This window comes from Rhinolophus ferrumequinum, chromosome 7 (genome assembly GCF_004115265.2).
Source record: "Rhinolophus ferrumequinum isolate MPI-CBG mRhiFer1 chromosome 7, mRhiFer1_v1.p, whole genome shotgun sequence".
NCBI lineage: Eukaryota > Metazoa > Chordata > Mammalia > Chiroptera > Rhinolophidae > Rhinolophus > Rhinolophus ferrumequinum.
In genome coordinates this window covers 94216336-94339545 of record NC_046290.1, presented here as the reverse complement: position 1 = coordinate 94339545, position 123210 = coordinate 94216336, and the positions used below count along the sequence as shown (strand labels likewise).

At 41.4% G+C, this 123210-nt stretch overlaps 2 protein-coding genes and 1 pseudogene across 3 annotated transcripts; 1 reads left to right on the top strand and 2 right to left on the bottom strand.

Moving 5' to 3' along the window:
• Window positions 1–2686: 2686 nt before the first annotated feature.
• On the bottom strand, window positions 2687–41452 carry RCC1L (RCC1 like). 2 transcript variants are annotated; one of them, XM_033110518.1, is made up of 11 exons: window positions 40911–41452; window positions 31698–31827; window positions 29182–29310; window positions 28227–28293; window positions 27589–27640; window positions 25869–25953; window positions 16911–17092; window positions 12264–12351; window positions 11246–11419; window positions 8774–8859; window positions 2687–3682 (listed from the first exon to the last, which is right to left on the bottom strand). In XM_033110518.1, the coding sequence occupies exons 1-11, from the start codon at window positions 40968–40970 to the stop codon at window positions 3605–3607; spliced, it is 1131 nt and encodes a 376-aa protein (XP_032966409.1). In that variant the 5' UTR covers window positions 40971–41452; the 3' UTR covers window positions 2687–3604. The 2 variants fall into 2 exon arrangements, with proteins under 2 accessions (XP_032966409.1, XP_032966408.1); XM_033110517.1 differs by lacking the exon at window positions 40911–41452 and adding an exon at window positions 40146–40881.
• Window positions 41453–56962: 15510 nt separating this feature from the next.
• On the top strand, window positions 56963–122963 carry LOC117025163 (general transcription factor II-I repeat domain-containing protein 2). Its single transcript, XM_033110951.1, has 16 exons — window positions 56963–57131; window positions 73468–73571; window positions 80253–80391; window positions 89920–90039; window positions 91119–91302; window positions 91468–91496; window positions 92905–92959; window positions 93483–93526; window positions 97597–97674; window positions 109676–109732; window positions 112544–112606; window positions 117131–117208; window positions 118110–118193; window positions 118691–118874; window positions 119235–119263; window positions 121002–122963. The coding sequence occupies exons 2-16, from the start codon at window positions 73473–73475 to the stop codon at window positions 122603–122605; spliced, it is 2847 nt and encodes a 948-aa protein (XP_032966842.1). The 5' UTR covers window positions 56963–57131; window positions 73468–73472; the 3' UTR covers window positions 122606–122963.
• On the bottom strand, window positions 87069–87512 carry LOC117025078 (40S ribosomal protein S24-like; annotated as a pseudogene).
• Window positions 122964–123210: the final 247 nt, after the last annotated feature.

Sequence of the window (123210 nt, the reverse complement as noted above, 5' to 3'; positions counted from 1 at the left end):
CAGGAGTATGGATACATATCCCATGAAGCCTCTACTTCACCCTCGATATTCTGCCACTGGAAAGAGGCTCGACAACTGCAGCTGTGGAACAGCTTCGGGCCACGAGTCTGAGCCTGTTCAGTTCTGCTCCAGGGGTGGACTCCAGTGGGGCGTTTGTCTGATGGGCATGGCTTCGTGTGCTCTGCTCTCTGGTCTCCTGGCACTTCAGCTGCCACCATGCTTCCAGAGCAATAGCCAGATGTTTCTCTGCTCCCCCCACCCCCAGGCAGCCCCCAACACCACCAGCTACAGTCTACCTGTTTGCCTGCCTAGCAAGACAGCCAACTCCTGGTCTGAGGAGGGGACAGTCATATCGATTTATCCTTTTCAACTCGACCGCTGAGCATGCACCTCCATGTGGCCCCGATCTGAGACTATCACAGCTGACAGGGACTCCACGCATTGTCTTCAGCTCAAGTGTAACAGCTGCTGCTGCTTCATGTTAAATATCGAGGAAGCATGGAAGGAAGCCTGGGATTTCTTGGTCGGTGCAGCATGAATCTCTGAGGGCAGCGTAATGCACCTGGGAGAGAGCAAGGCCAGTGTGGCGTCCTGGGGGAGAGGCAAGTTCCTGGGGCACAATCACGGCAGGGCAGGGCAGGGCAGGGGCCATGGCTGCCGCTCGGTGCCAGTGCCGTCCCCAAAGCCACCAGAGAGGGTCTGTTCGCATGGCAGGCGGCATGCTTAGGCCGACACACTCAATCAGGTCTGACACAGTGATTCCAAGAGAAAGGTCCTCAGAGCAGTTTGAACAGCCCCCACTGCTGTTCCGGAGAGGCTGGGCCCCTCAGCTGCTGGCACCGGAGTGTGAGGTGAGAAAACAGTGTGATCTCCCCAAATGCAGCCTGCGCTTTGGCCCTGTGCCGGGCAGCGCGGGGCACTCAGCCAGACCGTAACCCGCGGGGCCGTCAGCACTGTCGCGACAGACCATCAGCATCCGACTTGCCACATGGAACAGTGGAGTGCATTGTACGTGTTTCCTGAATTCATGAAAATATGGGCCATTATTCAAGAACCAAAAATGGTCATGAGAGGATCCTGAGTGTGCCGGGTTGGCCTTACACGAATGGCAGGCCAAGTGATTTTTATTAGCTTATCCCACTTACGGAGCGGCAGCCTGCGGGTCTGGTGGGAGCTCAGAGGAGGAAGATAGACACAGACACAGGCACCTTGGAGACGACTGGCGTCTAGGGAAGATGATAGTGGCCAAGTGACGAGAGTCCCCACACCTCTCTGGTGGCATCTTTCACTGGGCTCTGCACTGGCTTTGGCTACTAACCCCAAATGTACGCATGGACAGAGTCTGAGTGTGAAAAGAGAGAAAGGCCAGAGGACGTGCAGTTGGCCTGTGGCGTCACTTCATTCAGGGGGGCATTCACACGCTCACTAAAGTGAGACCAGAGCTGCAAACACCAACTTTGCACAGGAACAAAATTAAAGCAACCAAGCTAATGGCATAGGTGGTTTCTGTATGTGTATTAAAGGTTGGGCGGGGCTGGGGGCAAGGGGACAAAAGCTAGGAGGGACTCGGTTGTCCACAGAGGGCCCGGTGTGTGGCAGATGTACTCTGACCACAGACTCCCGTTACCCACTAAGAACACAGCCACGCCACCCAGCTGGGCAGACCAAGTCCGCCCGGAAGGGCTTTCAGGCAAATCCAAAGTTGTCCCTTATTACCCTGGTTGCCGTGTCCAGGTTATTTCTGAAGCTGAATCTTGGCTGCCACTGGATGGGAAGCTTAAAAACCATTCCAATGTCACCGGAGACCCTCCACCACCGTCACCCCCTACGGTCCCCGACCCGCGGGGACGCTCATGCTTCGTAAATCAGTATGTGCTTGAAGGTGCGTGTTGACTAAGGACCGATGGCTGTGCTTCACTGCTAGGGCGACGCGGTACTCGGTCCTTTCCAGGGGTTTCAGGAAGGAAAACGACAAATCATTTTCAATTTCTATTTCAAGTTTATCAAAAAGTTTTGCTGTAATAAACCTCAGAACTGGACCCCCGCAGAGAAGTGGAGTAGCATGAGCCAAGGTAAGGGTTCTGGGGTCCACTCCCCCAGACACCACCTGCTTGGCTCTTGCTGCTCAGGTCACAGCAAGGACATCTGCTCATGACGATTCCACTTCAAGCTGCAACTCTCCTCCCATCACCCATCTCCTCCTGCTTTATTCTCCTCCACAGCCCACACAGCCATCTAAGTACTTAGCATTCTGCTCCTTCACTGTCCGTTTCGCCCCCTAGAACGTAAGTGTCACGAGACCTGCTTAAAGGAATTTTTGTTACCACGTGAGCCAGTGGGAGAAACAGTACTGGCACATCAGGGGCACAGTAAGCATGCGCTGAGTGAATGAGTAAAGGGAAGGGGATACAGGCAGTGAGGAGGAGCCCTCATTTGTGACATGACGACCAGTTCTTTTTATGCTTCGTTATTTGCTTCCAATTCAACTGTGGGAGTAAACTGTTCAAAAAATAGTTTTCAAGTAGGAATGTTTCTACTATGTTTTTTCACTGGCTTCTAGTCATCTCTTTATCAAAAGCCTTGTTTCTGAAAGCTAATCTCTAAATGATCAGGTAAAATAAAGAGCTCTTCACTTCTTAAAAATAAAAAGGCAGAAAATAGACTTTATTCCAAAAGAAATTTTGTTTTTTTAAAGAATAAGACAAGTCAAGTCACCAACTCAAATATTTTTCACAATTTTGAAATCTTCCTTCTCTAAGGCTGGCCTCCAGCCAAGCTCTTGTGGGATGTGTTCAGAGCCCTCAGCCCCCGAAGAACCTGGCCTCCGTCTCTTCCTGGGGGAGGACGGGCTTCTCCACTTTCCAAGCCAGGCAGTGAGAATGGCCACGGGGCTGGTGAAAGCCGTGGGCTCACGGACTACCAAGCTGACGCCCACCAGTATTTTCAGGGAGAATCCCAATCCCAGGGATTTGGGCGTGTGTCCCAGCAGTGAACTTGCTGTGGGCAGCTGACCGGAAGTGGCTGGGTGGGCAGGGGGAACCTGAATAAAACCTCAGGCTGAAGCCGGCCGGCTCCCTCTCAGGCTGGGGCTCCCCCGGTGCCCGTGCACCGCCTGCCTACGTGCCCAACAAGAGCTCTGCCGTGACCCCAGGTGCTATACAGAAGCCCTCCCGAGCCCTACATTCTGTCAGGTCTCTTAAGATCAAACAAAATGGCATGACGTGAGAAACTAAGCTTTCCTGAGACCAGTTTCTCAGAGCACATGTGACACCAGAAGCCATCATGTGTGTCCCGGAAAGAGCCAAAAAATGTGAATTATCCGTGCCCTGCCAGGGCCACGCAGCCCTGGGACTTGTCTTGCTGGAGATCGGCCAGATAAAGGCAGCCGTCCGGTGCTGAATTCAGCAGGTCCCACCTTGAGCTGGAGCAGGGATCACGTCCCAGCACTCCTGATATGTGCCTGTAAGGGCTTCAGCAGAGGCTGTCACACTTCAGGAAGGTGCCTGATCCTCTCTGAGCCCATCGCAGTCCCACGGGGGCCTCTGCTAAGCAGTCCAGGTGGTTCTGAGGCCAGGGCCCGACTTGAGCAGGGCAGGTAGGAGATTCAGATGAACGACTTGGCCAGAGTCACCATGTGATCCACACCACACGCCACATCCACGGGCTCCCCAGGCATCGTCACCTGAAAAACAAGACCCAGCACATTGTGAGGGAGGCAGACAAGCCTGGAGGTGGCCCCACTTGGGCCTGATCCTGGGTCTACCTCTTGGTAGGTGACTGAACCTCTCTAAGCTGTGGCTCCTTCCCCTGCAAATGGGGATGCTCCCACCTGCCCGGCAGGTCTGCGGGGATGAGTGAATGTGATCACCGTGGAAAGGACCACGCAACTCTCCACCTAGTCGACAGTAGACATTACTGCTCATGCCCACCCCTCAGAGGCCGCTTCGGGCACCAGCACGGAGCCTGAGTGTACATCCCACAGACGTATTCCCCTCTGAGCATGACCTGCCAGAGGGCAGCACCTGCTCCCAAGCCCGGTGTTCAGGGACCCTTCCTAGCAGTCTTCACCACGGCTCACGGGAGCAGCTCGAGAAACCCTTTCTCCTGCCTTCAGGGGCCACTGTGAGAAAGAGTGTCTTTACCCACTTTGCCCACTAGCTCCAGCTCCAGACACACGCACACAAGTCACGTGCACCCTTGAGGAGGGATGCCGACTGTGTCTCAGAAGGTGCCAAAGGCCTGGCTGGCAGTCCTGCCGACACCGCCCATGCATGTTGACAACACTTCGTCACAGGAAGGCGAAGGTCACAGCGGACAGCGCCGTGGGACGTGGAGGTTCCGGCCTGTTTGCCTTTAAACTGACTCTTTGTTCTACAGCCTGGCCTTGGAAATCGGTGTGCCCACGAAGCAAGGGTGTCCATACCCACAGGGCCGCACTAGTTCTCTAGGAAAGGGATACTTTTCTTTCCCATTCATTCATTCTTTTCAATAGGTAATACATTCACACACCTACAATATGACATTCAGTGAAAAAGAATAAAAAGGTACTGAATACCTTTACTACCACCCTCGTCATCTGCTCCATTCCCCACCTTCCCTCTGAAACGGAAACTACTCTGAACTTGTTTCTCATTGCTCTTCCAGGGGTCCTGGATGCAAAGAGAAGCAAATGCCGAGTATGCCGTTTTCTCAGGTGGTACATTTTCAGACAGTGCACCTGCACCACTCTCCCCCAGCCTCGTCCGCCAGGACGCCGATGCTGCTATTCTGACCAGATCCGAAGTCCGCCATCTCGCCCTTCTGGCGGCACTCAGCCGGGCGGCATAACAGCTGGAAAGGGGATCTGCAGCAGCCTGTGGAGCTGACTGAGCTTAGACAGGAAAAGGCCTAATCCAGATGGCCTGGCCTAGAAGCCAGAGTGCAGTGCCGACCCTGAAGCGTGTGCCTGTGTCGCGTGGCAGACAAGCCCATGGGCACTGGTAACCAAGCCCGCACCCCACCCTCCCTGAACAAACGCCTTTAGCAAACCTATTAGAGAAATCACTAAAGAGACAAGCAGCAGTGCCCCCCCCCGCCCCCCGTCCCCCGCCCTGCCCATTCATCGCAAAGGCTCGCAGATGCAGAAAGTGGTCCGGGCTGGCAGGGGAGCAGAAGGAAACATGCTGCCTCTGTGGTGACTGGGCCCAGGTGGACTCCTAGCCACCTGCCCAGGCCATCGGAGCACATTACTGACCATCACGGAGAGCGGGCCACTCTGCACACTCACCTGCAGCCAAGCTGCTGCACTTAAGCACCTGTGTCCTTGCTCCCCAGGTGCTCTGGCCATTAGCGCCCAAAGCAGAGGAAACCAGGCGGCCTTGGTTTACCCGCCAGGACAATGGTCCTGGCTGAGGCTGGCCTGGGACATGCAACGCTGGCCGCCATCGCCCTCTCTTGGGAGCAGCGGGCCGCTCACCCTGGCGAGCACTTGCTTGCAGCCTCATCCAGTCTCTGAACGGAGTCCAAAAGAAGCCTGCCCTCAGCCATGTTTTATTTTTGTCCTCGTCAAGGTTAAAAGGAGTTCTATTCTAAACCAATTTACACTCACATTACTGCAAAAGGAACCAGTTCTAAAAACCAGAAGCACATTTGGCCTGAGGGACTCAGAAGTGTGAGGAGTCAGTTGGGGAACCCCTCCGCACAACTGCTGTTCCTAAAACGAGCGCCCGCCGGGTGAAAGGCAGACGGAGGCCGAGCGGGAACTCTGACCTGGGCTGTGACTCGGCCCGGCACGCGCGCCCACGTGGCCACCTCTGAAACTTCCTTCCTGGCACCAAGTGACCAGGCTGAGAAGGGAGCGAGCTCAGCCTGGAAGGAGGCACTGTGCCAGGACGCCCAACTCCTACCGTCACCCCCTCCAGGGCCTCAGAACCACTGAGGCGACCATAGAAGAAAGCGGCCCGGGAGGCAGAGGGTTCCCCAGCCTGTGCTCCTGACCAGAGGGGCTCCCGGGGAGGGCGCAGCACAGCTGCAGGCAGAGGCCCACCCAGAGTGGCTACGGCCCCTTCGACTCCTCAAGTCAGCGTCCACGGGCACACACTGTGGGTGGGGGGAGCCCCAACCTTCACAGGCTGTTCTGAGGATAAGAGACAAGGAATGCAAGCGCCCAGCACAGACAGCTCTGCTGTGCCCTCCGAAAGATGTTTGTCTGGGGAGAGTGAGAGCATTTCCCGGAGTTGAAAGGTGAAGGCCATTCAGAAACTGCCCCTGGCAGCCTGTTCCTATATGTGCAGTGCTGCCACTTAGGTCAGAGGGTCTGTAAGGCCCTGGTGACACCTGGGCAGTGTGCCCCCACACCTGCACAGCCAGGGACCTAGGTCTCCAGCTAAGGCCCTCACAGAGAATGGGACGACAGTGAGCGGACCGTGTCTCACAGTCAGACGTATTTGCATCCGAACCATGGTTCTGCTTCCTAGATGTGTGACCTTGAAGAAATCATTGAACCTCTCTGAGCTCTGAGTGTCAATGTGTGGCAGGAAAAATCCTGGAAAGCTTCCGGAAGGACAGGTTTAAATCAGGTGGTTCCGATGACACGACCCAGGCCTCCATACTGTCAGAAAAGCCCAGGTTCTGTGAGACTAAGAATAACAAGTTAGTATCATTGTAGGAGCTACACATAAGACTTGACTTTTCTTTCTTTCTTGGAATACTTTTCAAATGATGTAATACAGCTCCCACTGAAGATTAGTAACAAAATACAGTCTTTTTAAAGAATTAAAATCACCTGTAATTTTTTTTTTAAATGAGTACAACAGACTAGAGTAAGATCCAGCTATCCAATGACAGAGTAATCGAGTCTTTAAGAAACCCAGCTTCGTTTATCCAAACCCTGGTTCTCATCACCACCATTGTCCCAGAGCCTGAGGCTCGCATCTTTGGGCTTGCACAGCGTGGGGAGGGTTGGGCCACGGACCTCAGCAGCACCTGTCAAGCCCTCTCCTTAGCCCATCCTCCTAACCACAATCAAAAAGTGACAAGGGAACAAAGTAGCTCCATAAACAGTTAGGGCTCAACAAATGTACAAGAGGGAGGACGACGGTGTGGCAAGAAAGCAGCCGTCACAGGGACAGACTGACTGGCCTTTCCCTGATGGCACAGAGGCAGGGAATGACATTCCTAGAGGGAGGTTTGGTGAGTGAGGAGTCAGTGACAGCGAAGGGGGGGTCTGGTCTGAATGGCAAGTGGTGTCAGCCCCCGGCCCCCTGCTGCTTCCAGCTTCGTGGTAGGGCCCGAAAGTTAGCCCAGCCATTGCAATAGGGAAAATGCTGTCAGATTTCCAATCTTATTTCATGGCTGTCCTTACATCTCTGCTCTAATCTGGAGGAACTGAAGGCAGGTGGAGCGCCCCTGGCTGCAGGGGTCATCCATTCAAAACCCAGTTGCTTTACTGTTTCCCAAGCTTCCCCTCAGAAAGGCCTTTCTGATGGGGTTCAAGAGAGGACAGAAAGGAACTACCAAGAAAACAGGGAGGATGTCTAAATTATTGATGTTCGCATTTCCTGAAGTGCTATCCACTGTCCACCAACTGACTCTCCATTCCTCACATCATGGCATTTCCAGGCTCAGGGAAAAGCGAGCCAGCACCAGCCAGCTTGGCAACGACTTGGTGCACAACTACTTTTTTTCTAACAAGTTGAAAGTCTCCATTTTGACCTGTTCTCTTAGAAACTGCACGTACAGTTTTTATAAAGGCGTCAGGGCCTGCCCAGTTCACAGGGACCCAGGAAAGCCAGCAGCAGAGGGAAGGACCTAAAATACCGAAGTGCCTCCAAACATTCTGCGGTAGGTTTTTGACAGACAAATCCTTATTTTATTTAAATTATACTTTGTTTTGCATTTATACATGTGTTTTTAAAAATGCTTTACACAAATTCGAAACTTTATTAATAACAAACTTTCAGAGAAAATACTTAGGCATGTTCATGAGCATGCACACGCATGCGCGCACACGCGCACACGCGCGCACACACGTGCACGCACCCCTCTATGCAGAGATTGTCATGGAGGGGAACATCAGAAACCAGTACCGGTGGCTGCCTCTGGGATAAGACATGGTAAACTTATTTTTCATAATGTACTTTGTAGGAAGTACACATGCTCTGCACTCAAACAAATAAACAGCTTTTTTTTTAGAAGAACTTAAAAAACTCAGTAAACAACACTAAGATAAACTACAACTGAAGGAAGAACTCTGTTCTCCTTTAATTTCGAAATGAGCCTCTTTGTCTAACTGCACCCTCCCCTAAGAAAAGCTTTTAGTTGTTCACTTTGGTGGCTGTGGTAAGGTCCTCTAAATATTCAACATCCTGCTTTCTTTCACATTTGCTGTAAAACCTTCCTTTGCACGGCCTCTGTAAACACTCCTGGCAGGCCAGCTCCTTCCCTTCAGACCCCCAGGCCTCCCACCGCCTCCCCGCACCTGGCCTGCAGCCTGCTCCTCTCCGAGCACCGCGTGTTTCTGCTTTCCCGCTCCACATCCCCGAGGACAGCCTCCCACGAGGCTTCTTACAGGGCACTGTGGGCCGGGAGCCCCACGCAGGCAGGCCGCTGCCTCCCTGAGCAGCGGGTGCTGGGCGTGGTCCGGCTCCTCACCGGCACTGCCTCACCTGAGGCGATGGGGCAGGAGGAGGGTGGCCTCCCTGGGAAGGGCTGGCTCCGCTGCACAATGGGCGCTGCGACCACATCACAGGATCTGCCCTGTGGGCATCCTGCACCCCGCCCAGCCCCGCCTTACCCTCCACGGGAAATACTGGTCTTCCAGGCGGCCGATTCCCAGGCACCCTCGGATATTCTTGCCCCACACAAACAGCTCTCCTTTGTCTGCAAAGAAAGAAAAAGGGGCTTTGGTTGGGAATAGGCCAAGGACACGTCTCCAAGAAGAGGAAGGACCCTGCATGAGAACATGCTTTCCAGAACTGGTACAAACACAGCCCAATGTTAAACTTCCATTTCCACCAGACATGAATGCTTTCTTCTGCAGGGGAAAGCAGACTGCCTCCGTTCCAGAAACCTGTCCAAGCCCAGACTGACACCGTCCATCCCAAGGGAGAGGAGCGTGCCCAAGGAGCCATGGGCTAAGGTGCCTGGTGCACACGGCCCCTCTGCTTGCCCCCCCTGCTTGCCCCCATGCATCTGCCCCGGCCCAAGACTGTGTGCAGGCAAACCCCGCCCTCACAAGTCATGAGATCTAAGCGTCCTCAAATCCCAGGCACGTCCTGGCCTTTCTAATGTGACAGAGTGAGGAGTAGGACGATTGCGCATTCCTTGTCTGGATTTCCATGTCTCAAGAGCATTCGGTCAAGTGACACATGGTGACTGGGCACCTCTCTGGGCCAAGACTACGTCTGTGTCCCAGGAGCAAAGAAAGCACAGTGATGAACCACTCCTACCCTCATGGGACTAGCTGAACAGCTAGGAATGAACAAATGCTCAAACTGAGATACACATGCTTACAAACTGTACGAAGTGCCAAGAAGGAAAGGACAGGTAGGTGCTACAGGGGACAGCCCAGGAGACGGCATCTAAACCAGGGCTCTGGGAACGCCCGCCTCCGGGACAGGACCCCAATCTGGTGGGGCAGCCTCCCACACCAGCCTTTAGTCCACATCAGCGCGGGCACTCCTTGGCACAGGAGCCCCATTCGCCACCCCACATCTGGCAAGTAGAAGAAAAGACATGGAGAAGCCAGGACGAAAATAACCTGGGCTGATTCAATGAGGAATCCATTTGTTAGGAGCTGTCAGAGCCCCCCGGTCTGACCATCACCCGTGGTCCTCCACCCTCAGATTTTACGTGTCTAACGGGACAATTCAGTCTGGCCCCCAAAATGGTAGCAGACCTCAGGGTAAACCAACCAACTCCAGCTCCCAGCCGGCCATACACAAACGCTGGGCACACAGATGGGAAGAAGCCCAGGCTCTGACGCTCCCGCTACTGAGAGGCAGTAACTGGTGCGTGGAGGTGGCTGCTGGGTCTTGGGGGACGTCTAGATGGGCATTTCATTTCAGCGGGACCCAAAATGGCCACACGGCATGACAGCAAAAAGAAGAGAGTCTACTCTGGTGGAACATTTCATGTGGATTTCCAAGTATGTGACTCTGCACATAGTTTAAGACTTAGAACAGTCTGGAAAATAGATCCCTGACACCTCCAGAAATAGTCCACAATGACTCTTACTAAGTGGCAGTAGCTTTAAAAAACTGACGTGAACTAGACTCATTTGCAAATGGAAGCGGCCGGCCGAGCTGCACTGCTGCCACGTGGTGCTGTAATACAGTCAGGCAAGACTCCACCCACCCGCACAATGGTCCACACTACAGCCCCCAAAGCCGGGAATTCAGACAGTACTGAATGGTGGGGATCTGGAACAGTCCTCAGATTAGCACGGGGCCAGAGAACACAAACAAGGATGACCCGAACTGAGTGTCCCAGGCCAGATGTTCAAAAGAAAACAATTACCATGAGATGAAAAGGTTTTTTTCATTGCAAGGAAATACCGAATTTACTTGACAATCACAAAATGAAATTAAATTAATACAGTCTGACAATTCAAGTCAACTAAAGAGGAACAAACTGAACCAACAGCCACTGTGGTAGAATGAGAGATGTAATCAAGAGGTCTGTAGAGTAACTGGATATGTTATGGCTTTGTAACTTGGCAAGTCTTTGAGAAAACCTCCATTCCAGCCTCCCCTTTGATCATTCTCTCCCCCAGCACTTTGGAGAAATCGGGCAGATTTACTTCCACAAAACCACAGGATGGTCTTACAGATCTGCCCCTTGTCGTCCCGCATTCCTGGGTCGGATCGGGGTTCGGGCTTGGCCAGGCAATGGGGTTAAGCCCCACACATTCATTTCCTAGTTCCCACCGTGGGTCTGCCAAACCTCTGCTGGTTGCCCCCAGCACCCCAACATGACTCAGGGGTCCCCTGTCCTATGACCGACTGGTGTCCTCTTGAGAAAATTCACTTTCACATTAGCCTAACCACAAACCAAATGAACCGAAAACAAAACTCCAGGATGAAAAAAAGACATACATTATACAACCTCAAGCCAAACAACTTCTGGAGTAGCCACTCTCTTTAACTACCCACACAAGGGTTCCGCTCCACGGATGGATGGAAGCTGAGAGCTGCCCACAGTTTGGGGCTGAACCTGAGCGAGTGCAGCCGTCAGTCTTCGGGGCTGCACAGGCTTGGTCACTTACTGGTAAGGGCAGCAAAGTGGCTGAGTCCACACCGAATGCGGGAAACCTGGACTTCTGGGCTGAACTCCGTCACGCCAAAGAGAGTGGGTGGAATCATTTCTGGAAGAGCAGTTTCCACTAGGTTTGGTCCTTTCCCAAGAATTCCATAGCCCCAGACAAAAACATGTCCTTCTCCTACATTACAGGAAAAACAAGGGTCAGTAAGTCAAACCAAGAGCAGCCCTCACTCACTAGAAATTCAAACTGTACCACCAAGACGCGTTCTATCCATATGGATTGTTTTTCTCCTTGCTTGGCAAGAACATGCTGACAGATATTTAAAATGTTTCTTTTCTCCTCTTTCAAATTCTTGCGTGTGGACTATGTCTAGCCAGCTCACCAATCTCAGAATATAAACTTCCCACATCTTGAGGGTAACCTGGACGGGAGCAGTCCATAAATTACCCAGAAACCCCATGTGAACGCAGGAGAGTTTTCAAAGGACAGTTTTTCCTACTAACAGCTCTACGTTTCACACTGATCAGAAGACCAAGCCAAGTACTAAACAACTTCTGGCCAGATTCTTAAAACCCTTAGAAATGATTTTTTGGCTATAAAAAGTTTAATACTCATCAGTGGTACCAGATGTTTAATCCCAGAAGCATGGATCTCAGCATCTAGACGCTAAGGCTCTCCTCCTATCTGCCTTTTGTTTCTTGGCACAGCCTCCCTGGAGAAGGTGGAGAGGAATCTCTGGCCCAGGCTAGGGACAGGGACAAAGAAGTTTGTTCTCCACTCCTGAGGTCTGCTACACAATTACTATGCCCCGTGCTATCTAATTGTCTACTTATAAATCACAGCCACTATCTTTTGTCAAGAACGCCACCCTCTATTAACTGAACTCAGTCTAACTAGATCTCCTCCAGCCGCATTCCCTTCTTTGACCTGAGGTCAGCCGCCTGTGAGTCCAATGGAACCAGCCCTTCCCCACTCAAACCACCGATAGCTGCCCAGTGAACTGCCTGCAGGAGGGTCTCACCATTTAACACAGCACAGCCAGTCCCACCACACGCAGCCTGCTTCACCTTGCCTACTCCCGAGAAAGGTAAGCACCGGGGCACATTCACCTGAGTCAAAGGAAGGGTCCACAGTTAGGAGGAAAAACCCGCAAGAACCTGGAAATATTCTGGTCTTGTGTACAGAGTAGGTAAGTCCCAGCTCAATCATTTACACCACAGATATTCCCCAAACATTGAACATACGCTAACCATCTAACTGTTGGGGATACGAGGGGGAGCAAGAGATGTGGTCCCTCCCTCAGAGGCTAGTCCAGTGGAGAAGCCACATGCCTGCCCAATTTAACATAAAATTAATTTGTGCTGAATGCAATGGAGGGAAGTACAGGGTCTCTGAGAACGAATGTCAGGGAGACCGATCTAGTTTGGGGGGAGGCGCGGTTGGGTAAGGCTTCGTTTCTCCTGCGACCTGAAGGACGAGTAGGAATAAATAGACCAGGGAGAAGAACAGGGTATTATTCCAAGCAGGGGAGAGGCACATGCAAAGGGAACGAGTGAGCACGGCACGCTCAGGGCGGTTCGATGAGGGCAGTGGCTGAAGCAGGGCCCGCGGGGAAATGTGGTTGTGGGGACAGAGCCCCAAAAAGCAGTTTCCAGGCTCTCGGCCTCACATAGAAAGGTGCTGGCTCAGGTAGTAAATGGCCGTCGACTGTGATCAAATGGCCATCAGCTGTGGCTAGTTGGCCGTCAGCAGTAACCAGTGAGCCATTGGCCACGAATATAACTGCTGTGGCTTCGCTAGCAGAAAATGGGGGCTAGCAAGGAGATGGTGGCTGAGCCTGCAAGCGGTGCAGTGAGGGTTGAGAATTGTGTGGCTCCTGCGTCCTGTGTCTCCAACCCAGCCGCCAGCGAGAGTATAGTGGTGTGACTTCCCTACCTATGGCCCCGTGGGTGTTCCTGTTTGGCCTCACCATGTCCTGCGTTCTTATGTGGGGAGCGGGACCGGAGACCCCGCAGGGCGCCCTGCACGACACATGGCGCAGAGAGCAGGGTCTCCCGCACGGCAGTGGTACAAGATGCAGGCGGAGGGAGGGAAGCCGGGTATGCAGGATACCAGGGCCACAGGAAGGGTTTGGTCGTCACCTAAGCGCACTGGGGCCAGTAAGCGCTCTAAGTAGGGGACAGACATGGTTTCTAGAGAACATGGCAGATGTGGCTGACGTGAAGAAAAACCAGGGCGTGGGATGAGCACGAGTTCACTCTCGGACACACTGAACTCAGTGCCTAGAGATGGCCCCGTGGAAACGTCCACTGCTACTTAGTGATGTCTGCAACGCTGACATGTAAGCTGGAGACTCATTAGCATATAGATGGTAACTGCAGCCATAGGTGTGGGTAAGGTCTTCTAAAGAGGGAATACAGGGAAAAGGAGAGCAACGCCCACGGCACGGGATCGCCAGCATTTAAAGGCCTGACACAGAAAGATCCAGAAAATGAAACCAAGAAGGAAAACAAGAAAGACAGAGAGCACTAGGAGAGTCTAGTCACAGGGATGAAGAAAATATTTTTCACAAGTCATGCTCAATGTCAAATGCTGCTGAAAGGTCAAGAAAGATAAAGATTGTAAAATGTTTTCCAGGTTCTTTATTAGTATTTTTAGCAGCATGGCGGTCGCTGGTAACCCTAGCAAGAGGCACTCCGCAAACTGGTAAGGGTGGAAGCTACGTGGAATGGACTGAGGAATGAGAGACGAGGAAATAGATAGTAAGTGAATGCAGCTCCTGAGAAGGGAACAGGAGGTAAAGCAAAGGGGTTGGAAGCGGGGAGAACAGGAGAGGGAGGAGTCCACATAGGGCTTTGTAAGAAGGAAGACACGAGTCAGGGGTAAAGACTGACGAGGGGCCAGTACACAGGGAGAGGCTCAACTTACGGGAAAGAAGGCCCAGCAGGTGGAGTGGCTTCTGAGAAGGTGGCAGGAAATGGGATTCAGGGCACAGAGAGAAGAATCAGCTTTATCAGGAAGAGATACACCTCCTCCACTGCTAGGGAAAGGAACGGGCCCCGGTGGGCACAGACACAGGTAAGTATGTAGGAGTCACAGTGAGAAACAGGGCATTCTCATCTGAGAGCATCTGTTTACGCTACTAAACGGGAGGCACGGTCTTCCACTGAGTGAGATGGGAGGCTCAGGGCTTTGGAGAATGAAATGTAGCCTAAAACTTTGTTTTCCAGTGGGATTTGGTGTTGGAACTTCTACTGAGGAGTAACTTTGGAAACAGATTTTAAGTGCTTCAGTGACAGCCACGAATCTTTGAAGGTTCATTTTCAAGTAGAGACAGCTGAAAGAGAACAGTCCCGAAGCTGACTCAAAAGGAATCAAAGGGCTTCCTGGTGCAGAGAATGTACGCCTAGGTGAAGTGGGGCTGTCAGGGCTGGGGCCTGGCCTCTGCTGCTGGGCTCTCGGGGAGCTTCTTCACCTCACTGTGCTCTGGCACGGGGCCCTCAGCAAACACCGAGAAATACCCTGAGATGGAGCCCCTGGAAACCCCCACTGTTGTCGCTGACGGGATGAGGATCAGGCCACAGTGAAGAGCCATGGCTGTGACGGGCTCCCTCTGAGAGGACCCCCAATAATCCCCGCCCCCCCAATCACACCCACGTATAATCTCCGCCCTTGTGTGGGGGCTGGACCTGGTGCCTTGCTCCTAACGAGCAGAACGCCAGCAAGACTGAGGGAAGGTCACTGCCAAGATTAAATTATAACATACTGGCTCCTGTCTCCTGGCACTCTCTCTTGCCTTCTCGTTTGCTCACGCTGATGAAGCCAGCTGCCATGTTGTGAGCTGCCACATGGAGAAGCCCACATGGCAGGGAACCAAGGAAGGCTTGGCCAACAACTGTTAGCTCTCCTACTGCCAGCAAGGGACCGGAGCCCCGCTCCACAGGCCCTGAGGACCTGCGTCCTGCCAGCAACCACGAGTGTGGTCCTGGAAGCAGAGCCTTCCCCAGCTGAACCCTTAGATGACTGCAGCCACTGACAGACTCAGAGCCAGAAGACCCAGCTAAGCCACCCCAAGATTCCTGGCCCACAGAAACTGTGAGATAATAAGTGTGTGTTGTTTTAAGCCACTAAGTTTTGGGGTCATTTGTTATGCAGCAATATATGACAATGACACAACACTGAACCTGTCCCCCACAGGAAGGCTGTGGGAGACATTTTTCTCAAGCCTTGGTATCTGGAAGAGCAGTGCTTCTCCTGAACACTTTATTTGCTATTTATCATACAGAAGCAAGGAATCATTTAAATGATCATGTTTTCTTCTTTGCTTTGGCTACTAGGAAGCTCAAAGCCAAATCTGCAACCATTTCTAGCCACTGTGCCAGACCATGGAGAATATATTTTTTCATCTTATTAGCTGATCTTTAGTTTTCCTTTGTACACATTTCTTTATCGTTAATATATATTTATTTTTTATTTTTTTCCATTCATCTCACATCTTTTTATTTTTCAATTACAGTTGACAGTCAATATTATTTTATATTAGTTTCAGGTGTACAGCATACGAAGTGATCCCCCCATAAGTCTAGTACCCCTCCGACACCATAGTTATTACAATTTTATTAACTATATTCCATACGCTATAATTTAACATCCCCATGACTATTTTGTATCAATTTGTACTTCTTAATCCCTTCATCCTTCCCACCCAGCTCCCCAACTCTCATTAATATATATTTAAAACCCTTCTGTATTTGTCAGAAGGAATGTAATATGCTTTTTAAATAGTCCTTACTTTCACAGATACATACTGTAACTTTCATAAATGAAAGTTGATATCTAGGATTTGCTTCAAAATAATCCAAGGCAGAGAAGTAGACGCAGTTATAGATGCAACAAGACTGGCCATGAGTGAGTATGGGTTTTTTAAGGAGGGGAGGGCAGGGATAATAAAAATGTCTGGAATTAGACAGTGGTGACGGTTGCACAGCCTTGTGACCATACTAAACACCACTAACTTATACACCTACAAATCATGAGTTATATCTCTTATTTTAAAATGGGCCACTAGTTGATCATTGTTGAACGTGGGTGACGAGTACATAGAAATTAATTACGCAATGAGCTCCACTTTTTGTTTATATTTGAAGTTTTCTTTAATAAAACGTTTAACATTCTACTGTGCCGTACTGACTCCCTTCGGTGAGAAGGCGGGGGTGGTAGTGAGGAGAGGCTGCAGGCAGGGCTTCTGCTGCCTCACCTGTGAGGGGTCGCCCAGGGGTCTTCACCGAGCTGCACACTCATGATGTGTGTGCTTGGGGCCTAGGTGTCATACTGCAACAAAGAGCACACTGTGACATCACAGAAAGCCCGGTAAACAGCCTCACAGCCCTGTGAGAAGACAGGGTACCTAGACATACCTAAAATAGAGCTTTAAACCAGGGCTATTTCACTGAAGTATTGATCATGATGGCTTTTGAACCTAAGCTTTCTTTCCAGGCCCCAATGAGATTGCCAAGAACTCGACACCTTGAAGAGGCAGATTACAATAGGTTTAGGCCTTAACATCGCAGCACTTTGTACATCACATGTCGGTGAAACCCTCTTATAAATGGCCTTGATACACTGTATTTGCAAACCTCCCAGCACCATGCTGTAAGTGACCTCATACCTGTGTGGAGTCAGTGACAGAGGCCAGCTGCAGGTACTCGGAGTTGCCCCAGCCAAAGAGGCCTCCGTCAGCAGACACAGCCAGGCAACAATCACCGTAGGTGGCCACCTGGACAACACTCACGCCGGCAAGGTCTCCACCCAGCCTGGTGGGTACGCTGGTGATGTTGTAGTGGCCCAGACCTGGCATAATGGAAATACTTGTTTTTAATGATTTATTCTCTTAACAAACACTTAATACAGACTTACTATATGCCAAACACAGTTTTAAGCACTTTACAAATATCAACTCAGAAATCCTAACCTGTTCCTCGCATATATGTAACTTCCTTCTCCACATTCTCTCACAGGAGGAAAAAGAAATCATTGTAATTAGATCATTTAAAAACCTTTGGAATTTTCTAGGCCTGATTCAAGTTAGACAATTTCTCAAGATGCAATACCACTACACAATGAACCTATTAGACCTTGCATATATCACAACAAGCAATTATTAATTCACTGTTGGGCTTGTTCGAAAATAAAGGAAATCTCTAAAAGCCCATCCCCCCGAAACTCCCATACCCCACCCGCCAAAAACACAGTAAACAGAAACAGGCAAACTGGCACGGTAAACAGTACACAGAGGAAGACAGGGCTTGCCCGAAGGACCGTGTCATTATCAGCACTGTGAGGGACGGTCATCCCCAGGCAGCATCGCAAGGCAGAACCTGACCCACAGACGCCTCCGCAAACCAGCTTCTTCACAGGGGCTCGGAGCAGTGTCGGACTGGCAGCACCCTTGGCAACAGGCAAAAGCAAATCCACATCCTCTCTGGAAAAGCATCTCCAACCCAGGCCCTTAGAGTTTCCACAGATTAAATTCAATAAAATATGAAATCACAATAAAAAATTTCTAAACTCATAAGGAAAGATGCCACGATGAGTGAGAGTAAAGAGAGCCAGCAGATAACTGATTTAGTCCTCCAGACTTCAGATACCGCAATGATGATACACAAAACAAAAAACAGCTCTGGGTGCAATGTTCAAAGAAATAAAAGCAGGAACAAAAGATAATCGAAAAAGGCCAGGTAAATCTAAAAAGGAAGCAATTAGAAATGAAAAAAATACAGTTAAAGTTAAAAACTCAAATGGATGGACAAAAAGACAAACCGCAATCTGGGAGAAGACATGCACAAGACTGTAACTGATAAAGAATTCAGACGTAGAATCTATAAAGAATCCCTAAAAATCAGTAAGAAAAAGACTAGTGAGGCAACAAAATGGGCAAAGACACAACATACATTTCAGAGAAGAAAAAACAAGACTGGTCAATAACACATGAAAAGATCATCACTCTCAATAGTAATTAGGAAAATGCAAATTCAAGCCTCAGTGACATACTATTTCACATCCACCAGATAGGCAAAAACTTTTGGGGTGGACAATACCAAGATTTGCCCAGTCTGTGGAACATCCTGCTGTTGTGGGGGTTACTTGTTATAAAGATTTTGGAAAACAATCACTGGACTACACATGCATGCCCTATAACCCAGCACTTCCACTCACAGAATCTTCACTAGAGCTCCTAGAACTCTTAGGCATGTGTACATGACACATACAGATGGTCACAGAAGCACTGCTTATTCTATGACAAACAGCTGTAAACCATACATATATCTGTCAACAGGAAAATGAATAAATTCAAGTGTGCTGCATGGCTGACTATCATTCAGCTATAAAAATAAACTACCTTCAGCAAAGAAACAGCATACAAATCAACACACAGAAATCAATTGTATTTCTATACACTAACCATTGAATAATCCAAAAAATGAAATTAAGAAATTAATTCTGGGGGTAGGGGGTGGGAGACGAGGGTAAAGGGGATCAAATACATGGTGATGGAAGGAGAACTGACTCTGGGTCACACAGTGGGATTTATAGATGATGTAATACAGAATTGTACACCTGAAATCGATGTAATTTTACTAAGAATTGTCACCCCAATAAATTTAAAAAAAAATTCTGTTTACAGTAGCATCAAGAATAATAAAATACTTAGAATCATCATAACCAAAGAGATAAAAAAAACTTGTACAATTTCTTTCAGCAATATAATAATATTGCTGAAAGAAATTAAAGAAGATATAAATAGATGGAAAGACATCTTATGTTCATGGACTGGAAGACATAATATTGTTAAGATGTCAATATTATCCAAAGTGATATACAGACTTAATGTAATTCCTATTAAAATTCCAACAATGTTTTTTGCAGAAATAGAAAAATCCATCCTAAAATTCACCTGAAATCTTAAAGGACCCCAAATAGCTAAATGATCTTGAAAAGGACCAAAAGTTGGAGGATTCATACTTAGTGATCTCAACTTACTACAAAGCTACAGTAACCAAAACAGTGTGGCCCTGGCATAAGACAGACATTCAGACCAATGGAGTAAAATAGGGAGCCCAGGAATAAACCCTTGTTTACACGGCCAGATGATTTTGCACCATTCAACGGGAAAAGGACAGTTTTTTCCAACAAATGGTGCTGGGAAAGCTGGGTATCCACATGTAAAAGAATAAAGTTGGACTCTGAGCTAACACCATACACAAAAATCAACTGAAAATGGATCAAAATACCTAGATGTAGAGCTAAAAGTATAAAACTCTTGGAATAAAACATAAGGCAAAAGCATCACATTGGATTTGACAATGATTTCCCAGTTATGACCCCAAAGACACAGGCAATAAAAGAAAAAATAAGTTGTTAAGAGAGCAGATCCTAAGAGCTTTCATCACAAGGAGAAAAACGTTTTTCTTTTATTTTCATTGTATCTGTATGCGATGATGGCTGGTAATTAAACCGACTGTGGTAATCATTTCACAATACATGTAAATCAGGCCATCACGGTGTATACCTTCAACTTATACAGTGACGTATGTCAATATGTTTAATAAAACTGGAAAAAAACTTTAAGAAAAAATAGACAAATTTGACTAATGAAAATTAAAAACTTTTTGTGCATCAAAAGACACTATGAACAGAATAAAAAGGCAACCCACAGAATGTGAGAAAATATTTGCAAATCAAATACCTGATAAGAGATTAACATTCAGAATATACAGAGAACTCACCAACCACAACAGAACCAAACAACCCAATTAAAAAGTGGGCAAAGGACTTGAACAGGTATTTCTCCAAAGAAGACACAAAAATGACCAATAAGCACATTAAGGAAATGCAAATCACAAATGAGATACCACTTCACACCCATTAGGATGGCTACTATTAAAAAAAAAAAACAAAGCAAAACAGTTTCGGCTTTTTCGGAGGCGGCCAAGGTGCAGCTTTCTTGATCGTCCGGAATCCAGGTCCATCTGACACCAGCCGCCTCCACCAGGCCGCTGAAGTTTGACCCAATGAGATCAAAGTCGTAAACCCGAGGTGCACCGGTGGGGAAGTCAGTGCCTCATCTGCCCTGGCCCCCAAGATTGGCCCCCTGGGACTGTCTCCAAAAAAGGCTGGGGATGACATGGCTAAAGCAACTGGTGACTGGAAGGGTCTGAGGATGACAGTGAAACTGCCCACGCAGAACAGACAGGCCCAGATTGGGGTGGTACCTTCTGCCTCTGCCCTGATCATCAAAGCCCTCAGAGAACTGCTGAGAGACAGGAAGAAGCAAAAAAAACATTAAGCACAGTGGAAATACCACTTTTGATGAGATTGTCAACACTGCCCGACAGATATGGCACGGATCTTTAGCTGGAGAACACTCTGGAACCACTAAAGAGATCTCGGGGACGGCCCAGTCTGTGGGCTGCAATGCTGATGGCTGCCACCCTCATGACCTCATAGATGACATCAACCGTGGTGCCGTGGAAGGCCCAGCTGGTTAAGACTACAAAGGAAAATATTTCAATGAAAGATCATTTGGCAACCAAAAAAAACACCCCAGAAAATAACAAGTGTTAGCTAGGATGTAGAGAAATTACAACTTCACACGTTGCTGGTGGAAATGTAAAATTGTGCAGTTGCTATGGAAAACAGTATGGCAGTTCCTCAAAATTTTAAAAATAGAACTACCTTATGATTCAGGAATTCCACTTCCAGGTTTATACTCAAAAGAATTAAAAGCAGGTCTCAGAGAGAGATTTGTACACCCATGTTCACAGCAGCATTACTCCAACAGAAGCAACCCAAGCATTCATCGATGGATGGATGGATAAGCAAAACGTGGTGCATACATACAAGGGACTATCAGCTTAAGAAGGAAGGAAATTCTGACAGACGCTACAACATGGATGAACTTGGATGACGTGATGCTGAGTGAATCAAGCTAGTCACAGAAAGGTAAATACTGTATGATCCCCGTGTGTGATGAGGCACCTAGCGTTGTAAAACTCATAGAGGCAGAAAGTAGAATCGCAGTTGCCAGAGGATCGGGGAGAGGGAGGATCGGAATTAACTGTTTACTGGGTGTAAAGTTTCAGTTTCGCAAGATGAAGGAGTTCTGGAGCTGGATGGTGGTGATAATTACACAGCAATGTGCATGGACTTAATACCAATGAACTGTATTTTTAGAAATACTTTTAAAATGGCAAATTTTGTTATGTGTAATTTAACCACAATTTTTAAAAATTGAAGAATAACTAAAAACAAGTTACAGGCTAGAATTGGCCTCCCCACCTGTAAGGAGGGAAAAAAAGGAATGAACCACAGATACTTATAACATAGCTGAATCTTAAGAAACATAGTGTTGAGTTAAAACCAAGTTACAGCAGATATACACAGTATGACCCCTAAAATAAGCAAAATTAGTCAATACATTATTTAGGGGTGTGTGTGTGTGTGTGTGTGTGTGTGTGTGTGTGTGTGTGTGTGTGTGTGTGTGTGTGTGTGTGTGTGTGTGTGTGTGTGTGTGTGTGTGTGTGTGTGTGTGTGTGTGTGTGTGTGTGTGTGTGTGTGTGTGTGTGTGTGTGTGTGTGTGTGTGTGTGTGTGTGTGTGTGTGTGTGTGTGTGTGTGTGTGTGTGTGTGTGTGTGTGTGTGTAGTATGTGTATACATTTTTTTGTCCCTTCAAAGAAAGGAATAATAGAAATAAAATTTAGAATGGTGGACCCCCCTAGTGGGGCAATACAACCATATGAAACAGGCGAGTTAGCACACAGGTAGAATCTGAAATATTGAGAATGTTCTAGGTCTTAAATTGGGTAGTAGTTTCACAAGTTGTTGATTTTATTATCATTAATTAAGTTTTGTAATTTACATTTATGTCACATATCATTTTTGAGATAAAATTCACATAACTTCACCATTTTAATCGTTTTAAAGTTTACGATTCCATGGTTTTTAGTGTATTCATGATGATGATGTGCAATTATCACCACTAATTTAAGAACATTTGCATCACCCAGAAAGAAACCCATGTCCATTTGCAGTCATTCCCCATTTCCCACCTCACCCCCAGCCCTGGCAACCACTCATCTACTTTCTGTCTCTATGTATTTTATTCTGGACATTTCATATAAGTGAAATTCCACAATATGTGTCCTTTTGTGTCTGCCTTCTTTCACTGAACATAAGGTTTTCAAGGTTCATCCATATCATAATATACATCAAGACTTCATTCCTTTTTATGGTTGAATATTCCATTGCATGTATATACTCTGTTTTGTTTATCCATTTATCAGGTGATGGATATCTAGGTTGTTTCTACTTGGCTATTATGAAGAATGCTATGAACATTTGTGCACAAGTTTTTGCGTAGACAAATGTTTTCATTTATCTTGGGTACATACCTAGGGGTGGAATTGCTGGGCTATGCGGTAATTCTACATTTAACTTTTTAAGAAATGGCCAAACTTTCGCACAGCAGTTGCACCATTTTACATTCCCATCAGCAATGATGTTTCCAATTTCTCCACATCTTCACCAACATTTGTTATTTCCTGGGAGTTCTTTTGATAGTAACTATTTTAATGGATATGAGGTAGTATCTCATTGTGGTATTGATTTGCATTTCCCTAATGACTAATTATTTGTGTATCTTTCCATGTGGTTATTGGCCATATGTATGTCTTATTTGAAGAAAGACCTACACAAAACTTTTGCTCATTTTTTAATTGGGTTGTTTATCTTGTTATTGTTGTTTGTCTTGTTATTGAGTTATAAGAGATACACAGACGCTTATCTAGTATCCTTATCTGGATATTAGACCCTTATCAAATATATGATTTACAAATATTTTCTCCCATTCTGTGTGTTGTCTTTTCACTCTATTCATAGTGTCTTTTTTTTTTAAATAGAAACTTGACTTCCTTTTTTGTTTAGATTTTATTGGGGAGGGGGAACAGGACTTTATTGGGGAACAGGGTGTACTTCCAGGACTTTTTTCCAAGTCAAGTCATTGTCCCTTCAATCTTAGTTGTAGAGGGTGCCATTCAGCTTCAAGTTGTTGTCCTTTCAGTCTTAGTTGTGGAGGGCATAGCTCAGCTCCAGGTCCAGTTGCCATTGCTAGTTGTAGGGGGCACAGCCCACCATCCCTTGCAGGAGTCGAACCAGCAACCTTGTGGTTGAGAGGACGCACTCCAACCAACTGAGCCATCCGGGAGCTCAGTGGCAGCTCAGCTCAAGGTGCCGTGTTCAATCTTAGTTGCAGGGGTCGCTGCCCACCATCCCTTGGAGGAGTTGAGGAACTGAACTGGCAACCTTGTGGTTGAGAGCCCAATGGCCCATGTGGGAATCGAACCGGCAGCCTTCGGAGTTAGGAGCTTGGATCTCCAACCGCCTGAGCCCCGGGGCTGGCCCCATAGTGTCTTTTGATGCACAAAAGTTTTTAAATTCATGAAGGTCAATTTATCTATCTTTTCTTCTTTTGCTTGTGATTTGGGTGTCATATTTAAGATATTACTGCCTAATCCGAGGTTACAAAGATTTACACCTATGCTTTCTTCTCAGTTTTATAGTGTTAGCTCTTACATTTATGGCTCTGATCCATTTTGAGTTAATTTTTATAGATGGTGTAACAGAAATTCAAATTGATTCTTCTGCACATAGATATCTCCAGTTGTGCTAGCAGCATTTGTTGAAAAGACTATTTCTTCCCCAATTAAATGGTCTTAACACGCCTGTCCCAGAAATAACAGAGCACAGATATATGGGTTTACTTCTGAACACTCAATTCTATTCTATTGATCTATGCCTATTCTTATGCCAGTACCACACTGTTTTGATTACTACTGTAGCTTTGTAGTCAATTTTGAAATCAGTGTGGTTCCTTTATTCTGCAATTTTTTGGGGGTATTTGTGGTCCCTGGTAATTCTATATGAATTTTAGCATCAGTTTGTCCATTTCTGCAAGGAAGGCAGCTGGAATTTTTGATAGGGATTGCGCTGAATCTGTGGGCCAATTTGGAGAGTACTACCTACACATCATCTTTTGTATATACTATAATACTATGAATTAAAAAAAGATTTTTAAAAAGTAATTCAAAATGTTGAAGGTTTAAGAAAGAAAGAAATGGGATGCTCAGATACAAAGTACAAGGGACAAGGAGAACAACCTTTAAGAAAGAATGGTCACAAAAGCCTTCACTGAAGACACCCACATTAATGTCTACAGAATGAAAAGGAGAGCAAAAAAGAGCATTCCAGGCTCAGGGAATGGCATGTGCAAAGGCCCTACAGCAGCAAAGAGGAGGGCACCTCCAGAAACTGACTGCAGGGGCCCACGTGGCTGGACTCAGCCTGGCGAGCAAGGCAGTGAGGCCGGAGGAGGTGTGGAATGTAACAGCAAGTTTCTGTAATGGCACCAGGAAACCGTTAGCCATGGTTATCTGCAGCAAGTGGGGCTTTTACACTTCACCTCATTTCTGTCTATGCTGTCAAAATGTATGAACAATTTTATTATGTTTATACAAATATGCTTTTTAAAAATGACCCACACAAGGTTTTAAAAATAAAGAGACGCTTCAACTTTACAGTTACCAAAGAAATGTACCTTTAGAAAACTAGCGTAGTAATTAAATGAGCACACTTAACTGGACAATTCTCATTGCCAGAGAGCCTGTGATGAAAGTGGTCCTTCTGGACATTGCTCACGGCAGTACAAATTGGTAAAACTTTGGGGAAGCAATTTAATAATACATTCTGTAAACAAAAATATTCGAAGCCTTGACCACTCCTGAGAATTTATCCTAGGGCAAAATCCAAATGAAAGAAACAGCTACATATGTATACATGATGGCACAAAATCTCCAATGGCTACTGCCCATCCCTCCCCAAAAAAGTATGCCTCCTGACAGCAGGGTAATGATTAGGAACTGTTTGATTCAATGATCAACTGATTAAATGATTCACTTAACTTACAGTAAGTTAGTTTCATGCTGTATCATACAACTATTAAAAACCATAACTGTGAAAATTGTACCGATGTGGAAAAATGTTTCATGTAAATTTCAATGATAAAACAAGCATATTAAATCACACCTATGCTATTATTACAATTTAAAAGACGTACACATATGAACAAGGACTGGAAGAAAACATGAGAGAATGAACGAAGACGATTTGGTGGGGTGGTAGATTCCTGAGGATTCGTGCATGATTTGAATGGAGAATTTAAAGCCCCCCCTTCACACAAACATCAAACGATTAAATACACAAGGCTGATCAAGCTTATCCCTCACTCCTCCTACCGTTAATGATACTCTTCTCAAACCAGTGAAAATCCAGCACGTTTCTTCTTTAAAAGGTTCAGAACTCCTTTGTTGACGGATGGCTCTAATCCTTTACCGATTCATTTCAATGGGCGCCAGGGGTAAGAGGTGAGGGGAACAGCGCAGGACAGACAGAATAGTGCTCCCCAGGAAGCGAGAAGAGAGGTGAGAGTCAGACGAAGGAAGGCGGGGACTCGCCCATGAGAGCCCTGCGGGAGACGACCGTACAGCACTGCTCTGGGGTGGGAGATACACTACCTGTTTGCCCATCCGCGCCCCATCCACAAGAATAGACTTCTCCTTTATCCGTTAGGAACAGACTGTGGTCCTGACCACAGGCGACCTGCCGGACAGACAAAGGTGAGGTTGGTGAGAAGAAGTCCTTGGAAGCCCAGGGTCCCAGTCGCTAGCCCCAGAGCTTGGCAGCATTCATTCCCTCGGGCTCCTGGGCACCCAGCAGGCCCCAACTGCACTGCCTCACTTTCTCTCCACACCACAGCCTAGCTTAGTCTCCCACTCCGCTGAAACTGCTCCTGCTAAAGCACAGTGCCAGGTGTCCTAAGGCGCAAACCCAGGAGCCCCTCCGTCCTCTCCACACGAGGAACCACTCCCTCCTCCAAAAGCCTTTCTCTTTGCCATTCCTCTCTTCCGCCTCTCTAATAGCATCCAATCTTTGTCGCTTGCCCAGCCTCTACTTCCTACCCTTCAGTGTTGGAATCCTCCAAGCTTCTATCTTTTGCCCTCTTCTCTCTTCACACTTCCCTAGAGACTGCACCTGCTGTCACCTCCACACCGTTAGCTCCAGTCCCAACAACTCTTCTGAGTTCCAGACCTATTTTCCCAATGAGAAGCACCCTTTACTGAACAGCTATTATGCCAGGCACTGTGCTAAGTCAATCACCAAGACCACCCAGTGAGAAACTGAGTCTCAGAGAAGGTTGGTAACTTGCCCAGTCAGCCAGTTAATATGCAGAGAAGCAGGGACTTGAACTCACATCCATGTGACTTGAAAGTCTGTGCAGGAAACACTGCTCTACTGCAAATGCACTCCCGCTCCTCCTAGCGCCCCCTCCCAGCCCACCCGCACCTGTCCCCCTCCAGCCCGCTGCCATCTAGGTCAAGAACACCAGCAACCACTCACTGGCCCATGGAGTCACACTCGACTCCCTCTAGCTCACTCCCTGCCCGTCCAATCGAGCCCCAAATCCAGTCAATTCTCCTTACATTCTCCTCACCTGTCCCTTCTCTCCATGGCTTTCCAGGGAGCTGTCACCACTTCTTCCCCCAATTCTACTCTATACCATGGCCAGTTATATTTCTAAACAGATCATAATTTGGCTGTCACTCCTCCTCCTTAGAACCTTTGACAGCCCCTAACTGTCAAGAGGATGAAGTCTAAACTCCTGAGCAAGGCACTCAAGGTCCTGCATTGTTCACTGCGAACCTTCTCCTAGCCTATCCCACACCGCTCCCCCATAAGCACATGAAACTGCAGCCACACTGCATGTTCTCAGCAGCTAAAGCCTCCTGTTACGCCCTCCCCTCTACCACAAACATTTTCCTACCATCCATCCCCAGTCCATCTAACCAATTCCTCTGCCACCTCTTCCATGATGCCTTCTCTCCCTTCCTTTCCACTATGTATTTAATATAAGCACCTACCATGTGCCAGGCACCACACCGGGGATGGGAATAAAACGATAAACACGATAAAGCCAGCTGGAACGTACACAGTGCTGTGATACACTCTGATGTGTTTGTTTTTAACTTGTCTCACCCACTAGTGTGTTATCCCCCAAACCTTATTAAACTTTGTACCCTCATGATCTACTGCAAAGCCTGGCCTCCAGTAGACAGGCAATCATTTTCACTAAAATAACTTATTCAGAAAATCTGCCTACCAAATTTGCCACCACTCCACCCAAATCTCACCCTTTCAAAAGCACCTCAGGAGCCAGGATGAGCCCACGCCTCTTACCTGGACCACCCGTCCATCGAAGTCCTGCATTCTATGGACTTTGTGACTTTCACTACAGCCGGGAACGATTTTGGGAGAAGCAAGAGACATGGTCATGGTGAGCACTGTGGGTTTCTGTCCCCTCCCATCACCACTAACTGGTGGCCCCACACACACTCATAGTGACTATTAGGGAAACTCTTCTCAAGGTCAAATATAAGGCAGAGGTGGCCCTAGGCATGAAAGTAAAACAAAACAAACAAAATCCTCTGGTGATTTTCATGTGCTGCCAGAGTTGAGGCTGGTATTTATAACCACCAACATAATACATGGAATTAGAGGGAATTTTTTTTTTTAAGACTGAATGAACATAAATGAGAGGAATTTTTGAAGTTAATCAATTTGGTTAAAAATACAAAACCAACCCAAAGAAGTCCTATCCATTACAATCAATGCTCATGCGCCCTTCCCACCCACCAGCTTAAATGATGGAGCTCAGCTTGCAACATCCTCTCCTCAGTTTCCCGTGAGTTTTCACTGCTCCTCTCACACACAAGCAACCTGTTTCCTGCTCTGTGGGTCTATCACATAGTAATCACTCAAGAAATGGTTCATGCTTAACATAACTGGGGGAAAGGGTAATCCCTTCGGGAACTCACCTGTAAATTTCATTTTCGACCACCTTTCTTCCACATTGTCCATAAGAATTGTTTCCCATGCTGAAGACTGAAAAATAACACTCCCAGTTAAATCAGTTCTGCAGGTTCATGAAGGCCTAGAATGTCAGGACTGAAGAGGGGTCTCAAAAGTGGTCCTGGGCCAACCGCTCACCCTCGCTGCCCCTTGGTTTCCTTCTCCAACATTCCCAGCCTGTGCAGGCAGAGCCACAGGCACACTGGGGTCCAGGCCTGCCACAGGGCCTGGGTCACCTGTACTGTTCCTTCTGCTCCCCGCCCACGCTGCCCCTAGTCCCGCTTCTCAGGGATTCCACCTTACACAAGGCAAGCACCGCCTGTGCAAGGCCGCAGCATCCCCATTTCCTGAACCTGTCACGAGGTTGCCCTCAATGCAAAGGCCCCTTGAAAGAGTTCCTAAACACCACCATCACCTTTTCCTGCAAAGCACGCTTAGTCAGAAAATGAAATTTGAAAAATTTAGTCAAGGTGGCCTTTCCCTAGAAACAACCACTCTTCTGGAGAGCTTCAGGGTTACCCAGGAGCTTGGACTCTGAAATCTGCCCCCTCCCACACCCCAGTATTTGGATGAAATGTTAGCCAACAGGCTTCTTTCAGGACAACAGAAAAAGCCGTCTGCATGTGCCACCCAGCTCGGTGACTTCACGCAAAGGGAGTGGGAGGCCTTGAGAAAGCTGTCTGGGGTACACTGTCAGATGCTCAGGTACCTGAGACTTTCCAAGAACCACAGAGAGCAGAAGCATAAAAGATTTAGCAAGCTCTGCTCCATACAGCTCTCTCAAGCCATCCTACTGATTGGCTCAGGAAATGCCAACAGCCTCACTAACTAAACGAGGCTCCATCAACTGAGCCACTTCAGGCCCAAGAGCAAGAAAGTGGTTTCCTCACTCCTCCCTCAGTCTCGAGCAGGTCAATTCACCTCCTTCGCTGTCTGTGAGGACCAGAGAGTGGGCTCTGCCACAGGAGACCTGTAGCACCTGTGTCTCCTGAGGTCTGTCCAGAGGCAGTGGAACTGCTGAGGGCTCCAAAACATACTCGTATCCCTTTGCTGAAACAAAAAGCACCAGTCATTACAGCGACTAAGTCACAGCACTTCTAACATTAGAACTCATACTGTTCAATCCCCACATTTTTACAGAGATAGGAATGACTTACTCAGGCACAGAGGCTAGTGGCAGAGCAAGAACTAGAACCCCGGTCTCTAACTCCCACCACCGCACCACACTGCCTCCATTACACATTGGGTTACTGAAAAGCAAACAGTCTTATTTCAAAAATCTCTTCACATATCATTTAACGCCATTTGAATTTTTTCGGAAAGTAAAAGCATTTTCTTCCTGCAATACCCACTAAAACTTCTCAGGTGAAAAAGAGCAAATACTGTTATATTAAAAGGAGGCAAAAAAAAAAAAAAAGGAGGCAAAAAGCATGTGTAGATGCCTTTACTTGCATATACATTAAATCTCTCTAGAAGGTAACCTAGAGACTGCTGACACGGGTTGTCTTCAGGGAGAAAAACCATGTGGCTGGGAGGCCAGAGGCGGAAAGCAGGCTTTCATCACGCATTCTACTACACCCCTAGGATTCTGAAGTACGCAAACAAGATAATTTTAACATTTAAATAAACAAGTAAGGGGAAAGGTTTTTTGGAAGTCACTCTAAAGAAGAACCTTATTGTTCTTTACAATCCTACTAAATAAGCCAGATTGATCTATGGAAAGAACTCCTCTTGTAGGTTGTCAACAATGAGCTTTCTAATATTTATAATGCACGCTGGAGTTAAAGATCTACAAATGCACTGGTCCTCAACCAACAGCCCACTAAATAACCCCTCTATTTTCCCCTTTGAATCCCATGTTGAAAAAGATTTTGTCTATCAAATAAATGGCATTACTAGTTATAATAATATATTTGCCCATTTGTATTCATTAGTGACTAACAATTTTCAGACAGAGCTTTTGATCAGCATGGAATAACTGGCTTATCACAGTAAGACGATATGCTTCTAGGCAAAAATCAAAGAAACTGGACAATGTTGTTAGTTTATCCAGCCTTATTAGTTGGGGGGAGAAAAAAAAAAAAAAAATATATATATATATATATATAGTACTTTAGAAGTCCGAAAACTGACTCACATCCCCCATTAGAATATGCATAGACCCCTAAGGGCCTGGGAAGCAGGAAATACATAACATTTAAAGAGAATACGGCTCTAGATCCAACTACCAACTGACAGGAAATCCCAGACTGGAAAATTCTATAGGATAAACCATGTAATTTCATTAATAAATAAATTTCAAGGAAAAAAGATTAAAACAGACTTAAAAGACTTCTAAAAGTCTTATCAACCAACTGCAATGTCTGGATCTTGATTCAAATAAATTTTTAATATTAAAGTTAAAATTTAATGACATTTGAAAAAAAAAAATTTAATGACATTTGTGAGACAACTGGCAGTTTGAACACTGGATATTTAATGATATTAAGGGACTATTCTGTTATTTTCAGGTGTGCCAATGCTATGTTTATTATTTCTTAAAGAGTCCTTATTTTTTAGATATGTAGTGAAACATTTGTGAATGAAATCAATAATGTTAGGATTTGCTTGACATTTATTTAGTGAGGGAATGCTGGGGAAAATGAATAAAACAAGGCTGGCATAGCTAATGACTGCTGAGGCTGGTGACGGCACCTGGTGTGCATCGCACTATTCTGTCCATTTCTGCGTATGTCTAAAATGGTTCCTGATAAAAGGTATAAAACAATGTAATGTGGCATCTTACAGCTAATAAGATTTCAATACTAACTTATAAAAGAACTCTGATATAAAATCAAGTGAAAAAAGGCAGAAAACAAAATATATGCTGTGATCAAAATAAAGTATTTGCATATGAATGTGGTAATGGGAAAAAAATGAAAAGAAAGGTCTGTCTGGTATGTACGAGTATATCCAGGTAATTTCTCCCTTAGTTTAAAAAATGTTTCTTATTGTTCTTAGTACTGCTTAGCTAATGTCTACTTTTAAAAATGTCATTATAAATCATTTCTAACATTTTTACAATCCAAGTTTCAAACAATAATTTGGAATAAAGCCTCCATATTAAGGATTTCACTGAATTTTTTCCCCAGGCCATATTCTACATACTATACAGTGTTTCAGGCTATCTCTAAGCTAGGAAAGAAAGGTAATCTCCTTGGGGCCAAAAAGGAACATCTTTACTTCTCAGGAAATGCCTTTTTGCCCAAAGGTTCAATATTATTACCAAAGAGGCTGAAAAACAATCTAATGCAAATGATTTCAAACAACATCCCTTTAAGACTCCATCTATTTTGCTGTTATGTTTTGGTCTATGTAATCGTACTCATGAAAATCCAAAGGGAGCTGTCTCAGCCCAGTCCCGGCAGAGAGAAGCTAAGATGAGAATGCTCACTCACCTTTATCTTTCCGGCTCCTGTGAAATCCAAGCTGGGAATCTTTGTTGAGTCCCATACCCCAAACTTTCGTAACATCCTTGGTTTTAGAGGACAGCAAAGTGAACCCATAGCCACAAGCAGCTGATGAAATCTGAAAAAGAGTTCCCATAAGGCATTAACTGGTATGTGATATCAAGTTTTTTCAGCAATTTATGACAGGTTATTTACCCAATCCAAGAATACATACTATTAATGTAGCAACTAACATTTACTGAACATTTACTGTGCTAAGTGTGTGATATGTATTGTCTCATTTAATCTTTATCATCACCCTATGAACTAGGTATTGTCATCATCCCCACTCACCCAGACACAGACTAACAGAGTAGTTAAGTTGAAGACTGCCTGAGTTTGAATCTTGGCTCCACCCCTTCCATCTGTGACTTAAGATAGATTACTTAACCTCTCTGTATCTGTTTCCCTCTCTGTAAAATGGAGGCAAGTGTCTCTCTCACTGGGTTGATGTGAGAACTAAATTAGTTAATATAGCTAAAGACCTAACAGTAAATAACACCTGACTTAATGTAAGAGCTTTATAATACACTTATTGTTATTATTGTTAGCAGTACTACTATTTGGTAGATGAGAAAATCAAAGTTCCCGGAGATTAGGTAACTTGCCTAACATAGTCAGAGAGCTAATAAGTAGAGGCTGTCTAATTCCAGAGTGCATATAATATATCATTAAAAAGCAGTTTCAAAGAAAAAGTAAAAGACATGCAAAGAAAAAATAAAGTGTGTCCTATACTGAGGGGAAAAAGAAACTAACATGAAGGAGACCCAGACGTTAGATTTTTCAAAGACTTGAATGAACTATTGCTCAAAGGATTTTTTTAAATTGTGTTTAAAGAATTAAAGGAAAATATGATGACAATGAGTCAACAAATATGGAAGCTGAACTGAGAAATAAAAATATTAAAAACCTAACTGGAAATTCCAGAGTTGAAAAGTACAATAACCAAAAGAAAAAAATCATGATATAGGCTCAACAGCAGATTTGAGATGGCAGAAGAATCAATTAACTTGAAGAAATATAAGTAAAAATTATTCATTCTAGGGGCAGTTAGATGGCTCAATTGGTTAGAGCGCGACCTGTGAACAACAGGGTTGCCAGTTCGATTCCCACATGGGCCAGTGAGCTGCACCCTCCTCAACTAGATTGAAGACAATGAGCTGCCACTGAGCTTCTGGAGGGGCGGCTGGACGGCTCACTTGGTTGGAGCGCAAGCTCTCAACAACAAGGTTGCCGGTTCAATTCCCACATAGGATGGTGGGCTGCACCCTCTGCAACTAAAGATTGAAAACGGCAACTGGACTTGGAGCTCAGCTGCACCCTCTACAACTAAACTGAAGTACAACGACTTGGAGCTGATGGGCCCTGGAGAAACACACTGTTCTCCAATACTCCCCAATAAAATTTACTTTTTTTTTTAAATTATTCATTCTAAAGAACAGAAAAAAAAGTGAAATAATGAACAGTGCCTCAGAGACCTGTAACACAACAGTGTATCAACATTTATATAACAGGAGTCCCAGAAGGGTAACAGAGAAAAAAATGGCTCCAAACATCTCAAATATAATGAAAACATGAATTCAGACATCCAAGAAGCAAAATGAATTCCAAAAAAGATAAACTCAAAGACATCCACACCTAGATACACTATAATCAAACTGTCAAAAGCAAAAGACAAAGAATCTTGAAGGCAGCATCAGAGAAGTAACGTCACATACAGGAGATCCTCAATGAGATTAATAGCTGATTTCTCATCAGAAACCATTGGAGGCCAGAAGGTAGGGGGATGACATAGTCAAAATGCAGAAAGAAAAAAAAAACTGTAAACGAAAAAATCTATATTAAGTAAAACCATCTTTAAGAATGAAGGATAACAAGGGTAGCTGTTTAAAAAATAAAATGAAAACAAGTGCTGGTGAGGATGTGTGGAAATTGGAATCCTCACACAATGCTTGTGGAAATGTAAAATGCTGCATCCACTGTGGAAAACAGTTTGGGAGATCCTCAAAAAGGTTAAACATAGAAAGAATTACCATATGATCCAGCAATTCCGTTTCTAGGTATATACACAAAAGAATGGAAAACAGAGACACAGATACTTGTACACCAATGTTCACTGTAGCATTATTCACAAAGCCAAAAGGTAGAAACACAAGCATCCACGGACAGGTGAATGGATAAACAAAACATGGTATATACATACACTAGAATATGATTCAGTTGTAAAAATGAACTAAGTTTTGATACATGCTACAACATAGATGAACCTTGAAGATATTATGTTAAATGAAATGAGCTAGACACAAAAGGACAAATATTGTATGATTTCACTTATATGAAATATCTAGAATAGGCAAATTCGCAGGGACAAAAAACAGATTAGCAGTTACCAGGGATTAGGAGTAGGGGAAAATGGGGAGTTATTGCTTAACAATTACAGAGTTTCTGTTTAGGGTGATGAAAAAGTTTAGAAATAGATAGTGATCATGGTTGCACAACACTTTGAAGTAATTAATGCCAATGAATTATAATTACAAATGGTTAAAATGGCAAATTTTATGTTATATATTTTTACCACAATTTTTAAAAACTAATGTAATATACCAAAAACCATTGACTGTACACTTTAAATGGGTGAATTGCATGGTGTGTGAATTATACCTCAATAACACTGTCTTTAAAAAAGATTTTTAAAAAGAAGAAATAAAGGCATTAACAAATATATAAAAACTGACAGAATTCATCACTAACAGACCTGCCTTACAAAAAACACTAAAGGAAGTCCTAAGGCTGAAATAAAAGGACACTACACAGTAACTCAAATCCACATAAAGAAAGAGCACAAGTAAATCACTACATAAGTAAATAAATTTTCTTAATGGATAAAAATATAAAAAACAGTATAAATGTATGTTTTGTTTATAACTATTTTTTCTGATTTAAAAGAAAACTGAATACAGTAATTAAGTGTAAATACACGTATGTATTAATGGGCATACAAGACATATACAAGGTATGATCAAACAATACGGTGAACGTTTAAATAAAAAAATTTACTACAGTAAAAGACACATTGCCATTAACCCCCCTCAAAATATCCCCTTTGTTTCGAACACACTTATCCCATTGTTCTTGCCACTTTCTGAAGCAGTTCTGGAAGTCCTCTTTCATAAGTGTCTTTAGTTGCACTGTCATGGCTGCCTCCATATCTTGAATTGATTCAAAACGTTTACCTTTTGTGGTCATTTTGACTCTGGGGAAGAGCCAGAAGTCGTACGGTGCCAGATCCAGTAAATAAGGTGGATGAGGACATACCGTAATGTTTTCATTTGAGAGAAATTGCCGTATACCAGAAGCGATGTGTGACATGGAGCCTTTCCTATTGTGATAAAAAAGTACGGTGAATGCTGCTGCCGCTGCCAAGTGCCATCCAACAGAAAGGCAGGGATCTTCAACACAGGAAGCAGGGCATAAAACCTTAGTAACAGTGTGTTACAAGTTTCAACTTGTTCAGTGCAGTCAGTCAGGTGTAAGCTACGGTTGAGAGGTGTGTTTTAAAGTGTGTGGTAATTCATCCTCCATCATGACAAGGCTCTATGTCACACATCATTTCAGGTATATGGCAAAGGTAAACATTTTGAATCAATTCAGGACATCAAGGCAGCCATGACAGTGCAACTAAAGACACTCATGAAAGAGGACTACCAGAACTGCTTCAGAAAGTGGCAAGAATGATGGGATAAATGTGTTCAAAGCAAGGGGGAGGGAGTATTCTGAAGGGGATTAATGGCAATGTGTCTTTTACTGTAATAAATTTTTTTTATTTAAACATCCACTGTATTGTTTGATGGCACCTCGTATGTCTAATTTATAACAGTAATAGCACAATAAAGGGGGAAAAGGATGGAGCTATACAGAAACAAAGTTTTTACGTAGTATTGAAATTAACTTGGTATTAATCCAAACTAGATTGTTTTAATATAAGATGTAATTCCAAGGACAACCATTAAAAAAACTCAAAAACATAGTAAAAGAAATGACAAGGGAATTCAAATGGTACAATAAGAAACAGCTATATAACACAAAAGAAGACAAAAAGGATGGGGCAGAGGAACAAAAAAGACAACAGACAAATAACAAAATGATAGACTATATCTTACCTTCAGTAAATTATATTAAATAGAAAGGGATTAAACATTCCGATTGAAAGGCAGAAACTGGTGGAATGGATAAAAAATATGATCCCACCATAAACAGTTAAGAGACATGTTTAGATTCAAAGACACAAACAGGTGGAAAGTGGAGAATTAGGAAATGATATAATATGCAAACAACAATGATAAAATAACTGCAACAACTACAGTAATGTCCCACAAAATTGACTTGAAAACAAAAACGTTATTAGAGACAAAGTAGACATTTAAAATGGTAAAGCGATCAATGTATCAAGAAATATAACAACTACAAATATATATGTACCTAGCAACAAAGCTGAAAAATACATAAAGCAAAAGCTGACAGAAATGAATGGAGAAACAGAAAAGTCAACAATAGTTGAAGATGTCACTATCTCACTCTCAATAATTGTTTTGATAGAATAGGCAGAACATCAGAAAAGACATAGAAAACTTGAACAATGCTATTTACCAACTTGACCTGTCACCTATAAACTGACATCAACCCAAATAAACAGCAAAATACACATACTTTTCAAGCACAAGTGGAACATTCTCCAGGATAGACCTTATGCTAGGATATAACAAAAAGTCTCAATGCATTTAAAAGGACTGAAATTAAATAAAGTATGTTCCCCAATCACAACAGAATTAAATTGAAAATCAATAAAATAAAGAAATTAAGGAAATCCATAAGTATTTGGAAATTAAGTATTTCTAAATAACTCCTGGGTCAAAAAAGAAATTGAAAACTATTTTAAGGTGAATGAGACAAAAATACAACATATCAGAATTTATGGGTTGCACATAAACAGGGCTTGGAGGAAAAATTATAGCTACAAACATCTATATTAAATAAACAGAAAGACTGCAACAATAGCTTAACCTTCTACCTAAGAAACTAAAAAAGAAGAGCAAACTAAACCCAAAGCAAGCAGAAGAAAGGAAACAATAAAAACTCAAGTGGAAATCAATGAAACAGAAAACACAAAGGAAATTAATTAAACCAAATGTTGGTTCTTTTAAAAAATTAACAAATATGTAGCTACACTGACCAAACAAAAAAAAAGAGAAGATACAAATTACCAAAATCAGAAATGAAAATTGTAAATTGTAAGTGAACACTATAAACAACTTTATGCCAACAAAATTAGATAACTGACATAAAATGGACAAATTCCTAGAAAGACACAAATTACCAAAGTTGACTCAAGAAGAAACAGAAGAAAAGATAAACAAAATTGTTTAATAACAGACTCATCAAGAAAAAGAGAGGACCCAAATAAATAATATCAGAAATGAAAGAGACGTGACAATGGACACCACAGAAATACAAAAAATTTAAAGAAAATACTACGAGTAATTATATGCCAACAAATTGGACAATCTGGAAGACATGGATAAATTCCTGGAATCATACAAACTTCCAAAGCTGAATCGAGAAGAAACAAAAAATCTGAACTGACCGATTACTTCCAACGAAAGTGACTCAGTAACAAGCTCCCAACAAACAAAAGTCCAGGACTAGATGGCTTCACAGGTGAATTCTACCAAACATTCAAAAAAGAATAAATAAAAATCATATGGTAATACCAATAGATGCAGAAAAAGCACTGGACAAAATCCAGCAGCCATTTATGTTAAATCTCTTAGCAAACTGTGTATAGAGGGATCATATCTCAACATAATAAAGGCCATATATGAAAAACCCACAGCTAACATCATACTCAATGGGGAAAAGCTAAAACCATTCCCCTTAAGATCAGGAACAAGGTTGCCCACTTTCACCACTTTTATTCAACATAGTTCTGGAAGTTCTAGCCACAGCAACCTGACAAGAAAAAGAAATAAAAGGCATCCAAATTGGAAAGAATTAAAATTGTCATTATATGCAGGTGACATGATACTATATAGAGAGAACCCCAAAGACTCCATCAAAAAAACTATTAGAACTGATAAATGAATTTAGTAAAGTAGCAGGATACAAAATTAATATTCAAAAATCAGCTGCAATTGTATAACTAATAATAAACTATCAGAAGGAGAAATTAAGAAAAGAATCCCATTTACAATTGCTTCAAAAACTATAAAATACTTAGGAATAAATTTAACCAAAGAAGCAAAGGCCTGTACTCAGAAAATTATAAGACACTGAAGAGAGAAATAAAAGAAGATTCAAATAAAAGGAAACACATACCACGTTCATGGATAGGAAGAATCAATATAATGAAAATGTCCATACTGCCTAAGGCAATATATAGATTCAATGCAATTCCTATCAAACTACCAATGACATTTTTCAAAGAAATAGAACATATAATCCTAAAATTTATACAGAACCATAAAAGACCCCGAACAGCCACAGCAATCTTGAGAAATAAGAACAAAGTAAGAGGTATCATGATACCTGACATCAAATCACACTACAAGGCTATAGTAATCAAAACAGCATGGATGGTACTCGCATAAAAACAGACACATAGATCGATGGAACAGAATAAAGAGCCCAGAAATAAGTCCATACCTATATGGTCATTTAACCTACGACAATGGAAGCAAGAATTTACATTGGGGTAAAGAAAGTCTATTCAATAAATGGTGCTGGGAAAACAGGACAGACACGTGAAAAAAAATAAAGGTGGACCACATCCTTACACCATAACCAAGAACAAATTCAAAATGGATTAAAGACTTAACTGTAAGATCCGAAACCATAAAACTCCTAGAAAAAAATATAGGAAGTAAATTTGTATAGGAAGTACATTAGCCTTAGTAATATTTTTACTGATATATCCCCTCAAGCAAAGGAAGTGAAAGAAAAAATAAACATATGGGATTACATCAAACTATAAAGCTTTTTCACAGCAAAGGAAACCATCAATAAAACAAAAAGGCATCCTACTAAATGGGAGAAGATTTTTGTCAACAATACATCTGATAAGGGATTAATATCCAAAATTTATAAATAAATAAAAAATCATTCAACTCAACACCAAAAAACAAACAACCGAATTTAAATAACGGCAGAGGACATGAAGAGACATTTTTCTAAAGAGGTCATACAGATGGCCAACAGACATATGAAAAAATGCTTAATCTCACTAATCATTAGAGAAATGCAAATAAAAACCACAATGAGATACCACCTCACTCCAGTCAGAATGGCTATCACTAAATCAACAAACAAGTGCTGGCGAAAATGTGGAGAAAAGTGAACCCTTGTGCAATGTTGGCAGGATTGCAGATTGGTGTGGCCACTATGGATATCTGTGTGCAGGTATATCAAAAAACTGGAAATGGAACTACCTTATGACCCAGCAATTCCATTCTTCGGTATCTATCCAGAGAAATCCAAAACACTAATTCAAAAAAATATATGCACCCCTGTTTATTGCAGTGCTATTCCAATAACCAAGAATAACCAGAATATATTAATAATTCTTACAACCCAATATTAAAAAGTCAAACAACCCAACTTTTCATTCATCCAGAACTTACATTCCCTGTTTTTCTTGGTCTCCCCTTTTCAGTTAAAAGATGACTTGTTGTCCCTGACAGAGAAGTCAGAAGCCAAACTGGTCAAATGCGCTTCTCCATCACCCACCCAAGTTTCCACAACTATCCCTAAGCATCCATTTTTGCTCTTCTGCGTGTTGGCTTCACAGATAAGCTGCCCTCCCGTAACTGTCCTTGGCTCTGATCTTTTCAAATCTGAGTCAAGTCTGCGGCCTCCTGTTGCAACCATTCTAGTGTGTTTAGAACGCGCATCCTTCCTCTCCTTCCTGTTACTGCTCCAGCTAACATGTCCTTTCCGAGCTGTTCACAAGCTCCAGCCCGCCCACATTTTCTCTGACCTTTTGAAGTCGCCTTTCCTAACAAGCGAACTTCTGGAATCACACTGGCCAGACTGCAAATCCCACCGCTTGTGCACCTACCCGCTAGGGGACCTGGGGCCTGTGGCTTAACCCTGAGCTTCCCTTTCCTCCTCTGTAACCGTGGTGACAACCACAACTCCCAGGGTGATGTGCGACTGACACGAGCGGGCCACAACACCCGACACGTTTCAGCCACTCGGTAAAGGCTGGCAGCATCACTAAAGCCTTCCCCTTCTGGGCCTGCAGCCCGCTCGAAGGTCGTCCTCCCCAAGTTTGCCCATTGAACTTATCGAAAAGGGCCGAGTGCGACGGAAAGCGGTTAGAAGAGGGCCGCGCGCGGCCCGCACCTTTTGCTCCAGGTCCAAGCGGTAAGGCACGGGCTGGATCCTGCGGCGCGGCCGCGAGCCGGCGCGGGGCTGGGGCGCGGAGCTGGGCAGCACGAAGGTGGGCACGCCCAGCGCTCCCGAGAAGCTGAAGCCCCACACGAAGATGCGGTCCACGCGGGCCGCGCGCTCGCCCACGTACTGGAACACGGGCGCGTCCGCCTCGGCCTCCGCCGCCTCGCGCCGGCTCCGGGAGCGCCCCGCCGCCGTCCAGTGCCCTCGCCCTGGCCCCGGCCCGCGCAGACGGCGCCCCAGCCGAGCCCCCGCCGCCAGCGCCACCAGTGCCATCCTCAGCTTCACGCCTCAGCGGCTCCTGGGCGCCGCCATCTTTCGTGACCTTTGACCCCACGCCCCGGCGGAAGAGTCGGCGATCATGTTCACTCCTGGCTGAAGGCAAAGGTGCTGAGGGCAGCCAAAGGCGGAGCCAGGTGCCCGGATCCAGAGTGTGCGGGCTGTGGGGACCCTGATCTGGCCTTGCCCTCCTTGTGCGCGATCTTTTCCGGAGCTCCAGAAGCCGACCTCAACTCTCCCCTCCCCGCGTAACGCACATTTGCTGAGCATTTCCTGACACGGCGGGCGCTGGCGCTTTTAGGTTTTGCCAGGCCCTTCGCTTCTTAGCAATCAGCAGGGGTAAAACCTAAGGGGTTGCCCACTCTGCGTAACTCCAGTGCAGTGCTCTCCCCTGCCCTGTTTGACCCTCTTTGCCACTGTCCCTCGTCGTTTCTTTACCTGGTTGCACCGTTCCTGCTCCCGTGAGCTACCAGGCCACTCAGTCCGTGCTCCAGCCATAGTGAGATACAGTGTATCGATCTTACTATTGTCATTCGCTGCCTAAAACCCCGCAGCTATTTCCCTGCGGTCTTCAGTGCATCCTCCCCAGCGTCACCTCGCCCCTCAGCTGTCACTCCACTTGAGTCTGGTCGTGATTTCCGAATCCCGGTGCTGTTTCAGGCCTCCCTACTTTGCACACACTGCCTCAAATGCCCTTCGCACCGCCCTCCTGCAGATGTCTGGCAAACTCCTAGTTACGTTCTAAGATACAACTCGAGCATCTTCTTTGAAATTCCATGAAGGCAGCAACTTCAGTTTATTCAGATTGTCCTCACCAAACTGTGTACTGGAGTTCAGCATGCAGCAAGGAGCAAGGGACACCCTCATGAATGAATGACCCAGGAGTCCAGGGACCTGGGTTCAAGTTCTGGCTTGCTACATGGTATTGGAAGTTGTCTCCTTTCTGTGGATCTCATCAAAATAAAGAGGTTAAAAAAAAAAAATCAAGACCTGAAATGAATTTTTGAAAATGAATGAGATGTTTTGACTTTATGGCCTGTAGGATCTCTGGCAGCCCGTCATGAGCCATGAACGCATTCCCACATACAGACTAGTGCCAAATGCTGAGGGCAAACTATTTCTTTTTTCCCTCCCTTGCTTCCTGTTCTCTCATTTTCTTTACATTGCCTGATACCTAGAACTAACCCAGTTTTAAAGTACTCCCAAGACCAGTTCAGTTTACTTTGTTGTTCTGGAATGTGCCTTGTATCCAGTCTGTGAACCATGTTTTTATAGTCCGTGGAGAAATGTGGTTGATGTTTAATCATTGTGTGGGGCTGTTTTATGGAGGGTGTCAGGGAAAACTGACTGATAAGATGTGGTAACCATGAGACTGCTGCTCAAAGGACACCAACTACAGGGAATGTAATTAACCAAAGCTATGAGGTCCGCAGTCTGCTGGGCTATGAAATCTATCCTCTGTTTATACTGAGGTCACGCTTCCCTTGGACTGCTCCAGTGACAGAGCAAGGCAGGAATACGCACTCAGGCAGACCTGTTCCTGGGCAGCATGGGCTCCTCTGATGGTCGGCTTTGGCTGGAGGACTCCCCAGTGGACTTCCTTGGACTATATGGTACTCTAGGACTTTTACCCGGCCTCCCCCCTCTCACCCTCATTTAGGTTCAGACTTGTGTCATGGCCTAATGGCTGTCCCAGTTTTCCCAGGCTCCTCCCACCGCCATTTTCTTTTACAAAGGCATTTCCCATAATAAAATCCTTGCCCATTGAATTCTGTCTGGGTGTCTACCTCTCACAGAACACAAACTAACACATAAGGAAATATTTGAGCCAAAGCACAGAAAAATTAGTGAGCCATTAGATATCCTGGTAGAGTGTACAAAGGCCCAGAAGTGAGAGACTGCCTGGGTGCTGCTAACTGACCCAAGCAGCGGAAGCTAACACAAAACAGTGCTGTGCAACTCTTAGGTCATTTTTGGTAGATGATGATAGCCACCAAAAACTTTGCCTTGGTTATGGTTTGCTAAGCCCCACAACCTCATTACTAGGTTATAATGAAAGCCAAATTTTGTCACACAAACAGACATTTACTTAAAAACATTCACTAGGGATCAAATGATCCATAAAACCTATTCTGTAAGTTTAAGAGAGTCCCAGCTCTCTGTCCTTTTAGATGCACCTACCAGCCCGGTGCATGAAAGTTTTTCTCAAGGCAAATAGAACATTCCAGACACAGAATTTTGTTTCCCTTTTAACAGGAGTTGGCATTAGGCTTGGCAGAACCACTTGGAGATCAAAACTTCAGGTAACATCTCTTAAAAGCAAAGGCCTCACTGGATCCTCACGTGCCGTGCATACAAAGGAGAGAATAGCTCAAAAATCTGCTTCCCAAGTCTTGACTACCACTAATCGCACAAATGAAAGCCCATTTCTCTCATCCTCCAATGCCAATTATGTCAAGTATCAGTTTATTGCCTCTCAGTAATAAATCCACGCTTCATTGACTGCTTTGGGAAAATGAAGATGGGCCCTTTAAATATTTTTCCTGGAGAGACATAGCAGGAGCAAGAGGCCTTCTTTCCTGGTTTTGGGTGCATGAATGGCCTCCTAGCAGCCAGCTCTTGCAGCAGTTGATGGCCAGCAGCACAGAGCAGCCTCCTCAGGCAATGTCATAGCAGAGTGCCTCCTACGAGGCCTCCCATGGAAGACTTTCCTTGGCCCCCTGAAGGATGGATCTCTGCAAAGTTCCCCAGTGCACAGCATGAGAGTGACCCCTGCCATCTGGGGGCCATGGTTGTGCCTTTTCCATCAAGGTCTCAGCTCTGGGGGTGGCCTCTTTCTGGGGTGCCCTATTTCAGCCTAAGGAGTGGGGCTGCTCCTAACGTCTACTATTTCTGTATTCTTGAGAGTTCTTCTTACCAGACAATCCCTGTTGCTACAATCCCTTGTTATCATGATTAAGTCTTTATATTAAACTTTCCCTATTCAAATCACTGGATGGTTTCTATCTCCTCATTGGACCCCACTGACACACCAATTAAGAAGCCATTAATTTCACCAAACCCATTCCTAACACTCATTGAGCTAATTAGCAAACCCTCCAATGTTGATGGAAAGAGAGAAGGCTGACTCTAGTGTGTGGTTCTTCTGATTAAATGCTAACCGACCACATCTGAAATGTGTTTGGCACCTCTTCCCACCCCCAGCACACACACACACACACACACACAAAGAGGGCAGGATAGTTGGAGCTGAGTGAGGAAGTGGAGAGAGGTAGGAGACGAGGTTGGGAAGATGGAGGCAAGATCACCTTTTGGCCATTATAAAGTTTGGGGATTTTACCTAAATTTCTAAATCTAGAGGATTGTGTTGGAGTAGGCAGTCCAGTAGCCTTGATCATTCCCCCTAGCTTTATGGGCGATATCTCTGTCATGGGGAGGTACAGTTCCACAAAGGCTTTGACTCTTTTCAAGCTTTCTGTTCCAAGTGCATATCAATCATTCTATAACTTCCACCAAAAAACCTCCACAGACGCCTCAGAGACACAGAAAGGAGTCCCTGGGGCCCATACATACATGCAACTTGGAAGGGAGAAGGAATTAACATCCTAGAAGCAACTTCAACCAGTGGGGTTAGGAGCTGATGAATAAATGCTACCACTTGGGGAGGCCCTCTGTCCACTTCTCGGGGGTCCTGGCAGAATCGGGACCCCACTGACCACAGCGGCAACCTTAATAGTGCCCCTTATGTAGGCTTTTCCTGCCTGACTTGCCACTCCCTCACTCCTGCTCTCCAGTATAACCTCCCAAGTGAGACACCAGGGCATAAATCTTTGTCTGAGGCTCTGTTCTGGGGGAACACAGTTAAAACAGTTGGCACCGGAAGTGCCCGGTGCTACCCCCTGGCTTGTAACATCATGAATTCAAAGACTGACTTGTGGTGCAGGAATCAGGTACACAAGAAGCATTTGGTTAAGCTGTACATCTATTATATGAATAGTATGGGGGTCATAGTAACTACAAGGTTTGTAGAGTTGGCTGGTTTTATTAGTTGTGGAGGAAACCTTGAAGAATGATAATGACAGATTCTGGTCAGCCAACTGTTGACTCAGTTCATGCTGTAAAAACCAGCAGGCCTCCATGAATCTGTTTAAAAAGACTTTCATCTCCTGTAACCATAAAGGAGCCATAGGCCTGGGATCTCACTCTGACAGAGCTGCAAAGGAGGCTGGAAATATAGCTTTGGCGGGTCTCCTAGGCTGAGGTCAGGCCCTGGTAGTGAAGGGCTGGGCACCTGAGATTGGGATGGGGTGCTGGGACCATGCACCTGAGAATATTAAAACACAGACGCCCTCCCCCCTCTGTCTCCTCCTTCTCCCCTCCCCCCTCCATCTAATTTCCAGGCAGCAGAAGTGGCCCCTCCCCCTTGACATAGGGGAGCAGCCTCCCTCGCCTATTTATCAGGCTAAGACTCCACCTGAGTGGATGTCTCACAAGGTGGTACTCATCCTCTTCATGATGCAACCCAATTCACCTCTTTGCCTCTAGACCAATATTTAGGGCAGGTCTCAGTAGAGCCTGAGTGAGGAAGAATGGTCTCTATTGTAGGTAGAAACAGCTTACTCATGGATAGAATTGTAGTTCCTGGCTCATGTGAGCCAGTAGGGAAATATGTTTGGACGTCTGTGGCTCTTTAGGGTGTTGGACCAGCAAGGGCAGAGTAAAAGAGTGGATGGAGAGTTTGTTGACACAAGGGCATCTCCTTCAGGATTTAACATCCTGGCAAGGTGCCATTCTAATGTTCTCCTGGGATGGCTCCGTGCAGTTTACATACGACAACAGAATACGATGAGGTGAGATGCTGGAACTCCCTGGCAGAGGAAAGAGAAGGCTCAGGAAAGTATGTTAGAGCAGATTTTGTGCATGAGAGCAGAGAACCCACCTGGGAGGGTCCAGAGGACTCTTCCTTCACTAAGGCAATAAGAAATGCCCTGGTGAGGAAGCTCTAGCATCTTTGAGAAGCTCAGGGTGGTGAGGCTAGGGTGACAGTAGTAGATGCTACTCTGCCAGAAACTAGACTCCCAAAGTAGATGGTAGGGTTCCAGAACAGCAGAGCCAGGTGGCTGGACTCCAGCATCAGAGGCCAGGTGGATGGACGTGGTCGAACAGGAAGCAAGGCAACAATCGTGCACTGACACCAGTGACTGTGGCATTGGCTATCTGACCACAGTGTTCCGAGGGCTGAGATGGAAGGGCAGACAGTAGGGTGCTTCCTGGACGAGTATAACTGGGAAAAACGTGGTGAGCAGGAGACTGACATTGGTTAGCACAATGGAAAATTAATGCCCCACCCAGTTTCAGGGTATGACCAATTCTCAGACCAGAGTCCAGCAATTGTGGGGGGCGGCTGGATCCACTTGAGGAAGGACCCTGCAGAGCCACCACAAACAGGGTCAATAAATATTCTCCTTATCACTTCCCAAAGGAACCTGTGTTTACTTACCACGGTTAACTAGACGTTGGAGAATGAGAATAACCAGATCATCCAAGAGCTGGATGCAGGTCTGAGTTGACACTGACGCCGTAGAAATTGAAACACCCACAAGGCCCCCAGTTGGAGTTGGGGCTTGTGGAGGGCGTAATTATGTCTCACGGGAGTCAAATGTGCCCAGGCATCACCCTGTTAAAACGTCCCTGGTTCCCGAGGACACGATTGGGAAGGCCATACTGAAGAGCTCCCATTGGTTCCCTTACCCTGCCTGGACCCAGCAAGTATTAAGTCAGAAAACATACTGCATTCCAGGTGGAACTGCAGACCTGAGCACCATCTTCAAAGATGTAAGGATTCAGGAGCAGTGAGGCCCATCAAATTCCCACTCAGTGCACTTGTTTGGTCCTGTAAAAGCCAGTTTATAACTAAACTACTATAAACTTAACTAAGTGCACAGCCCAGTCATACTTGTAGCTGCTGTATCAGGAGTAGCATTTTACTCATTTTACTGGAACAGATCAACACAGCTTCTAGAACTTCCTAGGGATCCTGAGGTGGTGAATGGGTTCTTTTCAATCCTGGTGGTAAAGAGGATGAAAGGCAGTTTGCCTCTATATGGGAAGGACCGGATTACTCTCTAACGCTCCCAAATTAAGTATCTGTGTACAAGTCTTTGTCTCCAGCTCTGCTTTTATTGACCAAGTTGAGACATACAGGAGAATTATGTAAATATTATTGTATTAGAGTTCTCCAGAGAAACAGAACCAGTAGGTCAAATGGGAATTTCATTGTTTGCTGTCTGCAAGCTGGAGACTCAGAAAGCAAGTGGTGGATTTCTAGTCTGAGTTCAAAGGCCTGAGAACCAGCAGCACAAGAGGGGTAAGCCCCAGTCTGAGGGCAGGAGAAGAACAATGTTGCAGCTCAAATACTCAGGGGAGGAGGAGGAGGAGGAAGAGGAGGAGGAGGTGGAGAAGGAGGAGAAAGAGGAGGAGGAGGAGGAGGAGGAGGAGGAGAAGAAGAAAGAGAGAGAGAGAGAGAATTCAATCTACTCCTGACTTTTTGTTCAGCGGGAGGGTAGTTTTCTGTACTCAATCCACCAGTTCAAATGCTAATCTCTTCCAGAAGCACCTTCACAGACCAACTCAGAAATAAGTTCTTAACCACTATCCACACATCTATCCTGTGGCCCAGTTGAGTTGACACATAAAATGAACCAATGATCACAATTATTAACATAGTTAGGAGATATTTGTGTATTTATGAAATGCATATACAATTTTCAACTGTTCTTTTATAAGCAGGACTGTCCCTTTATCTAAGTTTATGGCCTCTCTGAGCTTTTGGTTTTAAATATCTGTTCTTTTACATACACACTGGCAATGCTGGTAGATGGTAGGCTTTTAAAAAATCTTTACTTGGCAGAACTAAATGTATAACCCTACGTGGTTCTCTCAAATTTCTAAAACATTTTACTAGTAAGGGCTATCCAAAACACAGAACTGTTGGTTTGCGATTTGGGACACAAAAGGCTGCCGTGACGAGATCTGCGATGTGAGCCCGGACACTAGGTGGTGATGCCTGCCTATCGATGTAGCTCCTGCTAACTGAGAAACAGGATAAAAGCCTGGAGGGTTGCGCTGATAGTCACAATTGGGCTTTTATATTTTACTGTCAAAACCTGATTGGTTTTATGTATGGGCTGTCTGCTGGCAAATACAGTACGTGCATTTTTGTCCAAATATCAGCAACCCCAGTTTATTAAAATGTCTGCGAATGTTCGTCAAGCTAAATATTCCCACCACCTGTAAGGACATTTTCCTGTAGATGGTCTAATTTGTTAACTTGGAGTAGCTGAAATTCTCTAGTTTTGAACAGATACCTGTACGAAAATAATTTATTGGCTATTAACAATCTTTATTTGAAGATTTGAACTGCCATTGACATACGATCAATTTCCATAAAATTTCTGGGAATTCTTTGTTTCTATTGACTTATTCTTGAACCGATATAACAAGGTTTGAGCTGCTACAGCTTTGTCATATGCTCTGATTTTTACTCAATCAAGTCTCTCTTCTTTGCTTTTTCAAAAAATTACCTTTGCTACTCATAACATTTACTTTCATATAAATTTTAAAATCATCTTGTCAGTTGCATTTAAAAGTCCCACTGGGGTTTTATTGGAGTTGCATTAAATTCATGAGCTAAGTGAGAGAAATTAAGTAGGATAAATGACATTTTTTACCATCTTGAGTCTTCTATTTCAGTCACCTACTTGAATGAATTTAGACCTCTGCTTATAGATAAATTCTTCTTTCAGTTTTCCAAGAACAGAATCTTCCAACTTTTTAGGACAATAGTCTCCAAGTGATTTGGATTCCACATCCCTATGGATAAAATATGTGAACATGAAAAAATATATACCACTTATGTACACACATTATTATACTAATATACAGTGTATAAGACATACAAAGAAATGATTTAAATAATGAGATAAAGATTAAATAAACAATGATATTTAAACAAATGTCTTATTTTGTTTTGTAAACCATTTACTGTCATTAAAAATCACAGTGGTTGGAAAATAGCAGTAGTAAGATGATTTTAGTGAGAACAGTGTGACCATATATGCATAATTTAAAGTAGTTTTAACATTTTATAATACAGAAATGTGAGGGACTGATTTTTAAAATCAGTATGGGGGTATAATTTATAATAAACTGCACTCATTTAAACAGTACAATGTGATAAATTTTGAAAAATGTGTAATGTATTCACCTGTTTGAGCACCACCACAATCGAAATACAGCATAATTCCATCCCCTGTAAAGCATCCTCATGTCTTTTGTAGTCAATTCCTTTCTTCATCTCCGGAGCTAAGAAATTGATATGTTTTCTGCCACTATGAAATAGTTTGCACTTTCTAGAATAATATGTATGTATAATCATAAAATATGGATTCTGTTATATCTGGCTTCTTTGACTCAGCATGATGATTTTGGAAATTAATCCATGTTTTTGCATTCACCCAGAATTCATTTTTTTTTTTATTGCTGAATACCACTCCATTATATGGACGTACCATGATTTGTTTATTGATTCACCTGTTGATTGACATTTAGCTTGTTTCCTGCATCAAATATTATGAATAAAGCTGCTGTGAATATTCATGTACAAGTCTTTGTACTGATATACAGAGGGTGCTAAAAAAAATGTATACACATTCTAAGAAAGGAAAAAGCTGTATTAAAATTATGCTGATGGTAACCACTTTGAGCACCTCTTGTAACTGCAGAAGTCAAACATGACTTGTATTCATTCATCTTTTGCTATCGGTATATATTGAGTATTACAATTCTAATACAGTGTTTTCCTTTCCTAAAATGTGTGTACTTTTTTTTTTGGCACCCTCTGTATATTACTCTTATCTTGGGAAAATACCTGTGATGGGATGGCTGTATCATATAGTGGGAGTGTTTCAAACTTAAAAAAAAAATTTATTGTGGTAAAATACGAGGTCAGACAATTAAGTTCACAAACTCATCCTAGAAAAAGTGCTCCATACCTCATTGCTGATTATCACTATGGTCACCTTCGAAACACTCCCCTTCGAAGCTTCCCCTTGGGAAACTATGCACGGATGCCAGAACCTAGTCCACCTTTCAAAGCAATTTTGGAACTCTTTTTCTGAAATGGCCATCAGAGCTGTCGTCGTATTACCCTTGATGTCCTGACTGCCATCAAAATGTCTTCCTTTCAATATTTCCTTTATCTTCAGGTAAAGAAAGAAGTCATTGGGGGCCAGATCAGGTGAAAAAGGAGGGTGTTCCAATACAGTTATTTGTTTACTGGCTAAAAACTCCCTCCCAGACAGTGCCGTGTGAGCTGGTGCATTGCCGTGATGCCAGAGCCATGAATTGTTGGCGTAAAGTTCAGGTCGTCTAACTTTATCATGCAGCCTTTTCAGCACTTCCAAATAGTCAACTTTGTTAACTGTTTGTCCAGTTGGTACAAATTCATAATGAATAATCCTCTGATATAAAAAAAAAGGTTAGCTTTTGCAAACAGTGTCTCTCTCTGATAAGGAGCTAATATCCAAAATATACAAGGAACTCATGCAACTCAACAACAACAACAAAAAAACCCAATTGAAAAATGGGCAGAGGACCTGAAGAGACATTTCTCCAAAGAGGACATACAGATGGCAAATAGATATATGAAAAAATGCTCAACATCATTAATAATCAGAGAAATGCAAATAAAAACCACAATGAGATATCACCTCACCCCAGTTAGAATGGCTATCAACGAGACAAATGATAACAAGTGTTGGAGAGGCTGTGGAGAAAAAGGAACCCTCATACACTGTTGGTGGGAATGCAGACTGGTGCAGCCGTTATGGAAGGCAGTGTGGAGGTTCCTCAAAAATCTACGAGTAGAATTACCGTATGACCCAACAATCCCTCTCCTGGGTATCTACCTAAAAAATCTGAAAACATTTATCCATAAACACATGTGTGCTCCAATGTTCATTGCAGCTTTATTTACGTGGCCCAGACATGGAAACAACCAAAATGACCTTCGATAAATGAATGGATAAAGAAGTTGTGGTATATATACACAATGGAATACTATTCGGCAGTTAGAAAAGATGAAATAGTACCATTTGTGACAACATGGATGGATCTTGAGATTATAATGCTAAGCGAAATAAGTCAGACAGAAAAAGCAGAGACCCATATGATTTCACTGATATGTGGTATATAAACCAACAACAACAAAAGAACAAGACAAACAAATGAGAAACAAAAACTCATAGACACAGACAATAGTTTAGTGGTTAACAGAAGGTGGGGGGGCTGGTAGATGAGGGTAAAGGGGATCAAATATATGGTGATGGAAGGAGAACTGACTCTGGGTGGTGAACACACCATGGGATTTATAGATGATGTAATACAGAATTGTACACCTGAAATCTATGTAACTTTGCTAACAATTGTCACCCCAATGAACTTTAATTAAAAAAAAAAAGGTTAGCACCATCATTGCAACAAGTTCACGAACTTAATTGTCACACAAAATTTACCACTGTAACAGTTTTTCCATGTATGATTCAGTGGCATTACGTATACTCACAATGTTATGCAACCATCACCATTTCCATATACAAAACTTTTTCACGACCCCTAACAGAGACTTTGTAATCATTAAGCAATAAATGCCCATTCTGCCTTCCACCCAGCTGCAGGTCGCCTGCAATCTACTTTCTGTCTTTATGAATTCACCTATTCTAAGTACCTCATGTAAGTGAAATCATATTTGTCCTTTGTGTCCGGACTATTTTAATCAGCATAGTATCTTCAAGGTTCATCATGTGGTAGCATTTATCAGAACTCAGTTTCTTTTTACAGCTTAATGCTACTCCATCCTATGTATACACCCCATTTTGTTCATCGATTCACGTGCTCATGGACACTTGGGTTGTTTCCACCTTGGGCTATTGTGAATAATTCTGCAATGAACATTGGTGTAGAAGTATCTGAGTCTCTGCTTTCAGTACTTTTGGCTATATACCTAGGAGTAGACTTGTTGTAATTCTATGTTTAGCTTTTTTAGGAACTACCAAAATGGTCTCCATAGTAGCTATACTACTTGACATTCCCACCAGCAATGCACGTGGTTCCAACGTCTCCACATTCTCACCAACATGTTATTTTCTGGGTTTTAGTTTTTTGTTGTTGTTTTTTTTTTTTTTTTAAGAATAAATGTTCTGGGGCAGCCGGGTGGCTCAGGTGATTGGAGCGCTGTGCTCCTAACACCAAGGTTGCTGGTAGGATTCCCACATGAGCCAGTGAGCTGCGCTCTCTACAACTAGATTGAGAACAAACGGCTCAACCTGGAGCTGAGCTGCCGTGAGCGCCCGGGGCCGTAAGCTGCCATGTGGTGCCGTGAGTGGTGGGCAGCCAGAGTGAGTGGCTGGCAGCCGGTGAGAGATGCCGTAATCTGCTGTGAGCGGTCTTGAGCAGCCGGCCAGTGGCAGGCGACCAACTAGCTCAGCGGGGTAGAGCGCAATGCTCATAATACCAACATGGGCCAGTGAGCTGTGATCTCCACAACTAGACTGAGAACAATGGCTTGACTCGGAGTTGAGATGGGGGAAGGGGAAAGAGGGAGGGGGGAGAAGGAATAAATGTTCTAACGGGTGTGAAGTGATATTTCATTGTGGTTTTGATTTGCATTTCCCTAATGACTAACAACATTGTGCGTCTTGCCATGTGCCTGTTGGCCATTTGCATGCCTTCCTTTGAGAAAGGGCTATTCAATTTTCTTGTCCATTTTTGAATTGGGTTGTGTATTGTTGTTGTTGTTGAGTTATACCATGTTTCCCCGAAAATAAGACCTAGCCGGACCAGGCTTGTATTATATAAGACCGGGTATGATATTATATCATACCCGGTCTTTTGCTCCAAAAGACACATTATAGCTGATTGTCTGGCTAGGTCTTATTTTGGGGGAAACATGGTAGGAATTTTTTACATAGTCTGGATATTAACCCCTTATCAAATATTTGATTTGCAAATATTCCTATTCCATGGATAGCCTTTTCACTCTGTTAAGTGTCCTTTGATGCACAAAGTTTTTATTTTGATGAAGTCCAATTTACCTAAGCCAAATCCAATGTTATGAAGCTTTTCCCGTTTTCTTGAAGAATTTTGTAGTTTTAGCTCCATGTTTATGTCTTCGATTCATTTTGTGTTACTTTTTGTATATATTGTAAGGTAAGGGTCCAACTTTCTTCTTTTGCATGTGGATATCCAGTTTTCCCAGCACCATTTGTTGAAAACACTGACTTCCATTATTGCATTGTCTTGGCACCCTTATTGAAAATAAATAAGAGGAGGGAGTTTGTGACCACTAAACCTGCCCTGCAAGAAATGCTCAAGTGAGTCCTGTAACCTGAAATGGAAGGATACTAGACAGTAACTTGAAGTCATATGGAGAACTAAAGATCTCAATTAAGGTAAATAAATGGACAATTATAAAAGCTAGTATTATTGTAACAATGGTTTGTAACTGCTCATTTTATTTTCTACATGATTTAAGAGACTAATGCATTTAAAGAAAAAAGAAGTCTAAAAGCTAGTATTATTGTAACTTTCATTTGTAACTCCAAATCTTGTTTCCTACATTTGTAACTCCAAATCTTGTTTTCTACTCCACTCTCTACATAATTTAAGAGAGTAATGCATTTAAAAGAATTATTAAATTGTACTTTTGGGCACACAATATGTAAAGATGTAATTTTTGTGACTTCAACAACTGAAAGTGGTGGGGACAGAGTTGGAGAGGAGCAGAGTTTTGTATTCTATTGAAGTTAAGCTGGTATAAATTCAAATTGGAGTTATAACTTTAAGATGTTAAATGAAATGCAATCCCCATGGTAACCACAAAGAAAATATACTCATGTATCACTTAATGATAGAGAGACCTTCTGAGAAATGGGCTGTTAGGCAATTTCTACATTGTGGGAACATCACAAAGTGCACTTACACAAACATGGATGGGCTAGCCTACTGCACACCTAGGTTATACGTTATAGTCTATTGCTCCTAGGCTACAAAACTATACAGCAATTGTAACACAGTGGTATTTGTGTATATAAATATATACGAGGTCTGACAACCACTTTGCACTTACGTTGGCAGCACTGTACAAACAGCTTGGTAAGGTTTCATAATCTTGGTATATCAGTGTCTCACAGCTGTGTTTGTGTCAATATGTTGTGGTGTCTTTGCTGAGTGGTGTTCATTATGGTTGTTGCGTATTTTTGTGTGCCATCGCGAGAATGTCTGAGCTCGAATTAAAGCAATGAACAAACATTAAGTTTCTTGTTAAACTTGGCAAGAGCGCAAGTGATATCAGGGACATGTTGGTCCAAGTTTATGTGGATAATGCCATGAAAAAAACGGCAGTGTACAAATGGATTAAATGTTTTTCTGAGGGGAGAGAACGCGTCACTGATGAAGAGAGGTCAGGCCAGTCAATAACAAGCAGAACTGACGAAAACATTGCCAAAAATTTCTCGAATTGTGCATCAAAATTGTTGGCTGACTATGAGAAGCATAGCAGACCAAGAAAACATCGATAGAGAAACAGATAGGAAAATCTTAACTGAAAATCTTGGCATGAGAAAGGTGTGTGCAAAAATGGTCCCGAAGGAGCTCTTGCATCACCGCAATGCACCAGCTCACACGGCACTGTCTGTGAGGGAGTTTTTAGCCAGTAAACAAATAACTGTATTGGAACACCCTCCCTATTCACCTGATCTGCCCCCCCCCCCCAATGACCTCTTTCTTTACCTGAAGATAAAGGAAATATTGAAAGGAAGGCATTTTGATGACATTCAGGACATCAAAGGTAATACGACGGACAGCTCTGATGGCCATTCCAGAAAGAGTTCCAAAATTGCTTTGAAGGGTGGACTAGGCGCAGGCATTAGTGCATAGCTTCCCAAGGGGAGTACTTCAAAGGTGACCGTAGTGAAATTCAGCAATGACTGTCAGATCTCATAAAGGATTTCTCAGGTTTGGGCCTGAGAAATCCTTGGGACGAATGGCATTTTGTTAATTGAGAAAGGGAAAAAGACTGCAGGAGGAACTGGGGAGAGAGTGGGGTATGTTATGCGTGAGATGCCTGTTTATCCTCCAAGTGAAGATTTCAAAGCAGGGAGAGTATAGATTGGTGTTGGGGTAAGGGGTCAGGGCTGGTGATACATACTTGAGAGTAATAATCATATCAGTGGTATTTAAGGTCCCAAGTCTAGATGAGGTCATCTAAGAAGTGAGAGCAGACAGGAAAGAGATCCAACCCTAAACCCTGAGTTACTGCTCTGTGTAAAGGTTGGAAAAATAAAGAAGGACTTGCAACAGACTGAGGACAATAGCCAGAAAAGTAAGCAGAACAACAGCCAAATATGGTTTCTTAGAAGGTCAATAGTGATTGGTTATGTAAAATGCTGATAGATCAAGTAATTGATGGACTGAAAAATCACTATAGGATTTAGCAATTCAGAGGTCACTAGTGACATTGCGGGGGGGAAGTTTTAGTGGAGTGATGGGGGTTAATTGGAATGGGTTCAAGAAAGAATAAGAGAGAAATTTCGTATTTGTAAATTTACCTACTCACTAAAATTTGTAGGTAAACCCAGAACCACTACTCACAGTGATTTCCCTGGTCTTTTGTGGACAAGTGGAGAGTGGCAAAAAATTTGAGTTGCCTGCTGCACACATTCCCAGCTGCGGTAAAACAAAGCGACCATCTTTTGTTTCATCTATTGCACTATAAACAAGTATCCTTTTCCTGGTCTGTTTAATGCTATACTCTTCACATTTTTGTGTGTGTGGTTTTTGTTGGTTTTGCTGTTTAAAATGCCCCTCAAGCATAGTGCTGAAGTGTTGTCTAGCGTTCCTAAGCACAAGGCTATATGATATGTCTTATGCAGAAAACACCTGTTAGATAAGCTTCCTTAGCCATGAGTTACAATGCTATTGGCTGTGAGTTCAACTAATGAATCAACAATGTATATTAAGTAAGGTGTCTAAACAAAAACACACATAAAACAAGGATACGTAGTATAGGGTCACAAAATGTAATGACCAGTGGCTGGCAGAAACCTAACCTTGGTTTTCCCCTGGGGGCAGTGGTTCAGTCTTGCTAAGCCAGCTGTTGTGTGGGGCGGCCTGCGGGGTCTCAGCTCCCGCTCCCCACATAAGAACGCAGGACATGGTGAGGCCAAAAGGAACACCCACGGAGCCATAGGTAGGGGAGTCACACCACTATACTCTCGCTGGCGGCCGGGCGAGACACACGCAGTAGTAGCCACACCATCTGCAGTCCGCCGTTCACTTCTCTGCCTGCCAACCAACCAATCAACGCAGCCCCACAATTACATCAGTAGCCAATTGGCTAACCGGTTACAGCTGATGGCCAACCAATCACAATTGATGGTCATTCACTCCCCGAGCCAGCACCTCCCCACCAGAAGAGGAGAGCCTGGAAACTGCTCTCTGGGACTCTGTCCCCACACCAGCACTTGCTACAACTTACAGAACATTAACTCCTCTGAATAGAGAGAATCAACTGTAACAAAATGGAAGTATTTTCAAAACTTTCTTTTAAAAAATGTCAAAAAAGCAGGTACTTTCTCACCTAATTGAATTATCTTTATCTTGAAAGGACAGATTTGTTTTTAAACAGCATCTGCTAGGAAGCTTACGTTTGATAGCCCCCTGAAGAAAAATGTCAGCAAATTTGGGACACTTTTGTCTTTTTGGAAAAGAAAATGTGTGTTAGAACACATATTAACTTCAAGACAGCAGTGACCGCTGGTCAAGGAAAGACAGAGGAATGAGAACGGCGCCCTCAATTGTGTAACATTTCTTTATGAAGGCATATTGTCTTAAGTCTGAGCACTGGGTAAATGGTTTCTATTACCCTACTCTTTTAGCATATTTAAAATAAATAGGTAACTGTAACTTAAAACAACACTATAACATTTGACTGATAAAATGTCACCATGATCTGATGGACAGCTCATGATTGCTTGGCTACGTCACTGACCCATAGAAAGGTCAGGACATGCTGTTGGTTTATAATTTGATGACTTTAAGGCAATTTCACCAGTCACTGGAGTTGGGACCTCACGGCTCTAAAGCTACAAATTGCAATCATGCAAAAGTGTATTAAATAAGAGCAAGAAATTACGTCCACGTTTGTCTATGGATGAGACCAGACATATGCCAGTCACGCATCAAAGGTTGGAGATGGATGAGCCTGCCCGGCCTTCAGCAGAATGGGACTGAGAGCCTCCAAAACAAACTGCAGCAGAACTGAATTAGATAGCACCGGAAACGGCAACTCCCACTTGGGGCGCTGCGGACACACGAATTGAGGCTGCCTTCCAGGAAGCCAAAAAAAAAAAAAAAAAAAAAAAAAGGAAAAAGAAAGAAAAAGGAGGGATAGTGGGGAGCAGGGCCTAGGCCGCCGCCCACACGCCGCGCCCCCGTCTCTTCGCCGTCCCGGCTGCAGCCCTTGGCCTTTGGCCGCTCCCTAGTGGCCCAGCCCTCGGACCCCGCGGTCAGGCGGTCGCTGCCCGCTAACGGGGACCTCAGGTGCGTACCCCGCCCCCGCCGCCATTAAAAGCGGGTGCTTTTCTTGGAACTTTCTCCTCCCACGGGCCTGGCGAAGGGGAGGCTTGGGGACGCCTCCCACCAAGGCGCACGAAGGGAGGCGCCCCTGTCCTCGCCGGCTCAGCGGCCCCCAGAATCCGATTGCCCGGGGGCAGGGCCCAAGGAGTGGGGGTGGGGAAGGCAAGCCCGGCCGAGTGGGCAACGGTCGCACGCAGGGAACGCGCATCCTTCTCCTTTCTGATTGGCTGGGCGGGGCGATGGGAGGATGCTGCAGACTCGGGGCTCTCTGCGGTCCGGTGCGGGTGAGGTCACGCTCCGCCTGAAGTGCGCGGGGCTCTCCTGCTGTGTGCGGAGTGTCTGATTGGTTAGGTGAGGCCGCCGCAGTTGCCTGGGAACTGCCGGGCTCCTCGGCGGAGGCGCCCTAACAATAGCCCCTCACCTGCTTTACCCAGTAGCCCTCGGCTTGGGTTTTGTCAGTGGTGCAGCCTCCTGTGGCCTGTTGGCAGGAAACCAATTCCGATGCCCTGAGAAGAGCTTCTGGCCTAGGACTGCATTCCAAACTGTTATGGTTTAGAGCAGGAGTGGCCAAACTTTTTTCAACGGTTTTCACCAAGGGCTATGCAGTAAAATACACAAACGCCAGGCCACTCACTCGAGGTGAAGTACATATTGCCTCACCTGGTTTATTTAAGTAAACTAAATATAGTTTTGGAATTTGCAGCGGGCCAATTAACAATGGATTGCAGGCTGCAGTTGGCCCACGGGCTGCAGTTTGGACACCCCTGGTTTAGAGATAAAGGGGGGGGGGAAAGACTCCAATGCCTGTATTTTACAGCCTTCAAATCCAAGCTTTGCTGTTTAATAACAGCTATATTGAGATACAACGTAAAAGTTACCCTTTAAAAGTGCATAATTCAGTGGTTTTGAATTTATTCATAGGAGTTTTGCAAACATCACCACTATCAAATTCCAGAACATTTTTCATCATCTACAAAGAAACCCCATGTGCGTTAGGCAGTCATTCCCCATGTCCCACCTTAACCCTTGGCAGTCACTAATGTACCTTGTCTCAGTGGCTCTACCAATTCTGGACATTTCCTGGAGTCTTTTGGGTCTGGCTTCTTTCGTTCTTTTTTATGGCTGACTAATCATTGTATGGGTAAACCACATTTTCATTATCTGTAGGTTTACAGGGACTTGTTTCCCCTTTTTGGCTATTGTAAAGAATGCTGCAATGAGCGTTCGTGAACATGTTTTTTTTGTGTTTTTTTTGTGTTTTTTTTTAATTTATTTTTAATTTATTGGGGTGACAATTGTTAGTATAATTACATAGATTTCAGGCGTGCAATTCTGTATCACATCATCCATAAATCACACTGTGTGTTCACCACCCAGAGTCAGCTCCCCTTCCATCACCATACATTTGCTCCCCCTCACCCTCATCCCCCCCCCAACCCCCTTACGCTCTGGTAACCACCAAATTACGTTCCCCAGATTAATTTTCAAACCCCGTGGCCATCCTGTGGTCACCGACTGCCCTCCAATCCCCTCACCCTCCCCCCCACCCCCCACGTGAACATGTTTTTGTGTGCATGTATGTTTTCAACTCTTGGGTATAAACCAAGGAGTGGAATTGTTGGGCCAAGCTTTGTGTTTCAAGGGGGAAATTTTTCAGCTCGGTTTGGTGTAATGTGAAGTAAGCAGATGTCCAGATAAAAGATGTGACATTGCCCAGAGCTGCAGCGAAAGAATTGAGCGGCCTTTCCCCTCTTTTCCACCTCGAGAGGGAGGTGTGACTGGCCATCTTGCCTTTCGTGGACAGGGCTTTGCACCCTCTGCAGCAAGTGATAATCTGCAGTGGCATTTGGAGTGGAACACTGTTCTTCCTGACTGCTTGTTCTTTAGGCCCTGAGGTTTGCTGCCCAGAGCTCTGGGTCTTTGCCCACACCTTCAGCCTGGACCGTCTCTTTCCTTATTCTCAGGCTGCAGAGCTTGCTCACGTGCCTTCAGGCTCTCATCACCCCAGTTGTTGACTCTGCTTTCCCACACACCCAGGACCATTTCAAGGGTGTCTGGCTTTCATTTTGCCTTTATGACCTGCTATTCTGCCATGTTTGTTTTAAGTATGTCTCACTTGAGAGCACAGGAGGTGGATTTTATTCACCTCTGTTTCCGCCCTACCAGCAGTGCTTGTTTTCACATAGCAGGTGTGCTTTACATTTTTGTTGTTGTTTTCATTTTTATTCGTTTATTTGACTAAACTAAAGTTCTTGACTATTTGTGAATCATTTAAATTTTTTTGAAAAGGCATGTTATTTGTAGCCCACTTCCATAACTCATTGATCATTCCAGAATAGAATACTTTGTTTTCTTGAACTTTGTTGCTATTTTTTTTAATTCCAGTTTTATTGAGACATAATTGACATTTAACATTGTGTTTGTTTTAGGTGCACACCATAGCAATTTGATATATGTATATATTGTGAAATGATCGTCATCATAAGTTTGTTTAGTCAATATCCATCACCTCACATAGTTACGGTTTTTTTCCTTATGATGAGAACTTCTAAGATCTACTCTCTTGGCAACTTTCAAATATACAATATGATATTGTTAACTGTAGTCACCATGCTGTACATTACACCCTCAGGACCGATTTATTTTAAACTGGAAGTTTGTACCTTTTGACTACCTCAATACATTTCTGTTGAATGCTGAAATGTATTGAGGTAGTCAAACTCAAACTATTCTTGAGTTTCTAGTTTCTGTTTACTGTAGGCCTGGGCTGAGTTGTGCAGAAGGTGGCACCTCAGGAACTTCTTTTTTTTTTTTTTTTTTTTTTTAATTTTCTATTTTAAGTGTGTTTTTCCAGGAGCCATCAGCTCCAAGTAAAGTAGTTGTTTCAATCTAGTTGTGGAGGGCGCAGCTCACAGTGGTCCATGTGGGGATCGAACCAGCAACCTTGTTGTTAAAAGCACCGCGCTCTGACCAACTGAGCTAACCGGCCGCCCCTCAGGAACTTCTTAATTAAAATCAAGGTCTCAGAGAACTGAAAAATTAACCTATAGAAAGGAAAACCTAGAAACACTTTAAAAAATAAACCAGGCCTCTATTTCAAGATTTCAGAGATTTGATAAATGGAGTGGATGACATTCCAAATGATAAAAATTGTAAGTGATGGACATGAATTCTAGACCAGGGATGGGCAAACTTTTTCTGTAAAGGGCCAGATAATAAGTATTTTCAGCTTTGGGGACATGTGGTCTGTCACATGCATGCAACCCTGCCTTTGCAGGAAAGCAGCCGTAGACAAAATGAAAACAAATGAGAGTGACTGTGTTCCAATAAAACTTTATTTGCAAAAATAGGTAGCAATCTGGATTTGACCGCAGACCGCAGATTGTTGATCCCTGTTCTAGATGTTTGCTTTTCATTAGTAAAATATTATGTTGAAAAGGTGAGAAAGTTCTCAAGGATTGCTGGGAAAACTAAATGAGATTTGAGAGTCTTTTTAGTATACATGTCCAGTTTTAAGAGAGCAAAAAATTATTATATAAAATCTGTGATCTAAATGAATGTTGCTGCTGAAAAGAAGTTAATTACCAGGTAGCCTTTGGGAGATTTTACTCTGTAGTACAAGCTTTCATTGTCAAGGATTTTTAGCTTTATAAGAATGTAATGACTTTTTTCTCAGGGAAATGTTTTCAGGGTGGGAAACCCCATCTTAGCTTATAGTTATGTTTTATTATTTTGAATGCATGGTGTGTTCTAAATCATAAATTGTAAAAGATGAGGTTCCTGCTTCCATTTGTCGTTAAGGGTGAAGCAAAGCAATAATTATGAAACATTAATTTTTTAAATTATTGCTGGTAGCTCAGTTGATACCAACTGATATCCTTTTGAGTTCCACCTAGTTTCATTCAACCTATTATTTTATTCTCTGTTGAAAATCAGAGTTTTGATATCACAGTCCGCTTAGGGAATTACTGTGGTAATTAACAGAAACAAAGTCTTTACTATTGGTACTAGTAATAGATGTCAATCAAGCAATTTACTTTTGTGTTTTAGAGAAAGACTCGAAATTTTCTCTAAGGAAAGAATTGTGTAATATAATAGATACAATGGAGTCACACCACACAGATGTTCTGCTTATGAGAGTTTAAACATGGTTGAGCTGCAAAAATGAAATGAGAAAAATAGCTATTTAAATATTTCAGGCCCTTTCTGCCATTCCACTATAGGAGCATCTGATTTAGGACTGCACATGAGATGGGAGCTTGGAATGTGCGAGTCCCTTAAATGATCTCAGTTTTCTGGAGCCTGTCAGCATGAGCATCTCACAACATCACATGTGAATCTAGTGTTTAAACATGCACATTTTTTGTACATCAGGCCCCTAAACTTCATTGGATGAATAATGTTAGAAACAACAATCTATGTCAACACTGAGAGAAAAGTGGCTTGTAGGACTTAGTGAGAGGTCACAATTAGAAGTGTGGTCACAATACATCCAGTATTCATGCCATCAACACGAGAGCCATCAAACTGTGGTGTCGAGTGTTCCAGTAATTGCGTGGTAGCTAGACAAGTATGTGATAATGTCACTGGAGGCTTATGCAGCGGTGACCAGGTTCTTGTCTCCGCATGAGAGAATTCAAGAGCGAGACAGATGGGAGAAAACACAGGGAGTTTATTGAAATGAAAGTACACACTTGAGAGGGAATCGTGGGAGAACTCAGAGATTGAGTCGCACTGAGGAAGTCTTGACCAGGGGTCAAGATTTACCTGGGTCAGGATTTGGTAACATCCCGTTGACATGGCTTCCTCCCAGTAGGTGGGATCCTCAGTTTCACACTTTTTCTTTCTTATTTGGCTCTTCTGGGACTGTCATGGTGTCAGATGCATGATGGGAGTCGTAGTAACCACAATGTTAATGAGATTATAATGACATTAAAATTGGCTAAAGGTCAGGTCCCGGTCAAGGGGAATCAGCCTAGCTGGATGAAACTGGTTCTTGTTCTTCTCCAGCTGCTGGTGCCATATACAGTCACTTGTTACTTGTGTAATCAGTGAGGTGCATTGCCTGGAGGGGGTTGTCAATTTCCTACGCTACCTGTCCTGCCTCAGTAAGATTTAGAGAGACTGGAAAGTATTCAAGTTATGGCTGGAAGACATTAACTATAAAGACATATCGATTGATGGCAAAATTCTAAGAGAAAAGGGTACCCCACCACCACCGCCTGCCGATAGACAACTCAGAACCAGCAAGGGTGGCTGACATACGAGGTCCAACAATTAAATTCACGAACTCATCCTAGAAAAAGTGCTACATACCTCATTGCTGAATATCACTACAGTCACCTTCGAAATACTCCCCTTGGGAAGCTATGCACCAACGCCAGCGCCTAGTCCACCCTTCAAAGCAATTTTGGAACTCTTTTTCTGGAATGGCCATCAGAGCTGTCATATTATTACCCTTGATGTCCTGAATGTCATCAAAATATCTTTCTTTCAATATTTCCTTTATATTTGGGTCAAGAAAGAACTCTTTGGGGGCCAGATTAGGTGAGTAGGGAGGGTGTTCCAATACAGTTATGTGTTTACTGGCTAAAAACACCCTCACAGACAGTGCCGTGTGAGCTGGTGCATTGTTGTGATGCAAGAACCATGAATTGTTGGCGAAAAGTTCAGGTCAGCAACTTTATCACGCAGCCTTTTCAGCACTTCCAAATAGTAAACTTGGTTAACTGTTTGTCCAGTTGGTACAAATTCATAATGAATAATCCCTCTGATATCAAAAAAGGTTAGCAACATCGTTGCAACTAGTTTGCGAACTCAATTTGTGAACTCATATTTCAGAACTACTTATCTGAAAAAATGTGCAATGTTGGCAAAGTTGCATCTGCTGATAAAGAGCTAGAAAAGCTTCTCCCTAAATGTTCTGGCGTGGAATTAACCACTAAATGTTCTGGTGTGGAATTAGGTTAGCTTTTTCTTATATAGGAAAGGACAGGTAAATTTTCTTACAACAGGAGATATGACATCCCTCTGAAGTCATTTGATTGAGATATGCAGGTTATATGACTAGTTTCTTTCTGCACATACTGTCATCCATAATGCATACAGAAAAACCCATGGGGGGACCTTAATGTTCATTTTATTTTAATTGTATCATAATGAGGCTGGAGTTCACGCTGGGGGCAGGCTTCAGTGATCTGCACAAGCGTCAAAAACTTGGTTTTACTGGTTGGGTCTTATCTCCTTTATCTAAGGATGTTTGACAGGAAGACTTATCTCCAGGGGCTGAGTCTGGGCAGTCCCTGGGGAGGAGGATACAGGCCTGGGCGGTCCCCCATGGGCCCACCGTCATTAACACTTTTTCTGCCTCATCACTAAACAATTAAAGAAATTGTAGAAGAAAAATGTTCTGAGACAGACATTTACTGCTCCTTCAGATAATTTTGACCGTGCTTGAGTTTGCCTTTGGGCGTACCTACTTCCACTGTAAATAGGACTCTGCTGTATGAGACTTTGTTCTTTGTTTCTTTTCTTTTTGTAACAGTGTTTGAAATAGTTTACTCTGAAAGATGATGGTCAAGAATATCAGTGTCTTAGTCCTAACTTTAAATAGCAATAACATATTAAAGAGCTTTGGTTGCAGGTTTATCATAGAGACCAGTGCTAATTTACTCACATTAATCCTTTTTTAAAACAAATGCTTGCCTTATTTTAGATAAAAATTGAACATGTGTTCAATATATTTAAAATCTATTTTAAAATCTTTGTGCGATTTCTATAACATCCATGGAAAAATAATTTTAATATTTCAACCAAGTAATGCATTTCCTTTCTGAAAATACAGAGGAGAAACTGGAGTGAAAACTCTAGGATTGGTGATGGACATATTTTGCATAAAATAAAAATCATTTCAAGAACTGGATCTTCGAATCCAAGAAGCAAATAGAACACCTAAATACCTCAACCCAAACAGGCCTTCTCCAAGGCACATTGTATTGAAGCTGTCAAAAATTAATGACAAAGAAAGAATCCTCAAGGCAGCCAGGGAAAAGAAGACGGTAACCTACAAAGGAAAGCCCATTAGATTATCATCAGATTTTTCAGCAGAAACTCTCACAAGCCAGGAGGGAGTAGAATCAAATATTCAAACTATTGAAAGAGAGAAATTATGAGCCAAGAATAAATATATCCAGCAAAGATATCCTTTAGATATGAAGGAGGAATAAAGACCTTTTCGGGCATACAGAAGCTGAGGGAATTTTCTAACACACGACCTGCACTACATGAAATACTAAAGGAGACTATTCGACCAGCATAAAGAGGGATAATTTGTGACAACCAAAACTTAAAAACGGGGAGAGTAAAGGCCTGAACCAGAATATGGGGATGCAGAAAGTAAGCATGCTGAAGAAAATATAATACTCTAAATATCAAACTTTCTTTTACATAAACTTAACAGTAACCACTCAAAAAATCTAGAACTGAAATATGTCACATAATAAAAGAAGAAACAGAGAGAATAATGATAGAATACCACCACACAGAAATAATAGACAACAAAAAGGCAAAGAAACAATGAAGACACAGTCTTACCAGAAAACCAAAGATAGAATGATAGGAAATCCTCACATATCAATAATCATCCTAAATGTAAATGGACTGAACTCACCAATAAAAAGGCACAGAGTAGCAGATTGGATGAAAAAACAAACAAACAAACAAACAAAAAAACCCCAACCATATGCTGCCTCCAAGAGACACATCTCAGCTACAATATTGAGCTACAATACTAAAAGTAATACAATACAATACAATACGATACAATACAATACAATACAAATACGGAAGATCATTAAGTAACCTGAATATACAATCAATGTATAATCAATAACTTTCCAATACACCAGCAATGACCAATTAGAAAGAGAATCAACACAACAGCAGCAACAAAAACCATAAAATATCCAGAAATAAGCGATTAAAAAATATACAAGATCTTAACAGTAAACTGCCACAAGACAAAATAGATCTGAGTAAGTCTTAAGTACAGGAAGACTAATATTTTCAAGATGTCAGTTGTTTTTAAATTAACATGAAAAGTCTATAAAATCCCAACAAAACCTCAAAAAAACTTTTCTTCAGACTTGGTAAGCATATTCTACAATTCACACAATTGAGTAAAAGGACAACAATAGCCAAGACAACTTTTTAAAGGTGGAAATATTTGACATTCACTCAAAGTGAAAGGGTGGAAATTGACAAACATTTGGATACCTAATTCCGAACAAATGTTATCCAGAGAAAATCAGATGTAGCCATACTGATATCCGATGAAACAGACTTCAGGATAAAAATGGTAACGAGAGAAAAAGATGGATATTTCATAATGATAAAGGGGATTATACAACAAGAAGACATAACAGTCATCAATATTTATGCCCCCAACCAGGGAGCACCAAAATATACCAAGCAACTACTAACAGAACTAAAGGGAGAAATTGACCAAAACACAATTATAATAGGGGACCTAAATACATCATTGACAGCTATGGATAGATCATCCAAACAGAAAATAAATAAAGAAATAACAGCTCTAAATGACACATTAGATGAAATGGACATAACTGACAGTTATAGAGAACTTCATATAGAACATCAGACTATACATTTTTTTCTAGTGTACATGGAACATTCTCAAGGATAGATCATATATTGGGACATAAAACTAGCCTCAGCAAATTTAAGAAGAATTGAAATCATACCAAGCATATCCTCTGATCACAAGGCTTTGAAATTGGATAGCAACTGCAAAAAGAAAGCAGGAAAAACCACAAATATGTGGAGATTAAACAACATACTTTTAAAGAATGACCGGGTCAAAGAAGAAATAAGAGGAGAGATCAAAAGAGACATAGAAACAAATGAGAATGAAAATACATCCTACCAAAATTTTTGGGAGGCAGGCAAAAGCAGTTTTAAGAGGGAAATTTATATCATTACAGACCTATCTCAAGAAACTAGAAAAACCCCAGATAAATAACCTCACGTTACACTTTAAAGAACTAGAAAAAGAAGAACATATGAAACCCAAGGTCAGCAGAAGAAAGGAGATAATAAAAATCAGAGCAGAACTAAATGAAATAGAGAACAAAAAGACAAATAGAAAAAATTAATGTGACAGCTGGTTCTTTGAAAAGATTAATAAAATTGACAAACGCTTGGTTAGACTCACTAAGATAAAAAGAGAGAAGACACTAATTAACAAAATCAGAAATGAAAAAGGGGAAGTTATCACGGACACCACAGAAATACAAAGGATCATCCAAGAATACTATGAAGGACTATATGCCACCTAATTCAATAACCTAGAAGAAATGGACAAGTTCTTAGAAACATATAGAAACATATAGCCTTCCTAGGCTGAGTCGCAAAGAACTGGAAAATCTAAATAGACCAATCACCAATAAGGAAATTGAATCAGTTATCTGAAACCTTCCCAAAAGCAAAAGTCTGGGACCGGATGGCTTCACTAGTGAGTTCTACCAAACCTTCAAAGAGGATCTAATACCTGTCCTACTCAAACTCTTCCAAAAAATTAAAGAAGAGACAGTACTCCCTAACTCATTTTATGAGGCCAACATTACCCTGATACCAAAGGAAATGGCAAGGATAACACAAACAAAGAAAACTACAGACCAATATCTCTGATGAATACAGATACAAAAATCCTAAACAAAATTCTAGCAAATCAAATGCAACAATGCATTAAAAAGATTGTTCATCACGACCAAGTGGGGTTCATCCCAGGGGCACAAGGTTGGTTCAACATACGCAAATCCATCAATGTGATACATCACATAAACAAAATAAAGGACAAAAATCATATGATTATATCAATTGATGCAGAAAAAGCGTTTGACAAAAAACAACATCCATTTATGATTAAAACACTTAATAAAATAGGTATAGAAGGAAAATACCTTAACATAATAAAGGCCATATATGACAAGCCCTCAGCTAATCTCATAATTTACGGTGAAAAACTGAAGCCCTTTGCTCTACATTCAGGAACACCACAGAGCTGTCCCCTATCACCTCTGCTTTTCAACATAGTGTTGGAAGTCCTCGCCTGAGCAATCAGGTCAGAGAAAGAAATAAAAGGCATCCAAGTTGGTAATGAAGAAGTTAAATTGTCACTCTTTGCAGATGACATGATGCTATATATAGAAAATCCTAAAGACTCCACCAAAAAGCTATTAGAAACAATCAATGAATACAGTAAAGTTGCCGGCTACAAAATCAACGTACAAAAGTCCATTGCATTCCTATATACTAACAATGAAATCTCGGAAAAAGAAATTAAAAAAACTACTCCTTTTGCAATTGCAGCAAAAAGAATAAAATACCTAGCAATGAACTAAACCAAGGATATGAAAAACCTATATGCTGAAAACTAAGACATTTTTAAAACAAATTGAAGAAGATACAAAGAAATGGAAAGACATTCTGTGCTCATGGATTGGAAGAATCAACATAGTTAAAATGGCCATGTTATCCAAAGCAATATACAGATTTAATGCAATCCCCATCAAAATCCCAAAGGCATTTTTTAAAGAAATAGAACAAAAAATCATCAGATTTGTATGGAACCACAAAAGACCTTGAATAGCTAAAGCAATCCTAAGAAAAAAGAACAATGCTGGAGGTATCACACTCACTGACTTCAGCTTGTACTACAGGGCAACAATAATCAAAACAGCATGGTATTGGCAGAAAAACAGACACAGATCAATGGAATAGAATTGAGAACCCAGAAATAAACCCACATAAATATGGGCAGATAATTTTTGACAAAGAAGCCAAAAATATACAATGGAGAAAAGACAGCCTCTTCAATAAATGGTGCTGGCAGAATTGGAAAGCCACATGCAAAAGAATGAAACTGGACTGCTATCTGTCACCATGTACCAAAATTAATTCAAAATGGATCAAAGACTTAAGCATAAGACCTGAAACAATAAACTGCGTAGAAGAAAACATAGGTACTAAACTTATGGACCTTGGGTTCAAAGATCATTTTATGAATTTGACTCCAAAGGGACCAGAAGTAAAAGCTGAAATAAATGAGTGGGACTATATGAAACTTAAAAGCTTCTGCACAGCAAAAGAAACCATCGACAAAATAAAGAGGCAACCAACTGAATGGGAGAAGATTTTTGCAAACAGCGCCTCCAATAAGGGGCTAATATCCAAAATATACAAGGAACTCATGCAACTCAACAACAAAAAAACAAACAACCCAATTGAAAAATGGGCAGAGGACCTGAAGAGACATTTCTCCAAAGAGGACATACAGATGGCAAGTAGACATATGTAAAAATGCTCAACATCACTAGTTATCAGAGAAATGCAAATAAAAACCACAATGAGGTATCACCTCACCCCAGTCAGAATGGCTATCATCAACAAGACAAATAATAACAAGTGTTGGAGAGGCTGTGGAGAAAAAGGAACCCTCATACACTGTTGGTGGGAATGCTGATTGGTGCAGCTGCTATGGAAGGCAGTGTGGAGATTCCTCAAAAAATTACGAATAGAATTACCATAGGACCCAGCAATCCCTCTCCTGGGTATCTACCCAAAAATTTCTGAAAACATTTATCCATAAAGACACGTGTGCTCCAATGTTCATTGCAGCTTTATTTACGGTGGCCAAGACATGGAAACAGCCAAAATGTCCTTCGATAGATGAATGGATTAAGAAGTTGTGGTATATATACAATGGAATACTATTCGGCGGTAAGAAAAGATGATATAGGAACATTTGTGACAACATGGATGGATCTTGAGAGTATAATGCTAAGTGAAATAAGTCAGACAGAAAAAGTAGAGAACCATATGATTTCACTGATATGTGGTATGTAAACCAAAACCAACAAAAGAGCAAGACAAACAAATGAAGGAACAAAAAGTCATAGACACAGACAATAGTTTAGTGGTTACAAGAGGGTAAGGGGGGAGAGGGGTGGGAGTTGAGGGTAAGGGGGATCAAATATATGGTGATGGAAGGAGAACTAACTCTGGGTGGTGAACACACAATGTGATATATAGATAATGTATTACAGAAATCTATGTAACTTTGCTAACAATTGTTACTCCAATAAACTTTAATTAAAAAAAAAATCATTTCAAATTGTGCCTTTCATGTGAAATTATTTGACCTGAATTCTTTTTTTTTTCTTTTAAGATTTTATTGGGGAAGGGGAACAGGACTTCATTGGGGAACAGTGTGTACTTCCAGGACTTTTTTCCAAGTCAAGTTGTTGTCTTTTCAACCTTAGTTGTCCTTTCAGTCTTAACTGTGGAGGGTGCAGTTCAGCTTCAGGTCCAATTGCCGTTGCTAGTTGCAGGGGGTGCAGCTCACCATCCCTTGAGGTGGTCGAACTAGCAACCTTGTGGTTGAGAGGACGTGCTCCAACCAACTGAGCCATCCGGGAGCTCAGCGGCAGCTCAGCTCAAGGTGCCGTGTTCAATCTTAGTTGCAGGGGGCGCGGCCCACAGTCCCTTGCGGGACTCGAGGAATTGAACCGGCAACCTTGTGGTTGAGAGCCCACTGGCCCATGTGGGAATCAAACCGGCAGCCTTCGGAGTTAGGAGCATGGAGCTCCAACCGCCTGAGCCACAGGGCTGGCCCGACTATACAATTTTTAAAAACAGAAATGTAGAAATCATTAGGAATATGCAATTTAAAACTACAAAGTGATAATACTGCCCACCTGTTAGAATGGCTAAAGTTTGGGTTTTGGGTTTTTGTTTTTACAGTTTTTTGGTTTTTTTAAAGCTGACAATACCATGTGTTAAAAAAGATGTGAAGCAACTGGAATTCTCATGTATTAGTAGTAGGAACACAAAATGGTGCAGCCACTTTGGAAAACAGTTTGGTACTTTCTTATAAAGCTAAAAACAAAACTTAAGATATGATCCAGCAATCCCACTTTTAGGTATTTACAAAGAGGAATGAAAATTTTGGTTGACACAAAAGCCTACTGTGAATGGTCATAGTGGCTTTATTCATAACCATCAAAAAAAACTGCAGACAACCCAAAAGTCCTTTAACTTGCAAAAAGATAAATCAACTGTGTTACATCCCTGCAATGGAATATTCAGTAATAAAAAAAGTAAACTACTGATACACCAAACAACACAGCTTGGGATTCCATTTATATGACATTCTGGAATAGGCAAAGCACCAGGGATAGAAAACAGATGAGGTATGACCAGAGTGGATTGGTCAGGGTGTGGATTGACTACAAAGGGACAGGGAGGAATTTGGCGGGTGGTGGAACTTTCTGTCCTATACCTTGATATTAGTCGTGGCTACAGACTTTATATTTGTTAAAAAATATAAAACTGTACACTAAAAAAGACGAACTTACGATATGTAAATTATGCCTCAATTTTAAAAAGTTTTATGACATGAACAGGTATTTCACCTTTAATAATCAAAGAAATGAAACATAACCCTAATGAGGATCTAGTTTACATCAGTTGAAAGGATTTTTATCATAAAAACTTGTTCCTTTACTTAAAATGAGGAGTGAACGATCCTTTGATTGCTTTTTGGTCTGCTTCATGGAGAGTCCTCTGAGCTTGAAGGTTGTTTTAAGGACACACAATGCCATGTCCTAGTGATGGTTTTTCATTTCATAAACCACCCACATGGAAACATTTTATAATGTATCTTCCAGGCACTTGAGTGAAGGGAGCTCTGTTACTAATTTCACCTGTAAGACAGAGTGAACTAGGAATGTCCTGGCCCAGGACGTGTGGTCCCTCTAATCATGGGGCACCTACCCCTGCAAGGTTCTTTATCTAGGCTCCAAGCCGGCTCTCCACTGTGGTCCCAGCCCCTGCTCTCCCATGAATCATGTGTACAACCCTGAGCAAGCTTCCTCCCCATTCTGGATGCTTGCATGGGAATAACTTTTCTCTTAGAGGATGTATGAGTATTAAATTTGATGTTCACAAAAGCACTGGCCCCTAGTATGTGTTTGCTGGGTGTTAATTTCCTTTTTCTCCATCCAACCTCCTTTGATTTCATTTGATTTTTAAAAAACAGCTTTTTGAGATAAAATTCACTCACCACACAATTCACCCATTAAAGTATACAATTCAATAGGTTTTAGTGTATTCACAGAGTTGTGCCGTCATCACCACAGTCAATTTTGTAATATTTTCATCACCCCAAAAAGAAACTCTGGGGCCGGCCCTGTGGCTCAGGCGGTTAGAGCTCCATGCTCCTAACTCCAAAGGCTGCCGGTTCAATTCCCACATGGGCAAGTGGGCTCTCAACCACAAGGTTGCCAGTTCGATTCCTCGACTCCCACAAGGGACTGTGGGCCGCGCCCCCTGCAACTAAGATTGAACACGGCACCTTGAGCTGAGCTGCCTCCCAGATGGCTCAGTTGGTTGGAGCGCGTCCTCTCAACCACAAGGTTGCCGGTTGGACTCCCGCAAGGGATGGTGGGCAGCGCCCCCTGCAACTAGCAATGGCAACTGGACCTGGAGCTGAGCTGCGCCCTCCACAACTAAGACTGAAAGGACAACAACTTGAAGCTGAACAGCACCCTCCACAAGTAAGATTGAAAGGACAACAACTTGACTTGGAAAACAGGCCTGGGAGTACACACTGTTCCCCAATAAAGTCCTGTTCTCCTTCCCCAATAAAAAAAAATAATAATAAAATTTTTTTTAAAAAATGTTAAAAAAAAAAACAACTCTGTACCCTTTAGACACCCACCCTTCAGCCCTAAGCCACCAGTGGTCTTTGTATCCCGATAGATTTCCTTATTCTGGATATTTCATATTGATGTGAGGCAGGATATGTAGCCTAGGAAATTGACAACTCCCTCTAGGGGCCTCACTGGTTACACAAGTCACAAGTGACTGTATCCAGCACCTGCAACTGGAGAGAAACAAGAACCAGTTTCATCCAGCAAGACTAACCCCTATGACCGGTACCTGACCTTTAGCTATTTATAATGTCATTATAATCTTATTTGCATTGTGGTTACTATGACTCCCGTCTTGCACCTGACACCATGACAGTTCCACAGAAACCAAATAAGGAAGAAAAAGCAGGAAGGAGAGGGTCCCACCGAGGGGAGGAGATGGATGAACTACATCAATAGGACCTCACCAAGTCCCACCCCGGACGGATAGTGCCCTTGATCGTGGCCTCTTGTTCTCTGAGTTCCCCCCACTTTCCTCTCAAGTGTGTACTTTCATTTTCAATAACTCTTTTTCCCTTTCCTGCATCTGTCTCCCTCTTGAATTCTTTCTTGCGTGGAGACAAGAACCCAGTCACTGCTGCTCTGGGTTGAGTCCTCTCTTGAGTCCTCTCTTGGACGTCCCCATGAGGCTCCAGTGACATCTCAACTCATATAATATGTGGTTCCCTTGATTTTAAATTGAGGGGGCTGAGAAAAGGTCAGAGGTGAAGGTGATTTGTGTTTCCTTCATAAAAGAGGAGCCTGGGTGCAGCCCACGGGGGTCATGGAGCTGGTTGGTGGTCTGCGAAACCCACACCCTGGCTCTCATGGTTGCTGGTTGTGTGGAGACCAGCACGGCCTCATGCTCGATAAGCTTCCATCACCAGCCTGGCTACTTTACTTATCTTTTACTTACAAATATAATGAAGCCAACTATGGCAGGGGCACGACACACCTGACAGGTATTTATTTTGCATGCTTTATTTCAAAAAGCTCTTGATGGTGCTGGAGAAACTTTTTCAAAGAAATTTTTTTAATGCTAACTTGATTTAGAGTTTGGCAAAATTTGGAGTGAGTTTTTATGCGGAAGTCCTAGCAAGAAAGAAAAGAAGGGATTTTTCTCTTCCCGTCTTTAATATACAAACTCACTTATCTCCTTTTTCTGTGTATGTGAAATGGCATGTGGGATCCCTTTGGATACCACATGCTGGCACTGCCATGCTGAAATCTGACAAAACATCATTGGATCAGTGAGGTTCATTGTCTTCTCTTCCTCATCTGGGAAGTAGTCACATGCTTCTCTAGCGTAACACTTGAATTTATTTTATGAAGAGGTGATGTGAAAAATACACTATGTGAAATATAGCATTATCATACAGAGATCTCGGGCAAATCATTTAATGTCTTTAAATGTCAATTTCTCCTACTCTACAGGAAGGTTTGATGTAGGTCTTTTGGGAGGACCCTCAGCTCTAAATGTGTGTTTAGCAGGACACTGGGTTTCACTTCCTTCTTTCTTCTTTTCACAGGGATCATGGCCCAAGTAGCAATGTCTACCCTGCCAGTGGAAGATGAGGAGTCTTCAGAGAGCAGGATGGTGGTGACATTCCTCATGTCTGCTCTCGAGTCCATGGTGAGGCGGGCTACAGTTCTGTAAAACGTCCCATGGTTGGATCACTGTCGGAATAACAGACCTGTGAAACATTTCACTGTCATTTTTAATGTTCAGCTTAAATTTTCCATCCTGTCTGTGTAAGCGTACCCTTCTTCATAGAGGATAATGGGCTTGTCAGATGATTTTTTTTAATTATCTTTTTTTGTTGTTGTTTTTCTTACATGACGGATATAATGATATTGATTTAAGCTTTCCAGATCTGAAAATTTAATGAAGGCATTTGTGTCACCTTGTTTGAGAATATTTTTTTTTGGTCTAAAGTCAAAGGTAAATTAGTAATCCACTCATATGCATCTGTTTACATCCAAATGTCAACTATACCTTGAGGGTAAAAGTTGGATGACAGATTTACATAACCTCAAAGTATCAAATACAAGATAATTATAGATTAAAAAGGAAAAATCAGTGACTGTATAAAAGTGAAGAAACCTGACAGACACCCCCTTAATCAGGTGATCAAAATGAACGTCAGCAGCAAGGGGACAGGCTAACACCACGTGCCTCCTGACAGGATGCCCTGAGGCGGAGCAGTCCCCATTTCTGGGGCATCCCACCAAAGTGCACAACCGGAATCTAATGAGGGAACATCGGACCAACCCAAACCAAGGGCCATTCTACAATATAACTGGACTGGACTTATATAAATGTCAATGTCGTGAAAGACAAAGAAAGGCTGGAGAGCTGTTCCAGGTGGAAAGAGACTGAAGAGACAGGACACCAAATAGAAAGAATAACCCTGCATTGGATCCTTGACCAGAAAAAATAGAGAGAGAGAGATGTATTTATTTTTATTTTATTTGTATTTATTTTTATTTTTCTATAAAGAACATTATTGGGTGAATTGGCAAAGCACCAAACACACACATAACTCACTCACATACACACGTGTGCCCACACATACACATCATATTTCAACTGCAGAAAACCAAATATAAAGAGAAATTTTGAAAGCAACCTATGATGGTAAACTGAATAATGGCCCCAAAGACATCCATGGCTTCATCTCTGGGCCTGTGAGTGTTACCTTATTTGGCAAAAGGAGCTCTACAGATGTGGTTAAGTGAAGGCTCTTGAAATGGGGAGATTATCCTAGATTTTTCTGGAGGTAACTAAAACTTTTTTTTAAAAAAAACTTGAAATAAGTTTTAAAAGAAAGCATCAAGGTCTATTTGAAAAGAACTAGAAATACCTTAGGCAAGAGCTGATCACGTTCCTTCATCTGACAAATATTCATGAAGTAAGTGCCTTCTGTATCTAGGCCGTATGACTTGAGAAGACAGATGACGTTCCCCTCACATACTTGTAGATCTCATATTCTATTTTGGGAGACAGACAATAAATTCTGTGTGTTTGTATTAATAAATATTATAATGAAAAGAAAGGTCAAGAAGCAGGTTTAGGTGAGAGAACAAATGGTTAGATAAACAGATGCTATGGGAGTAATTCTCTGGGTAGTTGCCTTTTTTGAAAAGACTGAAGAAGTGAGTCATGCCGGTATCCAGGGGCAGAGTATTCAAAGCCATGAGAACAGCTGTGCAAAGGCCCTGAGGTGGGAACAAGTTTGTTGTTTTCAAGGAACATCAGGAAGTGCAGTAATACAGGAGCAGATTGAGGAAAGGAAACGTGGTCAGAGGTAAGGTTCAAGAGGCACCTGGCAGTCAGATCATATGAGCCCTGGACGTTGTTCCTCAGGGCGGTGGGAAGCCACTGGAAGGTTGAGTGAAGAAATGATGTGCAGGAATGGTGTTTGTGTGAATAAAAGCGATAAACATGGAACAAGAGTGGAAGCAGGGAGATCAGTCAGTGAGCTGTGGCTGTGGTTCGGGTAGAAAATGTCAGTGTTCTGGTCCAGGGTAGGAGTGGTGGAGGACGTAAGAAGTCATGGGACTAGAAAGATCTGTTGAAGGTAGAATTGATAAGACGTACTGATGGATTCATGTGAGCTATGAAGTTTTCTTGAGGGGAAATCAAGAGGGTTTTTTTAATATCATATAAAAGTTACCATTTTAACCATTTATAAGTGTACAGTTGAGTGGCATTAAGTACACTCACATTGTTGGGCAGCCCGCACCGCCATCCATGTCCAGAACTTCTCCATCTTCCTAAACTGGAACGCTGCACCGTTAAATAATTATTCCCCCTTCATTCCTGCCCTAAACCTCTGGGAACCAAGGAGTTTGGGGTTTTTCTAAATGAATTTTTATTTAAGAATACTTTTAAGATTTACAGAAACGTGGGAGAGTACAGAGAGTTCCCATATGCTCCTCACCTATAACTTATGTAACCACGGTACATTGTACATCATGATGATACCTTTTTCAAAACGAATAGGCCGATATCGGTACCTTACTATTAACTAATTCCAGACTTTTTTCAAATTTCGTCAGTTCTTTTCTATTCCAGGGTCCACCCCGTGGTACCACATTGCTTGTAGTCATCATGTCTCTGTAGGCTCCTTTGCTCTGGGACACTTTCTCAGTTCTTCCCTTGTTTTATACACCTTGACAGTTTTGAAGAGTACTGGTCAGGTATTTTATCGAATCTCTTTTAATTTGGGTTTCTCTAATACTTCCCTCTTGTCTAGACTGGGGTTAAGGGTTTTTGGAAAGAAGACCACAGAGTGAAGTGCCCCTCTCATCACTGTGTATCCGGGGTGCATGCCGTCAGCATGTCTGATCACTGCTGAGGTCTACCTCGATCACCTGGCCATGGTGGTGTGATGATAAATTTTACATGTCAACTTCACTGGGCCATAGGATGCCCAGATAGTTGGTTAAACAGTATTTGGGGGTGTTCTGTGAGGGTGTTTCTGGAAGAGATGAGCATTTGAATTGGTGACCTGAGTAAAGCAGATGGCCCTCCCAGTGCGGGCAGGTTCTGTGAGGGCCCACACAGAACAGAAAGATGGAGGAAGGTTGACTTTGTTCTCTGCCTCCCTGTTGAGCTGGGCCATCGATCTTCTGCCCTAGTGCTCCTGGTTCTCAGGCCTCCAGACTTGGACTAGAATTTATGCCATCAGTTCTCCAGCTCTCAGGCCTTTGAACTACACCACCAGCTTTCCTAGGTCTCTCGCTTGCATTGTGGGCCTTCTCAGCCAATCACCTGAGCCAATTCCTTATAATAAACCTCATGTTATATGTCTATAATCTCTTACGGTTCTGTTTCTCTGGAGAACCCTGACTAATACAGGTAGCACCTGCCACACTTCTCCATTGTCAAGTTACTATCTTACCCTCGCTCTGTCTTATTCTGGGGAGTCACTAAACCCAGCCCACAAATAATGATGCTCGGTGCTTGTAATAGTAAGGTGACATGGCCTCTGTGTCACTGTGTGTGGGTGGGCGTGTGAGCCCCTATGAAATGCTATTGTAATAAGTTTCAAGAACCTTAAAAACTTACACCTTTTGACTCAGGTATTCCACTTGTCTGATTCCATCGCACAGAAATAAACATGCACAGAAATACTCATGTTCTTAGACATTTATTATGGTATTATTTGCCATAGAAGAAAACGCTTTTCAATAATATTATGTTTAAACTGTCCTATAATGATTACGTTGGACCCTACTGAAGCATCCAGGACAGAATATTAGAAATTTATTAAAAAACCATGTTTTTCAGGATTATAAATCCTCAAAAATAAGTAAATAAAGCAGAATGCCAACCTATGATTCTAATTTTTTCTTAAAAAGTATGCGTGTGCGCGTATTTCAAAATGTGAATAGTGGTTGATTCTGGATAATGAAGTTACAGGGGATTTCGTTTTTCTTCTGTATACTTTTCTGTATCTGCTAAAATTTTTATAATATACATATTTCATAACGAGAAAAATGTTTTTAAAAAGATCTTTTCTACTGATGAAGTTCAAAGTAAGGCTAAAAATTGATAACTTCACCTGATACCAGAGTCTATGTGTTAGATTAACTACTGAGTTTTTGGCTCATTTGACACGATTTGCCATGAAGCTAACAGGGTCTGTGCTTCTGGGCCCCCCTCTTGCACTGGCACCTTCTATGGCCTTGGGAGATTCCTGGAAATATGACCACAGATGTTCCTGTAAAATTTGCTAGAATAATGTATTTTCACCCATCAGTTAAGGTTGCTGTCTCCTCCTCTGACTTGCCCTCTGCCACAGCCCCTCAGCTAGTTTCCTGTGGCTGCTGTAACACATTACACAAACTTAGTGGCTTTAAAGAACACACATTTATGATGTGACAGTTCTGGAAGTCAAGGCAGCAAATGGGTTTTATAGGGCTAGAATGAAGGTGTCAGCAGGCCTGCGTTGCTTCTGGAAACTACCAAGGAGAAGGTGTGCCTGGCGTTTTCCAGCTTCTAGAAGCTGCCCGCATTCCTTGGCCCACTTTCCTTGGCTTGTGGCGCCTTCCAGCAAAGGCACCACTCTACCCTCTGATTCCATTGTCACATCTCCTCCTTCTGTGTCCCTCTTTGTGTTTTTTTTTTGTTTTTTTAAAGATTTTACTGGGGAGGGGGAACAGGACTTTATTGGGGAACAGTGTGTACTTCCAGGCCTTTTTTCCAAGTCAAGTTGTTGTCCTTTCAATCTTAGTTGTGGAGGGTGCAGCTCAGCTCCAGGTCCAGTTGCCGTTGTTAGTTGCAGGGGGCGCAGCCCACCATCCCTTGCCGGAGTCGAACCGGCAGCCTTGTGGTTGAGAGGACGCGCTCCAACCGACTGAACCACCCGTCCGCCCCTCTGCGTCCCTCTTTTCCTCGTCAGGACCCTTGTGATCGCATTGGGCTCTCATTATTCCAAGAAAATCTTCCCATCTCAAGATTCTAAATGTACTCACATCTGCCAAGTCCCTTTGCCATGTAAAGTAACATATTCACAGGCTCTGGGGATGAGGATATGGACGTCTTTGTGGGACCATTATTCTGCGACCACAATCCTCCATGTCTGGTGATGCTGGAGTGGATATGGCATCTTTGGGGTCTCGAGAAGGGGAAGCTGGGCTGGGGACACATTTAGTTTTCGTTTAGTGGTAGGTATTATGTGGCTTACTGTTATTTTTGTGTCTGGGTAAGTTACTGCTATTGGATGTCTTGCTACACTAGAAGTCCCAGTGAAGGAATGGTTTTAGTAATATTCCTGCAGTCCACTGTGTCAACTCATCCAGTAACATGACATCAAGGGGCAGGGCCTGAGGTCCTATTGTATCCAGAAGTATCTGGGAAATAGAGGCGAAGCAAGGTTTTAAATGTACGGAGCCAGAAGCTAGTCTGGAAAATTCTTCCTGTCTTTAAAATGGTAAAATTGTAAACAGAGGATTTGTTTTTAATTGATGCCTTGTCAAAACAGAAGTTCCCTCTGGTCAAGAATATACTCAGTAATGTAGCATATGCAGTATTAAATAAACATTGTGTGAAATTTTTGAAAGGAATTACACAAAGTAGACTGTATCAGGATGCTTGCCTGTAGGGCATACCTGTAGCACTGTGATGATACCTGTAGCAAGTGTGTCTGTGTATGAGTTTCCATGTTTTCTGCATCCCGACCGTCAATGATAAAAATGTGATCAACTATGTTGGAGGAAATATTAAATTATTAAAATGATATTAAAAAATTATTGTCACAGGAAGAGGCAGTCAGTCTGCAGCCAAAATACCATAGACATCATAAAACTCAGAGAAGAACATAGGAAAAAAGATTCTACAGCCATTTCCGATGTAGAGGGGAGGGTTCCCACTCCAACAAGCAATTCTCTTCCGACAGCAGCGGGGTGTCCTACAATTAAACTCAGTTCTGACACCATCTTCCCAGACATAGCATCCGACCCCACAAGACTGCCCCCGCTTCAGATGCCAATTGTAAGTCAAGGTTGTCACCTATGCCTCTGATCTATCAGCTGTAAATGGGGGTTCCTACAACCCCCTCCTTTGAACAATTAATAGGCTAGAGTGGCTCACAGAATTCAGAGAAGCATTTTAATTATTAGATTCCTGGTTTATTATAAAGGGATGCAACTCAGAGCAGCCAGATGGAAGAGATGCGTAGGACAAGGGGTGGAGAAAAGGCGGGTAGCTTCTGTGCCCTCTCCAGGCACCCCACTCTCCCCAAATCATGTGTTCACCAACCCGGAAGCTCCCCTACCCCATCCTTTTGGCTTTCTATGGAGGCTTCATTATGTAGATATGACTGATGAAATCACTGGCTATTGGTGATTGAATTCAACCTCCTGCCCTCTCCTCCCCAGAGGTCAGGAGGTAGGGCTGGATGTTCCAACCCTCTGATCCTCTGGTTGGTTCTCCTGACAACTAGCCCCCATCCTTAGATGTGGTCCAAAAATCAACTTCTTTAACATTGCAAGAGACGCTTTATTGCTCTCTTCACTTAGGAAATTCCAAGAGCTTTAGCTCTGTGCCAGGCACACACCAAATATATATTTCTTATTATTATATATCACAGGTGGTTAATAAAAATATGTTTTTCTCTGGGTTTTATGATGTTTATGGTATTTGCTTGATAAATTTTTGTGGGGTTTTTTGGTGGTTTTTCTCATTCTAAATAAATATTCAATGTGTACCTAACTATATATTCTTTTCTTAAAGCAGACCTTTCGGGCCCCACAAACTCTGGATCTGCCATTGTATATAACACTTTACTCTTTGTTTCTATTTCAGTGTAAAGAACTGGCCAAGTCCAAGGCAGAAGTGGCCTGCATCGCAGTGTATGAAACAGACGTGTTTGTTGTCGGAACTGAGAGAGGACGTGCTTTTGTCAATGCCAGGACGGATTTGCAGAAGGATTTCGCAAAATACTGTAGGTGTTAATAATTTTATCCTTTGTATTAATAAATCTTAAGATATTTGCAGGCAAGTCTTATGTAATGTTTTCTTCTGCGATACATAAGCATTATTCTACAAATGGTTCTGACACATCTTTGACTTGGCACACTGGTGAATATTTACTTAACACTGGTGAGTCCAAGAAATATGGCTGATTTATTTTGTACTGTGTCCTCAACAGGGTCTGGTTTTATAGACTAAGTTTGAAGCACATAGAGTAAATTGTCTTTGAAATCTAAAATAAATCCACATTAAAAAAACAAAAAACAAAAAAAACTTTTATTTTACTCATTCCCAAAGGAAAGGGAAAAATGCCTTCAGGGCTTGTTGAGTATTATTTTTGGTTAATAAACATTATATTCCTTTTTCCCTTTTTTTACTATGGGACTTTCAGATCCTTCAATATGCCGATGTATTGTGAGTGTGTGGGAGCCTTAGTGAGCATACCTGACCATATGTGAGGGACACTCTATGGTGTCAAAACCTACACCTTATATAATGTTTATCTCTGTCACTGCAGGTCATCTACCATGCACTGACTTAGCAATTTTGCATTTCCTAGAATCACGATAGGAAAAAAAACAAACAAATAGGAAAATTTAATCAGAGGATAGATATAAATACAGCTATATAGATATATAGATGTCTCCAAGGATTGTCAGAGGAGATACGTATATACTGGAGTGCCAAAAAAATGTATACACGACTTGTATTCATCTTTTGTTATCGGTATATATTGAGTATTACAATTTTAATACAGTATTTTCCTTTCTTAAAATGTGTACACATTTTTTTGGCATCCTCTGTATATAATTTTACTGCAAAATAAATGTATATCTACCTACCTAAGATTTTATATACGCGTATGTATACGTGTGTGTATACACATATATACATATATAGTGTGTATATATATTACGTATATATATAATGTGTATATATATAAAGTGTGTATATATGTGTGTGTGTGTGTGTGTGTGTGTATATGAGAGATTGATTCAGATTGACTTCTAAAAACCTAATTGACTTTGTTCCAAAGACTTTCATATGTTGTGTTTTTATTATTATTTATTTCAAAATATTTTCTAATTTCCCTAGCGATTTCTTTTTGACCATGGTTACTTAGGAGCACGTTGCATACATAACCTATTACTATTTGGGGATTTCTTGGTTATTGATTTCTAATTAACTCCCATTGTGGTCCAGATATATACTCAATGTGATTTTAATCTTTTTTTTTTTAATTAAAGTTTATTGGGGTGACAATTGTTAGTAAAGTTACATAGTTTCAGGTGTACAATTCTGTATTACATCATCTGTATATCACATTGTGTGTTCACCACCCAGAGTCAGTTCTCCTTCTTTCATCATATATTTGATCCCTTTTACCCTCATCTACCACCTCCCTCCCAGATTTTAATCTTTTTGAATTTATCAGGATCCCATTTATGGTTTAGCACACCATTTATTTTGATGACTATTCCATATGCACTTGAAGAGAATTTTGTATTCGACAATTAATAGACCAGGTAGGTCAGGTTGTTAAATAATGTTATTCAATTCATCTTGGTTTTACCTACTTATTTTATCAATTACTAACAAAAGAGTGTTAAAATCTCCAACTAGATTGTGTATTTGTCTGTTCCTCCTTTTGGTTAGTATATTCTGCTTCATATATGTTGAAGATAAGAAATGCTTTCCTGGTGAATTGACCTTTCTGTTCCTCATGAAATGTTCCTCTTTGTTTCCATGTATAAACCTGATCTTGAAGTCTACTTTGTTTTGTATTTATATAATATACATACATATATATATATACATATATATATATATGTGTGTATATATATATAGTGGCTATATGCATATGCATTAATACATAATATATAGTGGCTAAACATAATATATAGCCACATCAACTTTCTTACGATTAATATTTGCATGGTATATCTTTTTCCACTCATTTACTTTCAGCCTTCTGTGTCTCTTGTAAACATATGCAGTTAGATCTTTTTTTAAAAAAGCAGTCTGAAAATCTCTTACTTGGATTGTTTCATCAATTTGCATTAAATGTAATTATTTATATGGTTTAATTTAAGGCTTTTATCTTGCTGTTTCTTACCTATTGTCCCATATGATCTTTGTGCCTAATTTCCTGCACTGTTTTAAATTGAGAACATTTTTGTATTACGTTTTTTCCTCTATTGACTTTTTAGCTCCTAGTTTTATTTTTTATCGGTTGTTCTTGGGATTACAATATGCCCTCCGATTAGTGAATCTAAAATTAATATTTTACTACTATACATACAATGTCAGAATCTTAAACTGTATAATTCTGTTTACTATCCTCTCACCCTAATATGTTATATATTCTACAGTACCTTATTATGTTTACTTTAAGCAATCACTTTCCAAACTTTTAAAAAATAATCTTTTATAGTTATCTACATTTGTACCATTTCCAATGCTCTTTTTTCCTAAAATCTAGATTTCCATCTGGGGTTATTTCTCTTTAGCTTGAAAAACTTTCATTAGCATTTCTTTTAGTGTCGGTCTAATGGTAACAGATTTTCTCAGCTGTTGCCTATTAGAAAATGTCTTTATCTTGCCTTCATATGTGTATGTGTGTGTGTGTGTGTTTAGAAAAATAATAACATAAAATTTACCATTTTAACCATGTTTATGTGTACAGTTCAGTAGTGTTAAGTATATTCACATTGTTGACAGCCTACTGAATGGAAGTAGATATTCGCCAATGATACATCTAACAAAGGATTAATATCCAGAATTTATAAAGAACTCGTACAACTCAACACCAAAAAAAAACAAAACAAAAAACCCAACAATTTTAAAAATGGGCAGAGGATCTGAATAGACATTTCTCCAGAGGACAGAGGGCCAATAGCCATATGAAAAGATTCTCAACATCAGTAGTCATCAGAGAAATGCAAATTAAAACCACAATGAGGTATCACCTCATACATGTCTATCATCAATAAATCAACAAACAAGTGTTGGAGAAGATGCGGTCTTGGTAGGATTGCAAATTAGAGTCGCCACTATGCAAAACAGTTTGGAGTTTCCTCAAAATATTAAAAACAGAACTACCTTATGATCCAGCAATTCCACTTCTGGGTATTTATCCGAAGAAATCCAAAACACTAATTCTAAAAGATATGCACCCCTATGTTCACTGCAGCACTATTTACAATTGCCAAGATATGAAAGCAACCCAAGTGCCCACCAATAGACGATTGGATAAGGAAGAGGTGGTACATATATACAATGGAATATTATTTGGCCATTAAAAAGAATGAAACCTTACTGTTTGTGACCACATGGATGGACCTAGAGCATATTATCCTAAGTGAAGTAAGTCAGACTGAGAAAGACAAAATCCATATGATCTCACTTACAAGTGGAATCTAAAGAACAAAATAAACAGATAAAATAAAAACTGACTCAGATACAGAAAACAAACTGATGGTTGCCAAAGGGGAGGGGATTTGGGGAGCTGGATGATAAAGGTGAGGGGAGTAAGAAGTACAAATTGGTAATTACAAAATAGTCATGGGGATGTAAAGTACAGTATAGAGAATATAGTCAATAATGTTGCAACAGCTATGTATAGTGTCAGGTGGGTATGTATAGTGTGAGACTAATTGGAGGGTCACTGCATAAGTTACACAAATGTCTAACCACTATGCTATCTATAACCTGAAACTAAAATGATATTGAATGTCAACTGTATTTGAAAATTTAAAAAAAAAATTAGAAAGGAGAGAGCGAGAGAAACATACTTAGCTAATTACGTAGAAAATGTATTAAATGTACTGTCCATGGATTTTATTTGAAAGAAATGTATGATTTCATTTGACCATAGCAGGGCACTTTATACAGAACTGGGAGTGTGTAATTAAATGGCAACCGCGCTCATTTCAGGATAGTCTCTCACTATCACAAACTGCATTCTTAAGGTAGTTGATTATTGTTTTCATAATGCATGTAAAAATATTTCTGATATTGAGAGAAGAATCATAAAATATACACACAAAACAAAATGGCTGTTATGCTATATATGGTTTGATGAGAACAAATAAATTAACTTTTTATTCTGTAATGAAATAAAATTCCACTTATATAATAAACTGATTCTTAGAGATAGCATAGTGTCCCATAAGACCTTTAGGCTCTCTTCACTGTTTCATTCTTTTTTGTTTTTGCCCCTCCTACTTGATGATTTCAAATGACTTGTTTTATAGTTTGTTCATTTTTTCTTCTACCTGATCAAGTAGGCTGTTGAACACCTATAATGAACTTTTCAGTGCAGTTATTGTATTTTTCAGTGCCAGGTTTTCTGTTTGGTTCTTATTTGTAGTTTCTATTAGGTTGGTGCAAACATAATTGTGGTTTAAAAGGTTAAAAATAATTGTAAAAACCACAATTACTTTTGCACCAACCTAATACCTTTGTCAATGTTCTCATTTTGTTCATGAATCATTTAATTTCACCTGTATTCTCTTTCAGCTCATTGAGCATCTTTGCACTCTGACATTATGACAGTTATTTTAAATTCTTGATCAGGCAGTTCGTAGATGTGCATTTCTTTAGGATTGATTTCTGGATTTTTATTTTGTTCCTTTGGGCCTTGTTTCCCTTTTTCTTTGTATGCCTTGTAATTTTTTTCCTGGAATTTTGTATTTGAAAAAAACCACCGCCCCTCCCAGTCTTTGTATACTGGCTCCTACAGGGGGAGACCTTCACTAATCAGTCTGGCTGGCTGTTCTAGAACCTCTCAAATCTTTTTGAATCTCTTTCTCCTTCTGGTGTCTGCCCACAGAACTGCAGCTCTGATATGCTGCTCACCTGTGTTTTCAGCAGCTTCCAAACTCTGGTGCCAATTCCATCAGTGCTCTGAGTCAGACAGGACAGAAACCAGCAGCCCCAGACAAGCCAGAATGTTGGATGCACAGTCCACTCTTTTGCTTCTATCGCAGAGGAGCCCCAGCATTAGGGAGTTTCCTCCCAGGAGTGCTGTGCTGTGCCACGTAGAGCAAGAGGCACAAACAGGTGCACCAACTGCCAGGAATTTTCCTTCCCCTTGCACTGGAATCCCTTCTTAGTTTTACAGTGGCTTAGGTGCTGTAGCTTCTCAACTGGTCGGTGGACTTCTCCCAGAGGTGTTCTGACCTATATATTGTTAATTTGCTGTATCTGTTTGGAAGTGAAGGCCCGTTGCTTCTTAACCGTATTGCTGATGTCACTCTCCTGCTTTTGTTTTTTTTAAATACCTTTTTTTTAAGTTTTTTTTTTAATTGGGGAAGGGGAACAGTGTGTTTTTCGGGAAACACTCTAACCAACTGAGCCATCCGGCCATCCACTGGGAGCTCAGTGGCACCTCAGCTCAAGTTGTTGTTTCAGTTTAGTTGTGGAGGACGCAGCTCACTGGCCTTTGTGGGAATCGAACCAGGGCTAGCGCTCTAACCGCCTGAGCCATCTGGTTGCCCTCCTGCTTTTGTTTTTGAGGAATATTTTTACTTGCTGTGGAATTCTAACTGGACAGTTTTTTCTTTCAACCCTTTAAAAGTTTTATTCCATTGCTTTCTGGCTCCCACTGTTTCAGATACAAAGTCAGATTAGAATTCTTATTTTTGTTCCTTTAAAGGTAATGTATCATTTCTCTTAGCTCTGTTTAATCTTTGGTTTTCAGCAGTTTGGCCAGGATATGTCTGTTTGTGATTTTGGACATTTTATTTTGGCCATTATCTCTTCAAATATTTATTCTGATCCGTTTTGTCCCTCATTTACACATATAGAAGAAAATTTGATATTGTCCCACAGGTCATTATCCCACAGGTCATTAAGGCTCGGTTCCTTTTTTATTTTTATTTTTCCCATTCTTTTTTTCTATTCAAGCTTCAGATTGGATAGTTTCTGTGACCTTTCTTGGAGGACACTGATTCTTTCATCAACAGTGTGCTCTTGTTAAGTTCATCTTGTGAAATTATCTATCGTTTCTGATTATTTTTTATTTATAGAACTCTATTTTCTTCTCTCTCCTCCCTACACCCCTGTGTGTGTGTGTGTGTGTGTGTGTGTGTGTGTGTGTGTGTGTGTTTTGTTAGCATTTTCATTTCTCTGTTGGGATCCTGTATATATTCACCCATTCTGTTCAATTCCCCTATAAATTCTTTAATGTATTTATAGCAATTGTTTTAAGTCCTTATCTAACAATTTCAATATCTGGGTCATTTGCGGTCCTGCTTTTATACATTTTTTTTTTCTCTTCATCATGGGTCACATTTTCCTGCTTGTTCACATTTCTACTATTTTTTTATTTTATCTTGGGTTTTATGCATAGTCATATGTTATATAAACCTACTAAATAAGGTTGCATTTTGTTAAATTATTGGCAGGTCACCTTGACCCTGTGGAGACCCTGTGTGGACGAGTCTATTTTGGTTTTACCCTTAGTCTTGGAATGTGGCCCTTACTCCTAAGGTGTGCCTGTGGTTTCACTAGGTGTTTAACCAGCTTCTCTGACTTAGGGGGACTTGAATTCTAAACTCTGTCTTTCCAGCACCACATAGCCATTTAAATCTCTGCTCAGCTCCTTTTTTTTTTTTACTTAAAAGTTCTTAGTTTATTAATTCTCTAATGAAAAATCTGCTCAGTCCCCACAGAGAAAGTCACTGATGAATCTTGACTGTTTCTTTCTGCACCAACATTGGCCTTCGCAGTCCCCCTAACTTTCTTCATTCTGTTCTTGCGTTCCTTCCATTGTTTTCTTGAGGTCTTTTTCTTCTCATACAGGTCATGTCTTGCAAGTCTATGTTTGGGTTCATTTTTCTTTGTGTAATCCAAGGAATCATAAATCATGCCAAAGCCAGGTATCTTGCCACTACCAAAATGGGTTCTGAATCCAAATACAAAGATGACATCTGGTGTGGTCTTGTACATTTTGGCCAGTTTTTCCTGAATTTCTGTCTTAGGTACTGTTGCCTCCCCAGGGTGAAGGACATCGATGACCATTAGTTCCCATTGAAGTGGTCTATTGGTTATGAACTTCCCGGTCTGGATAGTCACTTAGTCATTCATGATGGCAGCCCTCCCTCAAGTAGCCAGGGAGGAAAAAAGCTCTGCTCAGCCCTTTAGCTTCCAAATGCTGCTTTTCCTTAAAGTCTCACCCTGTGCTTGCACAGTTGTGAGGCCAGTCAAGAATTTGGGAGAAGTTTATATGAAGACATTGGTCTCCCACCTGTGACTCATGCCTTTCCAGGATTCCCCCCTCAATTTCTGACCACAGTGGCAGTCCCAACATGTGACATAGGTTTTCCACAAAGACTTCTGCATTTTGGTTAAGCTCTATTTCCCTGAGAACCACAGGAACTAAAGTGTCCCTATAGAGGAAAAGCCAACTCAGCGTGAATCTCCTCAGTATGCAGTATGCTTCCCTTCTTTCAAAGGTAGCATTCCTTCCAGTTTCTGCCTCGTTTTTTTTATATTATACTTCACTGCCTTCAAATACTTGATTTTAATATTTTGTCCAGAGTTTCTCACTGTTATTGGCAAATACACACCACTTCTCTTCCATTGGTGGAACTGGAATACTGGATGTGATTCTTGAACATGTGATGTTTATTTCTTTAGAAGTTGCCTTGGAATTAAGGAAAAATTACTGTGGAATTGCATCAAAAACACAGTTACCTTCTCTCTGAAGTTAGAGGCCATCCCCTTGTGGTATAAGCATTTATTCACTAATTGAATCCTCAAAACAACAGAAATTTAGAATCAACCTATATTAGGACTATAGATGCTTAGTATTAAAATATATAGAGTACAGCAGGTCCTCGAATAATGTTGTTTTATTCAACATTATTTTGTTATAAAGTTGATGAGATGCTGTAGGAACATAACCATATTTTGCCGTGTATAATGCGCACACACTTTTTGCCCAAATTTGTGAGGGTAAAATAAGGATGCACATTATACATGGGTAGTACTAATTCTGTATCTGTATAAATGTTTTTCATTCTTTTATTTATGCTTTTGGCTAAAAGTGTAACTCTAGAAATCAATAACGATATGCAAAATAATACCCTGGAATATGATAATCAGTTTTGTTGAACTTATGACAAACTTGTAACAACGAAGAGTTCTTAGCCTTCTACGATGCATAAATATCATAAATTTGTTACCGGTACATAAAATTTCTTGTACCTTGTATCTGTTCTTGTGTTTTGTAATTATTTGTTACATAAAATTTCTTGTACCATAATAAGTTAAAAAAATAAATGCTAGAATTCCTTTTTAATACAAAAAAACAAGTACCTAGATGTAAACAAATAAAAATTTGAATTAAAAAAATGAAAGATGTTTTTCCCCTGAAAGTTTGGGCCCAAAACATGGGTGCGCATTATACACAGCAAACTATGGTAACTCTTGTTTATGTCAATTAGCCTATGGTAAAAATGCATTTCATTATACGTCATTTTGCTTAAAGTCGCAGGACCTATTGACGATGTTAAGTAAGGACTTACTGTAATCCAGGGATTGGCAAACTTTCTGTAATGGGACAGATAGGAAATATTTTAGTTTTTGTGGGTCATTACTCTTTGTTGCAGCCACTCAACAACTTACTGTTGTAGTTCAAAAGCAGAACCAGGCAATATATAAGAAAATGAGCGTGGTCAATAAAAGTTTATTTATGGACACTAAAATTTGAATTTCATATGATTTTCCCATGTCATAAAGTGATATTCTCCTTTTGAACTTTTTTAGCCATTGCAAAATATGAAAAAACAATTCTTAGTTCACAAGTCATACAAAAACAGGCAGTGGGCAGGAGTTGGCCTGCAGGCTGTAGTTTCCTAACCCCTGGAGTAAACCCTGCAGGCAGAACTGTCAATTCTCTACCACTCTATTCACCTCTTTCTCCATATGCCAAAACTGTTTGAAAGACCAAACACACATAGGTTTTCTTCTGCTTTCTTCCTCTAGCCTAATTGACTTGTTCTAAAATGTAAATGTACGTTAGAATTGAATTGCAAAACTGTATACACAAAACTATAAAGTTTCTGTCTCCTGGCTAGCCCTGATTAAAACCATCAGTTTCAAAACTTTTGAAAACAAATAGTAGCTGATGGCGAGCCCGTGGGGGAGGGCTGGTCCTGTACAATGTGGTGAGGGTCTTCCTATACAATGACTGTTACTTTTAGACTATAGCAAATAACGTGTGTGTTTAAAAATAACTTCCTTTGAACTACTAATATTTCCTTGTGTGTTGAACTGATTGATAGATTCATTTAGAGATGATCTCTGTGTTATATTATCCTGTTCATCCTGAATATCCTGATCTTTGTTTTTATGTAAATAAACTAAGATCTTGTTTTATGTTTATTACTTTACTTTTCCTTTTTCCTTTCCATACCAGAAGCATAGAGATGAAGGACGCATGCGGTACAAATGCCTGGATACTGACTTTGTGCTGCTAACTCATTTGCAGGCGTCGCTGAAGGCCTGCCTGAGGTGAAACCCCCGTGTCCTGTGAACGGGATGCAGATCGACTCTGGAGAAACGGAAATACTTAGAAAAGCAGTCGATGACTATTTCTGCTTTTGTTATGGTAAAGTGCACTTACAGCATTAATTCTCTGAATAGTTCACTAAGGACTAGGACACTGTTAGATAATCTTCTTGGTGTGACTATTTAGAGGGTTTCTAATATTTGAAACTCCACATTCTCATCAAGCGAACAGCCAGTTCTTAAGCACCAGATCCAGTCTTCTTACAGAAGAGAACTTGGTCTCTTCTGGTCCATCAAAACCTTCAGATTGATCTGACTTCCATCTTTGCTCCCATTTTAGGGAGCCCCCACTCCTCGGCCAACACAGTTATTAGATGTTCATTGCTGTTTTGGTCACCAGCCTCACCCTCATTGATCTCTCCACCTACCCATGTCTTTCCACAGGCAGTAAGACAGGGCTTTTAAAAAAAATACCTACACAGTGTTTTAAAAAGCTAGATAACCAGGTAACGATACCGCTGTTACACGTGATTGTGATATAAGTGCCTTAGCATGTTAGGGCCTTGTTTATCATTCCTAGACAGCCGCACACATTTATGTGACCTGCAGGTCACTGGGAGCATTTGACTTTGGGGACCCAGTACAAGGGATCTCCAGGTCTCAGGCTCCATTTCTCAATGAGAAATGAGGCTCCAGCCCCTCGGGGCTTCCCAGCCAGTGCAGAAAGACTGACACAGCCCCAGATGGTGACATGAGGACATGGTGAGTTCATACTTCTCCACAGGCAAGTTGGCCTGACTTGTGTAGTGTGACATAAGGACAGTGAAGCTTGAGTGGGGGTCTTCTCTTTTGGCAGCAGCCTGAGTAATCATGGGGTGCTCTCTGCAGCCCTGAGTGTGCCAGGGCGAGTACCCCGAACTGCACAACCTCTAAGAGAATGGAGAAAAAGACCAGTTGTTTTTTCTTTCTTATGTGACGGTTTAAAGTAAATATAAATCTTTTGTTTTGGCCCTTTGGTTGGGAATTGTACTAACTTGGTATATAGATGAATAGGGTACCTTATGTCTCTAATGTATCTTCAAAGCCAGATGTCACCACCTGTGTTTATTACACTAAAAGAAACTGAATGGTAGGGTTTTATGCTCATACCATTTAAAGACATCTTGCCTCTTCTTCTAGGTAAAGCCTTAGGAACAACAGTGATGGTGCCTGTTCCGTACGAGAAGATGCTGCGAGACCCGTCAGCTGTGGTAGTGCAGGGGCTTCCAGAAGGAGTTGCCTTTAAACACCCAGAGAACTATGATCTTACAACTCTGAAATGGATTTTGGAGAACAAAGCAGGGATTTCATTCATCATAAATAGGTGACAGGCTCTATCCCATCATAATAGTTAGTTCATTTGAAGATAAAGTGAGAGCTTGATTTCAATTAGTTAATTATGTCCTGTTACATTGAGAAGTTGCTTACTCAGATGTTTACTGTCTGTCTTGTGTGTGCATGTTGGGTAATAGTATTGGTTTTTTTTCAGACCTTTCCTAGGTCCAGCGAATCAACCAGGTAAGTGACCGCTTCTTATGCTTGGTGACGCCCTTGGCTGCTTACCCAGTTCTGCTTTTCTGAATTAAAATACAAGTTCGGCACATTCTAAAGGTTGTTTAGTCTTTGCCTTCTCCTCACTGAGGAGGCAATCTCTGACATTCCAGGGTGGGTGGTCGTGACGTTTGCAGGGTATGCTGCTCAGGGAAAAACACACCTTGCCTAGAACACTGAGACACCCCCCTCCTCCCAGCTTGCGTGCTGGCGAGCTTCTGCATCCAGACCACAGATGGCAGCAGACCTACCTTCAGGAGTGGGTCTAGGACGTGTGACTGTTCCCGTGCTCCTGAAACTCACCATTTAGGAGAAGGAATGAGACTGTCCAGCAGGGAATCAGGGATGACCCGCTGTGCTCTCAGAATGGCTGCAGGAAATGCCCAAGAGTCCTTGGAAGGGGGTTAGAATTGTATGATCAGAAGGGCTTCATGGAGAAGCTGGCCCTCAAGATCAGGGTGTCAACAGGGTGGTTCTTCCAGGAAGCCCATTCCATGCGGTCAGGTGGAAAGCTGTGCAGAAGGATGTTTGAGGCCACGTTTGGGAACCCATCACCCCTTAAAATCTGCTGAACTCATGCTAATGAAGGGACAAAAAAAAATTTTACCAGAAGTGTTTAGAAATCCACCTACGTCCACTTCTTATTTTCTCAGATTATTATTCTAACTGTAATTGGAAATCTTGGGCCACAGCTGTTTATGAAAGATCAGGTCTAAAGGGTGTGTTGTGCTGAGGCTGCGTAGGTAGAGATGGCCTGGGGGGCATAGGGTGGGGGACACACAGTTCCCAAGGCATACCGTGGGGTACAGGGGGTGACGACACACTGGTTCTTTTGAGCACAGAGTACTCATGGAGCAAAGTCTGTTTCTGGAGCAATTGTGAGCTCCTGGAATCCTCTAGCACACATTGAAGGAGGGACTTGAAGGTGAAGGATGGCAGGTGATTGTTGTGCCAGATGACTTGTATTTCATTATAGAATAATAATAATAGCAGCTGATACTTATGTGCCACTCACTGTTCTAAGCACTTTGCATGTATTAATTAATCCTCTGACAACCACCATTTTCAGATGAGAAAATTGAGGCACAGGGAGGTTTTAGTAAGTTGCTGGAGGCCCCCCAGCTGGTGAGCAGCAAGGTGGGATCCACAGCCATGCTCGATCCCGTCTGCTCCTCAGCTCCTATTCTGCCCACACAGATGGCCCCGGAACATGGGACCTTGCTTGAGTTGTCTCTCCTCCCACTGCTATCCCATGATGACCTAGAGCAGGGAGTCCTGTTCTTTCTGTGCATGCTTCCACTTTTTATGCCTTTGAATACTGTCATATTTCAAGATGCAGAAAAGGGCTAGTGTGTGTCTTTTCACTCCTGTACAGGTGGGCCTGGGGTGGTAGCAGATGCTGAGAAATCTATGACATTGCCAAGTGAAAGGTAAGGAATAAATAAAAAATCCACAGGTAGCCCCAAAGTGTTGGTTTTTAGACTATGGAAAGTCTTCCTTATTTTTGTTATACAGTTGACCCTTGAACAACATGGGTTTGAATTGCGCTGGTCCACTTCGCATATAAGTGGAGCCAAGTGGTTCAAACCCATGTTGTTCAAGGATCAACTGTATTTTCATATCATGGTGGGGAATGTGCCTATGTAGAGAGCCAGATTAATTTACATTCAGATTTTCAACTGCATGGTGGGTGGGCACCCCTAACCCCACCTGTCCAAGCATGAACAGTATATTCTTTATTCAACTGTATATTCTTTATTCAGTTGACACTTAATTTCATAACAAATTATTAAGAAAGTTAATGTTGAAGTCATGGCAGTTTTGCTCTCCGTTTGTTGTGTGCGGAGGGGATTTGATGGCATGGCAATCGGAGGATTTTAATTCTGCATGTCCAAGTGCCTATGGTCAGTTCTCACCCTGCCTGTCTTGACCAGGGTTCCCTTCTCCTTTCAGTTGTGGTCCCATCCATGTAAAAACTGAACCCATGGAAGATTCTGGTATGTACACCAATGCTTTTAGAATCAAGTATTTAGCAGGTAATCGTTTGACTCCTTTCTTTTGCTTTATTAGAAAAAGGGGGAACTGTCAGTAAATTAAGAATGGAGGGGGACTTCCTCAACTTGATTTTTAAAAGATCTACAAAAAAAACATACAACTAACTTTATATTCAATGGTGAGAAACTAGAATCTTTCCCCCTAAGATCAGGAATGAGGAAAATTTATCCTGTCACCACTCCATTTCAGCTTCATACTAGAAGTCCTGGCTAATGCAATAAGACAAGAAAAGGAAAGAAAAGGGAAGGAAGAAATAAAACTGTGCTTGTTTACAGATGACATGATTGTCTATGCAGGAAATCCAACAAAAGAATCAACAACAACAAAAAATGGGGATTAGAGCACTAATTAACCTCAAGTGGGGCCTTATCTGTAGAATAGTCTTATTCTACTCAAATATCTAGAAAAGAGCTTTTTTATTTTATTTTTTTCTTTTTAAGACTTTATTGGGGAAGGGGAACAGGACTTTATTAGGGGAACAGTGTGTACTTCCAGCACTTTTTTTTTTTCCCAAGTCAAGTTGTTGTCCTTTCAATCTTAGTTGTGGAGGGTGCCGTTCGGCTTCAAGTTGTCCTTTCAGTCTTAGTTGTGGAGGGCGCAGCTCAGCTCCAGGTCCAGTTGCCGTTACTAGTTGCAGGGGGCGCAGCCCACCATCCCTTGCGGGACTCAAGGAATTGAACTGGCAACCTTGTGGTTGAGAGCCCACTGGCCCAGGTGGGAATCGAACCGGCAGTCTTCGGAGTTAGGAGCATGGAGCTCTAACCACCTGAGCCACCGGGCCGGCCTGAAAAGAGCCTTCTTATTTAGTAAATACTAGGTACCTGAAGTTATTAAGTAGATATATTTGTGGATAAAATATATTTTAATTATATTTAAATTAAAACCTGACTGCGAAATTAGTAAAAAGTCTTGAGTATACATTTGGAATTATGACTTGATTTACAAATAGAGTAGTGTTTTCATTTTGGGACATATCTTATTTTACTGCTTTCTTGCACTCTTTCGTCATTTCTAAATGCTCTACAATAGGCATATATTACAATGACAATACTTGTATATTGGGGGGAAAATCCCTCCAGTGGATGAGAGTAGTTGATACCCATCGCTGCCTCTTCTCCTTAAAAAAAAGAAAAATAGCATTAATTAGAGTGAAAATGTTAAAAGGTTAAAAATAGAATTTTTTTAAAAACTCAAATGTTTAAGAAATGGGAAAATATTGAAAGCATTAAAAGCGGAAAGATTAGAAAACCTAAAATAATCAAGTACATAAAACTAAAACTCAAACCTCTAAAAGACAAAAATAACACAAGCTGGTTATAAAAGGTTCAAATTAAAATTTAATAATGCTCACAAAAGCAACTAGAACACGAAATAAACAGTTTGAAATATAAAGTTAAAGTTAAGTCTAAGATAATCCAAAAGAAAAACAACATTCGATATTAAGGAGAAAAGATGTAGAAAAAGGAAAAATAGAGGTTTACTTCGAGGAAAATGAAAGACAGGGTACCAGAGTGATAAAGCTGTCAAGATGCGGTTTATACTCTGCAGCTCCTCCCCCAGTGCCTGGGGGACCCCGGGATACGAGTGGACCAGTCTCCTCCTCTTTCATACTTAAGGGTCCCCCACCACAACTGTGGGTGCTTGCGTCTCCCTTCCACATGTAAAGGTGTGCTTAGTAGAAGCTCTATCTTAAATGACAGTCTGAAAAATAATGGTGCTTGTCCACTTTAGTTATTCTAGGTAAAACCAACACAAGTCAACAAAAAGAAGGAAGCCACGTTTCTCAGCTGAACAGAATTCAGCTGTGGAGTCCTCATCTCACACATGATGTGCCTCCAACCCTTACTCATTTGATCTTAGCCTTGGATGTTTTTCAAAGCTCCAATGTGTTCTGCCTGCAGTCTCCTCTTAGAAACTGGGAAGACAAATGTTGGGGAGAAGGGGGTTGTCAGCTCTCCCCAGGGGCCCTTTCATGAATTTAGAACTAAGGCTCCCATCTCCTTCCTCACCAGTTGGGCCCAATGAGTGTTTCCCACCACTTTAGGCCTCTTTTGTTGAGGCCTCTCTTTGGAGATGCGGTTTTGTTTAAACAAAAACATTCTCCCTATGAAAACGACTTTCTACTGTGGATTTCATGATGCAATACGAATTGCTTCCAGCTGCCTGCAGGCTTCTGAGAGCCAGCCATTAATCAGCCTTACTTCTTAGGATATTTGTCTTAGCACTTGTTACATAAAACAAGTGTTTTAAATGGTTTTGAATTTCTTTTTTCTCTGTCTCTCCCTTTCCCCTCTTCTCTCCTTTTTTCTCCCTCCTTCTCTTTCTCTTTTCCATTTTGAGGAATGGTTGGAGTAAATCTGTTTCATTAGCATTTCAAACATTCTACACTGTCAAATCTGGATTCAACTGTCTGGATTAAAAAAGAATTTTCTTTGACAGCCCAGCTGTCACATGTTTATCAAATGTTTGTGAGTATTTTGTGCCTAATCAACTTAGAAAGTGTACTTTAATTAATATTTTATAAAATACTACACAAGTTATACATGCTTACATTTTTAAAAATTCAGACTAATAAGTAATAATAAGGAAAATTCCTTTTCATCCTTTCACTCTCCTCTCAAAACTCCATTCCTGTGAAGCCTCCCACCTCAAATCCCATCCCCATAATAAAGCAACAACTGTTAACCAATTGGTGAAATTCTTTCAGATCACTTACAAATAAATACATAAATACCTTTTTTCTTTTTTTTATGCATAAGTAAGTATACCTCCATTTGTTGACTTTTCTTTAATCTTTGCATCAGATTACCTTTTTATTCCATTTCTGGGCAAATTCCTCAGCTTAACCTGCATTTTACTAATATGGCCATCAGCTGTGTCCATTCTGTTCCTCAGTTGTTCTAATTTTCCTTTTTGCTAATCCCACTTTAAATATCCAGCCTCACTATCCTTATACCAACAACTGTTAATTTTCAGAAGACCCCTCAGAACTTTTAAATTGATGCTAAACAGTGAAATCCAAGCTGTGCCATAAGTTTTGCTTCTCCTGTTATTAACATTCATGGTTAAATTATATGTATACTTCAGTAGCAGTCATCTATTGGTGTATTAAAAAGCACCTCACTTAGTGTGGCTTCAATGATTTAGTCTTTCTCACAATTCTGTGTTGGCTGGGCAGTACGTCTGGTCTACGCTGGCTCCTCTCTGGGTCTGAGGCCTTAGCTGGGGGAGCTGTGTCCCCTCCGGACCCCTGCTGGCCTGACATCCTCCAGGCAGGCTTATTCACCTGGCCACTCAGCTCCAAAACCTGCAGGCTCTGACACACACGCATTTTTAAAGCCTCTGCTTGCATCCCATTAGCTAACGTCTTATGGGCCAAAGCAAGTCATGTGGCCAGGCCCAGATTGAAAGGGTGGAGAAGCAGACTCCACTTCTAGAGAATAGGAGTAGGAAAGCCACATTGTACATACTGGATGGGAGAAATTTGTGGCTAATTTTCGCAATCAGCCACACCCTTCCCTGATAAAGCCTTTTGGTTTTATTAATGTAGTTAGTTTCCCCAGGTTTTGAAGTGCATTTGATTGTAGTGGGGAGGTTAAGATTATATGTGCCAATTCAGGTCCTATGACAAAAGAATGTTTTACGGTATTTCATGTAAGTGCATATATATTCAGCCATCTCGAAAGGGGAAATTTCCTCAAACTGGGACCTAAATCTCTTCCTCCTTCCCTTCTTTTCTTTCCTCCTTCCCTCCCTCCCTCCATTCCTTCCTTCTTCCTTCTATCCATCCTTCTTTCCTTTTATATTGATTTTACATTATTTTATTTTTATATTATTTATATATTTATATGGATAAGTCATTTGTTCATAGTGAGTGAGCTACAAGTCTTTTTGTTGGTTACATATTCCTGTGTTAATCAAAACAGAACGTGGAAGTTCTATCAGTGGTTGTATTTCTCTGTTGGTGGGTGTGGCCTAACACGTAATTCTGTAATTTCCATTGCATTCAAAGGCATTTCACCGAGAGCAGCAGCTGTGTCAGTTAAGAAAGAATCAGAAGATCCCAACTACTATCAGTGTAATATGCAAGGTAATATTATTTTATAATCATTTTGTCCTCCAAAAGTTATTCATGATGAAACATTTTAATTGTCACCTATCTGAAAAACAGGCAGAGTAATAAAGATCCACGCACATTGACCTGTGCTCTAGCATGTTGTCATTTGGAGTGAAAAATTTTACGGTCGTTAGATGGATTCTCTTCAGCGTAGTCCATATGCTAAAAGGTGCTTCAGGGTGCATTTTACTTGAGTTTGTCTATTAAATACTCTTATTTTGTGTGTTCTAAAAATTTCTCCCTTAATCCTCTCTTGTGTTACGGAGAAAATATTCCAAGTTAAAAGAGATGGAGACGAGAGTTAAGAAATTCAGATGCCCGTTCTTATAATAGTTGCTTCACTGACATCATATAAGTTAAATGGGGAGAAGACGATTATTACCAAATACACACAATTTTCAAATGTGACAAAGGTAGGTGGTCTGTGCAGCAACTCTGCCCAAGACCAGAATCCTGCCGAAGCCCAGCGTGATCCTACTTTGACACTACAATGGCATCATATCGATATGACAGTTGTACAGCCATGTGATCCTTTCTCCATCTTTGGGCTCCGTTGTGAATGTGGGCAGAGTATAGGACAATTTTCAGTTTCACTCCTCAAACATTATCATCAGATTTCAAATGTTTCCTACAAAAATCTTAACTTTGAAATTGTCCTGCATTTACGGAGCATTACGGAGCTCCGTAAATTTTACTAAAAACCTTTTTACAAAAAATCCAAAGGCAGAGACCAATGGAAGTGTCCGTTGTAATTGCTGTTCTGGGCCAGGCCCCCCACCTGCCTGTTGCAGTCCCTGGTGACCAGTCTCCCTCCCTCTGAGCAAAGGATTCCTTTTCAGTTCATCCTGCCCCACCAACTGTTATTCTCTGAAAACGGATCTGTCCAGAGCCTTCCCCTGCTCACACACTGTCTGGCTCACCACCTCTAGAGTCCCAATTTACGACGGCAGTTCTGCTCTTTCCAGCCTCCCCTCCTATTCCATCTGCCTCCCCCACCGTCACCCTCCCTTGATTCTTTGGGCACACTGCTCAGTGTGGGATTCCATAAACGAACCCCGAATCCTCCTCCTACCTGGCTTTTCTAGAAGCCCATCCCGCCATGAAACTCCCTTCTTACTCTGCAGAATTCCAATGAGTTCCACCCTTCTTTCTGGACACAGTCAGAATCTCAGCTCCCTAATTGCACACGGCATTTAGTGTGGGCTGCTGTGTTCTGTTCGCCTTTGCTGGGGACTCACTCAGTGGATGGCAAGCTCCTGACAGGAAGACCCACCATCTTATTCCAGCCCCAGAGACCCAAGCCCAGGGCTCTGTACACACTGGACACTTACATATACTTGCTCAGTTGAGCGTATCCCTCACAAAGAACCAATGTCACCTTTTTCTAAATTACCGTTGTTTTGAAAAAAGTACTTATAATTATGTCTTGATTCCCAAGAACATATTTTTGAACTTAAATGTCCTTGGTGTTGATCAAAATGTATACAGTCGGGCATAGGCTACTGGTAGATTCTGCTCCCACAGGTAGCAGTGAAATAAATGATTAGATGTATCTGCAGTCCTTCTAGCTTAGTTTTTCAGAAAGAATTACATTTACCTTAAGAAAATCATTTAGGGTAAATGTGTAATACGTATATAACCTTTCTCCTGCTTGGCTTGGGAATGACAGAACTATTCGGAGTTATTCTTTGTAGAACTCTTTATATTGGGCAGATTCTTTCTTGATGACTAAAGAGTTAAAAATGCCAGATATCATGGACTATATTTCATAGCATTGAATGTTTTTGTAACCATTTAGGTTAAATACTCACGTATTAAAATATTGATATAAGGGAGAAATTCTTAAAGCCATAAAAGCAAAAATGTGACCAGCTCAGAGTTGCAACTGGCCCTTGAGGGAACCCCTAGTAAAGTCAGCCATTGCCCCATAGTGCTCAGAGGCTCAAGTGACATTTCTGTGAAAATCTGATGCCCCACTCCACCCCCACCAGGACCTCAGGCTCTGTCTGCAGCACAAACATCTTGGAAACTCCCTAATCCAACACACACACACACACACACACGTATCTTGGACACCGTGGGGCCCACGGAAGTCTCATAAGGTCATTTACATGTGCAAGGACCCAGTCTCCGGGGCCCCTAGAAACGCAGAACACACAGTACAAGCTTGGCTAAGATTCATTACACCCAGCTCACTTTGCATTGGTGGCTATAAGAATATCAACACCATTCAGTTTTCTTCCCAGCTGACAATGCATGATTTGGGGGAGGAGCTTTCCAGGCAGAGGGAGAAGTGGATGGAAAAGCCTATGACCAAGGAATTAACATCATCTTCTCACATCACATCACTCTGACACTAACTCTTCTGCGTCTCTCTTCCACACTTAAATGACCTTTTTGATTACATTGAGCCCACCTGGGTAATGCAGAATTATCTCCTTTTCTACAGAACAATATTCCTTATTAATATAGAATATGAATACAGAATACTAACAAATGAATCCAATGACATATAAAAGGATTACACATCACTACAAAGTGGGATTTATCCTATGAACACAAGGTTGGTTCAGCATACAGAAATCAATCAGTGGAATACAACATAATAATAGCATAAAGGACAAAAACTACACAGTCATCCCAATAGATGTAGGAAAAGGCTTATGACAAAATCCAGCACTCTTCATGGTAAAAAAAAAGAAACAAACAAACAAAAAGAAACACAAAACACTCAACAAACTAAGAATTGAGTGGATCTTCTTCAACCAAATAAGGAGCGTCTATAAAAACCCTACAGCTAATGTCATACTTAATGATGAAAGACAGAAAGTTTCCCCCCTAACACCAGGAACAAGACATGTCCATTCTTGCCACATCTTCTCAACACTGTACCAGATGTTCTAGGTCGAGCAATTTAGAGAAGGGGCAAACAGGCATCTGGATTGGAAAGGAAGAAGTAAAACCATTCTATTTGCAGATGCCATCATCTTGTATATAGAAAATCCCAAAGACTACGTGCGCGCACACACACACACACACACATAAACTATTAGAGCTAATAACCTAATAAATAAGTTTAACAAGGTTGCAGGATCAATATACAAGATCAATATACAAAAATCAGTTTTCTTTCTATAAATTAGCAATGAATCAAAACATGAAGATAAGAAAATTCCACTTCCAATGGTATCAAAAAAAATAAAATGCTTAGGAATAAATTTAACCAAAGGAGTATAAAACTTGTACACTGAAAACCACAAAACACTGTTGAAAAATATTAAAGACCTAAATAAATGGGATAATATCCTGCATTCATGGATTTGAAAACTTTCATAAGATTCATATGGAAATGCATGGGACCCTGAATAGCCAAAACAATCTTGAAAAAGAGCAAAGTTGTAAAACACACACTTCCTGATTTCAAAACCTACTACAAAGCTACAATAGTCAACACTCTGTGGTACTGGCATAAGGGTAGACATGAATCAATGAAATAGTCCAGAAGTAAACCGATCAATTTAAAAACTGATTTTCAACAATGGTGCCAAAACAATTCAATAGAGTAAGAATAATCTTTCCAAAAAATGGTACTAGAACAACCGGGTATTCACAATAAATCTGGATCTTTACTACATACCATATACAAAGTAGATCAAAGACCTAACTGTAAGAGCTAGAACTATAAAACTTTTAGAAGAAAACATAGATGTAGATCTTTGTGACCTTGGATTAAGTGATGGTTTCTTTTTTTTTTTTTTTTTTTTTTAAGATTTTATTGGGGAAGGGGAACAGGACTTTATTGGGAAACAGTGTGTACTTCCAGGACTTTTTTCTTTCAATCCTAGTTGTGGAGTGTGCCATTTCAGCTTCAAGTTGTTGTCCTTTCAGTCTTTGTTGTGGAGGGCGCAGCTCAGCTCCAGGTCCAGTTGCCATTGCTAGTTGCAGGGGGCACTGCCCACCACCCCTTGCGGGACTCGAGGAATTGAACCAGCAACCTTGTGGTTGAGAGCCCACTGGGAATCGAACCAGCAGCCTTTGGAGTTAGGAGCACAGAGCTCTAACTGCCTGAGCCACCGGGCCGGCCCCAAATGATGGTTTCTTAGATACCTAAAGCACAAGCAGACAAAGAAAAAATAAATTGAACTTCACTGAAATTAAAAATTCTTGTCAATGGGATTTATAGATGATGTAATACGGAATTGTACACCTGAAATCTATGTAATTTTACTAACAATTGTCACCCCAATAAATTAAAAAAAAAAAAGAAACAAGAAAAAAAATTCTTGTGCTTCAGAGAATACTATCAAGAAAGTGAAAAAAATCACTAACAGAATGGGAGAAAATATTCGCAAATTATATATCCGATAAGGATCAGTATTCAGAATATATAAAAACTTTCAGCTCAACAATAAAAATACAAACTACCCAATTTAAAAATGGGCAAATGATTTAAATAGACATTTTTCTGAAGATATACAAGTAGCCAGTAAACACGTGAAAAGATGTTCAACATAACTATTCATTAGAGAGATGCAAACCAAAATCACAATGAAATACTACTTCATACTCACTAGGATGATGATAATTAAAAAGGCAGACAATAACAAATGTTGGAGAAATACCAAGTGAAGATATGAGAAGTTGAGATGCTCATACATTTCTAGTGGGAATGTAAAATGGCCCAGCCACTTTTTAAAACTTTATTTTATTAGTTTCGGGTGTGTAAAACAACATAATGATTAGACATTTATATACCTCATAAAGTAATAACCCCAGTAATTCTATTACCCATCTGACACTGTACCTAGTTACTAGAATATTATTGACTATATTCCCTATGCTGTACTTTATATCCCTGTGATTATTTTTTTATTGTAGTTGACATTCAATATTATTTTATGTTAGTTTCATCTGTACATCATAGTTTGGCATTTATATAATTTATGAAGTAATCCTCCCAAAAAGTTTAGTACCCATCGACACTATACATAATTTTTACAATATTATTAACTATGTTCCCCAAATATATTTTACATCCCCATGACTATTTTGTGACTACAATTTGTACTTCTTAATCCCTTCATCTTTCTCACCCAGGCCTCCCATCTAGTAACCATCAGTTTGTTCTCTGTATCTATGGGTCTGTTTCTATTTTGTTTGTTCATTTATTTTGTTCTTTAGATTCCACACATAAATGAGATAAAATAGTATTTGTCTTTCTCTGACTTATTTCATTTAGCATAATACCCTCTAGGTTCATCCATGTTGTTGCAATGGTAAGATTTCATTCTTTTTATGGCAGAGTAATATTCCATTTATATATGTACCACAATATCTTTATCCTGTCATCTATTGATGGGCACTTGGGTTGTTTCCATATCTTGGCTATTTTGAATAGTGCTGCAGTGAATGTAGGGCTGCATCTTTTCGAATTAGTGTTTTTGGATTTCTTTGGATAAATAACCAGGAGTGGAATTGCTGGGTCATAAGGTTGTTCTAGTTTTCATTTTTTTGAGGAGCCTCCATACTCTTTTGCATGGTAGCTGCACCAATTTGCAACCCCACCAACAGTGTATGAGGGTTCCCTTTTCTCCATATCCTCTCCAACACTTGTTTGTTGATTTATTGATGATAGCCATTCTGACAGGAGTGAGGTAGTATCTCACTGTAGTTTTTATTTGCATTTCTCTAATGATTAGTGATGTTGAGCATCTTTTCATATATCTATTGGCCATCTCTATGTCCTCTTTGGAGAAATATCTATTCAGGCCCTCTGCCCATTTGTTAGTTGGATTGTTTGTTTTTTTGATGTTGAATTGTATGAGCTTTTTATAAATTTTGGATATTAGCCCCTTATCAGATGTACCTTTGGTGAATATCTTTTCCCATTAGGATGTCTTTTCGTTTTATTGATGTCTTTTCGTTTCCTTTGCTGTGCAAAAACTTTTTAGTTTGATATAGCCCCATTTGTTTATTTTTTCTTATTTTCCCTTACCCAAAAAGATATATTAGTAAAAATATTACCAAGGGTAATGTCAGAGAGTTTACTGCCTATGTTTTCTTCTAGGAGTTTTATGGTTTCGGGTCTTACATTTAAGTCTTTAATCCATTTTTACTTTATTCTTGTATATGAATTAAAAAGGCGATCCAGTTTCTTTTTTTACATGTATCTATACAGTTTTTCCAATATACCACTTATGGAATACACTGTCTTTACCCCAGTGTATATTCTTGCTTCCTTTGTCGTAGATTAAATGACCATATAGGCTTGGATTTATTTCCGGGTTCTCTATTCTGCTCCATTTATCTATGTGTCTGTTTTTATGCCAGCTCCTACTCTTTTGATTACTATAGTCTTGTAGTCTAGTTTGATACCAGGTAGCATGATACCTCCAGCTTTGTTCTTATTTCTCAAGATTGCTGTGGCTATTTGGGGTCTTTTATGATTCCATATAAATTTTAGGATTGTTTGTAGGGATTGCATTGAATCTATGCATCGCTTTGGGTAGTATGGACATTTTAACTATATTAATTCTTCCTATCCATGAGCATGGTATATGCTTCCATTTTTTTGTATCTTCTTCAGTTTTTCTGTTCAATGTCTTACAATTTCTGAGTACAGTTCTTTTACTTCCCTGGTTAAATTTATTCCTAGGTATTTTATTTTTTTGATGTAACTGTAAGTGGGATTGTTTTCTTAATTTCTCTTTCTGATAATTTGTTATTGACATAAAAATGCAACTGATTTCTGAAGATTCATTTTGTATCCTGCTACTTTACCAAATTTGTTTATCAATTTAATAGTTTTATCGTCAGCCGTTTTTGAGAATATTTTGACAGCTCCTCAAAAAGTTAAACTGAGAGTTACCATATGACCCATCAATTCTACTCCTAGATATATACAGTTCTATGTATGTACCCAAGGTAATTGAAAACATATGTCCTCACAAAAACTTGTACATTATTCCCAATAGCCAAAAGATGAATACAACCCAAGTGTCCATCAACTGATGAATGAATAAATAAAATGTGGTATATTCACACAATGTAATATTATTGATGGAATATCAGCCATAAAAAACAGTGAGGTAACATGCTGTTACCGTGTTTTCCCGAAAATAAGACCTAGCGAGACCATCAGCTCTAATGCATCTTTTGGAGCAAAAATTAATATAAGACTCAGTATTATATTATATTATATTATATTATATTATATTATATTATATTATATTATATAGACCGGGTATTATATTAGACCCGGTATTATATTATATTATATTATATTATATTATATTATATTATATTATATTATACCCAGTCTTAAATTAAAATAAGACCAGGTCTTATATTAATTTTTGCTCCAAAAGACAGATTAGAGCCGATAGTCTGGCTAGGTCTTACTTTTGGGGAAACACGGTACATGGATGAACCTTGAAAACATGCTAAATGAAAGAAACCAGACACAAAAATCTACATATTATATGAATCTATTCATCTGATACATCCAGAATAAGCAAATCCATAGAGACAGAAAGTAGATTAGTGGTTACAAGGGTCTAGACAGAGAAGAGAATGGGAAGTGACTGCTAGGGGATACAAGGTTTCTTTTGAGGGTGATGAAAATGTTCTGAAAATAGACGGTGATGATGTTGAACAACCTTGTGAATATATGGAACACAATTAACTTGTATACTTTTAACAGGGTGGATTTTATAGTATGTGAATTATATCTCAATAAATTTAAAATACAAGCAGATTCAATATAAGAGTAACCTGTATCTGCAATCTGTATAAATAATCTGTGTAAAATCAAATTTGTGAATAATTTTAACTTTTGACTTGAAAAGACTGATTATCAGATCATTTTCAACACATTTGATGCCTATTCAATATGTATGCTTTTCACTGTTAAATCTCCAGACCAGGAAAATCGTTTTGTTATAACTGGATAAATTTACCAGACTCCTTGTCCTCTTGGTAAATCGACACTAGTCATCTGTCACTCACTTCCCTTTTTTTATATTATTGTGGTAGAATATACATAACATCAAATTTATCATTTTAACCGTGTTTTAAATGCATAGGTCAGTGGCATTAAGTACATTAAGTTGTGTGACCATCACCACCATCCACCTCCAGAACTTTATCATCTTCACAAACAGAAGCTCTGTACCATTAAGCAATACTGCCCACTTCGCCTTCCTCTCTGCCACTGACAACCACCATTCTGTTTTCTGTCTCTATGAATCTGCCTATTACTAAGTACATCACATAAGTGGAATCATACAATAGTAGTCTTTTTATGACTGGCTTATTTCACTTAGCATTCAAGGTTCATCCTTGTAGCATGTATCAGAATTTCATTGCTGCCCATTTATTTTTAATTTTGCCTTTTTTAAAATGAAATGATCTCTATTCTATATCTTTAACACAAATTTGATGACTAAATTTGTACTCCAAAGCAGGTCCTTCAAAAAGTTATCCTGCTGATGAAAAAATCCTCGTTTTGAAGTATTGCAAATGTATATACTCTTCCACCTCCTAGCGCATGTCAGTATTTTAGAGTTAACATACACTGAATTTACTGAGTATCATACTCAGTTCTGGATTTTGACTTTTGAAATGGAAGAGGAGGAAAAGAAATGGATTGGCCTCCTTCTGTTTTTATGTAAACTTTATCTTGCTTAGACTTGAACCTAATAAGGAGAAATTTGTTTTTAAATTATTCTACTTCTGTTTGGTAAAGTCATATAATAAGACTCAAAAATGGGTAAGTGACTGGCCTTTATATTTAAGTAATTTGTATTTTGTAGTATTTGTGGCTCCATGTCGCACAGCGTGAACAGCTTGATGATGCAGTGTTGAAGTTAGTTGGTGTTTTAGAAATGAGGCCAAGGTGGCCTCTGTATATTGGTCTCTACATTGTTTATTTCTTCACAGCAGGCTGAGACCTATTAGCTCAAAAGCCTGTTGGTGCCAAACTCCCAAGTACACCCAACATCTGCTAGGCTAAGGTAAGGAAACCCCCAGGGATATAAAGACTTCCAGCCACTGCTACCCCTCACAACTCTCTGACCCAGAAACCCACCTCCGTGCTGCTGAGCGCTGTCACCTTGACACAGGAGCCCCCTTCCCTATCTCCCTCTCCCCGGGAGTTCCCTTGCCCCTCCCACTTTTGCAAGGTGGTCCCCGCACTGAAGCATAGGCCCTTTCTTTAGGTGAGGATTTTCCCCACCCCTCCATGCGAACCTGTCAAAGCGTCGCCCAAATAAAGCTTTGTGTGGTAGCGCCACCTCGTGGTCATATCTCTTTCCTGATCAGCCCAGAAATCCCTCAACCCGCAATCTTGCTCTTTAGCTGTATTGTGACAGACATAAACGAATTGATGAACCAGGTTGCACATTCCGTTGCCACATTATGTCCTTTGGCTGTAGAAAGGCCTTCGCCTGTGTCTGTTCTGCCCATGAGCAGCCCAAGATTTACTTGTCTTTCATGTCACCTCAGAACGTGTGGAGCAGGATGCTGCAGATTTCACAAGATAGTGAGAATCACTGGAGAAGGGAGCCAGAGAGCCGTGAATAATACACTGCCTCATGTGAGTGCTGGTGGGAGGGCTCACCAGGAGTCTGTCCTGTCTCCTGCCGACTGCCCTTCACCATCTTACCAGTAGCTTCTTCTCGGTTGGCTCCGTGCTGCCTCAGCTCCCTCCTACCCCTCCCTTCCAATGTGAGCAGACATGGGACAAGAGGCTAGAAAGAGAAAAAAAGCTTAAATTAGTGTGTGCCTGATATATACCCTCCCTCCCGCTATCCCCATGCTTTCTTCAAATAATTGCAGAATTGGTAAATGAACAAAAAGCTGTATGGTATCAGGCTGTGGGCCCTCCTACAACACTGTTGACTGTGAGTTTCCAATCTCAAATATGAAGGACTCTTCCTTTTAGACCTCAGTTGCTCTGATTTCAGTCATGAGAATGGGGATTAAAGCCCCACGGTGTTAGTCCCCACACACCTGGAAAACAATAATATGACCGGTTTGGTTTTTGTCCCTTATTGGAAGAAACTTAATATCAGAATCTAAAGTTCCGTATCTGCACTTCACAATGAGAAAAAATATATATAAGAAAAGCATAAAAGAAATGCTTTTGGGTTTTATTTGTTGTTGCTGGCACACATTTATTAATAATTTTATAGTAAGAATCACTGATAATAAAAACCAAAACGTATTTGGATTTAATCTTTTACCTAGCAAATAAAGTATGTACTGAATTCTTCCCCTCTTTTTTTTTTTTTTTTCATTTTTACTTAAAAGAATTTTGGGCAATAAAACATAAGGCTTTGAAAAAGAAGTCATACGATGTCCCCATTTTGAAACCCCTAACATAACAATGCACTTCAGCAGTAATCACCAGTGGTTATTAAAACCACTCATAAAATGTTGGTGGGTTCATTGCAGCTTTATTTACAGTGGCCAAGACGTGGAAACAACCAAAGTGTCCTTCCATGGATGAATGGATAAAGAAGTTGTGGTACATATACACAATGGAATACTATTCTGCCATAAGAAAAGATGAAATAGGACCATTTGTGACAATGTGGATGGATCCTGAGAGTATAATGCTAAGCGAAATAAGTCAGACAGAAAAAGCAGAGAACCATATGATTTCACTGATACGTGGTGTATAAAACTGAAAACAACAAAAGAACAAGAAAAACAAATGAAGAAACAAAACTCATAGACACAGACAATAGTTTAGTTTTACCAGAGGGTAATGGGGAGGGTGGTAGTAGATGAGGGTAACGGGGATCAAATATATGGTGATGGAAAGAGAACTGACTCTGGGTGGTGAGCACATAATGTGGTATATAGATGTGGTATATAGATGTCTCCAGATGTGATACCCTGAGAAGGACACACCATCACCTGGCTGAAATGCAAAACCTGAAATCATATCCTGAAGACACCTAAAACAAACTCAAAATGAGGAACATTCCATTGAGGGGAAAAGGGTGGGGAAGGGGTTTTTAGTCTTAAAAAATGGCAATGCCATAAATACCAATATCCACACACTATGGAAATGTTCCAGATTAAAGGAGACTAAAGAAACGCGACAACGAAAACACCAGACCCCAAACTGGATCCTACACTGAAAGGGGAAGAGCTATAAAGGACATTTGGGGCAGCTGACAAAATTGCAATACAAATAATAGAATAAATAAAAGTCACAATGTTAAATTGTGTGATTTTTATAAGTGTACTATAATCATCATATAAGAGAATACCCTTATTCTTAGGAAATACTCACGGAAGTATTTAGAGATAAATGACGGTAAGGTATGTAGCTTTCCGTCAAATGGTTAGGGGGGCGGGGAGTATATATATCTACATCTGTCTCTATAGATTGGGGAAAAAGAGAGCATACAAATGATAAAGGAAACAATAAAATGTTAACATTATGTTGTCTGAGTAAAGGATACTATTTTTGCAACTTCTCTGTAAGTTTAATAAAACTATTTCAAGATACAAAGTATTTTTAGAAAAAGATATTTATGAGACAATTAAGGAAATTTGAACACTGACTAGATATGAGATGATGATAAAGAATAGTTGTTAATTTGGGTGCTTATCATGATATTGGGGTGGTGGTGAAGGAAGAGAGTACCTCCATAGTATTTGCACATTGAATTCTACCATATTTGGGATTTACTTTAAACAAGCGGCAGGGGTAGGGTGGGCACAGATGAAACAGGGTCACGGGAGTTGATGACTGTTTGAAATTTTTCCATAGTACAAATAAAAGAACAAAGAAAAAATAGAAAGAAAGGATCATGTGTGCAAATTTTATTTCAAGGAGTCAGAACTATTTCATGCACATTTCTGGGCAGATCTTGAATTGTTTGCATTGTTTTAAATGGTCTCTTTTTTTAAATTTTGTATTTCTACCTTTTTTATACATTGTCTGCTTTCCTTTCAGAAAGCCATCATTGTTCTGCGATCAATGAAGTAATCGAAATGGAATTACCAGTGGAAGGTTAGAAAACCAAGACATTTGTTTGTTTGTTTGTTTTAGTTTACAATATTTTACAGAGAACACACTCTTTTAAAAAACACACATGTTTGCAAATAAAGAAAAGGACTTCCTGGCATGCTTTCTTAAAAAACAAAACTGGCTGAGTCCTAGTCCTGCGATGTAGTGTTAAGAACTCTCTTTGTTTCCTGAGCTGCGATTCTGCTTAAAGCATCTGGATGTAGAAGTGATGAGAAAACTTAGCACCACTGCCATTGTTACGGATACCAGGACCGGAAAGAACCCAAGCGGCCTCAGAGAGTTAGGAGAGTCACTTTATTACAGCGGGATCCTTCCCAAAAGACTGAGCCCCTAGCAAGTTTTTGAGCAGGTTTTTATGGGTTGGGGACTTCTTTGAGTTGGGCAAGGAGTAGGTCTCATCTGGTGATTGGCTCTGGCTGTGGCTTGGAGGAGGGTATGCGGAAGTGGGCTGGGGCTTAGGCTGGGGACTTCTCTCTCTGCTCGGGCCACCATTATAGCTCAGGTCCACGTGGCAGGGAACCATCTTAGGTCAGTTTCTCCATCGCCATTTGTTGCTTTATTTCATTGTGTCTTCTTGATAGGCATGCCAAAATTCTTTTGAACAGAGTTGAAAAGTACTTTAGGAAATTCTTGAATTAGAACTAAAATGTAGTAATACTTCCCTCCATTCGTGTATAAATCTTGAGCATTATATTTAAGGCCTGAACCCTTAAAGTGGTTTATAAATGTCCATCAACATTAACAAAGGAAACTTCCTCACCAAACCTAGAGGCATGCAACGTCTTTGTCAGTTTATAGGCAAGACGATCTTGCTTTTAGGAACTGTATATCTATCTTAGGATCAAAATGATTTTTATTTTTTCTCTAAGTCAAAAGTGTTCTCCAGGAAACAGATTTGCAGTAATTTTAACAGCTTCTCTTTTGACTTGGGGGTGTCTGGAGTTCTTCGTTGTGGAGGACGGTTCCAATGGCCCCTGAGCAGTTTGTCCAATTCTCTGACCTAAGAGAATCTGATAGATTTTGCCAGAGAATAGACTACGATAGGGTCCGGTCTTGGAATTGTTCATTCACTTATAAAGTTCATTATTTTGAACTTATTTGCTTTAAACCAAGAAGACAGATTGACTCTGTCATTATTTAACTTCAGTTTATTTTTCTAAATTATATCTATTTTATTGTGGTAAAAATAAAAATTAAAAAAAAAAACACAACATATAATTTACCATCCTAACCATTAAGTATGCAGTTCACTACTGGCTGAGTCCTAAGTGTTAAGAATATTCACACTGATGTGAAACAGATCCTCGGAGCAAACAGATCCTTGGAGCTTTTTCATCTTGCAGATCTATCCCCATTAAACAACTCCTTTTCTGTCCCTGGCAACCCCATTCTACTTTCTATCTCTGAATGTGAGTACTCTAGATGCCTTATATAAGTGATCATACAGTATTTGTTTTTCAGTGATGCCTTATTTCGCTGAGCATAATGCCCTCAGGGTTCATCCCTGTTGTGGCATGTGACAGATTTCTTCCTTTTCTTTCTTTGTTTCTTTTCTTTTTTTTCAACGCAGTCTCTGACCTTTGGGTGTGAGGGAGCACGGTTATTTCTAATTCAGTTGAAATCTGTTTCTTCCTTATATTGTTTTACTTCCCTTTGTAAATCTGTTAAGATATTGTTTTTTTAATGGATAGATAGTATTTTAGAAAGAAAACCTACGAAGGAAACAGTTGTAGAATTGGTATTGAGTGAGTGTCAGAAAAGATGTCATTGGATATTGTTCTTTGAATTACTTTAGTTCTGAAGTATATATCACACTTTATTTCTGAAGTATATATCACACAGTAGTGGAAAGCCCATTTACAACAGAGCTGAGTTCGTTTGATTTTCTTTTTTACTTTTCATTTTGAAATAATTATAGATTCCCAAAAAGCTGCAAGAATAGCACAGAGAGGTGCTGTGTATCTTCACCCATTTTTTTCCCAAAGGTTACGTCTTGTATCACTATAGTGCGCTATCAAAACAGCTAAATTAGTTTTGAGTTCTAGTCCTTTTTTTACTAACAATTAATGTAAGCTTTGCCAAATCTTTCTAAAATGAACCAGAGTTAATGAGATAATCTAGCTAGGCTTTTGTCTATATGTGGAACTTAATGTACATTTTAAGAAAGGAAAACTGTATTAAAATTGTAATACTCAATATATACTGATATCAAAAGATGAATACAAGTAACATTTGACTTCTGCAGTTACAAGAGGTGCTCAAAGTGGTTACCATCAGCATCCAGACACTTCTGAGTGCAGCAAACTACTGCTTGAGCAACGCTGACCAAAGTGTCCACTTGTGTACATTTTTTTTGGGACTCCCAGTATATGTCATAATTCTCATCCACCAGAAAACTCGATTATGCTTCCATATAATAACAGACTGAACCCTCCCGGGGCGGCTGGCAGGATAAGAGGGGAACTATTAACTAAAGCAAATGGCTTTTTTTCATCCTAGTAATTCCTGATGACAACAAGAAAATACTATGACCACATGATGTGGGTAACTCCATATTACTTGATAATATCTGAAAATTTCTTATCTCTCGTTATCACTTATAAAATTATCCTTTATTACCCTGTTATCCCTTTTAAAATTAAAATTACTTTATCCTTGTACCTATATGTTTGCTACATATGAAATGTATTTAAAATGCCAGGATAAGCTACTTTTTTGGTATAGGAGCAGTAAGATGTTGGAACATGAGAATACATAATAATGAATGTCATTTTAGAAATTTTTTTTTTCAAGATTCTACTCAGTTCGTCCCTTCAGAAACGTGTGAGGACCCTGAAGCTGAGGTGAAAATTGAAGGTTAGTTGCCAAAAGCCTCATCACATTCACTCTGCTAAGTATAGTTTTCATTTCTTTTTAAAGGATTATTGTGGGGAAAAGACTGAAGTCCACGTTTGTGTGTGTATGACCAGAACAGCCCGTGTTCCCATCAAGTACCCAGTACTCTAGGCATTTTAGACAACTAATTAGGCCATGCAAATTAGCACTGAGCCACCTGGGACCGAACTGTGCTGTCCCAGTGAGGAACAAATGAAGGGGACGGGGTGGGGGACAGTGCCACCTGGGACCAAACTGTGCTGTCCCAGTGAGGAACAAATGAAGGGGACGGGGTGGGGGACAGTGCCACCTGGGACCAAACTGTGCTGTCCCAGTGAGGAACAAATGAAGGGGACGGGGTGGGGGACAGTGCCACCTGGGACCAAACTGTGCTGTCCCAGTGAGGAACAAATGAAGGGGACGGGGTGGGGGACAGTGCCACCTGGGACCAAACTGTGCTGTCCCAGTGAGGAACAAATGAAGGGGACGGGGTGGGGGACAGTGCCACCTGGGACCAAACTGTGCTGTCCCAGTGAGGAACAAATGAAGGGGACGGGGTGGGGGAGGAAAAAGGGAAGGAAAGGACCTGTTCACTCAGAAACACATTCCCTCTCCTCCTGGAGTGGGAGAGACGAGTTCAGAAATAACAACTGATCAGGCCTGGAGTCAGTGAACTCAGTTTAAGGGCAAATATCTCAATGAAGTGAAGTTCAAAGTGTGACTTGAAAAAGATTTATTTTTTATGATCCATGATAAAAGATTATTTTCTTTACAATACAAACCAACATATAATCATTTGGGGTTTTGTGTTCAAATGCTTGTTTAAAAACTACATCCAATAGTTAGAAACATATTCTAAGGATATTCTTTGCAATCAAACGTTTTTAAAAATATTTTTGACTTTTCATAGAAATGAATGAGACCCTTTATCCTGGAATTTGTGGATTTTCAGCCCTAAATGTTAAAAGAATGTGCCTGTTTTCTTTCATTGTGATCCATTTAGTAATCTGCTAAATAATACTTTTATCTCTGCTCCTGGAATATGAGCAATCCGTAATGTCTTCCCTCCCTAATATGAGAAGTTCTTTTATTTTATGTGTTTAATAATGTTATGAGGTCTCAGAATTAATGTTACTAGGTATGTAATTCTATCCTAGCATTTAATAAAATCTCACTCATCTGAACAGACGTGATTTTGACTTAGTAAAATCTGTATTATAAAATAGCATTAAATAATTGCAATTTATCATTTTTTTCCATCAGAAACATGATTTAACAAGAAGACAGTAGTATTTGGATTATAGTTGTATTGGATTATATATATACAAATTATGCTTTTAAAATAAACATTTATCCCCTCGAAGTTGTATTTACTTTTTTTTTCTGAGTGAGTCCTTTTTACTTGGAGATAATATTACTTCACTTGAGACATCACAGCATCTGAGCTGGTTTTGCCGTGATTGGGGGAATTTTGAGACTGAATGGATGTTTCTACCCTGATTTGATTCTTATGTTGTACTTCATTTATTTGAATTCTAAAAATGGGTTCATCAAGTTGATTGCTTTAGGGGGAAAAAAACCTTTCTCATCATTATTGATAACAGTGAAAAAGGGGGTGCCCAACAGTTAGAGAATGGGTCGTGGTGATCCATTTGGGAAAATGCTCACAGTATGTTCAGTGAGAAACAAAACTGTCTAGCTCAAGACAAGTTATACAGGAAACAGAGAAGGACCAAAAGAAATCACAATTTATAGTATAATCTCAATTTTGTTTAGAAAAATTAGTACATATAAAAAAGAAGAAAATACCAAAAAAGAAACTATACCAACAGTATTGGTCTTATATGGGATCTTACTTATTTTCCTTCTACCTTCACTATTTCCCTAGTTCTCCACGGGAAGCATATATATACTCCACAGGAAATATAGATATATGTATATACACATATATATGTTTATATGTGCGTGTGTGTGTACATAGATATATAGATATAGATTTTTTTTTTTAAGGAAGGCACAGCTCACAGATCCCATGAGGGGATCAAACTGGCAACCTTGGTGTTATTAGCACCACGCTCTAACCAACTGAGCAAACCGGCCACCCCTAAGGAAGCATATCTTGCTTAAGCATTAGAGGGGACAATTCAGGTGTCGATTGCGTCTGTGCAAATATGGACAGCCTTTCTGCCATGCTTTAGCCCTGACAGCTTTACTGGAAATTATGTGTGATGCCATCAGGGTAACTGAGCCCAGAGGAGGTGCTTCCAGTCCTGGGAGGATGTCCCTGACCCACAGATGGATTTCCCACCAGTGAGGATGGATTTGTGCTGATTCGCCTGCACTTGAAGTCAGTGGGGCCTGAGCAGGTTTATGGATGAAATATGATATTCACATGGCCCAGTTTCAGTCATCAGAGGGCATCAGTGGCAGTGGGTTCCACTATTCTGAGCCATACATACAGTGAGATTTTTTTTTCCCCTTAAAATTCCATGAAAGGAAACCCTTAAATTGCTTTTTAAAACTTTTGAGGTGAAATTAACATAAAATTAACCATTTTAGAGTGAACAATTCAATGACATCCAGTGCACTCCCAGTGTTGTACACCCATCACCACCTCTAGTTTCAAAACATTTTCATCTCCCCAAAAGAAATCTCCCCATTCCGCACTCACACTCCACTTGCCCCTGGCAACCAGCAATTTGCTTTCTGTCTCTATGGATCCACCAGTTCTACATACTTTACGTAGATGGAATTATACAGCATATGACCTTTTGTGTCTGGTTTCTTTCACTTAAAATCATCAAGGTTCATCCATGTTACAGCATATGTCAAAACTTTCTTCCTTTTTAAGTCTGAATACTCCATTCTGTATATAAATCACAATTTATCCACTCTTCCATTGATGGTCACTTAGGTTGTTTCCTTAAAGTACATTTAAGACTATAAAGAGAAGAATTCCACATTAGAATCGAAGTCCAGCAGTGATGTGCACGCCAGAAATGTTCTCCATAGCAGCCTCTCTGCCGTGCTGCCGGCTTGTGGGTCATCCGATTGTACAGGAAATGGAGGCCAAATCACCCTTTTGTTCTGGATAGCAGTTTTTTAAAGAATTAGCTATGACTTATTTGGCAAATAATTTAGCCACCAACGAGCATGCATCTAGCAAAGGACTCAGCTTCTGGAAGTCCAACTGGGAGTGTTCTTATCCTTCATCTGACAAGGATTATTATGATGGCTCAGAGTATGAGCCACACGAGCAGGGTCAAACTAACTTATAAGGTAACTGAGCGGTCAACTCAAAAAGAGTCATTGTTCATGTAACATGCGTTTTAGAGGAGTTAAGACTTAGACCCATTAATGAAAACTCCCCTCCATCTATTTGAAATGTGCAGGGTAATTAAAATGGATTAATGCCAATTTATGCATTGACTATAATTGGATTTTGATCAATTTTTAAATTTTGCTTGGTGTGTTTTGTGACAGATTTTAGTATTTTGAGGAGTCAGTTTTAATGATAAAACATTTGCACTTCATCAGAGCATAAGGCCTCATCTTCTGGCACTCTCTCTCCCTGTGGATTCTGATGACCTGAATTTGGTTCTGAGTTTTCAGAGGCTCGATGATGTTACGTTCCCTGAAAGATTTTTCTTATTTCTCGGTGACGATGGCAGCTCACAGTAGTTTTAGTAGTCCCTCAATGTTAAACCTGACTGTTTAGAATCAGACCTTCAGAATTACTAGATTTATCAGAAAAATGAGTAACTTTGAGGATAACAGCAGCAAATTTTCCCACGTTTTCTCCCAAAATCCTGTGTTTGAAGCAGCAGGAACACTGCAGGAAAACCTGAGCGCTTTGGTTGCTGGTGTGCCTCCTTGAGTCATTCTGAGGTCATGCTGTTCAGATGCAGAATCGCCAGCGCCCAAATGATTCTTCCTTCACACAACACTGTGGACTGAGCTTTGAGATCCTGGGAAAGGACTAGACAGGACTAGACATTTACATCTATCACCTAGAACTTAAGTGAATGTTGTGTTTATCATTTGACAAAAAAACATGATAACGTCAACTCTGCTTTTACTATTTAACCCTGTCTGAGCCTTTCCATGACTTTGTTAAATCATTTTTCATAGGATGTCTGTCTGCTACTTAAATGTCCTGTTGGGCACATTTATGTCTTATTTCCTTTTTCCCCCCCTTTAAACTGAGAATAACACCAAAGGAAATATGCTTTTAAGCATGCTTCTTTTAAAAAATAAGTAGAGTGAAGTATTGGGGCTACAAACTAAATAAAAGCAATTGTGCCCTTTTCCCCTTTTGACATCACCAATAAATTGCATAGACTCAAATATTAATTAATGCCAAGCCATCTTGTTACCCTGCAGCTAAGTGTTCTCTGGATTTAAAAAAATTCATTCTGGGCTTCTGGTCAAAGTGGCACTTTGACATTTTTAAAGGAGAATTGGCCTAATTTTCTGTAAGTTCTGAAGTTCAATTTCTATTTTAAGGAAACACAAATTCATCCAATATTACAAGTTCTGCAGCAGGTGTTGAAGATCTTAACATCATTCAGGTGACAGTTCCAGGTATGGAACTTTATTTGGCTTTATCATAATTTGTATTTTTATTTTGTTATGTTTTAACCATTTTATAACGTGTTAGTCTCTTGGAGTTATTGTTTTCTGCTTACTTCACCCCGTCAACAAAAGAATGCCAATTCAGGAATATAAAATACGCTGCAGATTGCCACACACCACATATCTTGCTTATATCAAACATTGTTAATCAGATGTATTGCTTCTCCCAGCCATGCTCTGGAATTACCTGGAAAATACACCGCAGGGCAGGCGACTCCAAGCACTGGCCACCATTGCATTGGAATTGGCCACAGAGGTTAAATTTATTTGCTGCCCGTCAAATAATCTTTTCTGAATAAGTATATGTAAAATATATCTGGAGAAATACAACAGAATCTAACAACAGAGATACTCCAGGGAAGAAAACTGAGAGCTGAGATAGGGATGGAAGAGAGACGTTTCACTATGTACTATTATATATCTCTTGAATATTGAACCACCGAGTTGCTTTAGTTATTCAAAATTAAATAGAATAAAAATTTTAAGTATTGAAAAATATTTTCTTCTAATCTTGATACATCTTATTCCTTTTACATGTCATATTGCATTGGCTAGGATTTCTATTATAAGGTTGAAGAGTAGTGGTGAAAGTGGACATCCTTGTATTACATGATATTGAAAATGTTCCCGAAAGTAGTATGTTTACATAGAGTTATAATTAGGAGAATTCTGTACCGTCTGTAATGGCTTCCATTTACAAATTTCCAAAATGCTTAATTTTTGCTAAAACTAAACTGAATAAGCCAAGGGAAATGCTTTTGTTATATGCTAACAGGCATCTCCTCCATAGCTTTCTTGGGGGCAAATATATTAATAACCCTAGTTTGCTTATTTGTTTCATTATTTTTAGATAATGAGAAGGAAAGATTATCAAGCATTGAAAAGATAAAACAACTAAGAGAACAAGTCAATGACCTCTTTAGCCGAAAATTTGGTAAGTGTTTATATCGTTACATATCCAACAGTTACATATTTGAAATACTTCTTTTTAATTGAATGCTTTTATCTAAGAAACTGATCTTTCTGGGATCAAAATTAGTGTGTATTTTTACGGAGAAGCTTTTACATGGAAACACTAGTAATAATAATAACAGCTATCTTTGATTAACTGAGTTCTTACCATGGCTGAGCATTGTTTTTAGCGCTCAACACATGATTAATCATTTAATTCTAACAAAAACCTTTTTCAGTAGATATTATAATACTCCCTATTTAATGGATAGAGAAACTGAGTCTGTTGTATTACCCAGTGCCAATTTCAAAATCAAATTATTCATACGTCATAGTACTACCGGAAATTAAATATTGGCTGATCACCAGTTTTGTCACTTGATATGAGTGATTTTAAAATCCTGACATTAAAGATAAAGCATGGTTTGGGAAAAGTAAATGACAAACGCAACTAGTTTTTTGCTGTTTGTCTCATCATAGGTGAAGCCATTGGAGTGGATTTCCCCGTGAAAGTTCCCTACAGGAAAATCACGTTCAACCCTGGCTGTGTGGTCATCGATGGCATGCCCCCGGGGGTAGTATTCAAAGCCCCTGGTTACCTGGAAATCAGCTCCATGAGAAGGATCCTGGATGCCGCAGACTTTATCAAATTCACCGTCATTAGGTGAGTGACAGTTCCCCGGTTGGTCCTGAGCGTGAACCTGCGGATCGTCACTTGCCCTAGGTGGACAAGGGGCAGCGCAGGGGCTTTCTCCCCAGGAGATGGGCGGTGGTGGGTCCCTGCAGTCAACTGCTGTGCCAAGCTGCCTCTCACACTCATTTTATCCTATTTGCTTCTGTGAACTGTACATCCCTGCTCCTGTTTCTTTGTGATCATGGGCAGCCTGTCTCGTTTTCTCTCTCATGTTATCTCTGTGCTGTGCCTAGCAGAGTTGACACTCACACAAGTTTGTCAAATAGAACTAAATGGACAAAAGAGGAAAAATGAATGTTGTTGCATTCACCAATGTCTCTTTCTCTTCAGACCACTTCCAGGCCTTGAGCTTAGCAATGGTGAGTATTCGGGGTGGTGAGATCATTCCAGCCCCCCGCGGTGCAGTGTAAAGTGCCTTGGTGGGCACTCACCATGGGGTCCATGCTTCCTGAGCCTTAGAGCAAAGCATGCTGCTCTTTATATGTATTTTATTTTTCCTAATTGTTCCAAAGTCTTTTAATTCTGTTCCTTGAGTTTCATTAGCCAGACTTTCTTTCGCGTACATCAGTTTGGTGGCGCTTGCCCCACACCGGACTGTGTGACGTGTCACGTAGCACACTCTTATTCAAAGCCCTTTATGGTGGGGCTCCTATCCTAATAACTGAACTACTCCGTCTCAGTTGGCAGATAGTGCCTGCCTGGCCAGCTCAGCCTCACCTCCTAGAGCCCCCACCCCCAAAATCCCACAGTTTCAGAACCAAAATGGGTACCACCTGGTACAGCCGGGGCTCTTGGAACCCCCACCCCCACCCCCAGTGCTGAGGTTGACACCTGTTCTGATTGAACAATGCCCCAGCCAATCTGCTGGTTAAACATTTTGAATGTCTCCCCAGGAGTCCTTGCAAACAAGTCAGTATCCCATAGGGTGGGTAAGGCAGGTGTAGAGATGTTCTGGAGAGTTTGAAACCTCCTCATTTAAAGTCTGGAAACTAGGGGTGACCAGTTAGTTCAGTTGGTTAGAGTGTGTTGCTAATAACACCAAAGTTGCCAGTTCGATCCCTGCATGGGCCACTGGAGTTGCGCCCTCCTTAAAAAAATAATAATAAAATAAAAAAATAAGTTGTCACCCCAATAAACTTTAATTTAAAAAAAAATTCTCTATATAAATAAATAAATAAAGTTTGGAAACTATTCTATTCAAATGCTCAATTATTACTCCTAAACCCATCTGATTGTTAAATGAATTTTTACATTTTTAAAAACTTTATTGAGGCATAATTTACATGCCAGAAAATTCACTTGTGTAGACTGTACACAATTCAGTGGGTTCTATTATAGTAAATTTACGGAGTTGTGCAACTATCACCACAATCTAATATTAGAACATTTCCATCACCCCCAAAAAGATTCCTCCCACACATTTTCAGTCATTGCCTGTTCCCACCCCCAGCCCCAGGCATGGTTGCCTGCATTTTCTTAAAGTGAATTTTTACGTCTGTGTTCTCTCAAAATAAAGCTTACCTACATCATGGCTAGGTTCTTTAAATTGAAAACAAGTAAGTTCTGTGTAGTTCTGTGGCTATCTCCAGTGTCCTCTGTGACTCACAGCAGGTAAATCACACACCATTTGTGCTTGTTTCCTTCTCTGATTTCAAAGTTCTCTTGAGAATCAAATGAAAAAAATATATGTTAAAATGCAAATATACTTTCAAGTCATTCCTGTTTAAACCTCATGTGGCAAACAGAGCTATTTTCTGAACCTCACCAAAAATATCTTTTGTTTGGCTCAGATACCTTTTAAAAAGGGGAATTAGTAGCCAACATTAAAAAGCCAGGGACCTTTTCCCTGAAAATCAATTTCCAAGTTTTCTTGAGAAATCTGAAGATGCGGCCTCAGCGGCCCGTGTTCCCTGTTCCAGCATTATGCTGGAGCTGAGTGTCAGTCAGCTGTTCCTCTTTGCAGGGGTGGGTTACTTACTCTCCAGTTAACCACGCCCCCCACCTCTTTATCTGTCCTGTTTATCATCATGCTGTTTTTCTAATAGTAGAGTTATGAGAAAAGTGAAATATTTCTTGTCTCCATGTCTCTATCAAAAGTGGGAAAAAGAAAGATAGACCAAGAGGGCCGTGTATTTCAAGAAAAGTGGGAGAGAGCATATTTCTTCGTGGAAGTGCAGAATATTCCTACGTGTTTAATATGCAAACAGAGCATGTCTGTGTCAAAAGAATACAACCTAAGACGCCATTATCAAACCAACCACAGTAAGCACTATGACCAGTACACTGAGAAGATGCGTGACGAGAAGCTTCATGAGCTGAAAATAGGTCTCAGAAAGTATCTCTTAGGGTCATCAGAAATTGTGTGTCCTGAGCAAAAACAAGGGTTTGGAAATGTGAGTCCCAGTGAAACAGCTGCCATGCCGCCTGTGGAAGATGTGACTGGGAACTTATGGGAGAAGTTACGTGAAAAAATCAAATCATTTGTGGCGTACTCTCTTGCAATTGATGAGATCACAGATATAAATAATACCACCCAGCTGGCCATATTCATCCGTGGCGTGGATGAGAATTTTGATGTGTCGGAAGAACTTCTGGATACGGTGCCCATGACAGGTACAAAATCTGGAAATGAGATATTTTTGCGTGTTGAGAAAAGTCTTAAAAAATTTAACATTGACTGGGCAAAACTAGTAAGTGTCGCCTCAACTGGCACTCCTGCCATGATAGACGGGAACGACGGACTTGTTACAAAACTTAGGTCCAAGGTGGCAATGGTTTGCAAGGGCTCAGATCTGAAGTCGGTTTGCTGCATTATTCACCCAGAATCACTTTGCGCTCAAAAGTTAAAGATGGACCACGTCATGAATGTGGTCGTTAACTCCGTGAACTGGATATGCTCCCGCGGGCTGAACCACAGCGAGTTCACAACCTTGCTTTATGAACTGGACAGCCAGTATGGCAGCCTTCTGTACTACACAGAGATCAAGTGGCTCAGTCGTGGGCTGGTGCTAAAGAGGTTTTTTGAATCATTGGAAGAAATTGATTCCTTCATGTCATCCAGAGGAAAGCCCCTGCCTCAGCTGAGCTCTCAAGACTGGATCAAAGACTTGGCCTTCTTGGTCGATATGACAATGCATCTGAACACTTTGAACATATCTCTCCAAGGGCATTCGCAAATCGTTATGCAAATGTACGACTCGATTCGGGCGTTTCTGGCAAAACTGTGCCTTTGGGAAACTCATTTGGCGAGGAATAATCTGGCTCACTTTCCCACACTGAAATCCGTTTCCAGAAATGAAAGCGATGGTCTGAACTACATTCCCAAAATCGCGGAACTAAAGACTGAATTCCAGAAAAGGTTGTCCGATTTCAAACTCTATGAAAGTGAACTGACCCTGTTCAGCTCCCCTTTCTCCATGAAGATTGAGAGCGTTCCCGAAGCACTGCAGATGGAGGTTATTGATCTGCAGTGCAACACGGTACTGAAAGCCAAGTACGACAAGGTGGGAATACCGGAATTCTACAAATACCTCTGGAGTAGCTACCCGAAATACAAACACCACTGTGCGAAGATTCTCTCCATGTTCGGGAGTACCTACATTTGTGAACAGCTGTTTTCCATTATGAAACTGAGTAAAACGAAATACTGCTCCCAACTAAAGGACTCACAGTGGGACTCTGTACTTCAGATCACCACGTGATGAAGAACACGCTCCAGGCAACACCCCACAGGGGGTAAGACTAGAATCCTCTAGGCCCAAGGGATTGTGAGATGGGCAAGTGAATTAATAACTATTTCTGTTTTTCAGAGGTTTTTCCACTATGACTCGGAATTATAATTTGCGGTATCATAGCTGTTTGTATGACATTTTATGCTTCACTGTAGTCCAGTAAAAATCAAAGTTTTCTTGTATTTCGAGTAGTTGGCTTTTCTTATGCCTGGCCTGTGTCACTCATCCGCATACCTGCTTGAGCCCTGTAGGCACTGGGGCTGGCATCTTGAAGTTTAAATCGATCAACGAGAACAGAGGGAGATAAAGAAATGTGTGTATTCATTGAGGGGCACATATGCACACACATTTATCCCCCCACCCCCTTTTGCATGCTGTCCCTTGTGATCCAACATGATGTCAAGTTTAAGGAGAGTCGACTGGAGACGTTGGCAGACTGTGGTTGTCCTGTGTTACCAGCCTCTGCCGCCACACGATCCCAGAAAGATAGGACTTAAAATGGAAAACCCCCAAACAAATAACATTTGCCTTGGAAAGGCAAAGAAAATTAATTGAGATTTGGAGATTGTCTTTTT

Excerpts from the sequence above, each read along its gene's own strand:
- RCC1L (XM_033110517.1), bottom strand. The coding sequence starts at position 40,469 with ATGGCACTGGTGGCGCTGGCGGCGGGGGCTCGGCTGGGGCGCCGTCTG. Across the intron at positions 25,954-27,588 it reads TCGATGGACGGGTGGTCCAG|GTCGCCTGTGGTCAGGACCA; the intron begins GTAAGAGGCGTG and ends TCTGTCCGGCAG. Across the intron at positions 11,420-12,263 it reads TGGCTGTGCTGTGTTAAATG|GAGAAGGACATGTTTTTGTC; the intron begins GTGAGACCCTCC and ends CCTGTAATGTAG.
- LOC117025163 (XM_033110951.1), top strand. The coding sequence starts at position 73,473 with ATGGCCCAAGTAGCAATGTCTACCCTGCCAGTGGAAGATGAGGAGTCT. Across the intron at positions 80,392-89,919 it reads GAAGGATTTCGCAAAATACT|GCGTCGCTGAAGGCCTGCCT; the intron begins GTAGGTGTTAAT and ends ACTCATTTGCAG. Across the intron at positions 91,303-91,467 it reads ATTTCATTCATCATAAATAG|ACCTTTCCTAGGTCCAGCGA; the intron begins GTGACAGGCTCT and ends GTTTTTTTTCAG.